At 38.4% G+C, this 112,615-nt stretch overlaps 4 protein-coding genes and 2 long non-coding RNA genes across 12 annotated transcripts; 2 read left to right on the forward strand and 4 right to left on the reverse strand.

Annotated features, from left to right (window-relative positions):
* Positions 1-7,149: 7,149 nt before the first annotated feature.
* LOC137043293 (sodium- and chloride-dependent GABA transporter 2-like) lies at positions 7,150-23,956 on the reverse strand. 2 transcript variants are annotated; one of them, XM_067419509.1, is made up of 15 exons: positions 23,739-23,875; positions 20,334-20,512; positions 18,096-18,230; positions 17,497-17,637; positions 17,302-17,389; positions 15,879-16,011; positions 14,646-14,780; positions 13,656-13,759; positions 13,445-13,569; positions 13,216-13,328; positions 12,704-12,841; positions 10,006-10,108; positions 9,779-9,879; positions 7,596-7,766; positions 7,150-7,404 (listed from the first exon to the last, which is right to left on the reverse strand). In XM_067419509.1, exons 2-15 carry the CDS (start codon positions 20,488-20,490, stop codon positions 7,288-7,290), a joined length of 1,761 nt encoding a protein of 586 aa, XP_067275610.1. In that variant the 5' UTR covers positions 20,491-20,512; positions 23,739-23,875; the 3' UTR covers positions 7,150-7,287. The 2 variants fall into 2 exon arrangements, with proteins under 2 accessions (XP_067275610.1, XP_067275611.1); XM_067419510.1 differs by lacking the exon at positions 20,334-20,512 and having other exon boundaries at positions 7,153-7,404; positions 23,739-23,956.
* A 2,051-nt stretch (positions 23,957-26,007) lies between these two features.
* Positions 26,008-27,735, forward strand: LOC137043294 (uncharacterized). Of its 2 annotated transcripts, XR_010898438.1 has the most exons (4): positions 26,008-26,197; positions 26,545-26,718; positions 26,856-26,948; positions 27,177-27,735. It is a non-coding gene; the product is annotated as an uncharacterized lncRNA (long non-coding RNA). The 2 variants fall into 2 exon arrangements; XR_010898439.1 differs by lacking the exon at positions 26,545-26,718.
* A 10,026-nt stretch (positions 27,736-37,761) lies between these two features.
* On the reverse strand, positions 37,762-50,480 carry LOC137043299 (sodium- and chloride-dependent GABA transporter 2-like). Of its 2 annotated transcripts, none has more exons than XM_067419519.1 (14): positions 50,288-50,480; positions 50,053-50,187; positions 45,508-45,648; positions 45,308-45,395; positions 45,043-45,175; positions 44,736-44,870; positions 44,392-44,495; positions 43,048-43,172; positions 42,857-42,969; positions 42,562-42,699; positions 42,261-42,363; positions 38,361-38,461; positions 38,042-38,212; positions 37,762-37,897 (listed from the first exon to the last, which is right to left on the reverse strand). In XM_067419519.1, the coding sequence occupies exons 1-14, from the start codon at positions 50,424-50,426 to the stop codon at positions 37,775-37,777; spliced, it is 1,749 nt and encodes a 582-aa protein (XP_067275620.1). In that variant the 5' UTR covers positions 50,427-50,480; the 3' UTR covers positions 37,762-37,774. The 2 variants fall into 2 exon arrangements, with proteins under 2 accessions (XP_067275620.1, XP_067275621.1); XM_067419520.1 differs by having other exon boundaries at positions 45,508-45,551; positions 50,288-50,426.
* On the forward strand, positions 47,798-49,163 carry LOC137043301 (uncharacterized). Its single transcript, XR_010898441.1, has 3 exons — positions 47,798-47,939; positions 48,264-48,352; positions 48,728-49,163. It is a non-coding gene; the product is annotated as an uncharacterized lncRNA (long non-coding RNA).
* Positions 50,481-53,911: 3,431 nt separating the features above from the next.
* Positions 53,912-71,078, reverse strand: LOC137043297 (sodium- and chloride-dependent GABA transporter 2-like). Of its 4 annotated transcripts, none has more exons than XM_067419516.1 (14): positions 70,909-71,078; positions 70,684-70,818; positions 69,888-70,028; positions 69,708-69,795; positions 69,436-69,568; positions 69,111-69,245; positions 66,514-66,617; positions 65,424-65,515; positions 65,200-65,312; positions 62,629-62,766; positions 61,045-61,147; positions 60,833-60,933; positions 60,514-60,684; positions 53,912-54,945 (listed from the first exon to the last, which is right to left on the reverse strand). In XM_067419516.1, the coding sequence occupies exons 1-14, from the start codon at positions 71,045-71,047 to the stop codon at positions 54,805-54,807; spliced, it is 1,734 nt and encodes a 577-aa protein (XP_067275617.1). In that variant the 5' UTR covers positions 71,048-71,078; the 3' UTR covers positions 53,912-54,804. The 4 variants fall into 4 exon arrangements, with proteins under 4 accessions (XP_067275617.1, XP_067275616.1, XP_067275615.1 ...); XM_067419515.1 differs by having other exon boundaries at positions 60,514-60,651; positions 65,424-65,548; XM_067419514.1 differs by having other exon boundaries at positions 65,424-65,548.
* Positions 71,079-77,484: 6,406 nt separating this feature from the next.
* On the reverse strand, positions 77,485-95,707 carry vwa7 (von Willebrand factor A domain containing 7). The gene is made up of 17 exons (XM_067419521.1): positions 95,393-95,707; positions 93,612-93,893; positions 92,795-93,031; positions 91,887-91,983; positions 91,675-91,803; positions 91,180-91,375; positions 90,790-90,965; positions 89,795-89,907; positions 89,210-89,326; positions 88,673-88,879; positions 88,419-88,545; positions 87,598-87,750; positions 87,390-87,482; positions 81,776-82,050; positions 81,272-81,408; positions 80,194-80,353; positions 77,485-79,542 (listed from the first exon to the last, which is right to left on the reverse strand). Exons 2-17 carry the CDS (start codon positions 93,843-93,845, stop codon positions 78,946-78,948), a joined length of 3,048 nt encoding a protein of 1,015 aa, XP_067275622.1. The 5' UTR covers positions 93,846-93,893; positions 95,393-95,707; the 3' UTR covers positions 77,485-78,945.
* Between the last annotated feature and the right edge of the window lie 16,908 nt (positions 95,708-112,615).

Below are 112,615 nucleotides of genomic sequence, written 5' to 3' on the forward strand. Positions count from 1 at the left end.
GTACTAGTACAGCAATACAGGTACATAGGAATTTTTGTAGCAAAGCTCTTTGAGTCAGCAAAAATACAAAACATAAAATCTACGGACCAGCTAACAAACTATTCACAATACATAGACTACACACAATGAATAGACTTCACACAATAAATAGACTCTTGAGAAACAAGTAACGGAGAGCAACACAAACCTATGTCAAGTAAACCCACACACTAAGATTTTTAATTTAAGATACAAATTTAAAATAACATTATTGCACATTTAATTCAATTTGATATTGAATACTGTCCCAAGATAATATGTATTATTAGTGCTAAAAACTATAATAAAACATTCTCTATTTAACAGAGACTGACATATAAACACAACTCAGATTACCTCTCACATCTCTATATAAAAACAGACATGTTTATTTCCTCTGCTATATCCTTCGCCATCAGTCTAACCGTCGCTGGGGGAAAAAAATATAAAACCGCACCCTGTGCAAGATAATACTGTCCGGTCTGCCATATCTCAAGTTATATATGAAGTTTTTAGGCCTGAACATTGAGTGTGCAGGGTGGTGTGTATCCCTGAGCATATTCTTAGCTCCCTTCCTGCAGCGTTGTGTGTATAGGGCCTCCATAGATGGAAGATCCAATATTCTGCGCAGTCTTTATGACCGTTTGAAGAGCTCTTCTTTCTGCCTGGGTAGTAGTTCCAAACCATACAGTGATGCTCTGGATGAGTGGCTTGTGGCCAAGTCCTGCCTTCTTTAGCAGTCTGATAAAATAAAGCCGCCGTTGGGCCTTCTTCACTGTGACAGCAGTGTTTATGGTCCAACTCAGATTTGATGACACATGCAGGCCCAGGAACTTGTGACTCTGAAGTGGAGCTTTTTCCACTTCAGTGCAGGTGTTGAAGAGTGAAGTGCAGAGCCATGGCCACTGCATTGTCCACTGATCTATTAGGGCGATATGCAAACTGTAAGGGGTCAACAGTATCAAGAACTTAATATGTCGGAACTTTATATGAGACGACTCACACTCAGATATGTTCGCATTCATAAGGATCCCAGCAGGCACAAGACGTCAGTATGACGTCAGATTGACGTTGGACCTCAACGTCGGACAGACGTATTTTGGTTAAAAATGAAAATCGGGTTGACGTCAGAACCCAACGTCATCACTCTGACGTTGGGTTCTGACGTCAACCCGATTTTCATTTTCAACCAAAATACAACGTCTGTCCGACATTGGATGTAGACGTCACTCTGACGTTGGGTTCTGACGTCAACCCGATTTTCATTTTCAACCAAAATACAACGTCTGTCCGACGTTGGATGTAGACGTCACTTTGACGTCGGGTTCTGACGTTGGGTTCTGACGTCAACCCGATTTTCATTTTCAACCAAAATACAACGTCCGTCCGACGTTGGATGTAGACGTCACTTTGACGTCGGGTTCTGATGTCAACCCGATTTTCATTTTCAACCAAAATGCAACGTCCGTCCGTCTGACGTTGGATGTAGACGTCACTCTGACGTCCTGTGCCTGCTGGGTAGAGATCACTGGTTCCACAAATCCCTTCACTCGATTGGGATGTTCTCTTTTATTCTAGATGGAAAGTGTAGTGACTGTATTTTTAGAGCATATTTTGCAGAATTAAACACATTTATACCAATTTTATCAGGCTCCGAAAATTCTTCAAAAACAATACAAAGAATGTCCTTCTCAGCTGCCATAGTTGCAACTCTTGCGTCATCAGAACAGGGTGTTCAACGCAGCACTGTTTCCGTTTAAAAAACAAAACAATTTGTAACGTTTTGTTGGGGATGAACGCAGACCTAGGTTTCTTTTTAATCGGTATAAGTGTATTTAATACTGAAAAATACGCTCAATGTTACAGTCACTGCCCTTGCTGTCCAGAATAATTTGCACAAGCCTGTTAGTAGACTGTCTGCTTAAAGGTATAGTTCAACCAAAAATGAAAATTACCCCATGTTTTACTCACCGTCAAGCCATCCTAGGTGTATATGACATACTTGTTTCAGACAAATACAATCCATTCCAAAATTTGAAGACCAAAAAAGTGCATCCATCCATTATAGAAGTAATCCACACGGCTCTGTGGGGTTAATTAAGGCCTTCTTAAGCGAAGTGTTGGGTTTTTGTAATCAACATATCCAAATTTAACATGTTTCCCATCTTGCTTTTGATAAAGAACTGCTCCCAAGCCTTGGTGTGACGCATCAGTGTGTACAACAAATGGCTGGTTGAAATTAGGGAAACCTAAGACTGGTGGGTGAAGCAAACATTCAATCAACTGTTCAAGTGACTGTTGGTGCTGGTCACTCCACAGGATCGGCTTGTTTGAGGGCACCACGTGACTTACTTTCTTTTTTTTAGTTTTCCGTGGGTGTTCAGGTACTTTCTCTGAATCTGCTTTCAGGAGGTCATACAGACAGCTGGCCTTCCTGGAAAAGTCTTTGATGTACTGTCTGTAGTAAGTGAGTAACCCAAGCATTTTTCTGAGCTAGACCACTGTCTCTGGTCTGATTTCTTTCAATGCTCTTACAGCTTCAAAATCGGCTGGGTCAACTTTGCTGCCCTCTGCAGACACTATTCTCCCTAAATAACGGACCTGGGGTTTACAGAGGTCACATTTACTCAGCTTGAGTTTGATGCCATACTCACTGAGACGCTGCAAAACTTTACGCACATCATTCACATGGCTGTTGAAAGTTTTACTGAAAACTAGTGTGTCGTCCAGATAAGGAATGCAGGTTATCCCGAAGCCCTTCCAGACATTCCTCCATGCAACGCTGAAAAGCTGCAGGTGCGTTCATGAGACCGAATGGCATGCGTATCCATTCATAGAGTCCCCACGGGGTCACAAATGCTGTCAGTGGTATGCTTTCTTCAGAGATAAACCCCTGGTGATATGCTTTTCCCTGATCTAAGAGGGAGAACCAGGAATTACCACCTAAGCTGTCCAGGATGTCTTGGACCCGAGGGATTGGCTGGCGATCGCGTCTTTCGGTTCAGCTCTCTATAATCTATACACAACCGGAGGGTCCCGTCTTTTTTTCTAACGCACACAACAGGTGAAGAGTATGAAGAGTTTGACTTCCTAACCCAGCCTTGAGCTATGAGGTCATGAAGGTCATGAACCTTTCATCTCCTGATACAGTGGCCTGGGTACTGACATGTATGTGCGATTGACTGGTTCCAAGTCCTTGAGAGAAATAGTCATTTCCAATTGTTCAATGCAGCCTGTCATCGTCTGATCTGGAGAAGGAGTGACACTCTTCTCTAAGCACTTGTCTCACTACCTCTCTCTGCTCTTCAGCTAAGTGACTTAACTCTACCAGTGGATCCCACTGTTCACTAAAATGACAAGGGGTTTGAATGCTGGTATGATTCACTGTGGCTGAGGTGATGGCTTTTTCAAAGACTTGGGCAGGCAACACAGTCAGAATGGTTTGCACTGTACCGATTATGGTGCGTCCTAGCAGGGCAATGTCGTGGTCAGAGGGGTTAGAGACATCAAGCATAATGACTGGACAAACACCTTTCCTGACTCTGACTAATGTATCAAAGAACTCAAGTCCATCTGGCCACTGAGGGTTCAGGTCTGGCTGGAAAAGCATTGTCGTGTCCTCTTTGAAAGGCTGGGAAGCTACACGGCACTCAATCTGAATACTACTGTGTTTTGGTACAGCAGCCTTCTTTTCCTTTATTTTCACCCCATATTAATCTGTCTGTTCTGCGCTAACAGCCTGTATAAAAGCGCTCACCTTGTTTCTTATAAGGCTTGGAAAAGCTTTTCTCACTGTACTGTACCGTTTAGTCTTTTCGGTCCTTGCCAGGATGTGCTCGATAACATTGAAGCCTATGATGGGATGAGATAGGTGACAACCTTTCATTACCAGCACTGGGATGATCAGTTCTTTTGTTTGGTCAGTTTCAGAGGCTAGCCGAAACGTTGTCTCAATCCGCCCCAGGTACGGCATTTCAGTCCCATTTGCTGCAGTCAATCTTAGATCATCAGGTGAGTCAAGTATCTCTTAAACATCCCTCAGCCTTGCCTTTGGGAGGGATTCCTCTTTCCATCGTTCATCAATGACTGAAACCTGAGAGCCTGTGTCCCATAGAGCTTGGAGGTGTTGGTGATTCAGGTGACACTCAACAAGGCACTGTCTGCCTACTAACGAAGTGACTTCTGTGATTAAGAAGTGAATCTTCTCTGTCACAATTTGCACATTTCTGGGACTTTTCGATAGCTACGGTTAACACTCGTCCCTCAGCGGTAACCCATTCCCGTTTAAAGGGGCCTCTCTTGATGGTCTGACTCCCCGTATTTTACATCCAGCTTGAAAATGTTCTCCACTCCCAAATCGGAAGCAGTGTGTGAAGCGTTCACCTGTTCTGGCCGACAAGACAAAACACCTCCTTGTAGCTTGAGCAGAGCGGTTTGTATACCAATTAGGTGCATATTGATGCTGATTAGGTGCTTGGGGCTGACTATAGTTGCTGTAATACTGCTGCTGGGGCAGTGGTGGCTGGGGTTCCCTATCTGGCCTCCTAGCTGGAGGTGGGTCATAAGCATAAGGCTGTGACTGAAATATAGGCTGCTGTAATGTCTCCTTAATCTGAGCTATCTCTGCACTGAGACCTTTTAGAGAAGCTACACCAGTCTTAAGTTCAGCTCTGTTAATAGTTCTACAGGTATCTTAGCTTTGACTTCCTTCACAGAACACTTTGCAGATGGCGTATCTTCTGACTGGACTACACTTACAGTTGTAGCAGGCTGTAAGGCATTAAACCGCTTTTTGTTTCGTCTTTCTATTTCATTAGCACAAGCAATGTTAAGCTTCTCTAACAAAACCTCATCTGATATTTCACTATCTAGCAGGAGGGGCTGCATATCTATCCTGATACTGTCACTCTGGAGACCTGCAAGGACGGTTGTGTAAACACATGCGCTGGACCAGCACAGGGTCATACTTAAGTCCTGATTCCGACTCCTGGGACACAAACAGTACTTTCTGCCACAAATCGAAGACACGCATCAGGAAGCTTTGAGGGGTCGCCTTGCAATGCTACGATTCTGAAGTTAGCTGTTTGTAAAGCTCTGTTGCGCTCTTCTCTTGAAAGTGGGAGCGCAGGATGCATCGAAGTGTGGGAAGAGTTAGCTGGGGTTTACCCTCCAGAAGTAGCTGCAGAGCTGTGAGCCTGGAGAAATAGCGCTGATTACCGCATCTACAATCTCTACCTCAGGAAAAAACCTCTGTTAAGTCCATTCTCAATCTGACGGGCAAGGCTGGAAAAAATCAGTTTCTCTTTCTGGCCCGGTTCACCTATCTGCCCAGAAATTTTAAAGTCTTTGCGCCACTACTGACTGGGCTGTGGCTGAGTGCTGGGTGGGGGCTGCATGCTCACCTGAGAATGGACTGTGGTTTGGGGTTGGCACAGCGAATCACTGAACATTTGCATTGACTGCAATGTGCTGCTCAGTTTTCACTCCTTGTTGGGAGGTTACAGCTCTCGGTTCCTCTGTTCTGCGATGTGCTCCTGTTGTTTCCATGTCATGTTCAGTTTGCTCTGTTTTGTTATCCATGCCACCTATCATCTCCTCCATCTTGTCTTGAAGTAACAATAATTCCGACATGCCGTCATCGACATGCCGTCATCTCTCCTTCAATGCAAATCATAATAAGAGTCATTAATGATATGCGGGATTTGTCTTTAACATTTATTCTCTGTTCGCCTGATATGCCAAGGAAATCACATATCTCTAGTAACTTGTCTTTAGTCAGGGTGTGCAATTTCCCTACTAACTCTCCCTGTAGCTCTTCCAATGCGGTTGTCATGTTGACAGGACAGGAGGAACTTTTTCCGTGCAGGACTTGACTCTGTTCTGTCAGAGACGTACTGTTTCTGATTACCTCTAAATGGCCTCAGTTGACACGTACTTAACAACCAGGATTCAGGTCCCTTCGCACAGCAACACTTTCCTCCCTGCCCGGGTTGTTATGGGGGCATTTAGCTGGCTCTGAATTCAGCGACCAGTATGTGGCCACCGGACACCTGAACAGCAATCCCAGCGGTGCCTACAAAATGTTACACCCCTGAAAAAGGGGAGAAATAATCACAAGAGTGATTTGGGTGTTTCCTCACTGAAAACTTTAGTGTTATGAGGAAAAGACCGCGATTTCCCCGGAGAAAAAGGATGGAAGACAAAAGCAATCGATCTCGGGCGCATAGGTTAAGATCACTTTGGCGATCACAGATTAACACTTTTTACCCTTAAGTTTGGCACAACAACATGAAGTAATTAATATAATGTTTAGATATTACTCTTACAAGTTTTACCCTTTGTACATGTCAGATTTTAACTTTTTAACACAAATATGAATTGTATCACTCCTTATAACCTTTATCCTTATTTTTAACTTTAGATATTTTAAGATACTCACATCCTGCTAATTTACTAGAACCTTTTAGCCCATAGTATTTTCTTTAACCTGTCCAGTAGCAGTGTCAATCAAGCTTGTGCACGCGGATCACACCCCTCTCTCAAGCACAGCGCACATACAGGCGTTCAAATTCAAGATTACCGGTGTGCCACAGCTTTGCTTATGTCAGACAAACAATCCAAACTACCAATTCCTTGAATGGCACCTGCTCATAAAATAAAGACGGTTAAAAGGTAAAAAGACAGATGATGATAAAAAAAAAAAAAAATGCTGTGCTAAGTAATGAACTGTGACTTGGAATCTCATATGGGACACCTTCGTCCCTTGTAGTCACCCATATATTTTAATAAACAGATTACTTAATTCTTAATTCCTATCACTTAGCACAGCGTTCGTGGCTCGACTCTAATACTAGTGTTATAAGCTAATCTGTTTTAGAGATAAAACTCTTTATATTCGAAAACGCATCCCAGAGAACAATCTACTCAGTAACCATGTGTTAATTACCACTAGGTTCATTTTTCACCGGAGTTGTCCTTTAACTGAAATGTTGAATTGCTGTACTTTATATTCTCAATACAAGGGTATTTCCAATGTCAGTCACACTGGGCAAAAATAATGGTACTGTTCAAGTTAGTTTTTTTATTTATTTATTTTATTTTAATATATACTTTAAGATATTTGATGAATCATGAAACATTCTGTATCATTCATTTTCCTTGAAAGCAAAAAATGTAACACAAGTCTGTATTCTGCAAAAATATTTTTGATTATGGTTGCTGATTCCAACTATGTTTAAAAAATATTTTCAAATATGTAATGTTTTAGTTTTAGTTGCTTTTGACCAAGTCTTCCATCTCTGCATTGAAAGTTTTATCCTGTCTTTCAGCTCTTTGCTTATAGGTGAGAGGAAGGTTTGTGTCAGGACAACACAAGTGGCGCCAACGCTGTCAAGAAAAACACATAATGTGAAACATTTGGTCAGAACATCTTTTGTTTAGAATATTTGTTTTAAAGATTGTTTTGGTTAAATTGTTATTTTGTATGAACTAATTAAATGCAGGCAATGTAAATGTATTTGGATGAAAGCATGTGCAAAATACATAAATGTCAGCGATGAACATCTTTTCATCCTCACCTGTTTCAGACTTCCTTTCCCAGCACACATTTGGCCAAGAGCCCATCCAGGCACCAGCAGAATGGAGGACAGGGCCAGTAACCAACCTAGTGCGTACGCCCAGTCCGGGTACACATACCAGCGGTTAAAAGTGAGAGGCTTGTACTTCACCATTGAACAGGTAAAAGACACCTGAAAATGGACAGAAGAGAAAGATATTGTGAAGAAAGAAGGGGAAAGAAAAATGAGAGTAAGATCAGAAGCAGTGTCTCATTTTGAAGACTCAGAGGAGGTTGCATTTGTCAGCCACATACGTCATAATGATGTCATTTTAGAACAATTACCGTTATAAAATTGACCGTTATTCCTAGTGAACCATAAATTGTAGTTATTTTTAATGACTTTTGAATGTAATAATAGTCAGTTTACTGAAATGAAGCACTTAAATGGTGTCGGGTGGGTTTAAAAGCATCAAATGTGCTGTCCCATCTAGTATTGTTAAGGGACTTACTTACAGTCCACTATGACATATGTGCCATTTTAACACCTACCAGCGAGAAGTGGAAGCAGAGAAAAGGTTGAAGGCCTCTGGTATTACTGTAAAAAATCCCACTGCCTGCAGGCAGCACAATGCCATTCACTCCTAAGCTAAGAGAGTGAGCACTGCAAATGTCCTTGGATTTATGTCCTGCACTCCCTTTTGGAATTTTGTTTTTTTCCTGCGTATTTAACTCATTGTTGTATCCTTGACTTCTCATATGCATTATATCAATCCCTAGCTCAGCCAGTTGTCATGCCAGTACTGGGAGAATCCATTAAATGAGTGAATTCTAGGAAAAGCTCCTTTACCATCACATTATTTCCAGTGCCGTCACACAAAATCTGTTCCATACACATGTCAGGTGTGCAGTCAAATGTAAAACATTGCTGTTGAATCGGAATAAATGTGACTTGATTTTGAATCTCTTTTCCCAAATAGTGAACATGAGTTTCCTTAGATTGTATTCTTCTGTTGTGCTCTGCCATAGCACTATCAAACAGACTATGTTCATATAGGTTATCTGTTCTGCCACGGAATGCCATGTTTTGCATCCGCATTACTTTCACAGTACTCACCAAATGTTCCAAAACTTGTTGCCAGTTTAATGTTTTGCTTAATATTTTACACTGATTTTGTGTTTTGCTGGCTCCTTGTTTCAGCTCTTTCCATTAATGGAAACAGTCCACATGTTGACTTGACTTCTCATGTGCGTTCAGTATGGGTCTTTAGCCAGAGCAGACTTTCTCTTGCTTTCACTAAAAAGTTTACTAATTTAATAAATCAGCCATGGTCTGTCCAGTTTCTCCCCGCGACTGTAATGACTCTGACAATCTCCTGCCTTTTGAAAAAATTATGCTTCCCTTTTGAGAGTACTTCTGTATTGCCTAGCAGTACGCTAGGGGAATTTCCTTTCCTCGAGAATATTAAGCAACAGTTTTATCCTAAAAATTACCATGTAAAACGCAGTGCAGATGCACAGCACATCAGCAGGACGCGGCTGCGTGCTGATTGGCTGTGCTGCGGCAAGAACAGCAACCTATGGCGAGACCGCTGGACAGGAGGACCATTTAGGTCACTCTAAATTTGGAGTAGTTATTAGTTGGCTTTATTACTGCTGGCATTTTGCTGGGATCATGACATATTTCCTGGCCTTCTGAGAGTAATATTACTCCCTGCTGTCCCTCATCAGATGAGCTAGTTATGGCTAATCTGTATGCCTCCAGTAATTTACTAGCAACGTCCACACATTCACTGTCATTACTCATTAGTATGATCGCCGCTAATGCCACCTTGATTTCCAGAGGGGATGAAAAGTGTGAGTGTAGGTTGTGATGATTCCAAACAAATATTACATGTGCAACATAATAAAAATGCTTTAATTTAATAACAATAGTTTTTTAAGTGAGTATTTTCTTTTGCTGAATGTAGAATTGACCAGAATTGTGTATGATACTTTTACCATTAATGAGACCTAAACAGCTTGAACTTTAAAACTAAAAAAAGAATCTGCTTTGATGGCACTGAGAGAACTGACCTTAGTTTGGAGAATTGTTTAAAATGATTTAGATGTTTTTGAACAGTAATATGTTTTTGAACATCTTTTTTTATTTTTTATGCATGTAATCAGCATAAGCATCTGTGAATCCAAATTATAGATACTTACCAGGGACACAAGAGGAGTAAAGTATTTCCAGCACAACATGAATATGTAGTTGGGTCGTGAACTTGTCATGTCTTCAATGATGTCAAACATTCTCTCTGCCCCTGTGGCATATAGGGGAGAGCAGAGGAAATACTGCCAATGCAGTCTTTGACATTTTGTATTAACTTTTCTTTTTATTATAGTCAGAGTCTGTTATGGTCAGGTTCTTTGACTTGTTTGCAGCTCACCAAAGATCCAACCAATTGTCAGAGACTCAAACACAGACAGGAACAGCAAACAGGCTCCATTACAGCCATAGTTTTCAATCAACTGGAATACATACATCCCCCCCTGCAGGTCACAAAACAACATTACAACTCTAGATATAGCTGAAAAAGTTTGTTTTAACTGTAATGTTTGAAAAATGCTTGATTTGCTGTTGATTCCAGTTCTGAAAAAAATTAAGAGACCACACTGTAAAAAAATTGTTTAGGAAAAAAGTTACCTGGTTGCCTTAATTTTGAGTTCATTGAAATTAATACAATGATTTTTTTTTGAGATTCAACAACCTTTATTAAAATATTATTAAAAGATTTTGTAAGCATATTGGGTAATTGTGTGTGTTTTATTTCTGATGACGCAGAGAAACATGCCAAATAGTGCTATTTGCATGATTTTTTTATGAGGTTCAGACAATAATATTTAGAGTTTCTATTTATTAAACAAATTTCCTTAATTGTATCAACTTAAAATTTTAATTTCAATAAACTCAAAATTTTAAAGCAACCAGGTTACTTACTTTTTTAAGTTAAACCAAGAAAAATAAAAAATGTTTTCCAGTTCACTTAAAATTGATGTTAAGTGGTCTCTTATTTTTTCAGAGCTGTATGGATTCCATGGTTTATATCTAGAGGTAGGCTAATCCAAACTTTATAATGGCAGAGAATGGGAGCCCAAAATTTGAAGCCCAAAAAATTCACATGGCTCCAGCGGTTAATAAAGGCCTTCTGTAGCAATTTGATGCGTTTGTTCAAGAAAAATATCCATGTTTAAAACTTTAAAAATGTAAATTATCTAACTTTCGCATTCAACTTACACAGAAAGTGTAATGTCTCTCACCATTCAAAAAGCTTAAAGTGGACATCATTGAATATGGAAGGCAGTCTGGCGAAAGCTATAGATAGATGACCGTTTTAAAGCTATTGTTCTCTTTCTAACATCTGTTCGGTCTCTCACTAAGGGAAGCATCAATTACAACCTCAGACTGACAGACCAATCGCCACAGCGATCAGGGAGTCCCGCCTCCCTGGTATTTTTTGTTTTGTTTTTTTATTCAAGAACCGTACAAATATACAAAAACATTCAGGGGAACATTAGAGGTAATACATAAAAGACATTTGTATGTAGAGTCAAATATCTAAAGGAAGTATTCAAAAATGTACATAAAAGACATGGGACAATATAAGTAAATACAAAAAAAGAAGCCCCCCCCCCCTTCTTTTTTTTGTATTTACTTATATTGTCCCGTGTCAATACATAAGAAAGCTGATTAAACTTGAACCTCAGATTCATTACAATTGTTCATATTGTTTTAGATATCGATCACATTTTTTATTGCTAGTTAACCTAAAAGATTTAAGCAGCAAGTATACCTGAAACTGAAAATTTCATGGATGAAATGTTTTGAAAATAAAATAAAAAATTTGAAAATATATTCTTTAGATTTGTTGGAGTCCGAGTAATAACAAATAACATCTTTCAAATTAAAAGACTGTGTATTAATGGGTTTTTTATTTAATATAAATTAGACCAAAACTCTTGAATCAAATCACAAGAAAATAATAAATGTATCAATGTTTCATCTTCATGACCACAAAATGAGCAAGAAAAGTGCTATTGACTTAACATTGCGCACACTTTGACCACTCACAGCTCCGAGCGAGGATTTCGTAGAAACTGGTTTCGTATACGACATTTGAAGTGGCTGACAGGATCTCTCAGGACATACATCTCAATGGGGTATAAGTTTTACCCCTAGGGTGCTAGAGCTGCCCAAACGTAGCTAAATTTCCCATTGACTAATAATGGAGAGGGTCGTCCCATCAAACGCATGTGTTTTTCCTGCAATGGTAAATTGCATAGGGATTTTGTATTGACCACATCTCTGGTTCACAGTGTCACAGACACAAGGGGCTGTGCTAAATTTATTCAGGCAACCAATCACTATCTCAGGATCATTGTGATCAACTGACTAGCAACACACTAGCAACCACCTAGAACACCCTAGCAACCGCCTAGCAACCTCTCCAGCGGTAGAATTAGACCTTATGGAAGTATGTTGCAGAATATTTGTGTAACTTGCGTAACCTTGGTTCTCTGATAACAGAAGTGAGGAATCTCACCTCATTGCCCTTCTTGCAAGCTACACGATGAAGAAGATATGCAAAGAATGACGCACATGGAGGACTCCCTGATCGCTGTGGCGATTGGTCTGTTCTGTTCTCTCTCTCTCTCTCTCTCTCTCTCTCTCTCTCTCTCTCTCTCTCTCTCTCTCTCTCTCTCTCTCTCTCTCTCTCTCTCTCTCTCTCTCTCTCTCTCTCTCTCTCTCTCTCACACACACACACACACACACACACACACACACACACACACACGTTTGTTTTTGTGACATATGGGGACATTCCATAGGCTGTGGAATGGTTTTTATACTGTACAAACCGTATTTTATATCCCCTTACACGGCCCCTGCCCCTAAACCTACCTATCTGCATTTTTAATTTCTACAAAAAAACTCATCCTGTATGATTTATAAGCATTTTGAAAGTAGGGACATAGCCAATGTCCTCATATTTCACCCTCTCCGTGTAACCTGTATCATACCCATGTCATTATACACATTTGTGTCCTCATATGTCACAAAATCATCCGCACACGCACTCCTCTGACCTCTGTAACAATGACGAGTTCTCCGAAGAAGCAAGTGAGACAGAAGAGCAAGAGGAAGATTTCTCTGCGACCAGCTCTACGCAGCACCGTGGGGAACACGTCCATCACTGATGTTATTACACACTCCACTGCAACAAACTTTGAAGGATGCAGCACAAATGCCTTAGAACTTTGAAACGTCTTATTGAGGTGCCTACTTAGTGTAAACTGCCAAGTTGTATCAGATTTAGGAACAAAACAATGTATTTACAATAAGCATTTTTTTAAATGCTACAGATTTAAAACATCAAATTAATACAGTTAAATGAAAATTCTCAGTTCAAAACATGTTACACTCATTCTTCACCATTTGTGGTGTAATGATGATTAGCACAACATTGCAAATATAAAAATTAGACTATCCAAGTCTATACATATAGATTTAGTATTAAAAATTACACTTTGTCATACATTCAAGAGCTTTAAATGAATATTGAAGATTTATAACACTGTATGTGCTAGTTTTAACTCACCTGTGTATCTAGCCCCAGCAAAATAATCATGATGAAGAAACAAACAGACCACAACTGAGGGAAAGGCATCATAGCTACAGCCTGTGGATAAGCTATGAACGCTAGTCCTGGACCTGACAGAAACAGTGTGAGATCTGATTTTAAGCAATTTGTATTCTTAACCATTCATTTCATTTCCTCTCCACTTGCTTTATAATACCTTCTGTGTTTTAATTCAATTTCGCAGTACCTGATTCTGCTACCTCTTCAATGGGAACACCCTGCTCTTGGGCCATGAAGCCCAGGACTGAGAAGACAGCAAAACCAGCCACCAAACTGGTGCCACTGTTCAGAAGGCAAAGCCACCAGCAGTCTCTGATGAACATAGATTATACAAACATATAAATACAACAGATTCAGCGACTCATGTGTGCACTCATTTCATTTATTTCATTACTAACCTGTAGCAGTTGTTGTTGTATTTATTATAGCTGCCTAGAACAATGAGAGTGCCAAAACACACACTATAGGAGAAAAAGATCTGAGTTCCTGCCTCCATCCAAACCTAAATAAACACAGCACCCCAAACTGTATTAATAGTCTGAACGTTTTAAAGCTTTAATGTCTTGTTACCTTTTCTTTGCATTTTTTTTAATGTTACAGATTAAAAGTTAACCTATTTACAATGTAATAAGCAGTGTAATTATTTAATTTACATTATTATAATGTATATAAAGTAAAGTACATTATAAAGTAATGTAACTGATTACATTTTATTCCTTTTTGAATACTTTTCTAAACTTTAATACATTTCAAATATTTAAACCAGGACTAACCTCAACACTGATTAGTCAGACTTTGAAAATCCTCTATCACTTGATTAAAGGTTATAATAGTTTAACTTTAAAGCAGCCACCACAAAATCAGACTTTAGCACCACTTTATACTTTGAAATCGTTCTGAAGTTCACTTGATGAACTAAATGGCCTTTAAATGGCAGGAAGGTGCACATCAAAAACAGGCAAAGCAACAAATAACTATTTAACTAGTGCCGTCATTTGATTATCATTTGATATTGTTTTCTCTAATTAATCATGATTAATCGCACCTGTGACATGACACCTAACTTTTTACACAGTTTTAAAAAATATATATTTCTATATCATAATTTCACATTTAATCTCTAAATTAATGTAGAAGCAACATAAAGACAGTCGATTTAAAATGTTTGATCTAACAGGCCTATAGGAAATTTACAGAAATTTAATAAATGCAATAAAACTTCACAGTAAATTATAATTCAAATATAGATTTAAAGCTATACAAGTTTATAAGTTTAGTCAAGAGCAGTGAGTGATTGTAATTCAATTACATAACGGCGTTACATGTAACTAGTTGCTCCCCAACACTGGTTATAAGAAGTAAGGGTAGAAGGAAGAGGGTTGGGTTACCTGTGGGTCAGCGAGACGGGCCGGTTCAGGGTACAGGTAAAACACAACCCCCTGCAGAGCTCCAGGAAGAGTCAACCCACGAATCAGCAGCACCAGTAGCATCACATAAGGAAATGTGGCTGTGAAATACACCACCTATAGGCACAACATAATAATACAAGAATATTGACACAGAGCAGAATAAATATAGCCTGGATGCCAGCCTGACAGATGATCAACAGTAACGTAATCATGCACGTCATCAAAGGGGCTTGGATTATATTTGTTCAAATCTTAAACGGAGAGCTTGTTCATAAATGCATTCACCCTCTCTATTTCTCACTGAAATGATGATCATGTTGGTAAGTAACTGTGTATCTTTCAATTATTATTATTTTTTTTTTTACAACACCGGCAAAGATTGTTTATTCCAACACGTGTTGCAGATAGAGTTGCCAAGTTTTACAACAAAACCCGCCAACTACTAGCCAAAAACAATAGCTTCTCGGGGGGTTCTCCGGGGAAACAATGGTGTTTGGTGGCTAAAATGTGTGTTATTTTGGCAAGGTTGCCTGCTAAAATTCGCATTCATGCGTCGATATATCACATAATAGTCGCTTCAACCCGTGGACATGGAAAACTACCTGTGGAAAAAAACGCGGACTTGGCAACACAGTGCAGTTGAGCTCTGTTGACATGTTAAAACTAACGCGTCGCTTCTTTGCTCTGATTGGTTGTCGGTCTATCCAATTGAGGTCTTTCCTGGTTCGGTTGAAACACACCCCATAATCGAAGCCCAATGGAGCAGTTTCAGACTCATATTCTGAATAGAATTGAGTATGACCACGTCAGGCTAGAATAAATATATAACAAAACATGAATTCATCCTCAAAAAAGAAAAAGAAAAAGTTTGGTAACACTTTTATATTTGATATTTAATTTGATACTTTTGATATTTTGATGGTCTCTTTTGCATAATTAACTTTGCAACTAAGTGTCTACTTGTTCTAACCCTAGCCCTACCAGTCTTCTAATACTGTATTAACACTCTAATGAGAGGAAGAAATTTAGGTGCAGCGTTACTTATAGTCAACATGATACGTTAAAGGGACACTCAAAATAAAGTGAAACCAAATATCTTATATAAGTGGCCATATCTTATAAGAGAGAAAACAATGAAACAATCTATGCCCATTGTTTAAATATAAATAGGTTATTATAGTCAATATTTTTTCAAATAATATTTTTGCATACCTTGCCTGTAGATTTGACTCCTTTCCAGACACAGAAATAACATACGATCCATACTGCAATGAGACAAAGAAGAATCTCCCAGTTGATCTTACCAATCTCCTCAATACCCCCAGAGAGAGCCAGCACTCTGCGCCTGTACAATGTGACAAGAAAGAGAAAGTTTTTTTTTTGTTGCTATTTTTTACATTAATACAAATTAAGTTGTATTTTGAGTTGTATTTAGTTTTATTTAGCTTATTGTTAAAGGGTTTGCTCACCCAAAAATTATAATTTGCCCATGATTTACTCACCCTCAAGTCATCCTAGGTGTATATGACATTCTTCTTTCAGACAAATAAAATCGGAGTTATATTTAAAAAGTCCTGGCTAATCTAAGCATTATAATGGCAGTGAATTGTTGCTTCGTTTATAAAGTCCATAAAAGTGCATCTTCTGCCTTCCGAAGTGAAGTGGCGCATTTGTGTAAGAAAATGATCCATATTTAAACCTTTATAGACTAAAATAACTTCCGGCGGATTGTTGTACCCATCGATTTATGGCAGTAACCCTTGACCCTTGAACCCATGACGTATGCGCGTTGATGAACGCAGAAGTGCACAGGAGAGAGCAAAACATTAATCAGAGTCTAAAATGAGAATTTTTAAAGAAAAATGGTGGAGGATTTCTCTATAAGAGAAGAGGGGTATGAGTTCTATGTTTATCCTGATGTTTACTGTAATCTTCCGGATTCAGACCAGATGGTGGACCTGCTCCTAGACACGACCCATGCAGCCCTGAAGTGTCAACTAGACTCTCCCCTGTGAAGGCCTCCTACCAAAACACATATGCACACGTACATATTCAAACACACACGCCTATAGGCTGAACACATAGTGCTTGCATACACGCCGTCGTTGTTCACATGGATTTGCCTTTTTTTAGGTTTGCAGGATGGTGATGATATAGTTTCAAACCTGTTTCATGGTTCACATTCTCGGGCCACCAAATGCTGTTGCTGTGTGGATGGGGTCAGCAACACTTTGGGGGTTTTCTGTTTTGGCTGAAGACGGTGTTGTTTAAATGACAACAGATAATAAATAATCAGTTTTTACAACAGAAATTAATCAATCAAAAACTTTTCTTCTAAAATAAAATTGATTGCCTATTATCACTGTAAAGCTACTTTGAAGCAATCTGTAGTAAAAAGTGCTATATAAATGAAGGTGACTTGACTTTTATGGACTTCATAAACGAGGCAACAGTTCACTGCCATTATAATGCTTGGATTAGCCAGGACTTTTTAAATATAACTCTGTCTGAAAGAAGAATGTCATATACTCCTAGGATAACTTGAAGTCTAGTAAATCATGGGTTAATTTTCATTTTGGGTCAATTAACCCTTTAATGTCCGTTGAAAACATTTGATACATTTGTATTTATTTACTCCCAGAACTCAGTTGCTGCAGAGGTTGAATTAATCTGTGTTGTCCGGTTGAGGGACAGATTTCTTGCAGCAAGATTTACACAGTCACCTAACACAGAGACATTTTTGTTTTCAGTTTTGCAGAATATTCAGCTGTGATTATTAGCAGATATTATTATTATTTTTAATGCAGTGTTTATTTATTTAGATGATCACCTGTGTTCCAGGTGTTGTCACAGCTGGCCCAAGGAAGTTGTGAGCTGAAAGAGAAGAAGAGGTAGAAAAGCGCCCAGGCCAGAATGATGATGTAAGACAAGCAGCTGTACAGAAGAATCAGTTGTTCTGCAAAGCCAATACCTGACAAAAGCAAACAGAAACACTAGCTAAAAGAGGATCAAATTAAGTGATTTATCAGCACTCATCAAATTTGGCAGGGCCAAATATTAATTAAATTTCATATTTTATATACAACCTAGGGGAAGCAGGCAGAGGGTCCAACCACTCTTACGGCGCTTCAGTATACATAAAGGCAAATACAATTTGGAAAAGGCAATATGTTAATTTTGGAAAAACAAAAAAGAAGAAACTATCTAAAATACAGGTGTGGTGGTATGGATTATTTTAAGGGTAGGTTAGGTGTAAGGGAAGTGTCAACAGTACAATGTAAAAACATGTATGTACACAATAAATGCATTGTATCAAATTATTAATTTAAATGTTAGTACATAGTAGTTAAGACTACCTAAGTGGGTCCATAAATCTTTATATAGTATGAATTAATCCTACATAAACTTTTTTTTTTTTAAACGACTCACCCTTAGCCAGTGGACAGAGGCGCTGCCAACATGTAATGCTCCCCTCCTGTGTGTACTGTCCTATTGCGGTCTCTAGCAGGAACAAAGGCACCCCACAGGTAACTAGGAACACCAGGTAGGGTATCAGGAATGCCCCTGAGAACACATCAGTACAACAATACATTATCTAAAGAGATCATTAATAGCACTTTTTTTATTTTATAATGTTTTTCGAGGTCCAAAAATAATGTTGGTAAGATTGGTGATTTTTAGAAACAAATTGCCATTTTGTGCCCTGCTTTTGAAGCTCTGGTTTGAACACTTAAAGGACATCGGCATAGCCTTTAACACTGTAAATCACCTACTACTTGGTTGAGTAACATTTTTGCATATGAAAAAAAGTATTAATATTATATTCTCCATCAGAAGTTGGGCAGACCAGAGCTAATGATTTTGTCTGATATAATAAATAAATAAATAAATAAATAAATAAATAAATAAATAAATAAATAATATTATAATTCATATTTTCTTATATTCCTTGTCATATTTGATAATTGTAATGCAGAATGAGTAAAGATTTATTTTGGGATTTAATTTTTTTTGGCTGCTCTACCTTATTTCTCTATACAGCGCTCGACAATGTCAAAATTATTGAGATTGCCAATCATATCAAAGATGGAGGGTCTTACTGCCATACTATCACAGCACAACGAGAGTTTGTTGAAAGATGTAAGTATCAGAAAACTGTTTTATGATAGAAATGTTCAGCTACTGACAGTAATCGACTAGTGATACAAGCTACTCAACGTTTTATGAAATGTCGCAGTTTTAAATAAAAAAACGCATTCATGATTCATGTAATTCATAAATGAACGAGACGATGAGACAAAAAACTTTTGCATTTTCTACATATTAGACATACAGATAAGAGTGAATTTGCATGTGCACATTTTAAAGTATAATATTATTTGCAAATATTTTAAATTCATTACTTCATTATAGACCTAGAACTTATTTTACCATTCTTATTCATTTATTCCTGTAAATCCCTTTGAATCCCTTATTTATTCAATTCCTTTATATTATTTATAATAGTAATTGCAATAATTATACCAGTAGACACCCTGGTGTCCCACTAGGTGTCCCCCAAACACAAAAGTTAAAACTCCGCCTATTGTTCTCCGTGTAGGTGGTGGTCCCTCACAATCTGAAGCCATGCAGTGTAAATGTGTATGTCTGTGTGTTAAGGCTGTAATTACTGGTCATGGTGGCATAGATAGGCTACCAGTGACCCTACATAAGACAAGCAGTTTGGAAAATCAAAACAATAATTTATCACAGATCAGACTTTAGAATTGGTTACTTATATGTGTTAGCATTATGGTCACATCCATCTTTTAGTTAAAGTGTACATAAATAAGCATGTACTACTGACCAAGAACAGGCACTTTGTTGACAATAAACAGCAACTTACAGGTGCACTATACAACTTTCCGTCCACTGGAGGGCGCCTCAAAACAAAGGCGTAGTTTGATGACGCCAAGTGTGAGTGCAGTATCTTGGGACATGTGGTCTTCACCTCACAGCCGGTGGAAAATAGGACTCGGGCACAAATCATGTTCATGGATGCGGGCCGAGTGTTGTGGCACACACTTCCGCTTTTTCCGGTCATGATTATAAGGTAAATCAGCTCTGTTTATCATATTAGATACATTTAAGTGTGTTTAAAATGATGTTATGACGTTACTCTGTGCGTTTGCTCGGCGCTGCTGTGACATGTTCACACTGCTAAGAGAAAAGCACTTCTGCAGAATAAAACTTACGGTAGTGCAGATATGACGCGATTGACAGGCGACTCCCTCAAATGCTATACGGACATGTCCCGGTCCTTAGTTAAAATAGCAATTTTCTCACAATTTACAAATAGTTGGAAACATTTGGGATATTGTAAGTACTCAGCTGAAAAAAATATATAACACTGGCCTAGTGGTTTTTGGATATTTTACTGCAAAAATACTACATAGTGCTTCTTTAACAAATGTTAGAATCTTGGAAGGTATGAAGGCGCTGTTCCTCAAGAACTGTACATTTTTTTGGAAAACATTATTTAAGTACTTTTTCATACCAAGTTGACCTTTTTAACTATTTCAACTTTCACTAAGATGTTGCATTCCACAATGTGCAGATACACGGATTAGGTGTAACATTATAACATACCCTAATATTTGTGTTGGGCCCAAAACAACCCTGACCCACCAAGGAATACTGTTTCCATGAAATGGTGTAGATGGTCTGGAGCAATGCTTTGGTGGTATGTGTCAAAGTAACATCCACATGGATGGCAGGACCCAAGCAGAACATTGCCCAAAGCATTACACTGCCTCCGCCAGCTTGCCTTCTTCCCATAGTGCATCCTGCTGCCATGTGTTCCCCAGCTGAGTGACACACACACACACACACACACCAGGCCAACCATGTGATGTTAAAGAAAACAATCAAATCAGGCCACCTTCGTCTATTGCTTCACGGTCCTGTTCTGATGCATGCCCACTGTTGGTGCTTTTAGCGGTGGACAGGGGTCAGCATGGGCTCCCTGACTGGTCTACACGGTGTATTCTGACACCTTTCTATCAGAACCATTAACTTCTTGAGCAATTTGTATTAATGTATTAATGTAATATTGTCGCAAAACATGCAGTTTTATATTTTATTGATATATAACCCTCATTCGTTGGGCACCACAACATTATATGAAAATTTGGATAGGCTGTTAAAGTATTTTAAACACAATAATGAGGTGCTTCTCTTTGGAGATTTTAATATAAATTGGTTAGGCAAACAATGTAGGAAAAAACTGAAAAATCTCACATCAAAACATTACTAGTCAAACGATTGAAGCTCCTACACATATCACCAGGTATACTAAAACACTCATAGATTTGGTTTTCACAAATAAGCCCGAAAGAATTATAAAAACGTATAATTTAGTCACTGGTTTATCTGACCATAATATGAGTTTGCAAGAAAACTGCAAGAAAACTGACAAAGAAAAGACTGAAGTTTATACATCGAAATCGGAACTCTTTAAATTAGAAATTCCTGGTAAAAAATGTATGTATAATACGCCATAAAATGCGTATCATATGCACGCGAAAAACAGCGTGCCATAGACACGCCAAAATGAGTTTTGGCGTATACATTCCACGACATTGCACACTCGTACTATTTATATGCATTTTTGTGAGAATACCCTGGGATGAATTCATTAATAAACTAAAACAATCACAGAGAAAGTATCAGCTTCCATGGAAAATTGATAATATAAGAAAATTAATAAAAATGAGGGCCTATGCCTTAAAACTTTTTTATCAAGACTCGTAGGGACACTGATTTCAAATTATTTAAAGGTCTGCGCAACCAAGTTGTTAGAGAACTCAGAATTTCCAAATCAAATTATTACATTCAAAATCTAACTGAGGCCAAAGGGAATGGCAAAATAATTTGGAAGCATTTAAATAGCCTACTAAATCCAAAGAATACCAACACCCAAAACATCATTACTGATAACACTCAAGTTGTAGATGAATTTAATACGTGTTTTATACAATCGGTTAATAACCTTTCATCAAGTTTTCCCCTTAAGAATGATATAAATCTAATAATTTGGGACCAGTTTCAAGATCAGGACAACTCATTTCAACTCAGGGAGACAGTTAGTCAGACAGATGTTCTGAAAGTCATACAGAACTTAAATAGTACCTTCTCATAAGATATTTATAATTTAGATACAGTTTTTCTTAAAAAATATAGTAGCTTTCTGATCACGCCTCTCGCTAATCTTATTAATATCTCCATTACATCTGGCCAATTCCCAGAGGGATGGAAAAATGCTTTGGTAATACCTTGCTTTAAATCCGGAGATGTTAAATTGTCCTGTAATTATAGACCTATAAGCCTCCTTCCAGTCTTTTCTAAAGTTTTGGAGAAGATTGTTTCAGATGCAGTATCTTGAGACCATTATCTAACCAAACCATTATCTGAGTTCTTTGCAATTTGGATTCAGGCACAATCATTCTACAGAATCTGCTTTTTGTTTATGAACCGAAAATATAAAATGCTCACTTGACAAGGGAAATATAATTGGTGCAGTATTTTTAGATCTAAAAAAAGTGTTTGATACAATAAATCATAAGACTTTAATCTCTAAATTGGCTAAATACAACTTATCAAAATAATGAATCCCGGTTTGAATCCTATTTAAAAGGCCGTGAACAATGTGTTGTAATCAACAATGTGAGATCCACCTCTCTTAAAATTGAAACCGGGATTCCTCAGGGCACCCATACTCTTGGTACCCATACTTTTCAGCCTTTACATTAATGATTTACCGGATGCATGTCCAGATATAGGTTTGCAGATGTATGCAGATGACACAGTTGTGTATGCATCTGGTAATACCTGTATTTCTGTGGCTGATAAACTAAATGTCAATTTAGAGAAAATATCTGCTTGGTTAACCGTATCTTGTTTAATCTTAAACACAATTTTTTTTTAACTCTATCTGCTTTTTTATTAAAAAAATACCTTTAACACAAGTACTGAATGTACAAATTAATGGGCAGCTTATTGAACAAGTACCAGAAGTAAAATGATTATAGACTATCAATTGAATTTTAAAAGTCTATTTATGAAAATGAGTAAAATCATAAAGGTCAATCTGGGCTGTTTTAAGATGATAAGAAACTGTTTGACTCTTGATTGTGCAATTATTTTCGGAAATTCTATGATTTTCTCACATATATCATATGGCTTCACCACATGGTCCCAAGCTCATCAGTCATCCGTTAAGTCTATAGAGTGTCTATAGAGTGAAGAAGAGAATCAAGCATCATCATTGTCAAATTCTTTTTTTAGTTTTACTAATTGTATTTTCTTGCATTTCGTTAATTTGGTTTTTAAATGCCTTAATAATGCTGCTCCTTTACTCCTTTGCAAAACAATAACAAGACGGCAAAGTGGTACAAGATACATCACTCGTTCAGCATCAAAAGACAACTGCATTCTGCACTAGCATTCCGTTCCGTAGAACATAGTTTTTTTTTTTTTTACTAAATCCCCACTAGGGACAAGTGTTGTAAAGTAGCTTTAGCTAAAAACACTATGCTCAACATCAGATGAATGTTCAAGTTTATCTTTGTTTTTTGTATCTGTCCCTATTTAAATAAACTTAAATGAATGAATTTCATAAGCTATAGTAGCTCATCTATTTGATCATACCACATGGGCCACATGCATCAATGAGCCTTGGCCGCCCATGATCCTGTCACCGGTTCACCACTCTTCATTCCTTGGACAAATTTTAAAAGATATTGGCTACTGCAGACCGGGAACACCCCACAATAGCGGCAGTTTTGGAGATGCTCCAACCCAGTTGTCTAGCCATCACAATTTGGCCCTTGTCAAACTTGCTCAAATCCTTACACTTGCCTATTTTTCCTGCTTTTAACACATCAACTTTAAGGGTCAAAATGTTCACTTGCTGCCTAATTTATCCCACCCACTAACAGGTGCCATGAAGAAATTCAGTGTTATTCACTTCACCTCATAATGTTATGCTTGATCGGTGTATACTGAAATATGTATATTTAGGTTTAATCATACCTCCTCCATTCCTGTAACAGAGATAGGGAAACCTCCACACGTTACCCAGTCCGACCACATTCCCTGCCACAGCCAGAAGAAACTCTGCTTTACTGCCCCAGTGCCCTCTTTCCATTATTTTTCCTTCTATTCTTTTCATTTTGTCACTCTCTTCTCACCAGTTGTCCGATCCTGCTGTGTAGACGGTTTTAACTCTACAGAGGTGGAGGATGATCATTAAGAAACAAATAAGTCAGTGTGTAAAACACTGAGTCTTAAACTCATAAAATTCATCATCTATTATGATAGTTGGATGAGCCTCAGGTAAAATATATAATTCAAAGTAATTTATTCATTTGAAAGCATACCAGCAGTGACATGAGTCAATCAACACATTTTAAATAAATATTTTAAATCTGGAACAACAGTGACCTGTGTAAGTGAAAGAAAAAAAAAGTTAAAATAAAAAATTAAAATAAAAAATAAACAAAAATGTTTGGTAACACTTCAGTAGGGGGAACACATATTCACTAATAACTACGACTTTTTCCTAAACAGACTCCTAATTTACTGCTTATTAATTATGGAATGTCAAAGCTGCCAATATTAAAAATAAATAAATACATAAATAAATATACAAAGAAATGTAAAAAAGCAAAGAATAAATAAAAAATAAAATAAATAAATAAATACAAAAAAATAAAAATAAAAATAAAATAATAAATAAATAAATATACATAGAAAAAAAAATTATAATTGTAATTTATTAATTACAAATATTATTTATTTCCACATTTATTCCTTTATTTATTCATGCATTTATTTACTTATATATTTAATTATTTCTACATTTATTTATTTATGCATTTATTTGTGTGTAGGGTAATGAGGAGGGCGGGATTTACCTCAGACATAGCAATCGAGCTCAGAGTAGGCGAGAGCTAAGTGTTAAGGCTACAGCGACACCTTGTGGTGTGGCGGAAATACAATAACAGCCTTCTGAAGTTGATACTGTCTGTGATGAAGCACTTGGATATGTATATGGACAAAATCTTATATCACGGGTTTAAGTCATATCACCCTAACTGTAGCCTACTGTGTTGTAAAATGTCCTGGGCTAACAAACATGAACAGCATCTTCAACAGATCTGATTACAGGGACTCTGAAATGGAAGCGCTTGATATTTTCTCATGGAAAGGAACCAACGCACATATAGGCTACAGTGAAGTCCGCGCAAGCATATTGACCAATGCATTTGAAATTAGACCATGTTTTTCTATTAAGCGGTGACCTTATTACTTTTAATAAGGTTGCCCCTGGACATGAGTTTATGGAAATAAATAAATAAATAAATAAATAAATAAATAAATAAATAAATAAATAAATAAATAAATAAATAAATAAATAAATGTAGAAAGGAATAAACGTGGAAATAAATACAAATAAAAATAAATGTAGAACTATATAAAATAATAAACAAATATATATATATATATATATATATATATATATATATATATATATATATATATATATATATATATATATGGAATAAATAAATAAATAAATAAATATGGAAATAAATGTATAAATAATTATATATATATATTTTACATTTCTTTGTATATTTATTTATGTATTTATTTATTTTTAATATTGGCAGCTTTTTTGTAGCATTTAAGTTTAGGTATTGCACTGTAAAATGCAACTGATGATCTTACTAATAATATTAAGTGAATATAACTTATTTTGAGTAAGTTTGTTGATCTTACTAAGGTTAACAGAGTAATGACAACTTTTTAGCACAGCAAGTTATTAAACTCAAAAGGTTCAATTAAACTCTAATTAACATAGTAAGTATATTGAACTTTTTCGAGTGGCTATGCACAGTTCTGTCCATAGGTGGAGTCGTTTCGCACCGTAATAACTTATTCTGATGGAAGAAGCACATGGAAAGTTGAGTCAGCGCTCGTTTGGCATGTTTTGTAATTGCTTATTTGCTTAATATACATTAATCAATAGTGTAATAAGCAGATTAAATGAGGTAGTGTTACACAGCAACATTGGTTGTGATGTTAGTTTAATCAAACTTTTGGATTGTGTTGGATTGTGCTAATTGAAATTAACAGTCTAGCCATTGCTATTCACTAATTTTTTTGGTGCCTGTTTTCAATCAAGGAACGGTTTTATATTTTATTATTTATTTTTATTGTGTACAATGTTGACTGAGGAAAACTGATTACTACAATTTAGAGATTTATATTACAGTGTTTAGGTCTGTTTTACAGGCAACGTTATAATGTAAATATATTCATTGTAGAATAGGCCAACTTAAGATATTTTTTTAATGTTTAAACATGTGTAATAAGTATAAACATTACACAGTGACTTGCAAATAAATATATAAGGATTTTGTATGTTAATATTATTGTCTTCTTTTGCAGAGAATGTTTTGTGAAATGAGACATGCAATGGAAATGTAAGTATTGTTTTTTTCCTGTGAAAAGAGAGCTCCTTTATTGAAGCATTATCGCTTAAAGCTTTCATTTTTCTTAGTTTTTTTTATCAAAGAAACTACCACATTCAAGGTTCAGTATAGACAATGTTAAAATAGTCCATGAGACTGCAGTGGTTCAACCTTAATGTTATTAAGTGATGACAACACTTTTGTGCAGAAAAACAAAACAAAAATATACTTTGTTCAACAAATTTGTCTCTCCCGTCTTTTATTCAATTCACACTAGTGGACATAGTGGTGTTTTATTGGTAAAAAATTATATAAATACTGTTGTGTTTCTCACACAAACTGATCGTTTCGTGTCTTAGGACATCGATGTGTCGTCATGAGCCACAGAGTTCCCATTCACTCCCATTATTTGACTGACAGAGGGCAGCGGTTGGAGTTAAAAATCTTAATTTGTGTTCTACTGAAGAAACAAAGTCACCTACATCTTGGATGCCCTGGGGGGAAGCAGATAAACATCAAATTTTCATTTTTGGGTGAACTATCCCTTTAAGTAATATATTAACAAATTAAATATTTCATTCTGTTACAACATTTCTTTTTTGAGCAAGGTCATCACTGAATTTTCCAAATTGATTTATTCAGGCTAATTTGATATCTTCCCCCCACATAGAGCGCTGACATCACTGCTAAGCGGACAACAGTTCTCTGTGGCCTCCCTCTACTTCTTGGAGAAGAAACCTCTGACTTTTTTAAAACAATGTTGGCAAGTACCTTTTTTACATTTCATTCTAAACTATAATCAACCCCACACATACATCACATATTGGCATTCAATTATTCTTCATTTAACTCTCATCTTGAAGCAGACATGCAAATGCTGCATTTGAGTTTTCCATTTTGTTGTATGTTCTGTATGTTCTGCCCTAATTGTACTATTCATTGTTTTTTCTAATTTTCATACAATACTTATATGTATTGTTTAATTTTGTAGGACTGTGATAGTGACATACCCCAAACTTCCATCGGGATTCTGAGCGTGATGACAGAAGAAGCCAGGGTTCACCTCAAGTACTGTATTTGAAGGCTTCACATACAGCAATCATCCTAGAAGGAGCCATTGTGATGGATGATCTTGAAAACCTTCCCAATGCCATGTGCCTACTTTTTGGGCTAACATATGCGCTGAACTTGGAGTACCCTTCGCAGCTCTAGAACACCTTTGATTTTATTCAAAGAGTGTTTCTTTCTCTTGGACACAAATCCCTTTAACCAAAACTACAGTCACTTAAAAACATGCTGCTTCTGTAAGTGAAGGCTGTTTGAAGTTGTCTTAAAAGTTTAATTCACCCAAAATGTAAAATCTGTCATTAATTTGTTCACCCACATATCATTCCAAACCCACAACACTTGTTTTAGTCTTTGAAACACAAATACAAATATTTTTAATTAACCATTAGAAGTTTCTTGCCCTCCATTGAAAGTCTAGGTAACCAAAACTTTAAGAAGACAAAACAATGTAATTATGTGTTTTAAATCAAATCCTCTTTATCTGCTCAATTCAAATTCATTTATTTTTATGGTGCGTAAATTATATATTTTTCTGGATCTTTTAAGTTTTGGTTACCTGGATTTTCATTAAAGGGACAGAAACTAAATAAAAACATTCATTTGTGTTTCAAAGTCTAACAAAAGTGGAATGGGTCTGGAACTTGTGGGTGTTGGGTAAATTGTGACAGAATTTACAGTTCTGAGTGTTAAAATTAGGTCTTGCATTAAACTAAAGTTGTTCATTTTAAAATGTCAGCTGTTCAGTCTCAGGCAAAAGATTGTCAAAACAGTCACGATTCCAAATTCAGTTAATTTTTTTTAGTTGCAGTTTTTTTTAGTATTAACAAGAATAACAATGTGTTTTTTGTGCCTTAACTTGTAAATGTTACAAGATTTTTTTTTTTTTTTTTTTTAGAATTTGTGTCTCATAATGACATTGTGTTTTTTACACTGTAGTACCTGTTCAGTCTCAGGGAAAAGATTGTCAAAAAAGATTGTCACGATTCCAAATTCAGTAAAAAAAAAATGTAGTTGCACTTTGCACTTTTGTTTAGTATTAACAAGAATAACAGTGTTTTTTGTGCATTAACTTGTTAATGTTACAAGAATTTTTTTTTAGAATTTGTGTCTTATAATGGTGTTTTTTACACTGTAGTACCTGTAGACTATTGATAAGTAATAAATAAGTGTTGAATTGAGTTCAGTTGTTGCTTTTTGTTTTCACTTATTTTTTTAAGTTCAGCTTACTTGAGAATTTTAAGGCAATCGGTTTCCTGATATTTTCCTAGTAATGTGAGCACTAATAACAAGTTAACACAACTAAGAATTTTGAGTTAAGTATACTTCATTAAGAAGTTTTCTGTACAAATTTTGTTAAGTTTTGCCAACAAAAAAATAATACGCTACTTTACTTGAAAATTTTAAGGCAATCGGTTTCCTCACTTTTTCTAAGTAAAGTCAACTTGTTACATTTTACAGTGTGGGTAGGATCATATCAAGATACAGGTGTTGGTTTTCCTGCTGGACATTACTGCCTGACGCACCTCCTCCAGTGCCTTTTGAACTGGTGTGCCCTGACACCACACTGAACACTTCCATGAGCCTGAATGGGTCATCAGCTGGGACCACCACTCATCGACGTTTCGCTCCTTTAACCCCAGTACGTCTCGTGGTGGCGGAGCGATGGCAGGGATCTCTCCCTGCCACCCCCTGCTGATGCCCTAGATGTTTGCCCCCCAACCCTTCTCCTTCCTCCTTAGCTACAGCCAGAAGCTGCCTTTCTCCGCCTCCTCAGCCAACTCTTTCATGGCTTTCCGATGTCTCGCTCCTGTGCATCCCATGTCGCGGAGTAGGTGAGCGGATGAGGAACCTACAAAGCCCCTACACCCCACTTCCACAGGGCAGATAACGGCTTTCCAGCCCGCCTCCCTGCACTCTGTCGCCAGATCAGAGTACTTGGCTCGCTTCTGCTCATATGCAGCCTCCACACCTCCCTCCCATGGTACAGTGAGTTCCACCAGGAAGACGGTCTTGCAAGCTTCTGACCACATGACGAGGTCTGACCGCAGGGATGTTTCCACTATCTCCCTGGGGAACTGGAGCTGCTTTCCCAAGTTGACCCTCATGGTCCACTCACTTCCCGGTGAGAGGAGCCTTGCTATATCTCTCTGGCGGGAGGGTCTGACACTCTCTCCAGCCCTCGCGAACTGGATGGAATGTCGTCCACGAGCGGAAGGTCTGCTGTTTGCCTCCTTTCTGCATGACTCTACCACCTCTGCCAGCTTCTTCAGTACTTGGTCATGCCGCCACCTGTAGCAGCCTTGGGACAATGCTGTCGTGCAGCCCGACAGAATGTGCTGGAGGCTTGTGTTGCTGGTGTTACAAAGGGAACAGGCCTCTTCGGCACCAAACCATTGGTGGAGGTTTCGGGGACAAGGCAAGATGTCATAGGTTGCTCTGATCAGGAAGCTGAGCCTAGCTTGGGGGATCTTCCATAGGTCGGACCATGGCATGGACCTGTCAACGAGACCTTCCCATGCCGTCCAACGTCCTTGCTGGCCCTGGGACACCGCTTTGATGTTAAGGCGTTCGTGCTCAGCTCTTGCCACTTCCGCCACCAACATGGCTTTTTGGTCTTTTTTGGAAGTCTTTGACCAGAACAAGGGAATATCGCCCCTCCCAAGGCCTGCCCGACCCTCCTGGACTCTGCCGACCACCTCGCGGTGCTTCAGCCTGCCGATTGCCATGTCGACCTCTTCTTGGGCTTTCCAGTTTCTTCCCGTTCTTATCTGGGTGCCCGCTGCTCTCACCAGCGGGTCAGTAGTTTCCCTCAGCTCCAGCACCAGCCGAGCCTTCTCTTGCTTGTATCCCACGAAGATGGATGGCAGTGGTAGTTGTAGTGTGTTCCTCCCGAAGAGGCCTACCTCCGAGAAGCATCTTGGTAGACCCAGCCACTTCCTGATAAATGAGTTTGCCAGCCCGTCCATCTTGTTTACCACTGATGAGGGGATTTCGCTCATCAGTGGCCACATCACCCTTTGGTACAGTATTGCCTGGTAACACCAAACTTTGTACTTTCCGGGGAGTTGGCTTTGGTTGATCTTGGACAGGCCATCTGCGAGCTGCTTCCTCACCGTCTCCCCCATCTGCCTGTCTGAGAGCTCTGCTGTATAGGTACGACCCAGTAATCTGTCACACAAAAATGCACTTGACATTAAAGCACTGATGATTTTGAGCTAGGATGCAGTAAAGTAAATTTACTGCTTTTAAATGCTGTCATCATTTACACACTCTCATGTCGTTCCAAACCTGTATGACTTCCGTGAAACACAAAAGAAGATGGTTTGAAGAATGTTGGCAACCAAGCCATTTTGGTTAGGCTACCATTTGAATATTGTGTGAACAAAAACAGACTCAAATTATTTTATTTTATGCTCCACAGAAATAAATTCATTTAGGTTTGGAATGACATTAGGGTGAGTAAATGGGTTGGGCATTTTTGGGTTGAACTACCCCTTTAAAAACAATCATATTTTTCAAAAGTTAACACATAATTTAAGTAAGACACTGATATCAATTTCATGAGGCTATCATTGAAATATAATTTCAATTTCATTTGATCTATTAAAAAAGTTAATAGATCTTTTAAAGAGGAAAAAAGCTTTGTCCTTTATTCATGGGATCCAGACGTTAAAGCTGTTTTATAGACTGTAGTTTAACTGTAGGCCAGTTTTATTTAAATGGGTACTTCAGCGCTGGGAAGATGAATCTGTATTTAAACTGGGTCATCAATGTAGTAGAAATGTGAAATTATTTTTAAATTTGGTGCCTTCTAGACTGAGAAAAGACAGAAAATTTATTTTTGTCTCATGGGGATGAAAGACTACAATTACCAGAATACTTCGCTGCCCTGTGAGGCCATTCCCAAAGCTACCAACTTGTTTACTGGGATTGAGTTGGAGAAGACACTACAATTAAAAACTGAACATGTGTGTTCAATATAATGAGTGAGTCACTGCGCGAGTATCACAGCACTAAGCACTAACTGCAGGAGTGAGATAAATGAGCTCTCATGATGAGAGCTGAGGTAATCGCGACTACACTGAACTCACATACATTCACAATGTGAGTTCAGTCTGGCGCGTTTCAGTTCATGCCTTTGCAAGCTTAACTTTCATAGAAATTAATTTGAGAAGTTAAAAGACATTGCTCACCATAGCACCTTTCAAATGAGTGCCTGTAGCTCTAAGCTGAGCTCTGAGTGTAATCTCCCATCCCCATGCGCGGGTTTAAAACATGCGGAAATGGCTCCCTCTGCTGGCTGTAGTCTTTAGCCTTTGAAATAACGTCAATTTGCATCATAGGAGGACTTTTTCCAGAAATAAACTGCATAAATCTCTTGTCTCAAGGGGATATGAGGGGGGAAAGCACAATCATTTAAATATACTCCGGGGTTTCTACTGATACAAAGTCATATGCTAATCGCTGAAGTAACCCTTTAAATGCAAGATCATGGTAGTCACATGGTAAAAAACATAGACTGTAAAAACCTTGCTCCCCATTATATGGCTATATGGTTTCTAAAATATATAAAACATATATAATAAACTATTATATTCGTAATTAAAAAAAGTGTAAACACCTGTAGAAAATACAAAAACAGCCTCTGTAAAAGTGATCTTTATTCATTTAAACGTGATATTCATTTAAGTAATAAAAGCAACATTTTTAATAAATGTTTTTTCCAAAACACCATATTTCTTTGCTGTTAGTAGCTGCAAGGTAAATTGTGGTTGTGCTAAAGTGAGCACAACCACAATGTATCACTTTACCTCGTCATGAACAGTGTTGGGGCTAGTTACTCAAAAAAGTAATATATTACATATTACTCTCAACAATAGTAATGCCTTACTTTACTTTATTACTTCCTGGTGAAAGTTACTAGTTATATTACAAGTTACATTTTTTTCTTAATTACTAATTGCCTGAGATGCATCAGATGGATAGAGAACATACAAAGGAGAAGTGTTCTTTAGGGTCTTTATTACGCCAACAACAGACTGGCGCTGTCTAGCACAAATAACTACAAACAACTGTATTGTGCAATCAAGTACAAACAAGTATTAACAACAAGTACAATAACATATTAACTTCCTCAATGTTTAACAAAAAAACATCTAGTGCAAAAAATCTATTTGATTGTCGATTAACAAGTACAAAAAAAAAAATATTAACTTCCTCAAAAAAATATATCCATAAATAAAAAAGACTGGCCTTACCAGCACTGTGTAGAGGAGAGGTAAATTGTTAAAAAGCAAAACACAGTGCAGAGGAGAGGTAGGTTGTTGAAATGAGTTAAAGCAAATACAGAAGACAAAGTAAATAAAAGGAAAAATACAGTTGGCATTTACTGATTTTGATGTTGGTAGTACTTTATGTTCAAATGAAAGTTTTTGCTGCTTGTGGGGCTGCTCATTCATGCCACTCTGTCGCTTCGCAACGAGCTTGATGTGTCGGTGGAGAGCAGCTTTCTCCCCGGGCAGATTGTGCACTTTACCATCAAGTTATTTTCCTTCTGTTGAACATATTCAAAATAATCACTGAATCACCACCCATCGAAACTAGCTTTCTGTTGCTGGGAACCTTCCTCTGAAATAGAGCTTGGCGTCGTTGACGCTTCCATTTTTCCCCATCTGTCTCTGAGGGTGACGCTTTGGTGCTGGCTGCCGGGTGTCGACCAATCGGTGATGGTAAATGATACCTCATGTCCAACCCAGACCAATCACTGTTCCATTCACACCCTCCTCCCCTTCCCTTCTGTTTTCTGTGTTGCGTGCCTTGTGTGTGATGAAGGTGCTACTGGCAAATGTAACGCAAGTAACTAGCTCGGGAAAACTGTAATAATATTACCATTTTCAGACGAGTAATGCATTACACTACCAGTTACTGAAAAAAGTAATATTATTACAGTAACGCGTTCAGAAGACAAACCAATGGGCTGCTGTATGTTGTCAGTGGCACAAAAACAAAAAAAACACAAAAAAACCTATCGGCCCCAAAGTGCGTCGGCCCACCAGGAAAATGCCCGGTATGCCAGATTACCAGTCCAGCCCTGCCTCTGGTCTCTGAGGACACATCTATGCAACCGTATCAATTTGAACTGGAGTCGGACCCAGAACAAGATGATGGCCCCAGCTAAATTTGACAATTAAGGCTTGACCAGGACATTTCTGAATGGTTGGTTAACGTAATATCACCTTGATATATCTTTGTACTGGCAGGGTAACGTTAGCATAGTGAGATACAAATGCTATGTGTGTACACGTTAGTTCATTGACAGATTGATGTTACAAGTAATGCCAAAAAAAAACTTGTTATCAGTAAATGTGCTTGTCAGTGATGTGTAACATTATCTGTGCAGTGTAATAACTGTTTCAAAATGACTTTTTTGTTGTTGCCAGTAACAGACACCATTATAAACCATCTACAAAAGTAAGCTTAGTGTAGTGTTACCACATTACCTTTATCCCCAGCGTACACAGTTTGTAATAACACAATAACCATAACGTGTGTTCATTATAAAAGGTGGGATTATGCATTATATTGAGTAAGTTAACTTACCCTGTAAACTTTAGCTGCATTCATCGTGAAGCGTTTCAAACTACACTCACTTCTTCTGGAGGTGCAGCAGGAAGAGAGATAGTTGGTGCCGGTCCTTTTTTCAGAAGCAGCTTCTTTGCAAAACCCTTGTTTATAAAGCAGTCTGGTGAGAAATGCTTTGCGGTTTGCACAAACATAAAAGCATTGATGTTGATCAGGGGGAATATTCCCTTCAAAAACAAAACTCAGCCACTGCGTCTTCAGCAGTTCGGATTTAGGAACATCAGAATGACTGCTATGTTCATTATTACACCCAAGAACAGAACACCACAATCGCTTAGATGCCATTCTGCTCTAGCATTTCAACAATGGCAGACTATAGCTGTGTCTCATTTCGTTAAATTTCGAAGGCTGCATCCTCCGGAGGACACATCCTGTGAAGGATGCAGTATACGGAGTGTACTCAATCAGAATTAAACGAGACGTCCTTCGTAGGACACACAGGAAGGAAGTATCACATTGCTATGCCAACACGTTCAGCCTCGTTGCACTCTCACGCCAGTTATATGAATGAAAATTATTAACTTGAAAATGACTATGAAATGTTTCTTGTCTTGACAGCAATGTACTGTTCTAAATGTTTAAAATGCACTAAACAGTTGTAATCCTGTTTACCAAAACTATCTGTTAGAGGTAATAGAGCTTAAAAAAACAAAACAAAAAAAAGCTTGAAATACTTATTTTAAACACCACACCTACGCTCGCATGTATATCTGGTGGTGGTGCCGTTTTTTCATATAATATATTAAAAAAATGACTGTTAATTGTTTATGGAGACGCAAAGAATTGTGGGTTATCTCCAGCCGTGAAGGCTACAACTCATGCACACTCCGAATCCCTGTGAAAGAAGGACGCATTTGAAGGTTGCATTTGGAGAGTCCTACTCACTTTTTTTTGATGTCACACAGTCGAACAGGGTTGATTTCAGACAGGGAAAAACATATAAGGAGATAAAAAAAAAAACACTGGAAGGATTTTTATCATTATAGGATGGTTGAGGAAAAGCACTGCAAACACACATTTCCATACAATCAACTTGTAAAAGGGTATGTACCATTAAATGACCTCTTTAAATGAATAATGGAACACACATAAGTCAAGTTCTCTTTAATATAAAAAAAAATATTTCATACATGGTAGCAACAATATTTTAGTTCAATTTCTTTTTATGTTTTATTATAAAAGATGTTTGGAGCAGGGACGATGTCACAGCTAGTGCAGGCAGGAAGACGAATACAGATGAATCATGTTTCAAAAGTTTAATCAAAACTCAAGGAAGGAAGGCACAAATTAACATAATGGTTTCAGGACAAAGAGTGAGGAACTGGGATGAACTTAAATAGCAAACTGAAATCAAATGATTAACGAGACACAGCTGAACAGAATTTAACTAACAAGGGTAACTATGGAAACAACTAAACAGAGGATCAACTAAATAGAAGGACATGTTACAGGCGTGGCCAGAATTTTTTTCAGAAGTGGCCAGGTAAGACCCAATGATTTTATTGGGGTGGCAAAAAAAATCCTGCTTCAAATTTAGAGAAAAGTAGTAGAGCTTTTTGAGTAGCCTATACCTAATCAAATGGCTTATAGTTGTCAGTAAACAATGCAAAAAAAGTTTTAAATTTTTTTTTTTTTTTTTTTTTTTTAATGCAAGGGCATGTTTATTTATATTTTCAAGTTTCCATGCAAATGGATGAGCTGTCTTTGTGCTATCACAGGATATGTGAATAATGTAGTCTGTGTGAGTGACAAAATACTGTATTTCCTCAAATAAAAGCCTGTAGTCAATTAAACGCCGGGCCTCTGATAGTAGCCGGGGGCCCCGATGCGAGTCATGCCAGTGCGACACACACTAATCCTGGTCTCTTCTATAGTTAATCTAAACACTTTACAGGGATTGCTTTGTAAATTAAATAGAGAATATAACGGATGCATGTGCCATTTTAAATAGGCTACTGTAGTCTATGAGAGATGTGACGTCTGTGAAAATGATGTGTCAGGCAGGCTACAAATATCGATCTTCTAAATGTATGCGTCTCAATCTGCTCCTTCTGTATGTAACCCCTACTGTTCGGACCGGGACTCGAACCCGGGTCCGCTGGCATGAGAGTCGGACGCTCTAACAAGGAGGCTAAAGGCTGCAACCCCTAGCGTCACTCGCTAGAGCGTCTCTTGAGGTCAGAGGAGTGAGGTTTACTCGCACAGCAGCTACTACTAGCTGGCCTCTGTTACACTCACCCCCCTAAACCACACTCCCATCCGGGTCACGGCACCAATGTAACCCCTACTTTTCGGACCGGGACTCGAACCCCAGTCCGCCGGCATGAGAGTCGGACACTCTAACAAGGAGGCTAAAGGCTGCAACCCCTAGCGTCAGTCGCTAGAGCGTCTCTTGAGGTCAGAGGAGTGAGGTTTACTCGCACAGCAACTACTACTAGCTGGCCTCTGTTACATGTAGTCAGGGGACTGATCAGGGAGTCAGCCCATTGACTTACCGGTATGTCCTGATCAGTGCCCTGACTACTGAACTAGGGAGCTGGTTAAGACGCACCTAATATTAGCCTCTCGTCTCTTTTATGTCTTAAGGGTGTCGCAACCAAGCCTCGAAGCTCAGCTCCGCACAGCCCCGTCTCAAGCCTTATTTATACTTTCGCCTGTCTCCTCTGACTGTGCGCCTCCGCTGACTGCTCACGCTCCTCCCCAAACAGACGAGGCGTTTATACTTGACACACTCGCCGTTGTGCTATTCTTTGAAACGACAAAGGGCGATTCGGAGTAATTGCTCTATAAACCAACGTGTCGAGAAGAAGTGGGCTAACGTGCACAGGTGATGATATTTATTTTAGTACATTTCACCAAAAACTACACCACAAAAGAATCGTGTAAAACTCATTAATCCTTGGCTTGATATTATTACTTGTGACATGAGAACAAAATATGCACTAAATTAACAATCTCTTAAATATTTCCTAATTTCACTAAAATTTAATGTTGTGATTTATTTATTTATTTGCTTAAACCTGGATCTTTATTTAAAATGGCTTGTTTCTGCTTTTGTAGGCTCATTCAGTAAATATAAGCACCTAATTTGTATCGCAAACTGGGGGCCAGTGTGATGAGAAGTCCTGCTCGGCTAGATTCGCTGAGAACTCGTTCGTCTTCGGATGCGGAGCTGCGCGCGGATTTACAAAAAATACGTATTATTTTGTTGTATGGTGATATTTTTGCAAATGTTTCTTAAAAAATCTATGATATTTGTCCACTGGAACGATCACTTTAAATTGAAAATGGTTTACATAAAGCAATTATATTTCAAACGGATGGAATTAGAAATACAGGCCTGCCCCTAATAAAAGCCTGCTTCAAATAAAAGCCGGTTCCCATCGGCAGTTCAGGTAAATAAAGGTCTGTATTTGAGGAATTACAGTAATTGTTTACTTTGTTGGTTTTTTCCCATGCCACTGTGCTAATTTTCCAGTCTTTTTCTATGTAAACATGTGCTTGAAGAACATGTTTGACGTTTATGTTTGTATCTCGCTCTGCTTTGCTTTTGTTTATACTTGTAAAGCACATTTGCAACATTGTCATGTCCACTTATTATCGGCATCTTTGGGCTTCTTATTTTTCCCCTATTAATAGATAAAGTGACAACTTAGTTCAGCTGAAATGTGTATATGGCCTTTGTGGCAGTGTCTATTTTTTTTTCCCTGAGAAAAATCAGCCATTAAAGCTGTAAAAAAAAAAAACAGGGCAAAGCTTTAATCAGGGCTGTGCCACTGGTTTGGAATTATATTTTGAAAAATAAAAAGACGAAGACATGAATAGCTGATAAATGACAAAGACTTCTAAAAACAAATTGAAACAAGAGTTGACCATCTTTTAGTTTGTGTTGCTCTTCATTAAGTCTTGCATCTCTGTGTTGAAGGTATTTTCTTCTAATTTAGCTTGTTGCTTATGGATGAGAGGTAGGTTTGTGTCAGGACTACACAGCTGATGCCAACGCTGTTGAGAAACAACATTAATCTGTTAGATGATTTACTCTTGTTTTTTTATGCAGTTTAACTTTGGTTAATAACTAAACATTTACCTCTCTGCTCTGGTAATATTTCAGCAACTTGTTCATCTCTTGATCATGTTTAATCTCACCTGTTTTAGGCTTCCTTTCTCAGTAAACAGTCGGATCAGTGCCCATCCAGGCACCAGCAGAATGGAAGACAGGGCCAGTAACCAGCCTAGTGCGTACGCCCAGTCCGGGTACACATACCAGCGGTTGAAAGTTAGAGGCTTATAATTAACCATTGAACAGACAAAAGACACCTGAAAAGAGAAGAAATAGAAGTTGTGAAGAATGGATGTAAAGGAATAAAGAGAATGCAATCAGAAGAATGTGAGAAATGGTTTTAGCCAGGGATATACAACTAAATATGAAACATGAAGTTTAAAGAGATGAATGAAATTCTCTCACCAGGGACACGAAAGGAGTCAGGTATTTCCAGCACAGCATAAACATGTAATTGGGCCGTGAGTTTGTCATGTCTTCAATGGCATCAAACATTCTCTCAGCCCCTGTGGTGTTAGTGAATAATTCAGCCTCACTGACTTTGATACAGTCAATGTTGTCTATTGCTGTTTCAGATACTGTCATTGTTGTCTCACATCATAAATATTTTTTAATTGATTTGTAGAAAAAACATTTAATTAATTTATAATTTAGTTTCTTATGCTCGTTTTCAAAAATGAGGAATCTGGGACTGTGACTGTGACAAGAAAACATTTCGGTTACATATGGTGACCCTCGTTCCCTGAAGGAGATGTACATCAGAGAGGATCCAATGAAATGGGATCTCACTTGAGAGCCCAATCCACTTTGAGTGAAATACGAACCAATGAACATTGGCATGCAATCTATGCATCATGTTCCACCCCGTTGCGCTATTCCACATCTCTTTTCTTTTTGCTGAGGAGCTGAGATTGTGACTTGGTACAGTGATGGTACAGCAACCATGGTGACGGGAAGTACGTTACCAGGGAACGAGGGTTACCATGAGTAACTGAGACCTTGCATTTTAGTCAGTCCGACAAAATGGGATCTCTACCAAAACACCATGTTTTTTGGACCCTTCCAGTGCCTTGCATAAGCCTCTCAGACCCCCACCTGTGTGAGGCAGAAGTTTGAATGCAGAGAGTCAATCCCTGCTATTCCACATGACCCACTCAGTGAGACTATCGGATAAAGCTGGGAAAGCATGCCCCTTCTAGTGTAAAGGGAGCGCTGTGGAAGCCACTGGGCATCCTGCCCTAAGGGAGGTAACCATTTAAAAGCTACATCTATGGACTAGCCAATTAAGATAGTACAACATATGGGAAAGAAACACTCTCAGTGCTGAGATGCACAGGGAATTGCCACAGCACGCCGGACAGGGAAAAATGCCCCGCCAAATGCGTGCTCTTGCGCTCAGCTCTCTTTGAAGGTGCGGCACAACTGTCAGTGTGCACTCACTCTGATGAGAGCTGTGAAAACAGCTGCTGAGCTCTGTAGTGAGAGCATGAGAGCTACAGTGTCATCTTGCCAAACGTCCTGAAGAGGCTTCCTCCCGAAAAGAGCAAGGCTTGTATAGAATACTCTTTATAGAATGCACAACTGAACATAACACGAAATGTTAAAGCGAAATGCAAAGAGATGCGGCATCCGCTTCCGTACAGGTATAAATGGAGGTGGAACGTGTGATGCAAAAGTTCACATGCCAATGTTCATTGGCTCATTTAGTTTCACTCGAAGTGGATTGGGCTCTCAAGCAAGATTCCATTTCATCAGATCATCTCTGATGTACGTATTTCTCCAATGTTAGAATCCTTCAGAAGGCTATGCAGAGTAGCAGGTGCCAGAAACAAGGTTTGATAAACATCACACAATTTTACATGTAGCTTTGGCTTTGGCATGTTAATAAATATGTCAATATGATGTATATGGTCTTGGCGGACTGCTGGTCTGCTACACATGCTATTAGATATACATGTTCGCTGGTGTGAGCAAGATATGCTGCTGCATGAATCAGTGTATCTGTAAATTATTCGCATCATTTCACTTTTTCCCCATTTTGTTATGTTACAGCCTTATTCCAAAATTGATTAAATGTATTATTTTCCTCAAAATTCTACAAATACCCCATAATGACAACATAAAAGTAGTTTGTTTGAAATCTTTGCAAAAATGTATTAAAATTTAAAAAACAAAACAAAAAGTATTCACAGCCTTACAATCAAAATTGAGCTCAGGTGCATCCTGTTTCCACTGGTCATCCTTAAGATGTTTCTACCTGTGGTAAATTCAGTTGATTGGACATGATTTGGAAAGGCACGCACCTGTCTATATAAGTATCCCTCAGTTAACAGTACATGTCAGAGCACAAACCAAACCATGAAGTCCAAGGAATTGTCTGTAGACCTCTAAGACAAAATTAAACAATTTCTAGGTACTCAAAGCACTTTACATGGATTTTCTAGGCACTCAAAGCCCTTTACATGTAAGGGGGGAATCTCCTCAACCACCACCAATGTGCAGCATCCTCCTGGATGATGCGACGGCAGCCATATTGTGCCAGAACACCCACCACACATCAGCTTACTGGTGGAGAGGAGACAGAGTGATGAAGCCAATCGTATATATATGGATGATTCGGAGGCCATAATTGACAGAGGCCAATTGGCAAATTTGGCCAGGATGCCACGGTTAAACCCCTACTCTTTATCAAAGGACATCCTGGGATTTTTAATGACCACAGTGAGTCAGGACATCAGTTTAACGTCTCATCTGAAGGAAAGAACCACCAGGTAAGCCCAGGCTTTGTGCTATCCGATGGATGGAACCACCAGGCAAGCCCAGCCAAACTGAGGGATAGGGTGAGAGGGGCTTTAGTTAGGGCAGTGAATAAGAACCTGATGGCCACTCTGACAAAGCTTCAGCATTTCTTTGTGGAGAGAGGAGAATCTTCCAGAAGAACAACCATCTATTCAGCACTCCACCAATCAGGCCTGTATGGTAGCATGGCCAAACAAAAGCCGCTCCTCACTAAAAGGCCCATATCATCCCGCCTGGAGTTTGCCAAAAGGCACAAAAGGCACTGGAGTTTGCAAAAGGGTTGTTGTCCTGTTGGAAGATGAACCTTCACACCACCTTTCAACAGGACAACGACCCTAAGCACACAGCCAAGATAATAAAGGAGTGGCTATGGGACAACTCTGTGAAAGTCCTTGAGTGGCTTAACCAGGGCCCAGATTTGAATCCGATTGAACAATCTCTGAAGAGATCGGAAAATGACTGTGCAACGACGCTCCCAATCTAACCTGATGGAGCTTGAGAGATCCTGCAAAGAAGAATGGGAAAAACTGCCCAAAAATAGGTGTGCCAAGCATGTTGCATCATTCTCAAAGAGGCTGTAATTGGTGCCAAAGGTGCTTCAAGAAAGTATTGAGCAAAGGCTGTGAATACTTATGTACATGTGATATAAAAATAATTCATTTAATCAATTTTAGAATAAGGCTGTAACATAACAAAATGTGTAGACAGTGAAACGCTGTGAATACTTTCCGAATGTACTGTATATAAATCCCATAGTAGATCTATGCAAGTGGAGTGTGGGGATGTGGAGGGTTCCAGAGGAACTCTGATAATGCGCTGAAGGACCAACCAATATGGCTAGGGACTATACTCTCATTCCTCCGTAATAATTAAGGAACTTTGCTGCCGTACCATGGTTGCAGCAGCGCAATGATATTACACAGCGCCTGGAAATAAGCTAACTTCCATCAGCATAACCATTGTGACAACTGCTTTCAAAGAGAGCATGCTGGAATGAGAGTATAGTCCCTAGCCATATCGTTCTAGAAAATCATAATTAAATAATATAATTAACATAAAATAATAAATAACATAAAATAACTTTCCATCGGTCTCAGTACACGATGTAACTATACACATCACAACATGTAAATGGCAAAAATTATGACAGAAGCAGTGTAATGGCACGCATGGAGATGATAAAGATATGTATGGACTTATCTAACTCTGGGGGATACGGTAAATAAGCTAAAGTCCCAAAAATGTTGGCATGTTCCTTTAAACATTGAGCAAGCAATTTCATTAGCTGCAGAATCAACAGAGGCCAGACAGTTTATGTCATCTGGTAACGATGAGACAGGTCCTTTACATGCAATCTGCAAGCTATCAGCCTATACAACCTAGAGTATAATGATTGAAGGGAAGGAAGTTCTGAATATTGTACATACTATTTACAGTATGTCTTCATATTACAGTTATTTTTTTTCTTTTACAGCTCTCAGTTTCTGTAGCTTCTGTGCAACTCACCAAAAACCCAGCCCATGGCCAAAGATTCAAAAACACAGAGGAAAAGAAGACATGCTCCACTGCAAGCATAGTAGTCGAACAACTGGAATACATACATCCCCCCCTGTTGGTCACAATGCAAAATTACAACTCAAGCTGAACAAATGTGTTGAAGTAAACACAAAGAATTGAAATGCATTGTGCACAATATGCACTGTATACTGCCTACTTTTTTTCAAAAGTAGTAGCTTTTAACAGCATACACCATACAATGTTAAAGGTTTGAAAGTAGGCCTGTGTAGCAAGTTAAACAAACACAAACCTCTGTAACCATGACAAGTTGGCTGAAGAAGCAAAAAAGACAGAAAAGTAGAAGGAATATTTCTCGTCGTCCGGCTTTGCGCAGTACCATGGGGTACAGGTCCATCACTGATGTCATGAAAACTTCCATTGCAACAAACTTTGGTGGAAGCAGAACACAAGTGCATTAAGATTGTGAAACACTTTCAAATACATCAGATCAACTTAGGAAGGCTTTAACATATCAGTATTCCCCTCAAACATGGCTCATGATTAAGGTCTTAAACCTCTGTCTGTAGGCTTGAATTTTCGATCACCTGTGTATCTAGTCCCAGCAAAATAATCATGAAGAAGAAACAAACAGACCACAACTGAGGGAATGGCATCATAGCTACAGCCTGTGGATAAGCTATGAACGCTAGTCCTGGACCTGGGAGAAAGACAGAGAGATAATCTTTTCTTGAGTATTTAGTGTTATAAAGCGGTAATTATTATTATTATTTTTTACCTGATTCTGCCACCTCCTCAATGGGGACACCCTGCTTTTGAGCCATGAAGCCTAGGACTGAGAAGACAGCAAAACCAGCTACAACACTGGTGCCACTGTTCAGAAGGCAAAGCCATAAGCTGTCCCTGATAGGGAAAAGGTAGATTATACAAGTCCTATGAAAATGTGCCTAAATTGTATGTTTTGTAGAAGAGAGAAGAGGAGGGGGCCAAACACAAAACCCTGAGGTACATCACTGATTAGTTTATGTAACTTAGACACCATACCCTGTGGTAAGAATACATTTGAAGTATATTTAATAGGGGTGTAACGATTCATCTACTACATCGATGTATTGATTTATATCTGTGCTCGGCAAGTTGGCCTTCCAGACGACATATATCGATCTAATATCATTTTAAAAGGTAATCGATCGATTGTATCGATAATAGTAAATAATGCATTTGATTTAAGCATGTCAGATTTTATTTGGATGTTTTTTCTTAGCACTTTTAATGATAAAGGCGTTAAACGTTACTCAGTCTGCCTATATGTGACGGCAACCGCACGTGCCAGCAGCCGCGCTAAGGAAACAAAACATAGCAAGGACAGGATTTGTCATGACAGCGGATGACAGAGCAGAAGCCAACGAGCAAGAAATTATCAAGCCACCATTGCAGTCCAGTTTTTGGAAACACTTTAGTAAAGATGGCGATGTTCTAAATAAGTCGCTCGCTGTTTGTAGTAGTAGCAGGTTCAGCCACTGCTCATTCAACCTGAAGAGATGTTGGTTGCACTTTATTTTTGATATTAATATAATATTTTTAATATTTTTATTTTGAAAAACAAGCAGAAGTAGCAGTAGTAATATGTTGGTTGGTTGCACTTACTGTACTTTTATTGAAAATGAAAGCAGAAAAGTTTAACTTCCTGTTAATTCAACCTAAACTGTTGGTTGCACTTTATTCAAATAAAATGTGAACACAGTTGCCATTAATTGTTTACTTGTTTTATATCCATAAATAATTGATACCTGATTACCTTAAAAGAAACAACAGGAATCTAGGAAACTTTATCTGCACGTATTTATTTCAGTCACACTGATTTAAATTTTTGGCAAAAAAGTTACTGAATCGATTTCAAGTCACTGAATCGATTCGGATTATATCATTCTAAATGAACCAATATCGTCCTTGAATCGTATCGACATCCTCAAATCATGATACGAATCGAATCGTTGTTAAAACGAATCGTTACACCCCTAGTATTTATACAAAAGCAGCAATACAGTACATACAGTTCAAAGAAATCTTGAAGTCTTGATTGTGAAAAAAAGATTATATTTTCAAATAGTACCGTACTAACCTGTAGCAGTTGTTGTTATATTTATTGTAGCTGCCTAATACAGTAAGAGAGGCTGTACCCAAAGCATAGGAGAAAAATATCTGAGCTCCTGCTTCCATCCAAACCTAAATGCACAACAGATTAGTAGTGAAGACTTGGAAAGGGGCTCAATAATGTTTTAATTAATGCTAAATTGATGTCCGCAAAATTTCAATTTGGTTTTGCTACTTATAACAAGAAAATAGCATACTGTTTACTGGATGTGAAGGTAATTAAATCTACTATGCAGAAATGCAGTAATATCAACTGATCTAGTCTTTGTATAGTGTTATTAAGCCTGATGCCAGAGCAGATGTCTAGGTTACCTGTGGGTCAGCGAGACGGGCCGGTTCAGGGTACAGGTAAAACACAACCCCCTGCAGAGCTCCAGGAAGAGTCAACCCACGAATCAGCAACACCAGTAGCATCACATAAGGAAATGTGGCTGTGAAATACACCACCTACAGTAAAGACACAATACAAGAAAGGGAAATAATAATAATAATATTACTAATTTCAATTAACAGGCTAAATACTGTACTGACATTCAATAATAATGAATGCAAACATAATTTCATATAAACACTGTAAATGCAGAAGAAAACAGAAAAACATAGTGACATTTTTGCACACCTTGCCTGTAGATTTGACTCCTTTCCAGACACAGAAATAACACACGATCCACATTGCAACGAGAGACAGAAGAATCTCCCAGTTGATCTTACCAATCTCCTCAATACCCCCAGAGAGAGCCAGCACTCTGTGTCTAAAAATTTGATGGAGAAAGCAACAATATGACTTTATAATTATACTTATGCTATTGTGGAATGTTTTTGCAAGATTTTATTTTATTATTGTCAGATGTTATCAATGATGTAATTTATATTTATTTATTTACTTCCAGAACTCAGTAACTGCAGAGGTTGAATTAATCAGTGTTGTCCGGTTGAGGGTCAGATTTTTTGCAGCGAGATTCACACAGTCGTCTAACACAGAGAAGGAGATGAACGGGAAAAACAAAAACAAAAAAAACACTGGTTCGCAAAACCTTGGTTTTTGGATATGATATTCAAGCAGATGTTACTTTCAAATTATCACCTGTATTCCAGGTGTTGTCACAGCTGTCCCAAGGAAGTTGGTAGCTGAAAGAGAAGAAGAGGTAGAAAAGCGCCCAGGCCAGAATGATGATGTAATACATGCAGCTGTACAGCACTATCAACTGTCCTGCATAGCCAATACCTGACAAAGCAAACAGAAACACTGATCACCAGGGGCACAGTAAACAATAATAATGGGGACCATTCAATGAAGTCAGGCTTGTGCAAAATTCATAATTTCAGAATTGGCCTCCATTCAATTCATAAATTGGAATTTGAAATGAATTGACTCTACCCCACAGGAAGTGGAATTTGAATGACAGGAAGTTGAATTAAATTCATGACAATTCAAAGAAATTCCACAGTCACACAACAGAAATAATGTGTTGAATATCACATACATTCAGTGTGTTAGGAAGGTTACTTTGGAAATTTAAATACTTACTTGTTATAAGTTACTCATTATAAATGGTTTGGATTACTTTATTAATACTTAATTAAAGTACTTTCCTTTTAATTGTCCTAACACATTTTACCTCAGTAATACAATTACATTCATTTTGAAATGTAATAATATAATTTAATTACACGTAACTACACTGTAAACAATATTACACACTCTACTTAAAAAAAAATATAATATGGTAACAATAATATTTAAGTAGCTTTAAGTTTTTTCTCATGCATGGAATCTACTTGAATAAATTTATCAAAATATTATGATTAATTTATTATTATGCACATTAATTTAAGTTAACTTGTAAAATAAAGTTATAAATTCGATTATAGTAATGACTTAAATTTGATTTATGTTATGTTATAACAATAATGTAACTGGCAAAGTTATTGCTCATTGAACAGAGCAACATGCTGCATGATTATATTGCTTGCAGTTATTATAGTTATCACAACCTAACCATATGCCCTACTCTTCTACTCAAGGGTAACGGTCAAAACAAGAAATTCTTTCAAATGTCAAACATGACTGAACATTAAACATTAACAGATGTTTCCCTTCACTCAAAAACACATTAAACAACACTTCATTTCAATATTAACTCTCCCTTTCCAGCCATATGCAAAGCATGCTGGGAACTAACAATGGTGTCTCTAACTGCACACTTGAGCTAATTCTGATGAATTGAGAAATAAACGTTCCCTTTTGATATATAAAAGGTCATGGTAATATATGAATATCCTGTAAGTTTGAGAGCTGAAAACTTCCTTGTTAGTCAAAGAAAAGCTTTTATAGACACCAGGCTCAGCAAAAGGTCCTGTGCTTCATACTGACATCAGTGCACGACGAAACACCACCTCTAATCCAGTAGCCTCACCCACCGACTCATGGAGGGCTCGTGCTAGCTGGTCAACAACAATTAACATGCCGAGGAAGATTCAGATATTGCGCTATTCCTGGTTATGGAACCTGTAACCATGGCTATAGTGTAGGGGTAAGGCGCATATCATCAAGTTTTGATGCAAATCAATTAGAGGTTCGAATCTGCCTTTTGCCACACTCTCTCTACTCCCTTTTCCCATCACATATCAGATCTAAAAGGCATTTAGTTTAAAAAATAATTGAGAAGATATTAGAAAAGTGGAAATAAAACATCTAACGTGTTTATTAATAAGTGTTCCTTGGTTAGAGAGTGTGGCAAAAGGCGGATTTGAACCTCTGATCGATTTGCTTCAAAACTTAAGTACATGCACCTTACCCCTACACTATAGCCACAGTTACATACTTACCCATTTCTCTATCTTTATCCCCTTCAAACAGACGCACAGTACATTCACTAAGAAGACTGGTCACATATATACACTAAATTATTTTCACATTATTTGATGTGTTTTTTGATATATATGAAGAAAACATCAAATGTAGAAGAGAAAAACAATTTAGTTGTGCAGAAGACACACAATATGATATGTGTGAACAGGGATTTATATTATATAGGGGCTCTATATTCTAGCTGAGTTGTTTATTTTACACTGTTAAACCTTGCTGTAGATATCTGGGTATATAACTGTAAAATCGCCAGTATTTAGCTTTAACATCATTGGAAGGTATTTTACTGTAATATGAGGTGAGGTTTAAACTACAGTACATTACTTTCAGTGCCCATGAAGGGAAATAACTGTAACATTTACTGGTAAATTACTGGTCTACATTCCCATGATGCATTACGTCACTGTTTATTTCAAACTGTTAACATCTTCAGTCAGAAAACAAGGATTAATGCATTAACACACACATACGCATGCAAGCATGCATGCATGTGAGCACACAAATACATACACAAGGGCTGGATGTTTGAGCCTAAACGAGCAGGCGTCACCCATTTGGAGTTTGTTTGCTACTGCTACGTGCTGTGTTGAGAACTCCAATAGTACATTTGTATGTTTTCGGACTGAAAATGAATTGCACAGCTACAAGTAAGTAAACAATTCAAATATTTGTGTTTATAAAATACATAATGTAAAGTTAGATGGTTTGCATGGTTTGAGATAGCTTCCTGATTAGCAAGTTTTTTTTGCCTCTCCTCACAACTCCTCACTAAGTAATATCCCTTTGTGTAGAAATTATTTTCCTGGAGTAACTGCATTTATCAGCAATTGAACTCTTGCTGATAAACAACTTGTTTTATCATTGCTTTCGTTTTTCTTAGTTAGTCAGGATTTGCCACAATGCACAGATGCAAACTTTGCAATTTGCCTTTTCACCAACTAACTTTTTTATACAAAACAACACCAACATAGGGCAAATTTCTTTCCAAAGAAAACTTCAACCTGAATGTCAGTGGAAAATGATTTATATCTACCAGTCACACCAAGGCTCATCATGCTTGGTAAGTATGAAATATATGGTAAATTAATTCATGTGTTTTTGGTAGTTTTTATGGTGAGAACAAATTTCACAAGATAGCCTTCTAAATTGATCTAAGTGGATGAAAGTGACACTCATTGCATTGATGAGAAGTTGAGATTTTCTCAGTGCCACTGCATGTGTTTTCAGTGTCTTCTATGTATTTAACATTGAATACCAAGAGTCAGCCAGTGCCACATTAGGACTCATTGAAAGGTGCATGTGCAATAATGTAAAATGAGTTTGCCACAGTTGTGCATTTTATTTTTATTTATATTGTTTCGTAGTATGTTTTTTTCTGAAATGTTAGATTTTTTACTCCATTTCTGAAATAGCTGTTGTCTGATTCACTGAACAGGTTTTTAGTGAGGATTAATCCTGAGGGGACAAAGTGTGCTTTCAAAGCTGGAACTATAGCCGTAAAAACTGTCATCTAAGAAAGATTCAAAACATAAATCCACATGTACATACATTTTTGTAGTGGCTCACTGAATATGAGAGAAAACATAAAACTAACTGCATTTTTGTTAATGTTTTACTTGTACGGATATAAGAAGGTCATTTAATTTGTGTTAACATAAATAACCTGAGGGTCATTGAAAATATTTGTGTTTTCATATTATTTTTGTTGATATTATTGTTATGAAGGAGCAAATTATGATTTTTTTTTTCATTAGTATTTTGTAATTCTGTTATTTTGGGCAATAGATAAACATCTAAGTAATAAAGTCAATTTGTGTAAAGATTTAAATGTTCTTTATATTTTATTTTATTGAAGTAACATGACAGAATGCTTCATAAGTTTAAGAGTACAACAATGATTTAAATGTATATGCAGTACAGCAATTAACTGAAACCACTGCTGCCAGTTATCAACTGTAATGCCTGATTTACAGTATAAAACTGGCAACACTGTTGCCAGTTAGTCACTGTATTGGTATAGACACATTATCATACTAGCAACACTGTTTCCAGTTAGTCACTGTAACAGATTCTTTACAGTAACTAGCTGGCAACAGTGTTGCCAGTATTTTACTTATAAAAAACCTGGTAAGGTTTAACAGTGTATTTTATAGCGTTTTATTTCAATGCCACAATATCCTGAATTAATTTTTAATTTTTAATTTCTGCAGGACATATTAATCACTTTTATGAAGTTTTAAAAAAAAATGTATTCCAAAAATTTACAAATTTGTTAATTATATCATGAACTATATAATTTATTCCGATTGTCATGTGTAAGTGAATACGTTTTTATGGAATACGTTTTTAATTATAATATAAGTAGAAGATACAATTAAAATATCATCTTCAAAAAACCTTAATGCTTACTGTGATGTATTTTTAAAAATATCTATAATCTAAACAAAGTCACAATAATTTCTGCAGACAGTACGTGGTGTGAAGTGAAAATACTCTTTAAAAAATGTTCTTTTCCTTTTTTTATATGACGAGTGTTATTTGCTTAAGGTTTTAACCAATATAAAAATGCACTTTAAAGAAATACACTCAGTGTGCCAAATTTCAGCTCCTTTTATAATACAGTTCCAGGTGCTGCCACAGACTAATAACAATAACAATGATGACTCGATTGGTCCACTGCCTCACATTTAGGCTACTTTAGAAAATGTGAATTCTGGTTGCCTGTCCAAATCCCACCTGCACAAATATATTTTGACTCACCTTGAGCCAGTGGACAGAGGCGATGCCAACATGTAATGCCTCCTTCCTGTGTGTATTGTCCCATAGCTGTTTCTAGCAGGAACAGAGGCACCCCACAGGTAAGAACAAACACCAGGTAGGGTATCAGGAATGCCCCTGAGTACAAAGGTAAAGTAGATCGTTCATATTCGTAACCACTAAAATAATGAAATTTCAAAACAGAAAACAACATTTGTGTATTTAGCCTGCCTCATACCTCCTCCATACTTGTAGCAGAGGTAAGGGAACCTCCAAACATTACCCAGACCAATCACAATCCCTGCCACAGCTAAAATAAACTCTGCTTTACTGCCCCAGTGCCCCCTTTCCTCTATTTGTCCTTTGATTCTAGCCATATTGTAATGCTGTATTGACCAGGTTGCTCTGATCCTGCTGTCCAGACTGCTGTAATTTCACAGTTATACATATTTTTTAATATTAGCTACTTATTTATAAATGTATCAAGCTATTCATTGACTGAACCTCGTCAGCTGAAATGACAACCAAAGTGCAAATTAAGTTATATTTAGAATCACCTAAAGCAGATACAGTAAATCATCATGTATGATATGGCTCAGACAACTTAGAATTTTAAATTATAGTTTTAAAGAAAACTGTTAAAATATGCAAAACCTATAGAATCCAGTACAGGAGTACATTGTGTGCACTGTTGCAAAAACCCCTTGATAAGTCCCCACTACCCCCTCAGTTTATAAGAACAAACTTAAAAATGCATGACAATTTATTATCAAAAAAGCAAATCCCAGTTTTACATTTACATTTATGCATTAGCAGATTATTTTATCCAAATATATATATATATATATATATATATATATATATATATATATATATATATATATATATATATATATATATATATATATATATATATATATATATATATATATATTCTCTTTAAAACTGTTTTAATTATCCTTTTTTATTTTTAATTCTTATGCCTGGTATTTTTGTTTCTAAATCATGTTATCACTATTTAAATAAATTTTCTATGTAAAGCACTTTGAATTACCATTGTGTATGAAATGTGCTATAGGCCTATATTTAAACTGGCCTTGTCTTGCCTTATTGTGATTCTCAAGAAATGTTTCAAAGGAAGGAGTGTGGGGCAAACATGGGAAAAGTTTAAATGATGTACAGAATACAGTGTCTTAGGAAGTTAACATAGGGAAATATTAACAAGATTACGGGTCACAATTAACCAAGACAAGTTTACGAGTCTCATGGAAAAAACATGGCTGTTTGCAAAAAAGGTTTTAAGAAATCATATCCACTAAGTGGGTGCTGAATGCATGTTCATTTATCTCTCAAACAGATAAACTTAAAGGGATGATGAATTGAGAAATAAATTTTCCTTTGAGCCTTTGATATATAAAAGGTCATGGTAATATAAGAAGATCCTGTTTCGGAGCTGAAAACTTCCTTGTTAGTAAAAGAAAAGCTTTTATAGACACCAGGCACAGAAAACGGGGCTCTCAAATGAATGACGTAGTAGAAGGGAGAAATACCGCCTCTACAGATAGATATGTACGCCTGCTTCTGCCCATCAACTCGTGCAGCTAAACGAGCAATAAACATGCCGAATATAGCAAGATAATTGTTTGTAAACAATTGCAATTGTACTTGCTTTGTAGTATTCCAAACATGAATCGACGACATTTATGTGCACATAATCAGCTACAACTCCAACTAAAATATATTTGTAAGTATAGTTTATTAAAACTAATCTGATGTGTTTATGATAATGTCTCTTATGATAAAGACACTGGGCATTTGTTGTCCTATAGGATTTTTTATTTTATTTTTTAAATAGAGAAGCTTAAACATATTAGATATACACTGTTTTGGTACTAAAGACTAAATACTCTGAACCCCAAGTGGATTTACACCAACTAAGAAAGTCAAAAAGCATGAAATTGTGCCCCATATGTTTACTCTGAGAACCTCCTTGATGGCCCAAAAAAATCAGCTGATTGTAGCTGTGATCACATGCTTTTTTATCCCTATACAAAGTTCATCACCATAGGTTAGAGCCATGACATAAATCCAATAATTTGAGAGTTTGACCTCAGGCTCAGTTCCCTTTTGACCTCAATGATCCAATTCATGACTGTTTTATTGCCACTGCCACACTAATCCACCTAGCAAGTTCCACCTGGAGAAGCAACTTATCTTTACCTGAAGTGGTCAATCCACCTTTTTCATCATCAGCCCCACCGGTTGACACTTGGCTGCAAATCCCTTATGCAAGTTAACAGTACCCCCTGACAAGACATCCCTGGGGAATGGTCAGAAGCCAGGACTGGGCACTTCTCCGCCTAAGGGTCGTCTTTATTCCCTTTCTGGTCCTCAAAGAGAGGCAATGGACAAGGCAATCCCCCATATTGGGGAGTATGTCTCTTGTTTATAATAGTTATTATAAACAAGATGTTGGACTGGATGCCATGTTGCAGGAGTGGTCGAGGCTGCTTCAAGAAAAAGTAATGCAAAGTAACTCTTTTTCAATTTGAGCATACCGGCACTCTGCATCAGTCATCGAATGCAAGACATTCAACTGGTTGATGTAATGATAGTGACTGGTTTTATTGAGAACACTGCTCTTCTTACTTTGTATTTTTGTCTTGTTTGTAGTCTAAATATCTAAAAATTCTTAAATCAAGATGCATTTACAAAATATTTTTCTTTCACAAACCCATCATTTCACATCAGAATGTCTTTATTAACCCCCGGAGCCGTGTGGATGAAAGAAATGTATTTCAATTAATCATAAAATGGCCCGGATATGTCACTAGACATTAAGAAATCATATTAATTTCAAATACTGACAACAGTAGTCCCGCCAGGATATTGTCATTTAAAAGTTGTTGTTGCAGCCCTCAACTGATGCTGATGTTGACATGTTGTGTTTTGGCCTGAAGCTCCACCCATGTATCAATCACAAAGTCTGTAATTTTCGGCATCCAGGTTGTCAGCTCTGCTCTAGTTACCACAGCTGCAGCTTACAAACATTCCTGCTGGATCCTACAGCCTATCTGGCAACCTCGAGTCAGGAGGAGGGAGAGAGGGGATACTAGGCCCTTTTTAGGGGGGCTTCAGGGCTTCAATGCCATATGAAAAGGTAATGCAGGATTTAAAATGTTTTTAAAAGACATAAGACCACAAATTTAGCAGATAAAGTGTCTGTTCCGTTGGCTATTTGTAAAAAATATTACGTATTGACATTTTACGTGTCAGAGGGAGTCGTCTGCCAAGCTCTGCATTGCCTCAGTGCAGAATACGTTGGTATTCAATAGGAATCAGTGTATTTGCGGTAGTTTTTCTATTTCAGTTTATCATTGTCATGGAAAATGATTGTGTCCAGCCGGTCAGGACATAGAGTCCACAGGTTTCCTAAAAAAAAAAGAAGAAGTTAAAAACGCTGCATGGTGGCGTTTTGTGAAGGTGAAGAGACGGGACTTCACTTCTGCATCTGCTTTGACACACGCGGTGGTGTGTGTGTGTGTGTGTGTGTGTGTGTGTGTGTGTGTAGAGCGGTCACTTTACACCACGGATTATCAGAGATATGATAGAGTTCAACATTGCATCACTCATGTAGTTAAAGGATAATATTAAATGATTAAACACCTATACGCCGATGCTTCTTTGTTATTGTTTTTACATGATCAATTTCAACATTGATGAATACAAAGTATGTAGGCTACATAAACACAAATGCATAGTCTCACACTTTAAAAAAAAATAGTCTGGAATTATGTGATGATAATGTAAATATTTTATTCATGCCATGTACATTCAAATACATACTCAAAATGGCATACATCACACTATCGACGGTTAATCGGCACAAAATAAACCCATAATGGGTTTATTTTAAGAGAATGGGTGAATAAAGGATCACATGAAACACACAATAACACTAACGATACTGTCTGTGGCTCTGCCGCGGCAGAAGGTGTGACAGTCGGTCATGGATCCGTCAGAGACGATCAGCTGGAAGAAACAGCGTGAACTGTACACCATAACTGAGGCGGGCGCCGGGCGTACAAAGTACACACAAGCTTTCATGTTAAACAGAGAATGGAGACTCAAAACAGACTCAATGCCTCCAACAGGACTAGTCGGAGAGCCCTGCTCTGTGGAGTTCAACTGCTGGATCCTTAGTCAGATCTTCTGTAATAAAGAGGAGTCTGTAATGAGTAGTGATGTTCGGTTCTTGAATGAATCGTTCGTTTGAGCCGGTTCTCTAGATAAACAAGGAGTTGGTTTACTTGTACTACTTTAGACATAAAGAACATATCCATCCACATTTGTTAATCAGTGCCTGTAATATGAACTGTAGCTGTGCAATTTTCAGTCGAATCTGACGTGAAGGATAAATGAATTAACTGTGAACTTAAGTGAATGAAAGGCAATAATCAGCTAAATGCACTCACACAAATAACTTTATTTTGTTAGTTGCACAATACTAAACTAACATGGTTAAACTGACATGTTCTTTGTACTGTGGGATACTTCCTGATTAGAACCAAAAACATCCCTATATATTTTTTTGTTAGTGTGAATTAAATAAACCAGAAACTAAACTTTGCCTGAAACAACCTGTTTGGTTTAGGCATATACTCTGACTCAAACCTGTGTTGAGCAAATACTACCTGTTGCTTGAGATAAAAAATAAAAAATGTGGGCTGACTGCAAAATGCAATAATTATTCTTTCAAAGTCCATTTTCATGTTCCTCTGTGTTGGTCCTGACTAAGTCTTCCATCTCTGCAGTGAAAGCAGTTTCCTTCATTTCAGCTAGTTGTTTAGAGTTTAGAGGAAGCTCTGTATCAGAACTACACAGGTGATGCCAACGCTGTCAAGACACAAATACAGGAAAATAACAGTTAGTTAGCATTGGTTAAATAGTTAGTTTTACATTTGCATCTCTGTTTTCATCTGATATCCCTAGAGGCTTGTTTAACATTTCAATTATGGGTGCACTAATATGCATAAATTTCTGCTGCAACAGTTCATGTGTTTGGACTTGGTTTTCTGGTTTCACCCTACCTGGGTTGGCTCGTTTATTTGTTACCATGGTTTCTGATTGGATTAGTCATTGTTTTCAGCTGTTGCCTAATTAGTTCTCTTTGTTTTTTCCCAGTATATAGGCTACAGTATCTGCCCATGTCTCAGTCATTTCTCATTTCACGTTAATGTTTTAAAGGTTACTTTAGAAAAAAATTATAATATTTTATAATATTTTACACTTTAATTTGTCAGTTAACATGTAGGTTATGACATCTATGTAAAATGAATAATAGTTTTACGTTTTCGTTATTTTTTACCATTTCATTGCTAACATCAGCTATCAGGTTCCCAGACGAATGCAAGCTAATCTTAGTAAAGTAACTTGTATCAGTGCTATCGTTATTCTGTATATTGTACGACATCATTAGCGTAAAGCAAAGTTTACATTGTAGGCTTTATCATTTTCTCCGTGAGCAGAGATCAGTTGATGTGAGGGAGGTGCGAGGGAGAGCTCCAATATTCACATTTGTCTTGTTGATTTGCCTGTTGCGTTGTTGTCTTAATTCTCTTTTTTTGCTTCCTTGGCGACTTTGATACATATCCTCGAGAATAAGAGTGATCCTCCATCAGCAACAGACTTTCAAAAAGGCTTTCAGGTTTTCATATAGCAGCCTCAAGCAATCCCCCTCTTCACATTCGACATGGTGCCATCGAGTGTTAAAATGTGAAAGGCGAAGCTTGAATTTATGGGTATGTCCCTCTTTGGCTAATGTACTTTCAAGATGGAGGGGCAACATGGCGACCGGCATTCGAACCCCTCACCCGTATGTATTTTCAATGGTATGTTATAAACGTACGAGAATACTTTATTACTTGAAAGAAGTAAATATACATTAATGAGCACATATATTTTTGAAAGAACTAAGTGTTTTTAGCTAAGAATAAACTAAAAAAAGTTACACAGTGTAGCTCTAATAACAATAACTAATAGCGGGATTAGTAAATAATGTAAATAATAGTAACTAATGTGTAATTACCACGATGAGTTATGTATTTCAACTTCCAGTTGTCAGCTTTATTTAATCATTAGCTAATGATTTGCATAAGTTTAATTGTTATGACTACTTGTTGAGGCACGTGATTATTAACTAATTGCAAAAAAAAAAAAAATGCTGTTTTGTATGTCCCTTTAAAAGCAAATATCCTATTTCTTTCAAGAAGAGGGGGGAGCTTCAATCACTCATGCAGCAAAAACAGAACATGTTGAACCGGACTTGGACAATAATGCCTACAGTACCAGAGAATATATGCTGCATGGACAAAGAACAGGTATAGTTTAGTTTAATTCCGAATTCCAAAACTTTATTGATGAGTTTTATGAAGTTTATTGTTCATAACACAAAAAGTTGATGCGTCTGTTTTCACTCCAGAAAATCACTGTAAGAGCTGACTACACAGTACAATAAGTGTGCATTAAAGTCTTATCCATAAACACCCTCTCTCCCTTGCATTGATCAGCTTTAGTTGTAAAACAATTGTTACAACTAATAGTAAACAAATATAGCTCTTATGCCTTTTTCAGGGGGTGCTTAATAAAATGGTAAATTTTATATCCGTAAAACAACTATAAAGCAGTATAAAACGTGTGCTCTCCCTTTCAAGACTGCCATGACTGGTGTCACTCTGAATGGGAGACTATAAGCTGGATCGCGAATAGTTGGTACGGATCTATCTTAAGCTTTATTTTTATTTTTTTTAAGCAAAACATGCCTTGAATTGTCCCTCGATCTGGCAATGCACCTGAACTGCTTACAATACATTGTTGTCACTACAGCTGTTATGCTAATACGGAACAATCTGTCAGCGCTGTGGGAGGAAACATGCAGATTAAGGGGTGGTAATATTACAACAGATATCCTTCCTACATCAGTAAGGGAGAGAAATCTGAAGGGCTCATTTTTCCACAGGCTTGTAGTGGCCCCAGTTACTGGGTTATCCTCTTTCTAGTTTTCTGGGTTGGAAGATGCACCCGATTATAGCCCTTAAACACGGAAAATGTCAGATTTTCATAAATGCTCCCTTTAAGTAATTAATACATGCTGACACATTTAATGGATAGCAATTCATATATTACTTAATATATAAATCATAAAGACTCTTTATTAGTTGCTGATGCAGTAATCATTAATTAATGGTTTCGTTCTTCATGAGTCATAAATTAAAGGTGTCAAGCACTGGCTTTTTTAATTTAATATTATACTGTTGTCTGAGGTCAACTAATGACGTTCGTGATTTTTACATTCAAAAACATCATAATGAATAAGTAATAGGCTATTTTCTACACTAGTTTTGAGGCTGTCCCCTGAAAGCTCGATGTTGATGGTTTGATGTTTTGATTTGAATATTTAATGATTGTTTTTAAAGCGGCGACCAGAATGAGGGCTCTCAAAACGTCTTTTTCAAACAAACACAATGATTTATCTCTCATCCACGCATGATTGATTGGAATATAATTTTTGTATATTACTTGACCTGCCTGATCGGTGGATATAGGAGCTAACTGCACACACACAAGCCCGCGTACCCTTAAAGTAACAAGTCAAGAGAAGGAACAGTGAATATCAATAAAGGAATGTTATTTTCACTATTTAAGATACACCAGGCTGCCAAAGGGCTTATGTTTTGGTAGCCCTGAACATAGCCCCGGGATGTTGGGCTTTGCGAACCCTGGCCCATAACATTACATGTCAGAGTCTGATCCCGAATCGCAATTAACCAACAAACAAAGGATTCTCCAGCCTGTGACAGCGTTCTAAGGTAAGTTCTGTTAGACATGTACACATTATCAATACGAGCTGTAACAATACTAACACAAATAAAAAAAAAAGTTTTACTCACATAAGTGTGTAGCACCATTCCTGTAAGATCTAATATAGAGAGAACAACTTTTCTTTGCCTAACACGGAATTTTTTTTAGCTCTGAAACTTACAGGATATTCTTATATCAAGATTAACTTTTATATATCAAAGGCTCCAGGGAAAGTTGCTTTCTCAATTCATCACTCCTTTAACGTGATTATCTGCGCCTTAAACCATTTAAGCAGTGTATAGTTGTCATTTTCATTGTGTAAATATTGTTCTAGATGTTATCCATGTTTTAAGTCTCAACGACATGCAAGTAAACAGCCAAATAAGAGATTTCAAGGGGGAAAAAGGTATTCACTTCCTTCCTGTCACATGAGGCTGCCAACGTCCTACCCCTACTTTCAGGAAGCATATATATAGGTCTCTAGAATCATCCAAACAAAACAAATCTTACAAGAGCTCTATAGTTTTTTTTGTATACTTAGTCAAAACTCCAAGCGGCAAATTACTTGTAAGTACAAATATCATGGGGAAATGGGCTATACTGTGTTTAGTGCTTTTAGCTTTCATATCCTACCTAAAACATTACTTAACACTTTAACTGACATCTCAACGGTAGACGATAATTTGTTAGGAAATAAATCTGTCCAAAGGAGGAGACGAGAGAGCAATCTTTTCAAAGTTTTACTGTCCACCCCTGTGTCTGCTGTACATAGGGGATTGGGCCTTCCAGTTTTCAAGTGACAGCAGCAGTTTACAAACTTCAGTCACTTACACAAAAGGGAGAATGGAAAGATAGAGCATTAAAGCATGAGATTAATTGCTGATTAATTGTGTCTTAAAGGGGGGGGGGTGAAACACTCAGTTTCAGTCAGTGTCATGTCAATCTTGAGTACCTATAGAGTAGCATTGCATCCTGCATATCTCCGAAAAGTCTTTATTTTTTTAATAATTATATAAGAAAGATGCGCTGTTCCGAGTCTTTCCGAAAAAAGCAGAGCGGGTGGGGGCGTGTCGTGTGAGCGGAGCTAAATAATGACGTGTGCAGCAGCGCGCTGTGTGTTGAGTCGAGTGCGTCATCCCTAACAGCGGGAAAAAAACTTTATTCAAAATAAAAATATGGCTTTTAATCAGATACAGCCATACATCTATGATCCGGAATCAGACCCAGAGGCTGCAGTTGAACAGGAGCAGCAGCAAAAACGACTAGAGCAGGACGTCTGTATGTGGTAAGTTACAAGTTATACACTAACTATATAATATGCTTAGCGGCTTGTGTTATTTACATATTTATACTTGAATTATATCGTCGTATTTTTGTCTTTGAAGGTGTACATGTGGGAAGTGCAGTTGTGCACGTGTGTTTGTGTGTTTACGCGTGGTTTGTGTAGACAGTAAGCGGACTAAAAAAAACACAGACATTTGAAGCAGTCTCACTCACCCTTCTAACGTTGGGACTGCTCCATCCTTCAGCATTAGGCGATTGGGAAAAGCCGGCGTCGAGCTGGGCCTTGTTTATGAAACAGTCGGCACCGAAATGCAGCGAACAGATATAAACATTCGCGCAACTCAGTTGCTGATCCGGAAAAGAAAATTACATCCACTGTTGCCTTAACGTGGGGGTTTTGGAGAATCTGTGCAGGACTGTCTTGGTCTGGCAACCAAAAACACACTTTTTTGGTGACATTGTTATGTGCTATGTGTAATTGTCACCTGTCCAGCATCCTACAAGCCAGCGCTTTGATGGGCGTAGGCTGTTGCTTTCGCTCTCTCCCTCGCTCTCTCTCACGCGCTTCCGGTAGAATTGTCCGTAAGGCCCATACAAGGAAATTCCGCCCCCATTAACGTCAAAGGGGACGCATGATCTCAAAAAACTTGCCGAAACTTATGACTAACCGGAAGTAGTATTTTTGACAAAGAAATACTGCCATCAAACGTCCACCTTAACTTTTGAAACTTTGTCTATGTTTAGTATGGGATTCCAAGTCTTTAACAGTGTAAAAAGATCAGTATGCATGAAACAGCATTTCACCCCCCCTTTAATGTCTTAAGGGGCGAAATATTGAGGCCTCTTCATCCAGTTTAGATGCGTTTCATTCTAATTGGTCAAGGACCCTCTTATTTGAGTTTACATTTACATTATTATATGAAATCACTTACTACAGTCAGCCTTTGAATGTTATGGGCTCATTTATTTATTTATTTATTTAGATGTATATATTTTTTCCTTCATTCTATTTATTGATTTTCATTTAACTTTTTGACACACAATGCCCTGTTGGGGCAACGTAAGGCTGCACTTTATTCTGCACTATATTCCACCACTTTGGTAGTTGCCACACATTCAAATACAATATGCGTGAAAGTAAAAAAAAAAGAACCCGGGGAAATTAACTGCAGAACATGTTCACATAGGACACTATTAACATGACTATATGAATGAATCAATTCAGAAAATTTTGGGCAAAAATGGGTTAACTAAGCATGATTTGATGCATATTAGTGCTCACATATTGTAAATTGTTACCAACATCTTTTTCATCCTCACCTGTTTCAGACTTCCTTTCTCAACACACATTCGGCCCAACGCCCATCCAGGCACCAGCAGAATAGAGGACAGGGCCAGTAACCAACCTAGTGCATATGCCCAGTCTGGGTACACATACCAGCGGTTAAAAGTCAGGGGCTGGTATTCCACCAAAGAGCAGATGAAAGACGCCTCGGAATGGACAGGAAAAATAGAAATGGTAAGGAAATAGTTCAACTGAGGTGGTTATGTTTGAGAATACTTCAGGAATTCAGGAACAACTGATATTAATTAAGACAAGACAAACACAAACAGATGCATGAAATGCAGAGACACTCACCAGGCACACGAGAGGAGTCAGGTATTTCCAGCACAGCATGAATATGTTGTTGGGGCGTGACTTTGTCATGTCTTCAATAATGTCAAACATCCTCTCAGCCCCTGTGATATGTAGAGGATTTAGATTTACTGGCTTTCCAGCATTGTCATTGTTTTCTGTTGGCTTAATTTATGTTATGTTCTGTAGGCTGTGTGTGTGTGTGTGAGACTCACCAAAAACCCAACCCATGGCCAGAGACTCAAACACAGACAGGAACAGAACACAAGCTCCATTACAGGCATAGTAGTCAAACAACTGGAATACATACATCCCCCCCTGCAGGTAACAATGCAACATTACTGCCAGGGCCAGACTAAGATTTTGTGGTGGTACAAATGTAAAATGCAGATTAATTAAATACAATTTCACAGGCTCCCAATCTTATAGCTCTAGCAATTTATATAAATTTAAATAGTTTTGTTTTAAACTAAAACTCTTCTAAAATGTTTTAAATAATTAGTTCACTTCAAAATGAAAATTTACTGATAATTTACCTCCATATCAACCAAGATGCTTATGTCTTTCTTTCTGCAGTAGCAACCAAATTAAGTTATTCATTTGATAAATTAAGGATTTTCACCACTTTATAGACTTCTATGGCAACCAAAACTGCAAATCAATGGGGCTTCAGAGGCTCTGCACTATAACAGATGAGAAATAGGGTCTTAAACCATCTGCCATTTAAAAAAATAATAATTCTGCCTACGTTTAGTGTGTCCGTTTCTGCATGATTACGCAATCAGTGTTGAGCCACAGAGCAGCGCAAGATGAGCAATTTAGGTTCAAAGGTATATATACAATTTTAATTTATTTTGAAAATGACTGAAGGTTTCACTAGATAAGACCCTATTCCTCAGCTGGGATCGCGTAAAGCCTTTGAAGCCTTTCTAAGCCATTTGAAACTGCACTGATTTGGACCTTCAACATTTTTGGTTGCTATAGAAGTCTATAATGTGGAGAAAAAATCTGGAAGGTTTTCCTCAAAAAAACTTAATTTCTTTTTGATTAAAGAAAAAAAGATACGGACACCTTGGATGAGATGGAGGTGAGTAAAATATCAGGAAATGTTAATTTTTGAAGTGAACTAATCATTTAAGTAACTGTAAAATGTATGTAATGCTTTAGATTACAGCCCGGAAAGGATGGGGAACGATTTTAGTTATTCAGTTCAGAGTAGTGTCTAACCCACACAATAGGAACTACCAGTGACGAAAGTATATGTTGATGCGATATGAAACACCGGCAACCGCAATTTACAAAAAGTCATGTAAACACAGTTTACTCCATGAACATGGAAAACAGATTGATGGACCAACAGCGATGTCTAGGCACTTCTCAACCTTTATGCTATGGAGGAAATCCAATGCAACTTGGAAGAGACAAAGCCAAAATGCTCAGCTAGAATGCGTCCCTGTGGACTGGCTTAAGACACTTCAGAGTTCCTACTGGCAGTGTGAATGAAAGGAAAACGGCTATAGGAGAATGTTTCTATAACTGACTTCCCATAACTAACCAGTGTGAAAGCCCCTAATGACTTCCATAGTATTGAAAAAATCTGTTCTTTAGAATATGCGACTGTGTACAGCAGAAGAAAGAAATGCATACAGGTTAAGAACAACTTGGGGGGAGTATATGATGACATTTTTTTTCATTTTTTGTTGATCTATCCCTTTAACACAAGGCCATTATTCAGTAGTAGGTAACAAAAAGGTAACTTTTGTTTGTTTTAATCTCTCTCACACATACAATCTCCTTACCTCTGTAACCATGATGAGTTGGCCAAAGAAGCAAGTGAGACAGAAGACCAGGAGTAAAATTTCTCGCCGTCCTGCTTTGCGCAGCACCACAGGGAACAGGTCAATCACTGATGTCATGACACCTTCCATTGAAGCAAACTTCAAAGGAAACGTCACATTGGTTTGGTACGACATGAGAGTGAGTAAATGATAACATTATTATAAATATTTTAATTGTTGGGTGCACTATAGCTGTAACACACTGGAAGCTGGAACAAACTTTTTCTCACTAACACTAAAATATTCCAGTGGATTTGTAGAAGTCCACAAATTACTCTAAATAAAATGTTTGTAATTTCATGAACTTCAACATTTACCTTGAGCTGTTCCATGTCAATATTTTTGGTTTATACTCTGCACAAATTTTCACTTATCTACAGCATCTAATTTCTTATGCAACACAAAAAAAAACAGCATTCACTGGACATTGTGGATGCCTTTGTGTATTTATTTCAAACATATTTTTGTACACGCAGATAGACAAAATTATTGTCTGGGGTAATTGACAGCATGCCACAGATACGGAAAATAGATATTAAGCTGAAAATACACTGGGTGTTTTATGAGGTGCACAATGCTTAACTTTGCCGACTTTACCTAAAAACTTATAAGAATTTAAAAAAATACAACAAACAATTCAAAAACAAATAAAAATTGTGATTCAATAAATATTTTTATAACACAGCTATGAATATAAATATTCAAGGTAATTATATTCTTAATTATAAATATAAGTGCTACTAAATATTAAATTAACATTCAGAGAACATGCAAATTAGTGCTTAAGACATTTATATTTAAAATTTATTTTTGTTTGATGAATGAATTTACATTTTAAAGCTATATTCAGAGTTATGTTGTTACTGACATTAGGGGCCTGTCTTGGGAGCAGCCCCCGTGGGAAAGCAATGCAGCCCATCACTCCAGACACTGTGCAAGATCAGGGAAGGTGAGGAGCAGGTCTTGATAGTTACGCCTTACTGGTCCTCCCGGACCTTGTTTACGAACCTAATGCTCTTTGCGACAGTTCATTCCTCCCCGGTGGATTCCCTTGAGAAGAGATCTTCTTTCTCAGGGACGGGGCACCATATTGCATCTATGTCTAGACCTCTGGAATCTCCATGCGTGGCTTCGGGAGGGCATGCAGTAGTGAATGACATAATCACTCGAGCCAGACCTCCCTCTACTAGGCGAACTTATGTTTTGAAGTGGAGTCAGTTCGCTGAGTTGTACTTTTCCGGTCGAGTTGCCCGATCCACTTTTTGCTTTCCTTTCTGCAAGAGAAGCTTCACCTTTACCTTGAAAGTGTATGAAGCTAAACCCTCTCAGACTGCACCTCATCCCCCCCCTGGGTTCTCTCTGTAGTCCTTTCTAGACTGCAGAGATCTTCCTGAGCCGCTGAAGTCAGTTGAGCTTAAAATGCTGTCTCTAAAGGCAGTGCTCCTAACCTTGTTCACTTCCATCAAGAGGTTGGGGGACCTGCAGAAGTTCTGAGCAGCACTTTGCTGCTTTGAGCGAGGGCTCACTCCAATTTTGATTCCTCCTGGGCTGTAATGCATGCTGCCTCTCTAGTGGACATTTGAAGGACTAGGTGTAAGGCTAGCCAACACCTTCAAGAGATTCTACAATTTCCGGGTCGAGTCAGTTTCTTCTTGTGTTTTGGGTACAAACAGGTAAAGCATGGAAGGACTGGCTCTGTGCTTTGCTTGCAGCACCATTCCCCTCTGGGGGTGGGGGTGTGTCGGAAAGGCAAGGGCCTTCTGTGCTCTCCATGAGAGTTCCATAGCTGGCGTACTCTGGATTAGTGTATCCTCTGGGTATCCTTTGGTAGTCGAAAATGGCAGAGGTGTTCAACGCCAGGCCAAGTACTTGAGGTGCATGCCAATTTAGTCAGCCCTTTACTGAACAAGGTTCCCTGCTGATAATCCCTTATAAGAGTTTTCCACATTTTGGTTTCCCTATCGGTAAACCTGTGTCTTTCCCTTGACAGATTTCCTCTGCCCACTCTCTATGTTTCTAGTAGCTGAATACTCCGTGGGTCAGCCCATATGCATATTTTTTCCACATGTTACCTCCCTACAGGTAGGATGTGGCCCCTGTAGCATCCCTCTCCCCTTGGACTAGGCATGCTTCCCGGTAGTTAACCATGGGTCATGGCTGTAAAAAAAATGGGGAAAGAGCTAAAGCACTCTTTTTCTATAAGGAAAAAGGAACAGCAGCTAACGACTGTGTCCGTAGAAAAATGAAGGACTATTCGGCTTATATGGGGCATTGGGAAGATTACAATTGGGCAAGGGCATTTGGAAACAGGCATGCTACAGCTACATGCTCCAGCATCTGCATTGCCAACCCTTGTACAGTTCACAGTTCAGTGATTGTGGCGCTTTCCATTGTGACTCCTACTGTCAGTATCGACATAACGTAGAATGTGACAGAGAGAAAGGAAACATCTTGGTTACTGTTCTAGCCCTAATTCCCTGATGGACAGGACAGAGACATTCAACTTATGTTTTTGTGTTAGTTTAAGCTCACCTGTGTATCAAGTCCCAACAAAATTATCATAATGAAGAAACAAACAGCCCACAACTGTGGGAGAGGCATCATGGCTACTGCCTGTGGATAAGCTATGAATGCTAGTCCTGGACCTAAAAGAGAAAGAGATATATTATTTTAAGCATTATATGTTCTAAGTGCGACAAATCATTATGTTTTTGATTTTATAATACCTCCTGTTTTCACATAAAATATTGCATTACCTGATTCTGCCACCTCTTCTATGGGGACACCCTGCTCTTGGGCCATAAAGCCCAAAACCGAGAACACAGCAAAGCCAGCCACCAAACTGGTGCTGCTGTTCAGAAAGCAAAGCCACAAGCAGTCCCTTATAGACATAAATAAAAACACATATCTACAATTTGCTGGCTGAGCATCACAAGAAGCAGTGTACACATATTACAAGAACATCTGGCTCATAGTGGTCAACATAACAAATAGTTCCCTTTCAAAAGATAATCTCAATGCTGCACTCATAACGATACAGAAAAACATTTTTGTTTGACAGGTTGTGAAGTATGTGTGGCAAAGACCTTGCCTTTTAATTACCTCTGACATCATTTGAATGTACATCCACGCGAGGCTATAAACAGATGTGAAACAGGTGCACCTTCAGGTTTCTTTGTCTTCAGAGACTGCATTGTGTGAGTGTGCTACACTTTCTTTATCGATCCACTTTGTTATTAGTTAGAGTTTCAGTCAGTGTGCAGAAATGTATCAGTGTTAAAGAAAAAGAAAAGCAGACAAAACAATGATTAAACAATCAGGCGATGCATGCCTCCTTGGCCCTTCGCAGAGTATGATAAACATGAGTTCTGCTTTGAGTGTTCGGGGAAGAGCATGCTGCCCTTGCATTTGAGCATGGCAAATGTGAGCACTGTAAATTGTTCACTTTTAAATTGCTTCACGCTCATCTTACATATTTTACTTTGGATGTGCCTGCTACTCCAGGCTCACATGTCCTTGAATCAACATCCCAAGCTCATGTCTGAGACCTTTCTCATGCTTGTGAGAACACGCTACACAACTGCGAGGGGTCCAGACGTCTCTTTAGACAAACCTGAAGGTGCACTTGTTTCATGTCTATTTATAGCCTCTCACAAGCATGCATTCTAGTGAGATCATTATCAGAAGTTACTTGGTGAATTTGCCAGACACACTTCATAAATTTCCCTTTTTTTTCAGGGAACAAGGTTACGGTCAAGTAACATGAGATGATAATTATTCAATTGTTGACTCATTCATATGTTCATTCTTTGGAACTGTCTTTTTATTGAAAGCACCAATACTAACCTGTAGCAGTTGTTGTTGTATTTATTGTAGCTGGCTAAAACAGTGAGAGTGCCAACAGACACACTGTAGGAAAATAAGATCTGAGCTCCGGCCTCCAACCAAACCTACACATACAGAACGCATACATTTTTATATGATAATACTATTTTTTTTAAAAAAAATATATATAAAAAATCGTTGTTTAGATAGTTTTTATTTGTTTTTTAGATTCCGTTATATCAGTTGTATTTAGGCGTCAAATGTCTCGGGTTATAACTGTAACCCTTGTTTCCTTTGAGGGTGCTCCCTTAGAATTACGCGTCTGAAGCATTAAGGAAACTAGACCGATCTTGGATATAAAGGGATGCCGGATCACAACAGTGCTAGATTTTGCGATGAAGCAAGTCACTCCCAGGCATTGAGAGGTGTGGCAAAGCAATGCACTGTCTTGTTCCCCTTTCAGGGAACAAGGGTTACAGTCATAATCCTGCCAGCAGTGCTATGATGTCTGGGAACCATACTCGGGCCTGCCAATACGGGGCTACGAGGAGAAGACTGACCCCATCCTGACAGACCATCTCCAGAACTCCCAGGAGCAGAGTTATCAGTGAAAATGCATACAGGCGCAGCCTCGGCCACGTCTGCACCATAGCATCCAACCCCAGTGGGGCGTGAGAGAAAACTATAGTGGACAGTGGGACATCTCTCGAGATGCAAATAGCATTTTCACTGGGCCAAACTCCTCGCATATAGACTTCACCGCCTCTGGCTGAAGTCTCCATTGTCAGGGCCTTAGCCCCTGCCTCGACTGGATGTCTGCTGCCTGATTCTGGTCTCCGGGGATATACATCGCTCAGAGAGATGACAATTTCCATGGGGACAGCTGATGATTCAGGTATATGATGAGATACCAAGACTTCCAAACTCAAAGACTCTTTATTAAAGAAATACTAGACTTCACCAGAAACATAGAACACTATCAAAACATGAACAGCAACAACATAGGCATAACGGATACCGGACAAGGAAGGAATTAACACAAGGGAACTAAATACACACACTGATGACTAGACAAATGAGGGGAACAGGAGATACAGATGACTGGACACAGCTGACATAACTAAAGCTAACGAGGGGACTGAACAGTGGCGGGAAACTCAGAAAAAAGGAACGTGACAAAACAGAAACCAGGAAGTACAGGGGAAAAACAGAGGAGACGACGACATGACATGTGACACTTACCTATGTGCACATGGATTGCATTGTATCAAATTATTGGTTTAAATGTTAGTACATAGTAGTTAAAGCTACATAATATAAAGTGACACGTTTAGTGATTTATTAAACATGTAAAATACTAAATATTTTTTTTTTTAAATCATGTGATTTGGTCATTGCATTTAGGCTTAATGTTGTTATCAGTGTTGGTCAAGTTACTTTAAAAAAGTAATTAGTTATAGTTACTAGTAACTCACGAATAGTACCTAAATTAGTAATTTAGTTAAATAATTATAAAAGTTTTACACTTTTTTTAAAAATGTTCAAATATGTCAAATAACGTGGATACCCACAATATTAAATGTTAAATGAATGTAATGGACACTAAAAAGAATACATTGACAATGTGAGAGACACCTATCAAATTCAATACATTATTATAAATATCAGTACTATAGTGGAACAATAAAACAAAATAGATTGTTTAGAACTGTAATATTTATTCAACAGACCCCAACTGGCCAACAAATACATCTAAAAAATAGAAAATAATAATAATAACAAATATATAAGCCTACATAGCCTAGACACTTTGTAGTGCAAATTCAAATTCTAAAACTATCACACAACTTCACAACTGGTAGACATACTGTAGCCTACTTGAAGTATTTTCTTTCTCACAAAAGTAAACAGCAAGAAGTGCTCTCAAGTCTTGTTTGTATGGCGGGCTTACCCACTCTCTCGCCATATTTTTTTGCAATGATTGTCGGTAAAGAATCCGACTCAACTGTTGAAAATGGCAGCATGTCCTCAAATACATTTCTAGATATTATTTTGTTAAATTCTGTCTGGGTGATAAGAGTTTGCGGTAGAGAAAAACCTAGTTTTGGTGTCTTTAATGTCGTGGCTCTGCCTCCTCCTTTGGTATCGGAGCTCACGTTATCCTTTGCATTTTTAGCCACTAATTTTGTGTTGGCATGTAACGATGTGAAGTGCTTCATTAGATTATAATTACTTGCCACCACCATGGAGAGACTCTTCCTCTGCATAAGTTGCACGTTACATAAACATTCTTACCTTGGTGTGTGCGACAGCGAAAACGTGTGTGTGTGTGAACTCTACCTAAGCCAACCATGAATCTTCATCAGTTGTAATTGTCTCCCACCCACCTATCATAATCAGTTATGTGTACAACACCCACCCCCCAACACGCACGCACATAAAAACACTATTCTCTGTAACGGTAACAGCGTTGTAACAGGGGAAACAGTAATTAGTTTGATTACTCTTTACTGAAAAAATGAACGCCGTTAGTAACGCCCCGTTTATCTATAACGCCGTTATTCCCATTACTGGTTGTTATAAGGTCACAGTAAGGTGGAGGGAAGATGATTGATTACCTGTGGGTCTGCAAGACGGGCCGGTTCAGGGTACAGATAAAACACAACTCCCTGTAGAGCTCCAGGAAGAGTCAACCCACGAATCAGCAACACCAATAGCATCACATAAGGAAATGTGGCTGTGAAATACACAACCTACAATACAGGTGAAATACAAGAAAGGGATTAGTTAATTTTATGCCTTCTGCCACATAGCTGCACACCTACACTTAAGGAAACCAGTGTGAGTAATGTGACAAAAGAAACACTAATTTTGCATGAATAACTAGGGCTAATACTGACTTTATACAAAGTAATAAATATATCAAGTGGCATTCTTGCACACCTTGCCCGTAGATTTGACTCCTTTCCAAATACAGAAATAACATATGATCCACATTGAAATGAGACACAGAAGAATCTCCCAGTTGATTTTACCAATCTCCTCAATACCCCCAGAGAGAGCCAAGACTCTTTGTCTGTGAAGAGAGAGACAGACAATTTTCTTGTTTTTATGAACCAATAAATAGTTTCAAATTAATTTGCTTAATTTCTTCTAACATTTGCTAATATAGAATGTTTATTCAAAACTCAGTATCACAATTTGTATTTATTTACTCCCAAAACTCGGTAGCTGCAGGTGTTGCATTAATTAGAGATGTCCGGTTGATGGTCAAATTCTTTGCAGCAAGATTTACACAGTTATCTAAGAGAGAGAAAAAAAGGTATTCACCAGATGGCACTTATTGTTTATAGTTTTAATGCTACTTTTGTTTATTTATTTATTTAGATGATCACCTGTGTTCCAGGTGTTATCACAGCTGGCCCAAGGAAGTTGTGAGCTGAAAGAGTAGAAGAGGTAGAAAAGCGCCCAGGCCAGAATGATGATGTAATACATGCAGCTGTACAGAAGAATCAGTTGTCCTGCATAGCCAATACCTGACAAAAGCAAACAGAAACACTGACTAGAAGAGAATGAAAATGAATGAGAGAATTAAAGATTTACCCAAATGAATATCTGTTGCTTTTACACAATATGCACTTTGAGTTTTGGTTCTTTTACTGATTGTTTATTATACAAGATGGTTTCTCCTGGATTCTATGTTCATATTCTTTACTTAACTAAAAAATAAAAATAATTCTGCTGATATAATGAAATAAACGGTCTTGGTTACAGTTTATTTTAATGTGTCTATTAAATGTGTACATGTAGTCTAATTATACATTGAGTAATAATATGAATTAATACTATATACTTAATATAGGGTTAGGGTGATGCATCATTTACTGATATTACTTTAAAATAAAGTGTTATGGTTTCTTTGCCAATGCATGCATACAAGTGCATGACATTAAAATAGTTTGCATGCAAAAAGATTAAGAAAATTTCATTAAAAAAAGGTTTAATCTTGGTAATACAATATTTTGATGGTCCCCAAACAGACATTATACTGAATATAAGTAACTTTGCCACTACATGTCTACTTATTTTAACCCTAACCCTACCAGTCTACTAATACTGTATTAACACCGCACAGATGCAACATTACTTATACTCAACAGAATGTGTTGAAGGGACTAATATAACTCTCACCCTCAGCCAGTGGACAGAGGCGATGCCAACATGTAATGCCTCCTTCCTGTGTGTACTGTCCCATTGCGGTTTCTAGCAGGAACAGAGGCACCCCACAGGTAACGACAAACACCAGGTAGGGTATGAGGAACGCTCCTGCGAACATGGCAGTACAATATTATTAAATACCACTGAAAGAATTGTGCATGAGTGTACTATGTATTTAGGTCATTGATGGGTTCATACCTCCTCCATACTTGTAGCAGAGATAAGGAAATCTCCACACGTTACCCAGTCCAATCACATTCCCTGCCACAGCCAGAAGGAACTCTGCTTTACTGCTCCAGTGCCCTCTCTCCTCTATTTGTCCTTCCATTCTGTCCATTCCACACAGTTTTCACACGTTTCCATGAAGGTCCAGGCAGCCCTAATTCTGCAGTGGTGGTCGATGTACTGAATTCTGGTTAGTTAAAAGTGTATACAAATGCGTCAGGCTATTTATTGACTGATCCTCCCCAGCTGAACTGAAAACCACAGTTACATTATTGAAGAAACAAAACAAAACAAAAAGACAGAAAAGTTATTAGATCGGTATGATAAAATATTATTTTATGCAATGGGTAAAAGGGTAAATTAGTAAAATAATGTGACTAAGTGAAATGATGCAAAGTGGCTGTTTTAAAACATGATTTGATTAATCAATATGTAAAACCCTCAGCCTCCAGTGTAGGCAACTATTGTTTGCATTTAACGTTTAACCAAGGAAAAACAATAAGTTACTGTTCGTAACACTGGTTCTCTAAAACACTGAGTGGAGAGATCCACCTATGGAAATCGTATCTATACCTGACCTCTTTTCGCAGCAAGTCTGGCTTGACTTCACTTAAAAAAAAAAAAAAAAAAAAAAGTTAAATTTACTTTAAAAAGCATGGTCAAGTGGTTCCACACAATTATATTGAGTAAGTTTAACAAATAACAATTTAGTTATATGAACAAAAAGAATGTCAAGTAAAGCTGACAAAATTTCTTTAAGTAATGAAAACCATTTGAAATTGTCATTGTTACATAATATTTATGTGTAGTTTACTTTTAGAAAAGTTTATTATGTTTGGTGAACACATTTATCGATTTTATTTATCATATTAAATTAACTACTTCTTCTACAAGGGAATGTTTAAAAACTACATTCAAAAATAACTTAATTGAGGTCAGGACGTCCATCCAATAAATGTGTTCATATGAGTGCCTGCAGCCTAAACACAGGCTCCACTCTTCTGCATAAGGGTAACCATAATTTCAGAAACTCCTCTAAATGTCCAACATAACTGAAAATTAAAAACTAACATACACAAACAAAATCTTTGCTTTTACTAAAAAACATAAAATAACACTTTAATCCCTAAATTTAATAATGCAGTCCCTTGCAAAGCATACTGGGAACTACAGATCCACTGGCCCGTTTGCTCATTTCACTCAACAATGTTAAGTTGACCGAAGAAACACTTATTAAGTAAAGCTGATAATACTCATTTCTAGTAGAAACAACTCAGTACACTAAAGTTAATTTAGTTACTTTTTTTTAAAGGGTTACTTCAGCGATTAGCCTATGACTTTCTATCAGTAGAAACCCTGGAGTATATTCAAATGATCGTGCTCCCCACCCCACCAGGCTAAAGACTACAGCCAGCAGAGGGAGCCATTTCCATATGTTTTCAACTCGCGGATGGGTAGTGGGATCGCACTCACAGCTCAGCTCACAGCTGCAGGCATTCATATAAATGGAGCGGCCGGCGGAGCAAAGTGAGTGTTTTAACTTCTCAAATTAATTCCTATTAAAAGTTAAGCTTCCAAAGGCATGAACTGAAAACGCACCAGACTGAACACACGCTGAGAACTACTGCCGCGAGCGTGGACGCATTTACCTCAGCTCTCATCATGAGAGCTTTTACCTCAGCTCATTCACGATAAGTGTAATCTTGCTACATTTGTGACACTCAGTGGCTAAATCATAATATATTGAACACACACCTTCAGTTTTTAATTGTAGTATCTGTTCTTTAACTGAACTGATTTTATGAAGATGGATGCAGTGGTGGAAAAGTGAAAGGGATTCAGTAGCCATGGCTTTGGGAGTGGCCTCACATGGCAGCGAAACATTCTGGGAATTGTTGTACTTTATCCCCATGGGACAAAAATACATTTTCTGTCTTTTCTCAGTCTAGAAAGCACCAAATAAAAAAACATTTTCACATTTCTACTACATTAATGACCCAGTTTAAATACAACCCCCTTGGTGGTTGAAATGTGCTACTCTTCAAGGATATCGTCATGCCAACTTCTCTAGCACACTGTAAAAAATTTCTAGTGCTTTCAACTAATTATTATTTAGTAACTAGTTCCACAGATATTTTACGTTCACTCAATTTCGTTCTAGAAATTGTTACCTGAATTAATATTTTTTAATTGGCTCAAACTTGACTTCAACATTAAAATATACGTTTGCTCAATTATTTTTTAAAGTTAATTGAATTAATAATTTTTAGTTGGCTCAAACTTGACTTCAACTTTAAAATGTACATTTACTCAACCTGTTTTTATAATTAATTCAACGAAAACGTTTTAGTTAGGGGTTTCATTTTTAAATGGTTTTAATTGTTACTAGAAATTGCAGGTGAACTAGTTACAACATGTTATAGTGAGGATAAAAACAGGTTAAAGCACATTGTATCATCTGCATTTATAACATGTCATACAAACAATACATTTTCATAAGAATTAATTTCAAATGTCTTTAAATAATAAAAAAATGACCAAAGCCCTTGTCACTTTTCTTTAATGTCTTTAATGCACCTTTAGTTTTGAAAATACACACACAGTCAAAGTCGATACAGTGGAGCATTCTTTCTTCTTGTCAGTGTTTCAGCTGGTGAAGGGATAGTTCACCAAAAATGAAAATTCTGTCATCATTTACTCGCCATCATGTTGTTCAAATCCTGTATAATGTTCTTTGTTCTGCTGAACACAAAATAAGATATTTGGAAGAATTTTTGTAACAAAGCAACCATTTACTAACAGTATTTTCCCCCCTACTATGGTAGTGAATGGTTGCTCCATCTGCTTGGTTACAAACATTCTTACAAATGTCTTATTTTGTGTTCAGCAGAACAGAGAAACTCACACAGGTTTGGAACAACATGAGGGTAAATGACAATTTTCATTTTTGGGTGAACTATCCCTTTAAGAAGAACTGACTGGCTTGGATGAGAAACTTTGCCACGACAAACCATCAATGGATATCTTGGTCACACCCTGTTGGAGAAAGAAAGATAACAATTAATAAAAATAAATTAAAATATATATATATATATATATATATATATATATATATATATATATATATATATATATATATATATATATATATTCTTTATACATTTTATTAATATTAAGAATTTACTTGCATGTGTGACTAAACTAAAGTTACAAACTAAAGTAATTTAAAAGTATTTTTTTTTACCCTATATTGCAACGTAAGCCTTACATGGCTAGCTTTCTTTCTCTTACGCTGTTTAGAATTCGTCCCACTTGTGAGGACGATTAAATGAGCGACATTTTCATAGTATTCGTGGTTATGTTGTTCCCATAACTTTACGGTCCAATTTCACAAGTTGGAACACGAAAAAATCACGTTTAACACAACAAAGTAACCCTAAATTGCGTGCATTATTTGGCCAACATTAAGTTACACGTTTGACATGTTTCAGTACATTTCCTTGTATACAAATCACCACAGCACCTTGGCCTATTATAGCTAATAAGAGAAAGTTTGTCTGACACAATAGCACACACGCTGAGATTAAATCTAAAATACATTATAGTATTATAGTTTAAAACAAAATTATGTATTTAAACATGGTCAAAGACCGCATTAACGTAACGTAAATAATTTAATCGATGACCAGTGAACTTGACGTAGACTTCACTTAGGCCTAAATAATCCCCATTTCCCTTGTATATATTTACTTCTTACTTCACTCCTAACGTTAAATATCCACACAAGCCTAATATGTTAGACATATTTGTCTGCAATATAATCATTAACACTTACCTGACGCGTGAACTGCACCCTCAAAATAGCTGCTGCTGTCTCTCCGGTAAACGCGCGAAGTCCTTTGATCTCAATCCCTCCGCGAAATCAAACAAGTACCTCAGATATCCTTCCGCGAAATCAAACGAGCAATACAGATCCTTCCGCGTAGTCAAACCAACAAGCTCTTGTACGTATTCATTAAAATTAGGCAGATTAAATGCCACAATTAACTACTTATGTTAATGAATTATATATGTATATTAAATATGTAAGTGTTGTAGGATCCATCTCATTATAGCCTAATGCAGATACCATCATAAACAAAACATCGAAAATACATCTAATTTCACAAATATTGTTCTGATATAGGCTATTATCAAATGTTTTTTAACAGCCCATTTCAACAGCACAAACAAAAATCTCTTTACAATAGTAAAATATTGTGTGTAAAATATTGTGTTAGCCATAGCCTACTTTTATAAAATATTGACTGGATTCGCGTTTTTTAGTCCAGTCAACATTTGCAATTCTAAATGTTAACTGGATTTGAAAATATCAATTGATTTAATGTTTTTCAAATATATGTCAGCAGACTTAAAATAATATGTCTTCTTAACTAAGCACAAGTAAGAAAATTAGTTCAACATATATTTTTTTGCTCTTCCAACATTTTATTAATTGGATTTTTTAGAGTGCATCCTTAATTTAAAAATATTAGTTTTTCTAGTTAGTCAAAACAACAGCATAAAATAATGCACTTTCTTAGAGGAAATAATTTTCTATTTTCATGTATTACTGTGAAGCATATTCATCTGCACAGTCACACACAGCCAAAGCACAGCGAAAACAATGTTCTTCCGCAAAATGTACGCAGTTTTTCAATGTATTTATATTTGCAGATTTTCTTTTAATTACTTTTTTATTTTTATATTTCCCACTGAAACTTCCTCCTCCAATATGATTATGAGTGGGTTGTCAATTTATCTTGATCAATCACGGAATGTGCAGTTGAACTAACACATCTTTCAGACTCATCTGTTGCTTTGATCACTGCACACCTTAATCCAGAAAGCATGGCTAACTTTATATTAACCAGGGCTATTAAATCCTGGGACCGTACCTGCAAGTCAGAGTTTAGTTTAAATTCTGATTAAACACAGATCCAGCTAACCATGGTCTGCTAGATTACTTGATTATTAAAGGCTGGAGTGTTTGATTAGTTTAACTGGAACTAAGAGATGTTCTTCTTATAGGGAGATACCAGAAATATTATTACACTGTAAAAAAAAAATCCAGGTCTCCAATTGAACATTTTCAAGTGACTGATCACATCAAAAATTTTCAGTTGGAATTCAATTGCATCAATTCACAGAAATTCAATTTGGCCAACAGACCAACCTTCATAGACCTTTGGACAACCTTTGGCCAACAGACCAACCTTCATAGCTCCACCACTGGAGAAAACATAATGAGCATGTGCCTTATAAAGCATTCACTTTCTGCAGTGAATGGCTTTCATGACTGTCTATCACAGTTTGCGGATACAACAGAAATACCTAGTAACAGTTTTTTTTTTTTAAACTGTAAACTTAAATTGATTGATGCATTGATGTTCACCAGCATAATATTATGCATGGGAAGCATAAGGGCTGGTGGACAAGCTACACCAGCTCATTTGTGCTTGAGAACAGCATGTCTGCTGGCCAGCATTATTCCAGCTCTAACCAGCATAAACCAGCCAGTAACAATATAGAATTGGATTTTTTTGTATTTTTTTTTTAGCCTTGTACACTTAAGAAGTAAACCAGTAAAACCAAGTTCTGGAGCACATTTAATTAAGAGAAAAGTAACTTACAAACACAATGAGATTTCCTAGCCATACATATTGTGGCATTGTCTTTCTTTTCTCTCTCTGGGCGGTGCCACATTATGTTTCAGCAATATCCAAGGGGTTGAGAACGTAATATAATGTAAAAACAAAGAAGTTTTATTGCGGGTAAAATAAAAGCAGGATTGCACACACCACTTCATTTGGCATGTTAAAAAATTGTGACAACTTTTTAAATCATTATTCAGACTTGTACGTTTTTGTTTTTATTATAATGTTATATTATAATGCTCTCACAGTAATACAAATGTCCTGTGAAGAAATAATTTCCAGAATAAAGCATCCCTGAGTGACAAATATTATTTTTCTGTGGCTTGTGTGCTAGTATTAAAGCATAAGTACACCCCCCCACACACATAGTAATCAACCCGATCACATGTAAATGTGTATAAATAGTACGAGTGTGCAATGTCATGGAATGTATACGGCAAAACTCATTTTGGCGTGCATATGATACGCTGTTTTTCGCGTGCATATGATTCGCACTTTTTTGGCGTGTATATGACACGCTCTTAGGTAGGTTTAGGGTAGGGGGGTGGGGGGTTCATTTGTATAATACGCCATAAAGTGCGTATCATATGCACGCGAAAACTAGCGTGTCTGGTAAGGTCGGAACATAAACTGGAATTACCATTAAAAAATCCATTGTACACTTATTTACAGGGCCACAAGCGAAAGCACAACTTCAGGGGCAAGAAAAGGCCAAAACTAAAAACAAACACCAAATAAAAAGGAAAAACTAAACCAGGAGAAAACAATATTTACAAAAGAAACGACACCCCCTACAGCTTCTAAGTGTGGAAAATGTATTTACAATACTTTACAAAATATACAAAAAAGGAGAAAATATTGACAGCAATTTATTAACTCTGTAGCACACTGTAGCAAACACACAATGGGTCTTTCTTTTTCAAACGGAAGGCTGCATATCTCGGCTGCTACGTCATCAAAAGTTGCTGAAGGCCTTCTCAATTTGAAGCAGAGGTGGGAGTAAGTCACACATGTGCAAGTCAGAAGGAACACTACGCTGTTAAGCATCTTCAGCAAAACTGGTTGATTATTCAAGAAGAGAAATATGCAGTTATCCATCATTGTGCAACACAAGTCGTAAACCAGATTTTAACAGTGCTTGATGCTTTCGTAGTGAAAGTTTTTTTTTTTTTTTTTTGTGTGGCAATTTTGAACTCATCATTGCTGAAAATGATGGATGCATCGCGACCAGAACCCGTCCAATCTGGCGACACTGAGCGCGAGTAAGAGGCGAGCATGGCCATGCGGTGTGATCCGTTAGTTACTGATTACCATTAATGTACCATTACTGATTAAAGTTTGCATAGGCAGCGCTCTCCATGTTCATTCACGACTATCTCCGTTAGCGCTCTCTGCTTATCTGCTGCGTCATGTGGTTAGGTTACGGTGATTTAAAAAAAACTCTATTTATTTACAAAAACAAGTTATTTCGAGTCATTTAACTCAAGTCCGAGTCAAGTCTCAAGTCATGAATATCAAGTCAAAGTCAAGTCGAGTCCTTTATTAATAATTGTCAAGCAAGTCTCAAGTCCTAAATTGTGTGACTCGAGTCTGACTCGAGTCAAGTCATGTGACTCGAGTCCCCCACCTCTGATTTGAAGAATCCTTGGAAGGCAGCATTCATTTTACATCCTTCATTCGGCCTTTGTACCCATTTAAATTCACAAAAATAAACTGAACTTGTCTGAGTTTATGATGAAATGTAAGACAAAAATAATGTTTTCGGACATGAAAATGTATGTACATTTATCACTAACACTAAACGGATAATAATCCAAGCTGCTGAGAGGCCGCAAACAGCTGTCATTCACTGTATTGCATTAATAGAGAACCAATCAATATAAAGATTTGTAATACAAAGTATTTTTACAAAATGAAGTGCCTTGAACGTGGGGGAGGGAACGTGTGTAAGGTAGTCATGCGCACTTACTAGACCGTCTCATTAGTGTTTAATTTCTGAGGAGGACACTAGCCTACAAGCCTCAGAAGGACTGGACTGGGAAGGACGCAGTCTTGGTAGGATGCAGCCTTACGTTTGAGTAACAACCATAGCACGTGCAATACAACAATAGGAAGTCACAAGTTGAGCAGAGCTCCCTCTTCAGGCAACGCAGTCCTTTTATTGCTCCTTGGTCTCATTAACATCAATCACCTCTGGAGATCCCTCTGGTCTGATCAAATCATGTGAAAGAAAGAATGATACAAAAGAGAGGGAGAGCGAGAGAGAGAGAAAGGCAGACAGGACCAGCAAAGCAACACATATACACAACATATCTCAGAACGTAATAATAATCAATGCTAAGTGACCCGACAACATGAGAACTAGCAGTGAAGTAAATTCCCCACTGTGAGCCCCATTTTTTTCTTGCAACGCCCTCTGCTGACTGGCTATGAGAGGACAGCTTCTCATATTACCCGCTCTATCCCACAAAACTAGCTCTGCCTGGGGAGCACAACATCCTGAGGAATAATGCATCATTAAAGGCTTCCCCTTAGACCCTTCACTGATGTTCACTGGATGATCCCCATTAACTATTTGGACTTCCTCTAGCATTTGATGTCCATGTTCAGCTCCTGTTCCAAGGTGGTGATTACTGATTTCTGGGGTGTCTTTTTGTGGCTGTCGCAAAGGGAGATGGACGCCTCCTGTGGTCTTTTCATAAAGATGTGGGAAATGTTGTACGCGTCTCTCTGTAGTCACTTCAGACAGAATGAGGATGCCTTCACCTTGTGCAAGCTGTATGGATGCCAGTCCGGAGTGACCTCTGTCTTTTGCTACCAATGAGACTTTCCAGTTGCCCTGAGAGCACAGAGAGGGGCAGGAGGACTCCACATGCAGGGAAGAACATGCTGGAGGAGTTTTGTCCGGCTCCTGGAATTGTCACAAGACCATGTTAAAAAAAAAACATTGACAATGTTTAATGTAACAGGCTAGTTCACAAATGAGACAGTAAACCCGGAAGTAGACATGTAAGTCTTAAATCATATTTAAAAATGCATGAATGTAATTGTATTAGATGTCAAAATATCATGTCATCTCAATTTTTGCAAGGAGCATATTGTTATTTTTAGAAAAATAAGGAATAAGTTCTCCTTAAAGATATTATGTGGGTAATATGTTGTGGTTATTAACATGACTGTAATTGGAATGGAGCTCTGTTTAACAAAGTGTGTTAACATTTAGCTAATGTATTCTGAACAACAATACAAATATTTTTTCCCCCACAAAATGTATTCATCTTCCATCCACTCTCCAAACTACTAGATCCTAAGCCAGCATCTCATCGCAAGCTGGGAAAACACCATACACAGATGGCTAGTCCATCACATGGTACACAATTTCACATTCTCTCTCACACCTACATACAATTTAATGTCTCTAATTCTCCTCCATGTATTTGGATGGAGGGAGAAACCCTCAGAGAAACTGGAAGAAAATGAAATGCCAATGAAATGGCTCCTGGCTCAGCCAGGACTTGAACCTGTGACCTTCTTCATTATATAACATTGTGATGGTTCTTACCTCCGGTATCACTGTCAAGTGTACCACAGCATAGTTTAAGTCCGGTGAGTTTTCTGCTTGAACAGTCAGAGTCAGTGTGATTGCTCTCCCTGTTGGAGCATTATGAGGGGTCCTTATCTCAACCTCCCTCTTCACAGAGCTCCTCACACCAATAAATAGCCTAAAAAAGGAATAATTGTGAAGGACATATCTAACATCTCTGCCTGGAATATAAAAGAACACTATATTGCAAAAAGTATTGGGAGACCTTGAAATCATTAAATTCAAGTGTTCTAATCACTTCCATTGCCAATGGTTTATAAAATCAAGGACCTGGGCATGCAGACTGCTTCTACAAACATTTGTGAAAGAATGGGTTGTTCTCTGGAGCTCAGTGAATTCTGCATGATGCTGTGATAGGTTGCCACCTGAGCACCTGAGTCCATTCGTGAAATTTTATCTACTAAATATTAAACGGTCAGCTGTCAAATTAAGTGGTGTAAAGCATGCCGCCACTGGACTCTACAGAAGTGGAGACGTGTTCTCTGGAGTGACCTATCATGCTTCTCTGTCTGTCAATTGGATGGAGGAGTCTGGGTTTGCTGGTTGCCAGGAGAATGGTACTTTGATGACTGCATTGTGTAAAGTTAAGTGGAGGGGGGATTATGGTGTGGGGTTGATTTTTAGTGTAAGGGATTGGCCCCCTTAGTTCCAGTGAAAGAAACACTTAATGCTTCAGTATACCAAGACAAATTCATACCAACTTTGTGGGAACAGAGAATAAAATTCCCATAAACACACTCCTTGTGGAAAGGAGTCTTTCCACAAGGAGTCTTTCCTTCACAAGAAGAATATTGTGGCCTTCCCAGAAGAGTTGAAGCTGTTATAGCTACAAAGGGTGGGACAACTCCAAATTAAACCCTATGGATTAAGAATGGGATGTCATTCAATTTAAAGGCAGGCATCTTAAAACTTTTGGTAATATAGTGTATATTCCACCAAACTACTGATGAAAATTAAGCCTTTATGTAGACCTTATTTGAGTAAGTGAAGTAAAGTGTAGTTGTTTCATTTAACTAGCTCTTTCTATCGTTCTTACCTTTGTTGGTCTCGGTTGGAGAGATACCCAAGGTCATCTTCTGCTGAAAAACTGAAATGACGGTTGGGGCCAAGATTGAATATTTCAAACAGCACAGTCGAGCTGTGACCTGCGAGAAGATGTGGAGCAGAGAGCACCTGGGGACAAGGGGAACTTTTCATTCCAGGGACACTAAAATTATGATCAAAGTTATTCAACTAAATATACAAATAAAATATAGGAATTTGGTTTTATTTAATTCTATAAACTATAATACTAATCTGCCAACATTGTCGCTATATGATCAATTAAAATAAGCTGATAACATCACTGTTTTCTCCAGAACGACTGCACAGCCAAATCTAATTTTGTTGCAATATTGTCCTGTTTGACACTGTGAAGCTGCTTTGACACAATCATGATTGTAAAATCGCTATATAAATAAAGTTGATTGATTGATTGGTTGATTCATTCATTTGGCTGTTTTACATTTTGCCAGCACAGTATTCTCAAATTCACTAATACCTGTATTTGTACGTGTGTTGGTTGAATCATCTCAGTGGAAACTCTTTCGAGCTGGTTGCCCCTACCATCCTTTCCAGAGAGACGCATGGTGAATGGTATCCTAGGAACTGAGTCCATGTAGCCCACTAACTCCTCTCCAGACCAATGAGATGACGAGTTTAGCAAAATCTTCTGAAGGCTCTCGCCTTTGGGTCCTAACAGGGTCACGTGACTGAATGAGGCCTCCTCATTGGGTGAGAGGCCTGTCACTGCAACCACTAAAAATACTGGGTTCCCTTATCGAGGGAACTTCCCACTGCGTCGAAACGCTTTGGGGATGCTCCCTAAGCATCAGCGAATCTGAAGCCTGAATAAACACTAGTCCAATCCGATTGGTCGTGCGTGATGACGTCATTGTGACGGCGTACCCGGAAGTATAAAAGGGGGGCCGGCGCATAATGGCGGCAGTTATTGCTCTTCAGCATAGCGCTCTCTGTTTGGTCTGTCTATTTACTGTTGTCTGTCCAGTTGCGAGTGTGTGTGTGAAAGATTTATTTAAAAAGTATGGAAGAGAGAAGGAGTGCATTTAGGCAGTGTGTGCATCCGTGTCCCCGTTACATCTCGGGATCGGATACACACCTGTTATGTGTGCAGTGTCTGGGTGTTCAGCACGCTCGGGCGGCTCTCGAGGGAGCCGCCTGTGAACACTGCGAGCTGCTGACACTCAGACTGCTCCGCTCTCGGCTGGCCGTGTTCGATGAGACCGGCCAGCCTCGTGAGCCCCGTGGTTCTGGACCCGCGGTCGCTGAGGCGGCTCGGCGTCGCAGATCATGGGGCTCACAGCGGGACTTGTCAGAGGGTTTCGGGACTGCAGCGGCACTTTCCCAATCCTCCTCTGACAGTTCCGACGATCTTCCTCCCCGTGTGGAAGCCCGCTTGGCGGCATCTTCCCCCGGGTTGGAGGGTCCGATGCTTGAGCTGTCTGATTCTGAGGAATTAGATGTGCTCAGCATCGAGGCGGGTGACGTTAAAACACCATACACACTGCTTCACTCATAAAATAAGGTGCTCAGGCAGTCCCCGAGGGGGCTGCCTGTAGTAACCCGGTGTTCTCCGTTCCCGTGCGGAAGCCCGCGATGCGGCTCTTCCCCGGGAGGGAGAACCAGATGCTTGAGCGATCTGATTCCGAGGAATTAGATGTGCTCAGCGTCGACGGAGTGAAGCAAACGAGAGCTCGCCACCTTATAATGCAGGCTCGATCTCGCGTTGCCGAGGCAGCGCGTGCATTAAGGGTCTGCAACAGAAGTGAACACACGCTATATGTGTACATGTGATACTGTTTAGCGAGGCTTGCAGTCAGCCCCTGAGGGTGCTGGCTGTGGTCGTTGAGAAATGTCTCGTAGCGTACAGAAACGTGCGTTTTCGAGTGTTTCAGCCTCGCGCCTGTGGCTTTCATCTCGAGGGATTAAAGCCAAATATGTTGGGAACGATTCGAATCTCGCGTTGCTGAGGCAGCGTGTAGATGACGAGTAGTTGAATACATATTTAAACAGTATGGTCTGGTGATTAGGGCTGCATTTAATTCTGAGGAATTTAAATTAAACATTATCTGACTTTGAGGAGTTAGATATGTCTATTCAGCCTATCATTCAGCATGTTCACGTGATGGGTGATTATGGTGGCATTTATTTCTGAGGAATTAAATGGGATTTATCTAACTTTGAGTAGTTAGATTATCAGCCTATCATCCCAGTTGTGTTCACTATTTGGGTGTTTTTGGTGGCATTTAATTCTGTGCAATTAAATGGGATTTATCTGACTTTGAGGAGTTAGGTATTTCAGCCTATCATCCAAATTGTGTTGCTCCCGGGGAGCGTTCGAGATCGCCTCCTCTGTGGAGTCTTCTGGAAGTCGATGCTGCGATCCGCCGTCTACGACGCTCGGGCCACATTGGCTTCCAGCGAACGCATGCTGCTCTAGCCGCCTCTAGAAAGACTGCAGCTGGGCAGCAAACGCGTTCGCACACCGAAAATCCTCCCCGACTAAGCCCTGCCGGGTGGCCGCTTCAGGGGGTCGGGCAGGAGGCTCGGTGGGTACCAGAGACCAGCCTTGAGAGGCTGGTTCCCCTAGTAGAATATATCAGCGCATAGTCATTATGCTCCTGAATATATCTGTTGGGCCCTGTGTACCATGGGCAAAGGGTGCAGACTGCAGTTCAGTGTTCCACCACCGGGGTTCATCGGTATGGCCTGGATAGTGGTGTGCCCAGCCCAGTGGCCTGCTGGCCAGCCCCCTCTCCAGAGGAGCGATCGAGGTCGCCTCCTCTGTGGAGTTTTCTGGAAGTCGATGCTGCGATCCGCCGTCTATGACACTCGGGCCACATTGACTTCCTGCGAACACATGCTACTCTAGCCGCCTCTAGGGAGACCTCGGCTGGGCAGCGAACGTGTTCGCACACCGAAAATCCTCCCCGACTAAGCCCTGCCGGGTGGCCGCTTCAGGGGGTCGGGCAGGAGGTTTGGTGGGTACCAGAGACCAGCCTTGAGAGGCTGGTTCCCCAAGTAGAATATCTCGGCGCATGGTTATGCTCCCGAATATATCTGCTGGGGCCCTGTGTACCTTGGGCAAAGGGTAGAGCCTGCAGTTCAGCGTTCCACCACCGGGGTTCATCGGTGTGGCCTGAATAGTGGTGTGCCCAGCCCAGTGGCAGGTAGGGAACAGGACGTGTGCTCCCTGAGGGTAAAGGAGGCTATGTTGTGTATCCCTCCGCCAGACAGGGAGTCCGGCTTTACGGTCGCTACCTCATGGTTCCCAAAGAGGATGGAAGGGTGCGTCTATTATTAAATCGGAGGTACTTGAACCGTTCTCTGAGGAGATTCAGGTTCAAGATGCTCATTATCCCATCGTGAGTCAGATCCAGTTCGAGGACTGGTTCGTCACGATGTATCTAAAGACGCATATTTCATATCTCCATCCTTCCTGCCCACAGGAGGCCTGAGGTTCGCTTTCGGGGGCGAGGCGTACCAATATCGGGTTCTTCCCTTCGGCCTCACTGTTAAGCACACCACTGTGAAGCACTTTCAGAGAGTGCTGGGGCACATGGCAGCAGCGTCCAACATGATACCGTTCGGCCTGCTACACATGAGACCCCTCCAGTGGTGGTTGAAAACCAAGGGGTTTTCCCCCAGAGGGAATCCTTTTCATATGATCAGGGTAACGCGCAGATGCCTTCGTTCCCTAGTCATATGGAAGAAACCTTGGATTCTGTCCCAGGGGCCAGTGTTGGGAGCGTCCTGTTGCCGGAAATCCGTTTCAACAGACGCCTCCCTCACTGGTTGGGGCGCGGTCATGGACGGCCGCTTTGCGAGGGGCCCATGGGAGGGCCGTCATTCCTCCTGGCACATAAATTGCCTGGAGATGATGGCGGTCTACAAAGCTCTCAGGAGCTTTCTCCCGGACCTCCGCGGCCAACATGTCCTGGTGCGGACAGACAATACGGCTGTCGTAGCGTACCTCAATCGCCAGGGAGGGGTAAGATCGCGCCCTCTGTGCAGATTGGCGCATCTAATCCTCCTGTGGTCCCAGGGGAAACTGTTGTCCATCAGGGCAATGTAGGTCCCGGGGGTTCAAAATCAGGGAGCAGACATCCTGTCGAGGCAGGGGCTGAGGCCCGGGGAGTGGCGGCTCCACCCCGAAGTGGTGGAGGCCATATGCGAGAGGTTCGGCCCAGTGGAAGTGGATCTGTTTGCGTCTCGAGAGACGTCCCACTGTCCACTGTGGTTCTCCCTCACGCATCCAGCCCCGTTGGGGTTGGATGCCATGGTGCAGACGTGGCCGAGGCTGCGTCTGTACGCATTTCCCCCGATTGCTCTGCTCCCGGGAGTCCTGGAGAGGGTCCGTCGGCAGGGGGTCAGTCTACTTCTGGTAGCACCCCGTTGGCCGACGCGAGTTTGGTTCTCAGATATCATAGCCCTGCTGGCAGGTCATCCATGGCAGATTCCTCTGAGGAGGGATCTCCTGTCTCAGGCGGCGGGGACGATATTCCACCCCCGGCCGGAGATTTGGAACCTTTGGGTCTGGCCCCTGAGGGGGCCAGGTACCTAGAGGCTGGCCTGTCGGCAGACGTGGTAGAGACCTTACTCAGTTCCAGGGCTCCGTCCACAAGGAGACTGTACAGCCTCAAGTGGAATGTGTTTTCCACTTGGTGTAGGGGGCGTGAGGTGGACCCAGTTAACTGCCCAGTGGCTTCAGTGCTGGAGTTCCTCCAAGATCGCTTCTCTGCGGGCCTAACCCCGTCCACACTCAAGGTGTACGTGGCTGCCATTGCGGCTTTCCACACTCCTCTGGGTGATGGGCCTCTGGGTAGGCACCAGTTGGTTGTACAGTTCCTCCGTGGGGCTCGGAGGATGAGGCCTGTGGCTCAGTCCAGAGTTCCAACCTGGGACCTGGCAGTGGTTCTCGAGGGGTTGGCTGAGGCCCCCTTCGAGCCACTGGAGTCAGCAGAACCGAAAAATCTGACCCTTAAGGTGGCTTTTCTACTCGCCATCTCCTCTCTAAGGAGAATGGGGGATCTCCAGGCCTTGGCAGTAACGCCGACTTGCCTGGAGTTTGCCCCGGGTGGAGTGAAGGCCATCTTACACCCTAGGCCGGGCTATGTGCCTAAGGTCCCATCGAGGGTGGTCAGGTCTTTGGTTCTGCAGGCATTTCATCCTCCGCCTCACGTGACGGCGGAAGAGGGGAGACTTCACCTACTCTGCCCGGTCAGGGCACTCAGGGTGTATCTGGCGAAGTCCGCACAGTGGAGGAGATCTCAACAATTGTTGGTGTGTTTTGGCTCACCCAAGAAGGGGTTGCCTGCGTCTACCCAGACAATCAGTAACTGGATTGTCCAGGCAATAACCATGGCTTATCAGGTGCGCAGTTTGCCTTCACCTGTAGCCGTGAGGGCACATTCCACCAGAGGCATGGCCTCTTCGGTGGCCCTCCTTTCTGGGGTCCCCTTGCAGGATATCTGCGAGGCGGCGGGGTGGGCTACTCCACACACTTTTATCAGGTTCTATAGCCTGGATCTCCCTGCGACGCCTGGCGCGAGGGTGCTCCAACCCTAGTTGTGCCCGGTCTCCGGCTTCACACTAGGACAGGCGCTACCCTCGGTGTGGCCTAGTGGGTACTCGTTCCCCAAAGCGTTTCGACGCAGTGGGAAGTTCCCTCGATAAGGGAACGGCTCGGGTTATGTATATAACCCTTGTTCCCTGAGAGGGAACGAGCACTGCGTCGTACCGCCACACCTCGGCACGCCTGGAGCGCATGCTTCAGAGCAAAAAACTGCCGCCATTATGCGCCGGCCCCCCTTTTATACTTCCGGGTACGCCGTCACAATGACGTCATCACGCACGACCAATCGGATTGGACTAGTGTTTATTCAGGCTTCAGATTCGCTGATGCTTAGGGAGCATCCCCAAAGCGTTTCGACGCAGTGCTCGTTCCCTCTCAGGGAACAAGGGTTATATACATAACCCGAGCCGACTCCTAAGAAGAAATGTGTGGATAAGAACTCAACTCAACATCAATGAAAATGTTAATTGTAAACTAAATTCAACGTTACACAAATGGCTCAGGGAACAATGACAAAGACCTGCTATAGGACTGCCCTCCATTTTCCTTAGTCCTGGATGTGTCTCATTAGACTCTTTTGCAAAATAGTACAGGAAGTCCAAGCTACTATCACCTACAGAACATCAGTTAATGTCACTTTGGAAAAACTTATTACTAATTGTATTGTATTATTAAATATTAAGTTGAGACATACATTAAGTTAAAATATGACATTAAGTCATTTTTACCTAGGATGCTGAATGTAGTTGGTCCAATGGCTTTGATCGATAGCTGCCATACACCTATCTCTAGTGGAGGAAGCAGGCTTATTCTGTATAGACCCTTAGATGAGTCCAGCATTGCCAGAGGACCATCAGTACCAGGAAGAGATTGTTGAGAACCTGAGAGAGAAAAATAGATATGGCAGATCATCCAAAGTAACTTAAAATGAGAAATGCTACAATGCAAATGATTCATCCTAGGGAGACTAATGTGAAGTGGTTGAATACGAAGTTCCATAATTGTTTAGAAAGGCACAATATAGTACAGAGATGTAGGTGATACAGATTAAAGCAGAGAGAGAATAAAGTGGTTTATGATGGAGTGAATCAGCTCTTTTAAGCGCTCAAGGGATACTGTCTTTAGATGTTTTAATGAAGGTATAGATTGGGAACTCTTTGTGTAGGTATTGGAAACTTATCTTTGGAGTTCCTCCTACCTCCTGAAATGCATGTTTTGACTAATGGGTCCTGCACACTGTGCGATTTTTCAAAATCCTTTGCGAATGTTCCTTGTCAGACTGTACGAACATGATCCCCAATGTAAGCCATGTCACACTGTAAGATCTCAGTTGTCTCAATCATACAGAGACAACTGAGAATCTTTTAGGATTTGCTAAATTTGTCTCAGATCGTGGGCAAAATCACAGTGTGCACAGGTTTAACACAGGCTAAGATTCTGCACTGGTCAGCTTGCACAGTATCCGGCAAGGTTTCTGGGTTCTAATGTAAGGTAATGTTCAGGGGAGAATATTTGTGCGTGCTTTTTTTCTCTACGTTAGTGTGAGTACCTGAGGGACTGACAAGTTCACAATGTGTGAGCTGACCAGTGATGTGCAGCATTACTTTTGTCACAGCCTCGTCCACTCTGAAGGAGTTTGATGAATCCGATTCACCCTCTGTGTGAAGCAGAGTCACCTATTTAGAGAAAGAAACATCGTTGTGAAGAATCCTGTAACCAGAATCCTGACAGAACTGTATTGTTTTCTTGAAACAGGCAGACATTATGGTCTTTTGGTCCTCTTGTGTTTCCAGTTGATTGTACCTTGCTGGAGGTAGTAGTGTCTTCTACAATAGCTGACACTTTGTGGATGTCTTTGTTTGTCGTGAAGATGGTCATTCCCCCAGATAAAGATGAAAGAGAGGAATACAGAGAGAATCTACCTGGAGATAAAGTTTCTCTTCTTTTTCTCTTTCTTAAACCTCTTTCTCTTCGTTTGAGGCTTAGATCCTCAGTCAGCAAGAAGTTCACCTAGCACATGTTTTGAGATTAAATAGATGAAAACACGGTCCTGAACATAGTTGTCTACATAGGCAACTGCTTTCTAAGGCAGCTTCCTTGCTAAAATGTAACTTTATAAATGACTGATCTGGAAATTCAGCTTTCCGCATAAGAGCCTCAATAAAGTTTGACGTTACCATTGCTGCTAGGAAAACAACAAACACTCTAATAAACACACATAACACACAAGGATTGAATAAATAGTCAGTTATTAATTAGACTGAACTTTTCCATGAATACTTCTAATTATTGAATGTATATTTCTAGTGCCTGAATGTAGACAGTGTGTTTGTGAGTTACCTTCGTTTGCTTATCCAGTATGAGAGCCTGGACTGCTCTCTGCAGATGATAGTCTTTAGGAGAGGCGTCTGTGAATACAAATATCTCTGACAGTGGAGGGCTATGGGTCAGAGCCAACTGATCCACAGACACATTCACACAAAAGAGACACACACAAATAGAGAGACCCTTAGATTTTACATCATGGTAATTTGTACTCAATACATCAAAATTTACACTAAAAAGTAAGGCAGGTTTTTATTAATTGCATTCAAGTTATACATTTTAGTATATGCGTTCCATGGGACTGCAGCCTTGTGCAATGGTCTACTATTTGAGTCTACTAGTAAGTTAGGCAAAAGTTTTTTTTTTCTTTTCTTAAAATGATTTAAAAGGTTTGTGCTGTTTATCTTCATTATATCCAATTTACCATACCATAAAAAGTAGCTTACCCTCAAAATGCTGATTGGTGGTAAAACAAATATTGGGTTTTTCCTTCCTTATTATATCAGTATGTTATTATATCAGTCTAATATAATTGTGTTTGGTTGTGTTCAGTGTTTTCTAAGAATGTCCAAGAATGTCAGATCACAATTGTATGGTTACCTGAAGAGCAGACAGACACATCTCTGGTTCATCCCCACCTCCAAGAGCCGTCAGATCCTCCATGAATTGCATGAACTGATCAGGGTTATCTGTCTCCATCACTGGTCCAAAACCTGATATAACAGACTTCATCAAATATTCATTCATCATCTTTATTTCATTTTTCTTAGAATTTGTACATATGCCAGTTGCACATATTGTTAAAGTGTAACAAAAAAGTTTACTAAAGGGTCTTTCACACCGGGTAGTTCAGTTAACATAGTTATAGGAGCTAACTACCAGGGTGGTAGAACTATACCAGACGCGCTTGTTGTTGTGACTTTTATTTTGATGGCCCTGAGAATGCCTGAGCATGCCTGAGCACACAGCTCTCACATTCTCCATCTTCATTCGTTTACAATCTGATTAACAGTCCTGTTTAATAGGCTACATTATTAGACAGAAATGTTATACAAATATAGTAGACAGTACGTTAAAAATATTAGTGTTTGCAGTGTGGTTGATGTTTGATGGTTGTGGTTCCAATCAAAGTTGAGTTTGGTCTCTTTAAAATTGCGTTGGATTTTCTCTTTAGCGTAAAGGTGGAGAGGTCCATCTATTGTGTTTTTCCATGTTTGTTGAGTTATTATCTTTAGTAAGTATATAGGCTATAATCTGTGTGTGTAGACAGCTTTTTTTAAAATGCCGGGTGCTGTTTTTTTGTGTGCGTTCAGTCAATCAGTGTACACTTATGTGCCTGGTAGTTCCTATTGTGCTGGGTTAGACCATATTCTGTGAAGTAGGAGCTAAATTCGTTCTCTCAAAAGGAGTTCCAAGAACTAAAATCCTAAAAATTCCTAGTTCTTGTGGTGCGAACACACCAAAATCCGGGCATTTCCACCTTTAGTTCTAGAAACTATGAAAAGGTTCTTCTGGTGTGAAAGCCCTTCAACTCAGATTAGGGTTTTGTTCAGTGTTATAATGTGCTTGTAATAGGCAGAAGATATCACGCTAACCAGGGTCATGAAAAGGCACCAGAATGAAGGTGCCAGGCAGACTAGTGCGTTGGCTCTTTTCACGGGCCTGTATGATGGAGAAGGCTCGGAGACGTGCAGCTGTGATCTCCTCAAACATGCTACCGGTGGTGTCCATGACGAAGACCAAGGCTGGGGGCTGCTGGACACTGAAAAGCCTACAGGTTTCCACAAACTACATCACTTATGTGTTTTGCATCTTTGGACAACTCCGTTTCAGTAAACTAGCAACAGGATAGTAAAACTTCACGGACAAACCTTTTATCATGCTGTCAGTATAAAAAAGGGGTGTCTAAAGTAAAACAGAAATTTCTTTCTTGTCTCGTAGATCACTGTAAGCAGGATTTAAGTTAAATAAAAGTGACCTCTGACCTGAGGAAGCTTTTGGGCCCCACCTCTTTGCGGAGGTCTTGGAGCACTCTGAGGGTTGCTGTGGTAGCCAGATGGGCAGCTTCTTTGTGGAGGAAGTGATGAGGGGAGAACAGCGGAGATGTGCTGTCTTTGTTAATTCCTCCTTCAGCTCCTTGGTGACGACTACTGTCCAAAATTCCACCGTGACTGCACTTGCCTTTAAATAGAAAGATAACGCATGCTATTTTTTTTTAAAAAGTAACTTACTAAATCTTCAGAATTAATTATAACTCAGTTAACCTTAATTCAGCAGACATGGTTCTCAAAACTGACTAACAAATAAGGGGATCAAATTTTACACATTTATTAAATCCATATTTATTAATGCATATTTATTAATTTGGACAGTAATATATATATATATATATATATATATATATATATATATATATATATATATATATATATATATATATATATATATATATTCTTCAAGTTACACAATAATGCCTATACCTGGTGGTTTAACAGGGTAAGTGCTGAAATAGCCAGTAGTCAGTAGCGGTTCTGTCTTACGAACCATTTCCTCCAGGAGATTGCTGTAACAGCTAAATCTGTAGCATTGTGCACAGGTAGTGGTGTCCCCTGAAAACAGTATAAATTTATTTAGTTACAATAAGAGATTTATGGTGAGTAGTGACTGTTTTATGATATTATGAGGGACTCACCTGAGGCTACAGGAACTGAAGGCTCTTCTGGGTGAAGAAGGTGGAGATACACGGCTTGCTGACCCATCTCCACCCAGTTACTGTGACTGTAGAAGTCCTACAAACATATGCACAGGTTGCTGAACATATTTTCTATTGCTAACAATATTCTGATTAAATAAGAATCTTTGTTTACATTTTGAACCTCATAATCTCTTTATGTGTTTTTGTGTGTCTTTATTAGGACAGTTGACACAGAGACTGATAGGAATTGATAGGAGAGGGGAATGGGTGTTGGTATTGGACTGTGAGCTAGAACTTAAACTCGGGTCGTCTTAAGCACGATTGCATACAGTATTTGTTGGAGCAATGGTATGCTTACAGTATTTTTATATATATATATATATTTCACATAATTTATGCTATCCAAGCAAATATGTATGTGGCGAGGTGGACGAGTGTGAGACGTGGGAGGAGCGAGTGAGACATATAAGGACTAGCGACACCAGTGAAGGACAAGAAAGAACCAGGCCTGGACTTTATCTTGTGTTTTGTTTATGTTTTATTATGTGTGTGTGTGTGTGGCAGTCGTTGATGACGGGCTGCCTGTGTTCATTTTTATTTTTTATTTTTTTAAAGACTTTTAAATGTTTACTGGTTCCCACCTCCTTCTTCCCTGGACTCAGAACTGTATTACATTGTAACTATTAGGACACCTTTATAGATAGATTCCCCCTGAAAGGTGTGAATACTGTGACTTTGGCACTAGCTAAAGACATAACATTGTCTCCTCCAATGGCATGAGTTTGGGGTGGGAATATCCTAGAAACCTGTGTAAAAACAGTCATTATTTTTACCATTCTCACTGGTGACACTGGTGTCGCAGACATTCATTAAACAGAGTGTATTACATGTATGTGTTAGCCAACCTGTAATGAGTGGAAAAGCTGGCCCAGACTATGTCTAGCCCCCTGGTACTCTTTAGCCTGGGCCAGCAGTACAGTCTGGCCCCAGAACTCTCGGAGCATCTCCGTGGCTTCTTCCACCCTCTCAGAGTCAAAGTGGTACACTGGATCAGACCGTGTGGCACTCAGGAAATCCATAGCAGCATTAGCGCTTGCTACCTCACCAACAGCATGCCAAAAACTCCGACCTAGTCCAGTATACTGGAAAAAAAGGATTAGTGAGACTATATCCAATACTCTATTCACACAATCTACATTGGCTAATAATACTTTTGTCTTATAGGGAGACACATCATGGCTATATACTAGGTTGACAATGTTAAGATTCATCAGGCTAAAAAAAAAAAAAAAGATTCATCAGGCTCAAACTGAAAGAATGGTTTTAATTAATTCATAGTAATATAGACAGAGAGATAAAACAACACTGTGTGCGGTCCAATTCAATGTATAACGTTTTATTTTAGCCTACTGAACTAAAATATTAGTTCTTTCCAGTCAAACGCTCAGTCAGCACTATATAGTTGGCCCAAAGGCATCCTAAACTGGTCACTGGACACAACACACAGTGGAAATATCTATGCTAAACTTATTCACAGCCTATGGCATGTTAAATGTAACAATTCATTAGACAATGCCAAATGACATACATTATTTAGTCGCCTAGCACAAAATTAAGTTGCTTATGCGAGTGATTTAGCTAATCACAACCTTCAAAATATTACCAGAATCAATTGCATTTAGCCGTTAAACAACTGGATAAGTTAACCAGCATGAAACCTACCAGCTCCTCATTATTTAGATCATGTTGATGATCCACCATTCCGCTCAGAGTTTCCATTGTGATGTTGAGTATAGCTTGTTCCGTCATGTACTGGTGTGTGTATGAATCCCAGGACAATGTAAGTACGCGTGACCAGAAGTTGGGCAGAAAGGCTTGACATATTGGCAAATAGATGAACAGGACCAGGGCACACGAGTGGGTCAAAGCCGAGGAGCCCATTCCTTTACACATCATTCCACACCGGTCAAAACAACTGAACTGTTGAAGAAAGATGCATCACACCTGCAAAGGAGACAGTGCTCACGATAAGGCTCAAACAAGCTGTTGATATCTACAGGATGTGGTGAGCTGTTTTACCATACACACACCACTCTATCCAGCTATCCATAGCTGAAAACATACTTTCGGGCCTATTTAAATAAATAAAGCAGTTGTGGCACATAATATTCACAGTAATATAAATTCATATAATCATATAAATGATAAATCATTAAAATAATGATAATAATAATATGGACTGGACTGCATTTATATAGCGCTTTTATCCAAAGCGCTTTACATTTTTGCCTCACATTCACCCATTCATACACCGACGGCGATGTCAGCCATGTAAGGCACCATCCAGCTCGTCGGGAGCAGCTGGGGTTAGGTGTCTTGCTCATGGACACTTCGACACTTGGTCAGGTGGAACCGGGGATTGAACCACCAACCTTCTGGTTTGTAGACAACCTACATGAACCACTGAGCCACTGCCGCCCCAATAATAATATAAATCATTTAAATCAGATACATTTTTGAATTTCAGTTTATTTCACAGTTAACTATTTAAACAACAGGCCTTTATAGATTGAGACCAAATGTTTGGTCATGTTTAAACAAAACACACACATACACACGCGCACACACACACACACACACACACACACACACACACACACATACACACACACACACACACACACACACACACACACACACACACACACACACACACACACACACACACACACACACACACACACACACACACACACACGTTGGTCTATGTGGTTTACAGGGACTCTCCATAGGCGTAATGGTTTTTATACTGTACAAACCGTATTTTCTATCCCCCTACACTGCCCCTAAACCTACCCATCACAGGAAACATTCTGCATTTTTACTTTCACACACACACACACACACACATTCACTGTAAAAAAAAAAATCAGGTCTCCAATTGAAAATTTTAAAGTGACTGATCACATCTAAATTTTTCCGTTGTCCGAATGAAATATATGTGAATTAAATTCCATCACTTCACAGAATTTCAATTCGGCCAACTGAAAAATGTAGATGTGATCAGTCACTAGAAAGTTTTCAATTGGAGCTATATATATATATATATATATATATATATATATATATATATATATATATATATATATATATATATATATATATATATATATAAATCACCATATAAGAATGATTCCTAAAGGAACATATGACACTGAAGAATGGAGTAATGGCTGATGAATATTCAGCATTGCATCACAGAAATAAATGTTATACTTTTAAGTAAATTTAAATAGACAACCATTAATTATTTATTCCTTTTTGCTTCAGAGATTTGGGTGTGGCTTCATCCACCTTCTGTGTGTTTCAACTGATAATTCAATTTAAACTTAAATTGTTTTTGTCATAATGCAACCATGAATTTCTAATACTTTTAGTACAGAGTGCTGTAACATGTTATGTAATCAGAAAAGAGATATAGAACACAAGTATTTTTTTCTTACCTCTACTGGCTTCTTTCCTTTTGTGGTCTCAGTCAGCTTTTTTCATGTTTTCATGCTTTTAACCATTTGACAGTTTCAAACTCCAATCAGCAATTAGAAAAGCATTGTGCACGTTGTGGTTTTTACTCACAGACAGTCTCCTCACCACATGATGTGCAGTATTTTGAATAACAGAAGCTGAATAACAAGTTGTAAGACTTGTTTTTGTGAATATTTCTAGAGCTAAAGAGACAGAAACGTGCCCGCAACCTGGTTAAGATGGATGTCCACGAGACACATATCCTTATATCCTCATTGCATGTTCTTCCCTCCTTGTCTTTTTTCTCCTCTCTCTACGTTTTTTGTTTCTCCCTCACTTGCCCCATTTTAGCATGCTGCATTGACTCCACACAATAGTGCTGCATATATTAAGGGCCACTGTGTCCCCCTTCCCTGCTCTTAAGTTCTGTCTTTTGCTTGACATGAAAACACACACCATGATCACTTCCCCCAGTGCTTCTATTGTCATTTCATGGTGAAAGACTTAGGACGTGTTGCTAACCAACCCCTCTCCTGGCATTAGACTTTAGACCCAAGCTTTACTAGGGCTGGAAGGATAAAACTGCTTTGTATTGTGGGTCTTTTGTAGATTTTGAATTTGGCCCATGGAGGGTCTACGCCTGAATGTTTATATTTATTGTTTACTAAATGCAATTCAGATAAAATTATGGTGAATCTACTGTACCATCCAAATTGATAATCAAGAATAGGATTCACAACTTAAAATGGACAATCAAATCTATTTCTTTCACATCCAGACAGATAATCATCCACAGCACTCCCAGTAGTTCACTGGCATCATCAGTCAGTACTTTGAAATTGATGTTATTCACAATAGAATATAGATATCATATCAAATGTTGAAAGTGAGACATTTTAAATGTCATGCCAATTATTGGCTCATTTTGGATTTCATGAGAGCTACACATTCTAAAAAAGATGGGACGGATAGCAATAAGAGGCTCGAAAAGGTAAATGTACATATAAGGAACAGTTTGAGGACCAATTTGTAACTTATTAGGGCAATTGGCAACATGATTGGGTATAAAAGAGCCTCTCAGAGTGGCAGTGTCTCTCAGAAGTCAAGATGGGCAGAGGATCACCAATTCCCCCAATGCTGCTGCGAAAAATAGTGGAGCAATATCAGAAAGGAGTTTCTCAGAGAAAATTGCAAAGAGATTGAAATTATCATGCTTTACAGTGCATAATATAATCTAAAGATTCAGAGAATCTAGAACAATCTCTGTGCGTATGGGTCAAGGCCGGAAAACTATACTGGATTCCTGTGATCTTCAGGCCCTCAGATGGCACTGCATCACATACAGAATGCTACTGTAATGGAAATCACAACATGGTCTTAGGAATACTTCCAGAAAACATTGTCGGTGAACATAATCCACCATGTCGGCTAAAACAATATAGGTCAAAAAAGAAGCCATAACTAAACATGATCCCAAAGCGCAGGTGTTTTCTCTGGGCCATGGCTTATTTAAAATGGACTGTGGCAAAGTGGAAAACTGTTCTGTGCTGTCAGAAGAATCAAAATTTGAAGTTCTCTTTGGAAAACTAGGACGTCATCTCATCTAGACTTTAAAGAGGACAAGGACAACCCAAGTTGTTATCAGCGCTCAGATCAGAAGCCTGCATCTCTGATGGTATGGGAGTGCATGTGGCATTGGCAGCTTACACATCTGGAAAGGCACCATTAATTAATGCAAAGGTATACCCAAGTTCTAGAACAAATTATGCTCCCATTCCAGACATTGTCTCTTTCAGGTAAGACCTTGCATTTTCCAACATGACAATGCCAGACCACATACTGCATCAATTACAACATCATGGCTGCATAGTAGAAGGACCCAGAGTTCTGAAATGGCCAGCCTGCAGTCCAGATCTTTCACCCATAGAAAACATTTGTCATGGCCTTATCCCAACTTTTTTGAGATGTATTGATGGCATGCCATGAAATTTAAAATCAATCCCAAATTCAGTATCTCAGAAAATCAGAATATTACTTAAGACCAATACAAAGAAAGGATTTTTAGAAATCTTGGTCAACTGAAAAGTATGAACATGAAAAGCATGAGCATGTACAGCACTCTTACTTAGTTGGTTTTTTTTTTGCCTGAATTACTGCAGCAATGCGGCGTGGCATGGAGTCGATCAGTCTGTGGCACTGCTCAGGCAGCGTTATGAAAGCCCAGGTTGCTCTGATAGTGGCCTTCAGCTGTTCTGCATTGTTGGCTTTAGCATATCCCATCTTCCTCTTCCTAAAACCCCATAGATTTTTTATGGGGTTAAGGTCAGGCGAGTTTTATGGCCAATTAAGAACACGGATACCATGGACCTTAAACCAGATACTGGTTTCTTTGGCACTGTGTGCAGGTGCCAAGTCCTGTTGGAAAATGAAATCTGCATCTTTATAAAGTTGGTCAACAGCAGGAAGCATGAAGTGCTCTAAAACTTCCTGATATACTGCTGCATTGACCTTGGACCTCAGAAAAGACCATGGACCAACACCAGCAGATGACAAGGGACCTCAAACCATCACTGACTGTGGAAACTTTACACTGGACCTCAAGCAATGTGGATTGTGTGCCTCTCCTCTCTTCCTCCAGACTTTGAAACCCTGATTTCCAAAGGAAATGAAAAATTTACTATCATCAGAGAACATAACTTTGGACCACTCAGCAGCTTTTTGTTTTTAGCCCAGATGAGACGCTTTTGACGCTGTCTGTGTTCAAGAGTGGCTTGACACAAGGAATGCGACAGCTGAAACACATGGTTCTTGAAGCACTAACTCCAGCTGCAGTCCACTCTTTGTGAATCTCCCCCACATTTTTGAATGGGTTTTGTTTTACAGTCATCTCCAGGGTGCGGTTATCCCTATTGCTTGGACACTTTTCTTCTACCACATCTTTTTCTTCCATTCGCCTTTCTATTAATGTGCTTAGACACAGAGCTGTGAAGAGCCAGCCTCTTTTGCAATGACTTTGTGTCTTGCCCTCCTTATGCAAGGTGTCATTGATCGTCTTTTGGATAAATATAAAGTCAGCAGTCTTCCCCATGATAGTGTAGCCTACAGAACTAGACTGACCATTAAAGACCTTTGCAGGTGTTTTGAGTTAATTAGCTGATTAGAGTGGGGCACCAGCTGTCTTCAATATTGAACCTTTGTCACAATATTCAAATTTTCTGAGATACTGAATTTGGGATTTTACTTTAGTTGTCAGTTATAATCATCAAAATTAAAAGAAAATAAATAAACATTTGAAAAATTTCAGTCTGTGTGTAATGAATGAATATAATATATACACGTTTCACTTTTTTAAATAAATCAACTTTTTGATAATATTGTAATTATATGACAAAATTTGAGGTTGTCAAAAGTGATTTTACATTCATACATTTTTTTATTATATACATTCATTTTTATGAATGTACAGTCACTTTTGACAACCTCAAATTTGAACAGATACATGTATTATTAACAGTATCTTTAATCTCAAAAGACATGGTACAAAAAGACCTGGAATGCCACTTTGAATAAGTTAACCTTTTGGAATCTGATCATTAACAAGAACCGTCCAAGCGAACATACATATGTTATTCATCCTGAATACATACAGCATATTACTCATCCACCACAATTTCTAAAGGTTACATCCAGTTGCTGCTTTTGACCTCTAAGTGGCACTATAATCATTGACTTCCAGTAGTTAGCAAGCAAACGCATCAAAGCAAAAAAAAAAAAAAAACTTTCTTAGTAATATGAGAAGACCATTTAACAATATATGGACTATAATTTTTTCAGATTTTTCAGCTCTACATACAGTAGGAGAGAGAGAGAGAGAGAGAGAGAGAGAGAGAGAGAGAGAGAGAGAGAGAGAGAACTGTGTGTGTGTGGTCTTGGTAAACCCTACTTTATAAGGACAAAATGTCTCAGGTTACGCGAGAGGGAACAAGACGTTGCACGTTGGAACAAGATAAAGCACATTTGAACACTGCGGTAACTCCTCTGCGTGATTGCGTCATGAAGCACTCATGAAATCCGTCCAATAGTGTGACGATACGTCATAGGCGGGTGATGCCATCGACCAGGAAACTATAAAGCCACCCCTGGACCAAAGAGTGTTCTGAAAAAGTTGAACAAGTCGATCACAGGTCGGGAGTGTGGCAAAGCGACGCAGTGTCTCGTTCCATCTCAGGGAACCATGGTTACATGCGTAACCTGAGACGTTCCCTTATCGAGGGAACTTGCGCTACGTCGGAAATGCCAATGTCACCATAGGCCTGTAAATGTGAAATTGTACTCATCATCAAACAAACACCTGGGAACCTGGGATAGAGGCTACATCCAAGTTGTAAAACCTCACAAAAGTGCGCGGAGAGGACCATCCTGCCGCATCACAAACTTCCTGAAGTGAAACTCCTGACACTAGTGCTATAGAGGCAGCCATACTCCTAGTTGAGTGGGCTCAGACTTTTAGCGGTGAAGGCTGACCGACTGACTCATATGCAAGTATCCAATAACTCAACTATCCACTTCCCTTAACTTGGGGACCCAAAACGCACAAACAACGTATCAGACTTGCGCCACAGGGCATTGTCCGAGGCTGGCCTCTGGTTTTCTCTGAGCGGCCAGCTCGGTGTCCTTAAACGGCGCACCGGCAGAGAGCAACTGAACTGACCTTTCGTGAGCCCCCAGAGAGGGCGTGGACATCCCCACGGCGCTAAGTTTCCAGGTGGACATGGAGATTTGCGTTCGATGAGGACTGCTGTGCCTTGAAGCACCAGAGGTGGCAGGGTTGGCAGAATGGCCTCCTGATGGCTTCTCTCTCCCCACCTCCTCACACTCATCATCTATATCCCTTAGCAGGTCGGCTTGATAGGCTTGCAACACAGTAGGTAAACATGCAGCTGCCTGACCTGCTGCCAAATACACCCTGCCCACTAATGCTGATGTTGTTCTTACTGGCTTAGCGGGCAGCTGCGGGGCTCTTAGCGACGATGCTGACTCAGGGGAGAGATAGCTCGCGAGCGTCTCTTCCACCCGAGGCATCGCCACGTAACCGTGCCTCTTCAACCCCACGATGTTTGAATTTTCTGAAGTGGCGGGGTTAAAGACTCTAAACGATGCTGATTTCTTCCAGGACCACCAGGTATCATGACGTATCATCACACTATTGTACGGATTTCATGAGTGCTTCATGACGCAATCACACAGAGGCGTTCCCGTAGCACTCCAACGCAGCGTGAGTTTCCTCGATAAGGGAACTAACAAGGCATGGCTGTCACAGGCTTTCCGTATCAGCTCAGTTTATAAAGCTATAATCTAATCTTGTTTACATAAAATAAGCCTGCTCCCAAGCAGGTTACAGACCTGTTGCTATGACAGCAAGTCTAGGATGAGCATCGAAGAACCAAACAATCCGAGATAATGCCAAATAGTCAACAGTCAAATCCAGCTTATTGAATTACCGACTTACAAAGAACGGAACTCTGAGCTCATCTCGGAAGATCCAAAACATCACTGTGGTTAGATGGTGACAAAATAGACAGTGAGTTCTCAGTCCCAAAGATGAAAGGGACCATCCAGACTTTCATCAGAGACAGGTGGAAAAGCAAACATCTGTCATGGTATGGGGGTGCATCAGAGCAAATGGCATGGGTGACTTGCATATGTTTGAAGGTATCACTGCCGTGGAGGCGTATATTGGGATTGTAGAGACATATACTGCCATCAAGATAACATCTTTCCTGAGAAGCAAGACGTCCAGAAATCATTCTGCACATGCAACAACAGAGTGTTTTTTTAAATAGTCTACGCTGTACAGTGGGTGTACTTTACTGGCCTGCCTACAGTCCAGATCTGTTTGTTATTGAAAATGTATGGCCCATCATGAAAAAGAGAATCGGACGACAACGACCAGGCAAGGTTTGACAAAAATTCCACTTGCAAAAATGAGTATCCTTAATACCCGAACAATATACAATTTTAATTAAAAAGTAAGGTGATGTGACACAGTGGTAAACATGCCTTTGTGTCTCTTTATCTTTTTTGGAGTAGGTTGCAGCCATCAAAATCCATATTTATTTTTATTTACAAAATAAAAATAGGTTGGTCAGTGAAAATATTGGAAATCTTTTCTTTGTACTTTTGTTAGTTACATTTTTTTTAAAAAGAGAATTGCAGACCAAATATCTATGGGGCCAGATTTACCAACATCTTGCAGCAAAACATCATTTGACATGAAAAGACTGCTACTGTCAGGATTTACTAAAGATGCACAGTGCTAAATTAGCACTGTGGACAGTTATTTGTGACTGACCTTATTGCATATGTATTTGTAGGAGTTTCTCTTTCAGGCACAAAATTAATGGGAGGAGAGTAAATAAATCATGCAAGGCGATTTACAAAGGTCTGTGCTTGAAAATGTACGCCATTATTTACTGCCCCAAAAAAGCATGTCTTATACCAGATGCTAATGGGTAGATTGCGTTGGTCATTATGGAAATGATCTGGCTCTGTCTGTGTTCTTTAATTTGCGCAATCGTCAGTGGATCTCGAGCAGAACTGTCCACTCTCATCCGCACATTTATGGAATCGCGCTCTCGTGCTAGTTTGCACTGTTTAAATCTGGTCCTTGATATTACTGCCTTTTACAAAATGTACTAACTTTCTGGAAATGGGGTTGTTTAATGACTAGCTGTATTACTTACAGATGAAGCTTATGATGAACTGGTCTTCCAACAATCTTAATGACTTTCCTCCAAAACAATTTACAATGTACTTATTGTGTTCATACTGTATTGCAAAAAACCTTTGCTGATATTGAGGTGGATATGGGTAAAGTTAGGGACAGGTGTGCTGGTATAGGTAAGTTTAGGGTTAGGTGTAAGTGAAATGTCAACAGTGTGATTATAAATGTAACTACAGAAATAAATTACAGATGTAATTACGTGCAGGTAATTTTTTTAAATTTTAGGAAAAATATGTATGTGTTAATTTAAATGTTAGTACATAGTAATAAAGGCAACCTAATATAACGTGGGTCCACCCTATTTGACATAGATTTGACAATGTTTCCGGCTTTAAAACGCCTTCACAGCATGACTGTTATACTGTACTTTAGTGCAAGCACTGCCTATTCTGTTCAAAGTACAGTGACCCTGTAACAGCATATTAGCTGCAAACTAGGAATAACTCAATTAGAAACTTGAAAGAAATCTTGATCAGCAGCCATGGTTGGTGTGTTTCTACTTGCATGTAAGTACAGAAATTACAACATCATATATGTTCATTAAATTAAATCTAAACAAATGCTGGTGCTGTTTGTATGAAAAATTATTATTATTTTATTTTTTTAGATATCTCAGTGAATCTATTCCTTCAAAGTCAAGGTGAATAGTGCACTAAATAAACACTAAATATACAGTTAATGTAATATTGTACTTTTCAGAATGAACAAACTTATTTTCTTCACAGCTCAAAAGATCCAAAAAGCTAAGATTTTCAGTGAAAATACAGAAGTACCAGAAGGTGGTAAACTGGAGGTTACTTGCAGCAAATTTGGTTTTACAGAAAAGACAGCTTATTTATATCTGTGTAAAGATGGTAAAGCTATAGATATGACAAAAGGACCCGCTCGACAAGACTTCGCCTTTAAAATAGAGAGAATAGAAATGAACCATTCGGGCAACTACAGCTGCGTGTTTTCTGAAGAGCAGTTGGAAATAACCAAAGTGATGGGATATGGTCACAATAACATCTTCATAAAAGTGACTGGTAAGACTTCTACTTACATTTGTGATTGTGTTTGGTTCCTGTGCATATATGAAACCTGTTAAATAATACACTTGTGCAGATTAACTACAATAGACTCATTGTGCAAAATTGCCTTTAATGAGAGAGAAATGTTTGATATTGTGTCTTTACAGAATCTTTGATTAATGCACAGATACATTTGCTAAAGTCTGAGGTGGCAGTAGGAAGTGATGCTGAGTTTAACTGTACAACATCCAATCCTATAAACAAACACTTGTCCAAGAATATGATTTTGGCTTTTCTCATCAAAAATGAAAAGCCTATTAAAGTAAATATTTGGGACACAGAAGAGATGATGACAACATTCACCCTCAGAGGGGTCCAGATGGAAGATGCTGGAACATACAGTTGTGCTATTTTGTTAAACATTCTCCCTTACAATGGAATGCGACTTGATCGAAATAATAAAGTCAACCTTCAGATAATTGGTAAGTGGGGGAAAACCAAATGTTTATGTGTTTATAGGACTGTATTGGGTGCCATGCATTCGTACAATTATGGTTTAATCAGTTTAGTGAGAGAATATACCCTCCTGAAAAAGGAGAACACTTTAGCATAGGGGAGAGCAGGGGCGAAAGTACAATTTTTCAGAAAAACATAATTTTAAAAGAAAATATTTTAGACAGAGATATATGTTTGCTCTGGTCAATAACTCACTAGTGTGGTCTATCAATAGCAGGTGGTATTTTGTACAAATGCAGAATGACTACAGTATAATTTCACTTTGAACATAAGATGCAGATTGTTACTTTTGACCCCATCAGTTGGGACAAAGTAACAACTATATATATATATATATATATATATATATATATATATATATATATATATATATATATATATATATATATATATATATATATATATATATATATATATATATATAGATTGTTCGGTGTTACTCTTGTTTTTATTAAGCATACCTGACTATGACCTTGTTAATATGTAACTGCAAACATATTTTGTAGCTACTTTATCTTTGCAAAAAAAAAATATATATATATTAAATTACATTTTCATTTAAAATTTTAAGTTTAATCAAATGTTTCAAATATAACCGGACAATACAAACTTGTAGGTTTGGAATATTTTTTGTGCAATGTCAATCTATTTGAGAATTTTTTTCTTCAACAATATGAACAATATGAAAATTAAATTAGCATAATATGGATTATATATATAAAAGTGGGACAAGAGTAACAAGTGTTACTTTCGTCCCAACAGGAAGTCCTGCCATTTAAACCCGATTTACTTTTCTAATGAAAAACTCTGAAAAGACAAACCTTCAGGAATTGTAACAGCAATAAAAAATCTGTAGAGTGATCATTACTGTGACATATGAAACGGGAAACACAACTTGTAATTAGAAAAAAAAGTACCGCTTCAGTACTTTCTGTACTCGAAAACTAAATTTCGGACCCAACCGTGGGAAACGATGACAAAGTCACATGGTTTTTGTCAGATCCATCAAAGGTTGCGTGCTGGACGTGCTGTAATAGCTTGGAATGCAAATGTAGTCAGGGCTCTGAGAAAATCGCTTTGTTACTTTCGTCCCGCATTACTTTCGCCCCGGTTCTCCCCTACTTTTGAAAAGAGTAGTTATTACAGACATATTGTACAGTACTTTAGTTATGAGCAAACTGATGTTTTCAGTGACTACATTGCAGGTTAATTTCAAATAAATTATAGTTGAAGTTTACAATAAATGCAATTAGCTAAACTTTTTTAGTGGGTAAGTTTTTTTTTTTACCCACTTAAGTAGGACCAAAGTCCCTTTAAGACAAGCAATTTCACTTGGCGGCTATATTTGAAACACCTCTCGTGATTTGGCAAGTAAGACATGAGATCATTTGTTAAAACTGGAACAAAAATCCTATCCAAAAGCATAACCCTAACCCTAACCCTAACCCTATCCCTACCCCTAAACCAATTTATCCCTAAAATCAGAGAGAAATTATATGTTAATAATAAGGTGTCTAAGCCCCTAACCACAGTTGTAAGCCTAAACTTGACATTATTTTTAAACCCCTCAAATCGGATTGGTTGATTGGAATATTTACATGGTGAAATCATGTTCACTGTACAGTAAAATGCACTTTTATGCAATATCTTTTTTAAATTGATTGATGTGTATTTAAATATATCCACACAATTGATGGTTGCAATTTAGTACATGTGAAAAATCTATTAGCTTTAAATAATGTTGAACAACACGCCACAGTTCAAATTAAAACCAAGTAATTTAAATGTGCTTTAGTATGGTAGTCAACGTATGACAGTAAATGTCCTTCTATAGCAAAACCAAAAATTATCAAAACATAATGATTTTATCATTATGAGAAAGGTACTTTATTTTGATAAAGGGTTAGCTCCCCTTAACATTTACATTCATCATTTACCCACACTCATGTTTTTTCACACCCGTAAGACTTTTGTTCATCTTTGGAACACAAATGAAGATATTTTTCATTAAATCTGAGCGATGTCTGTCCCTCCAGCAACTAACACATTGACTCTTCAAAAAAAAAAAAGTAAAACAAATCCAAATGAATCAAGCCATTTAGTCCAAATTTTCTGAAGAGACACACGATCATTTTATATGATGAACAGATTGAATTCATTTTTTTATTCACATGTAAACATAAACAGAAGCTCAACAAAACCTACTTTACATGCGGGAACAGGCCTGCGGAAGCTCAAACGTACTGTAATTTGAGAATGAACCTCATTGGTTCACATGCTTGTGCTTCCGTTTAGCATAACTAGTATTTTTTGATTTCATTAATATCATATTAACTTTAAGAATAGTAAAAAAAATATATATATATTTTAAGTATACTACAAATACATATTTATTTTTCACAGGGTTAACTACAGTTTTATATTGTAAGAATTAAGAAAACTGACAAAATAAGACATTTTTATGTTTCTGGGTTTCCTTTAACAGCGCACAGCAGCTTCGACAAAGTCATAATTATCATAATATGCTCTTCCATAATGGTGCTTCTCATTCTGTTTCTGGGAATTTGGGCAGTGATCCGAAAGCGAGGTACTGCAGAGGCACTTTTTCTACAACTGCAAACATTGACACGTTTCACTTTCTTAAAATGTTTTTTTTAAATCCTTATACTTTCTAATAGGACACCTTGGATTCCACAAGGAAAGGTCTGTTTGAGAATGCTTTTTTTATTCTTTATTAAAATAAACTCGATTTAGGACAATTTTGATGATTTTCTAATCAACAGATCCTCAAATAAGACAGAGCTCAGAGAAAACGGATGTTCTGAAGGTATTCATTGTACGGTTCTTGTTACTTTGTTAAATTATTTCCTATATCGACAACACAAGGTTTGGATAGTGCCTGAAGTATTGAGGGGAGCAGAAGGGGTGTAAATGGGTACACTGTTAATGACTAAGCTTGTGAATATTAATGCATTTGTGCTGTTTAATAATTTTCCTACATTGTCATTCTTAAAACTTTTGCTTAGATGTAAGTGATAATGGTATATTTCAAAGGGGAATTTTGCCCAAGAATGACCGTTTTGTCATCATTTACTCCCCACATTCCATCCCTGTATGACTTCTGTGGAACGTAAAAGAAGATTAGGATTGGAAGAATGTTGGAGTCCAAATAATATTGGATGCTACTGACTTTAATTTAATTGAACTGTTCAAATGTTGTCTCAAATTTATATTCTAGAAATGCCCAAACCTGACACAGCTGGTACTGGTGAAATACAAAGTATTGTCTGGTAAGTTTGTAAAAAATGAATCAATGAATGAATGATCTTTGTGCTGTTCAATCTTTTATTTTAATGTCTCTTGATTCCACGTGAATGTCGGCTTTCAGATTATTGATGTCTTAGTATCTGTTTTTTTTCCTTGTTTCTTTGACTTTCCAATCAAATGCTGTAAATCAATGTCCATGATGGCTTAGTTCTGCCGCAGTGTGGGATGAGTTCTCTGACAATGGTAAGTCTGCACTCATTTTCTTTTCTTGTAAATTAACTGTTGTTGATATTTTAGGCACTTTTACTGGAAACCAGCTTATGGCAAACAATATCATCTCAAATTTCTACCATGACATTTGACCATTATATGCTGCACAATTACTTTGACTAGCTGTGTCGGCATTACAGAAATTTGTTTTGTATCCCCCTTTTTTATGAAGATGAAGATGAAGATGAAGCGTATGATGATCTGGTCTTCAAGCAGTCTTAATGGCCTTCCTGTGGCTCAATCAGTAGAGCACGGAGAAAGCAATGCAAGGTCATCGATTCAGGGAAAGCAAGAACTACAAAACTGTTGGACTGTAAATCCCTTTGATTTATTGATTTAAGTGTTTGCTAAAAGCAAATGTGTATGTAAAGTAAATGCAATAAATTGGGTCACATGGAGTACAGCTGCAGCATGATTAATAGATGGCTATGTTTTTTTCATGACTACACTGTAAATTCTAAACAAGACTAGACATCTCTCAGAATTCATAGAAAAAAACAATATGCATATTGTTTATGTAACGCATACCAAACATATGCAATTTCACAATACATGTTGAATAATTAATTAAAAATGTTTTCACAAATGTACTGAAGAATACCTCATAAGAAAATGTTTTGAATTAAAATATATTTACAGTTATATTAAAGACTTTACAGTTATATTAAAGACTGTTTTTCATCATTTTATACACTGAAAAAAAATCCAACTTCAATTTTTTTAGACAAACTTTATTTTAAATGTTGATTAAAATTTAAATGACATGACCAAAAAATGTCAATATTAAAATAAAAACCTTGTTACTTAGCATGCTCAGATTGATCACTGGTGAGGCACATTAATTTTTTTAGTTTCAAAGCACAGGGACTAATTCAGAATTAGGAATTTGTCTGTTCTATTTCTTGTACGAATACAAAGAAGAATGTCAAAACCAAAGAAATGTCAACGAAAAAGCTTTCATCCTGTGTTCTCTGCCACTTCAACAGTGAGCTTAAAATTATACCTAATGGAACATTTGTAAAAAGTAGACCATGAGTCACAATACACTTAGGTATGTAAAATATATTACCACATGTCAGGTAAAAAAACAAGTCAGTTTAAACTGATACATTTAATCAACAGACGTTGACTCATTGAATCAAAGAAAAAGATTATGTTTGCATTACAGGTTTGTATACCACAAACCTGTACTCAAACCCAGCAGACATGCACTTAACCACCTTCACATCATACCTCTCAGCAAATGCCGCTTCTCAAGAGGTGAAGCTAGAAATAGAGCAATGTTCTGCATCACACGCCTAGCATTGTTTATCTGCTCATATAACTGTTCTAACCACAGCGCTCTATAACAAGCAGTGGAAATTTACAAAATGACCTTCTGTAACTTCAGACAACAAGAAAACAGCACAAATTTGCTTGCCAAGTGAGTGCAATTATTATCTATAAACTATTCAACCATGTACTTGCTTTAGGCCTATACCAAGCCTAATTTAAAATCTTGTGAGAACTGTTGCAAGAAGGTAATAAGCAAGGCGTTTGTTATGGCCACATCATTTAATTGGGGCTTAATTTCGAATTATGTGAACAAATGGCATTTCATTTTGGCATGATTGTAAAGCTATAAAAGAATAGTTCACCCAAAAAAGAAAATTAGCCCATGATTTACTCACTCTCAAGTCATTCAAGGTGTATAGCCCATGACATCCTTCTTTCAATCTGAGAATGTGTTGCCTTCATATGTATTCATCTGATTATTTGAACATAGTGTACTTTATTAATATAATGTTTCCTGAGTTTGGTACATTTACATCTTAGTACATTAAGCCATTTCAACGTGCTTAACGTGTAATTAAACATGTCGCGTTCATATTCTGGGCTCATCTGATTTATTGTACATAGTAGGCTATAGGCTACTGTATTAATACTGTATGATGTTTCCTGAGTTTAGTCTTTTAATAACTGTCTTAGTAGGCTAAATTAAGCCATGTTAATGACTTGTATTCTCTCTACTTTACTTTACTCTACTTAAGTGCTCCAATCACATATATGTGATATGCTACTATTTTATCACAATATACAAATAGTTGGAAACATTTGAGACATTGTAAGAACTTAATTGAACAAAATATATAACACTGGCCTGGTGGTTTTTTGATATTTTACTGCAAAAAAACTACAAAGTGCACCTTTAACTGAGGGGAAAAGAAACATAGCAACACCCTAAGCCGTTTTGCATAAGATTAATACTTAATGTTTAGCCTAAAAGTTGTGAATTTTATAAATGTATTTTATTTTATTAGTGTTCGTAGCATTCAGTAAATAAACTTGACTAAGAAACGTATTAATTATAAAACTAGCCTACCTCTAGTTCTTGACCTCTGGGATTGACTTATTTTCTGATGATTGTCATCACCGTCATCAATACTTTCTGGAAAAGGTGATGTTTTTCCTCTCTGTCTTCTATAAAACTTTCTAACATCAACCTAAAACACAGGAAAAAGGCTATTATACTGCCTGCCAGCACTGAACAATCATGCAGATACAAAGAAATAGGTATTTGTCATTTATGCATAACGTTTGAGTCATTTTACACAATGTGCATTAAAGGGGCGACTTCAGCGCTGGGAAGATGAATCTGTATTTAAACTGGATCATGAATGTAGTAGAAATGTGAATTTTTTTTTTTAATTTGGTGCCTTCTACACTGAGAAAATGTATTTTTGTCTAATGGTGATGAAAGACAACAATTCCCAGAATGCTTCGCTGCCCTACGAGGCCACTCCCAAAGCCACAGCTACTGAATCACTGAATCACTTTCACTTTCCCACTGCGACTGCGTTCATTTTCATAAAATCAGTTCAGTTAGAGAACAGATACTACAAGTGTCTGTTCAATATGTGACTTAGCCACTGAAGGAGTGTCACACAGCTTAAACGCTGCAGGAGTCAAATTGCATACATCCGTGATGAGCTGAATGAGCTCTCGTGATGAGAGCTGAGGTAAACGTGACTGCACTCACGGCATAGATTCACAGCGTGTGTTCAGTCTGGCGTGTTTTCAGTTCATGCCTTTGAAAGATTCACTTTCATAGGAATTAATTTGAGAAGTTGAAACACTTACTTTGCTCCGCCGGCCGCACCGTTTACATGAATGCCTGAGGCTGCAGCTGTGAGCTGAGTGCTGTGAGTGCAATCTCCCATCCCCCATGCTCGTGTGGAAAACATGCAGAAATGGCTCCCTCTGCTAGCTGTAGTCTTTAGCCTCTGGCCAAAAATTCCTCAGATGACGCAAATTGACGTCATCAGTGATGCAAATTGAAACGTCATCATTGACGCGATGACGCAAATTGACGCACAATCATTCAAATATACTCCAGGGTTTCTACTGATAGAAAGTCATATGCTAATCGCTTAAAGCTATTTTCCCCCATCTAGTGGTGAAAAGGTATATGACCATCCAGTGAATAATAGTTTCTGCTCCTCTCAATTTCCATTTCGTTTCAACTCCTACGGTGGTCAATTTAGTCATGGCTTCCAGTTTGACCTCTTCGGTGAGTGTTGCTTCAACTCAAGTGATGAGGTAATTTTTGAAAAATATTATAATTTGCAGTTATTTAATTTACCAAATGATCTATGATCAAATTAATCTATGTAAAATTAATAATAGTTTTACGTTTTCGTTATTTTTAACCAGTTCATTGCTAACATCAGCTATCAGGTTCCCAGACGAATGCAAGCTAACGTTAATCTTAGTAAAGTAACTTTTATCAGTGCTATCGTTATTCTGTATATTGTACAACACCACTAGCGTAAGGCAAACAAATTATAATGCAATTAAAATATTAATCTCATGTTATCAGTCATAGAACACGGATTTATGTTATAAGGTAAACAATACTTTTTCATCATTGACGCGAGGAAAACTATCCTAGACGTCGTTCTAGTGTTATGCACAGCACACCATGATATAATTAGCCAAGCAACGATAAAACTTCCAATATACACAAATAGGCTGAATTAATATTACCTGTCGAGAAGAAAGCAGGCAACGTCGGCGTTCTTTTTAAAATCGTTGCTCCTCATGAGCTCTTTCCATCTTGGAAAGGCCACTCCAATATTTACTTTTGTCTTGTTGATTTGCCTGTTGTGTTGCCGTCTTAATTCTCTTTTCCGCTTCCTTGGTGACTCTGATACATATTCCGCGATGTTACTAGGTCCCCGACCCGGGTCGAATTCGGTAATCAATTCCGGGACGTGGTTGCTTTCACACAGAAGGCGACCCGGCAATGTTCCGGGAATATTGCGGGTCCGACGTGCAGTGTGAAAGGGGCTTAAGAGTGATCCTCCATCATCATATAGCAACCTTAAGCAATCCTCCTCTTCACATTCGACACAGTGCCATCGAGTGTAAAAACGCGAAAAGCGAAGCTTGAATTTACGGGTGTCCCTCTTTGGCAAATGTACTTTCAAGATGGAGGAGCAACCGAGGAGCAAATACATTGAAACCGTATGTATTTTCAATGGTATATTATAAAATTACGGTATATTATCAAATTATTATTTGAAAGAAGTAAATATACATTAAAGAGCACATATTTTCGAAAGAACTAAGTGATTTTAGCTAAGAATAAACTAAAAAAGTTACACAGTGTAGCTTTAAGTACACTTTTAAAAATAACCAAAACTAGAGAAAGCATATTTGGATGTACAATGATATTTAAAAATAATAATAATTTATATAGGCTTTTCCTAGTCTGAAAGGAACTCATGGCCCCTTCACAGCATGTGACCTATAACATGAGCGAATCTCTACACAAATGTAAATTTCAGGGGGCTAAGCCCTACTTTTTTATTTTTCTTAAGGAACTTAAATCCTCTCACTGTGTCATCTGTACGATATTCTCCTGATTGTGTAACCTGTAATTGTACTCTCAATTGCATTTAACCCTGGCATTTATTATGTTAGCAATAAAAAATAAATAAAAAATAAGGTAAAATGAGGGAATGTCAATGTTACTTCATTGTTGCCAAACAGATTAGATTTCAGTCATTTTATTGGCTTAAAGGAATGCCATATGATAATATTAAAATATTATTATAGTATTTTAAATGCAATTATATATATATATATATATATATATATATATATATATATATATATATATATATATATATATATATATATATATATATATATATATATAATTTTTTAACCACTAATTTAAGTTATACTTATACTATATATATATATATATATATATATATATATATATATATATATATATATATATATATATATATATATATATATATATATATATATATATATTACTAAAACACACATTTTTGGAAAAAAAT

The sequence above is a fragment of the Pseudorasbora parva genome, chromosome 16, assembly GCF_024679245.1.
Source record: "Pseudorasbora parva isolate DD20220531a chromosome 16, ASM2467924v1, whole genome shotgun sequence".
Classification (NCBI taxonomy): domain Eukaryota; kingdom Metazoa; phylum Chordata; class Actinopteri; order Cypriniformes; family Gobionidae; genus Pseudorasbora; species Pseudorasbora parva.

Bases quoted from the DNA above. Each gene is read 5' to 3' on its own strand.
- vwa7 (XM_067419521.1), bottom strand. From the start codon at position 93,845: ATGATGTGTAAAGGAATGGGCTCCTCGGCTTTGACCCACTCGTGTGCC. The intron at 91,984-92,794 runs GTTGGCTAACAC...ATATGTTTGTAG, and splicing joins AGCTTTTCCACTCATTACAG to GACTTCTACAGTCACAGTAA. The intron at 91,376-91,674 runs GTATAGGCATTA...TTCTATTTAAAG, and splicing joins TTACCCTGTTAAACCACCAG to GCAAGTGCAGTCACGGTGGA.
- LOC137043293 (XM_067419509.1), bottom strand. From the start codon at position 20,490: ATGCACTATGGGAAGAAGGCAAGCTGGCGGAGGCAGTGTAATGCTTTG. The intron at 17,638-18,095 runs GTGAGTCGTTTA...TGCTTTTGTCAG, and splicing joins CCTCTGTCCACTGGCTAAGG to GTATTGGCTTTGCAGAACAA. The intron at 16,012-17,301 runs GTAAATAAATAC...CACATTGTACAG, and splicing joins GCAGCAACTGAGTTCTGGGA to GCGCAGAGTGCTGGCTCTCT.
- LOC137043297 (XM_067419514.1), bottom strand. From the start codon at position 71,047: ATGGACAGAATGGAAGGACAAATAGAGGAGAGAGGGCACTGGAGCAGT. The intron at 69,569-69,707 runs GTAAATAAATAC...CTCTCTTCACAG, and splicing joins GCAGCTACCGAGTTTTGGGA to ACAAAGAGTCTTGGCTCTCT. The intron at 60,934-61,044 runs GTGAGTCTCACA...TACATATCACAG, and splicing joins GGCCATGGGTTGGGTTTTTG to GGGCTGAGAGGATGTTTGAC.
- LOC137043299 (XM_067419519.1), bottom strand. From the start codon at position 50,426: ATGGCTAGAATCAAAGGACAAATAGAGGAAAGGGGGCACTGGGGCAGT. The intron at 45,396-45,507 runs GTGATAATTTGA...TCTCTGTGTTAG, and splicing joins TGACAACACCTGGAATACAG to ACGACTGTGTGAATCTCGCT. The intron at 44,496-44,735 runs GTAACCTAGACA...TTGTGCATTTAG, and splicing joins CCCGTCTCGCTGACCCACAG to GTTTGGATGGAAGCAGGAGC.